This window comes from Rhinoraja longicauda, chromosome 31 (genome assembly GCF_053455715.1).
Source record: "Rhinoraja longicauda isolate Sanriku21f chromosome 31, sRhiLon1.1, whole genome shotgun sequence".
NCBI classification, from domain to species: Eukaryota; Metazoa; Chordata; class Chondrichthyes; order Rajiformes; family Arhynchobatidae; genus Rhinoraja; species Rhinoraja longicauda.
The window spans coordinates 12,690,912-12,835,090 of NC_135983.1; the positions used below are offsets into that span (position 1 = coordinate 12,690,912).

General features: G+C 42.7%; 2 protein-coding genes and 1 non-coding gene across 11 annotated transcripts in view; 1 reads left to right on the plus strand and 2 right to left on the minus strand.

Moving 5' to 3' along the window:
* Positions 1-18,583: 18,583 nt before the first annotated feature.
* Positions 18,584-102,471, plus strand: LOC144608506 (dual specificity testis-specific protein kinase 2). The gene is made up of 10 exons (XM_078426357.1): positions 18,584-18,881; positions 55,059-55,377; positions 55,474-55,673; positions 72,033-72,154; positions 78,921-78,969; positions 79,065-79,214; positions 87,732-87,905; positions 88,343-88,426; positions 92,412-92,498; positions 98,628-102,471. Exons 2-10 carry the CDS (start codon positions 55,371-55,373, stop codon positions 98,727-98,729), a joined length of 975 nt encoding a protein of 324 aa, XP_078282483.1. The 5' UTR covers positions 18,584-18,881; positions 55,059-55,370; the 3' UTR covers positions 98,730-102,471.
* On the minus strand, positions 94,152-94,315 carry LOC144608561 (U1 spliceosomal RNA). The gene has a single exon (XR_013549213.1). It is a non-coding gene; the product is annotated as a U1 spliceosomal RNA (small nuclear RNA).
* Positions 102,472-132,891: 30,420 nt separating the features above from the next.
* The window catches only part of tncb (tenascin Cb), a 122,542-nt gene continuing 111,254 nt past the window's right edge, over positions 132,892-144,179 (minus strand). For all 9 annotated transcript variants that reach the window (XM_078426081.1, XM_078426085.1, XM_078426082.1 and 6 more), the window contains 8 exons: positions 143,586-143,729; positions 142,054-142,184; positions 140,982-141,117; positions 140,137-140,288; positions 138,611-138,707; positions 136,381-136,542; positions 136,021-136,184; positions 132,892-134,088 (listed from right to left, as the gene is read on the minus strand). In XM_078426081.1, coding sequence (XP_078282207.1) covers positions 133,969-134,088; positions 136,021-136,184; positions 136,381-136,542; positions 138,611-138,707; positions 140,137-140,288; positions 140,982-141,117; positions 142,054-142,184; positions 143,586-143,729 — 1,106 coding nt within the window. In that variant the 3' untranslated portion in view covers positions 132,892-133,968. The remainder of the gene's footprint in view (positions 134,089-136,020; positions 136,185-136,380; positions 136,543-138,610; positions 138,708-140,136; positions 140,289-140,981; positions 141,118-142,053; positions 142,185-143,585; positions 143,730-144,179) is intronic.

Below are 144,179 nucleotides of genomic sequence, written 5' to 3' on the forward strand. Positions count from 1 at the left end.
CACCTGGCAGCATCTGTTGAGGGAAGTGGGTGGATGACATTTTGGGTCAGAATTCTAATGACGTTTTGAATTAAGTAATTTTAGATTAAACGATAGCCTGGCCCATGTGTAGAAGTTTATGCATTAGACAATACTAGAGTGTAATGTAGAGGGCATACAATAGATAGAGCTCTTAAGGATAGCGGAGTCAGGGGGTATGGGGAGAAGGCAGGAACGGGGTACTGATTGAGAATGATCAGCCATGATCACATTGAATGGTGGTGCTGGCTCGAAGGGCTGAATGGCCTACTCCTGCACCTATTGTCTATTGTCTAATAGGCCCATTCATGCCAACAGTTATCCTGCATAACACACAGGTGCCAAATGACTGAGAGTATACTGTATCAAAATAACAGAAACTATTCCCAAATGGACCTACTTAAAAATCCATGATGAGCTGAATCCATCCAATAATCACTAGATACAGCTAGATATAGCTCATTTACAAATGACTGTAAAATAGATTTGAATTCAAATAAAGCAAACGAATAAATAAGACTTCTGTATTGAGATCTTATTGGCATTCTGGCATTCACAGATAAATGGCTTTCTGATCTTTTGGCATTGGTGAACATTCAGCTCAATTGGGTTTTATTATAAGTAAAATGTGAAAGACCCAGAGTTCACACTGACTTAAAACAGATTGAAAATTCTTATTCATCATACAAGGTACTGCATTTTCCTGATCTGTTCAAATGATTGTTCAACCAATGAAGTGACATGAAACGATCCAAAACACAAATATTTCACCAAATCTTCCATAGCTATTGATGTGCAATTATAATATTGAACAGTACGTCACAGAAACAAACTCTGTGATCCACAATGTCCATGTCGAACATGATGCCAAGTCAAACTAATCCATCTATTCCCTGCATATCCTTGTATCTATCCAAAAGCCTCTTAAATGACACTATTGTATCTGCCTTCACCACAATCCTTGGCAGCACATTCCAGGCATCCAACACTCTCTGTGTAAAAAATTTGCCCTGAACATCACTCTTTGTTCCTCTCACAAAACTATGCCACCTAGTTTTTGACATTTCCTACATGGGAAAAAGGTTCTGGCTGTCTATTCTCTCAGCGCATTTCATAATTTTATATACTTCTCTCAGGTCTTCAGTCAACTTCGACAATGTAGAGAAAACAATGCAAAGCTTCTCCAACTCTCCTTTAGATAATACCCTCCAATCCATGCAGAATACTGGTAAACCTTTTCTTCATCCTCGACAAACCTTCACATCCCTCCTGTAATGAGAACTGCACAAAATATTCCAAATACAGCCGTATGCAGATGAAAGTGTTGATCAGAGATTCAGAGTCAGCCAAATCATGTTCATAAGTGATTGGAGCAGAATTAGGTCTTTCGGTCCATCAAATCTACTCCGTCATTCAATCACGGCTAATCTATCTCTCTCTCCTAACCCCATTGTCCTGCCTTCTCCCCATAGCCCCTGACACCCGTGTTATTAAGTTCCATCATGCTTGCAACTAAGTTAAATTGGCCTGGCCATGTAGGAAATTTAATTTACATACTTACTGTGACAAAAAGGGAAGAGAGAGGTCATAGTAAAGAAGAAAATATAAAAAGATGGAAGCAGTAAGGGAGATTGAATAGTCAATATTTAATATTTGGACTTTATTCCTGTCAATCGTATCAAATGAAAATATAATAATACTATTAAATTACTTTTAATGAACTAGGCTCGGATAAAACTTACATGTTCAGCATAAATGACTAGAGCCTGCTGCTCTGTGGCTAGTTCAGTGATGAACTTGGAGCTATTGGCAAAGTCCCATACATCACCTTCATTTCCAGTGTACAGGAATATTGGCCCAACGCCTTTTTGCCAGAATTGATCTGAAAAATTAAAAAGGATTCTGCAGTTTTAGCTCAGACCTCTTATGAATGAGGGAAAAACCTTGTTAATTTCCAATCCAACACTGGAGCCGGTTCCTGTGCTGTACATTTGTATGTCTGTGATCAGTATGGACATGGTGAGGTAAAGGGACTGTTACTGTGCTGTGTAACACTGAGTATAGGTCCAGACTGCTTAATCCATCATCAAAAGATCCTGTGAAATTCACATTAGGCAGGAAATGGTGTTGGGTAGATTGATGGGACTGAAGGCTGATAAATCCCCAGGGCGTGATGGTCTGCATCCCAGGGTACTTAAGGAGATGGCTCTAGAAATTGTGGACGCATTGGTGATCATTTCCCAATGTTCTATAGATTCAGGATCAGTTCCTGTGGATTGGAGGGTAGCTAATGTTATCCCACTTTTTAAGAAAGGAGGGAGAGAGAAAATGGGAAATTATAGACCAGTTAGTCTGACATCAGTGGTGGGGAAGATGCTGGAGTCAATTATAAAAGATAAAATTGCAGAGCATTTGGATAGCAGTAACAGGATCGTTCCGAGTCAGCATGGATTTATGAAGGGGAAATCATGCTTGACTAATCTTCTGGAAATTTTTGATGATGTAACTAGGAATATTCACAGGAGAGAGCCGGTGGATGTGGTATACGTCGACTTTCAGAAAGCTTTCGACAAGGTCCCACATAGACAATAGACAATAGGTGCAGGAGGAGGCCATTCGGCCCTTCGAGCCAGCACCGCCATTCAATGTGATCATGGCTGATCATTCTCAACCAGTACCCCGTTCCTGCCTTCTCCCCATACCCCCTGACTCCGCTATCCTTAAGAGCTCTATCCAGCTCTCTCTTGAATGCATTCAGAGAATTGGCCTCCACTGCCTTCTGAGGCAGAGAATTCGACAGATTCACAACTCTCTGACTGAAAAAGTTTTTCCTCATCTCAGTTCTAAATGGCCTACCCCCTTATTCTTAAACTGTGGCCCCTTGTTCTGGACTCCCCCAACATTGGGAACATGTTTCCTGCCTCTAACGTGTCCAACCCCTTAATAATCTTATAGGTTTCGATAAGATCTCCTCTCATCCTTCTAAATTCCAGTGTATACAAGCCTAGTCGCTCCAGTCTTTCAACATATAACAGTCATGCCATTCCGGGAATTAACCTAGTAAACCTACGCTGCACGCCCTCAATAGCAAGAATATCCTTCCTCAAATTTGGAGACCAACACTGCACACCAGGTGCGGTCTCACTAGGGCCCTGTACAACTGTAGAAGGACCTCTTTGCTCCTATACTCAACTCCTCTTGTTATGAAGGCCAACATTCCATTGGCTTTCTTCACTGCCTGCTGTACCTGCATGCTTCCTTTCAGTGACTGATGCACTAGGATACCCAGATCTCGTTGTACGTCCCCTGTTCCTAACTTGACACCATTCAGATAATACTCTGCCTTCCTATTCTTACCACCAAAGTGGATAACCTCACACTTATCCACATTAAACTGCATCTGCCATGCATCCGCCCACTCACACAACCTGTCCAAGTCACCCTGCAACCTCATAGCATCTTCCTCACAGTTCACACTACCACCCAGCTTTGTATCATCTGCAAATTTGCTAATGGTACTTTTAATCCCTTCATCCAAGTCATTAATGTATATTGTAAATAGCTGTGGTCCCAGCACCGAGCCTTGTGGTACCCCACTAGTTACTGCCTGACATTCTGAAAGGGACCCATTTATCCCCACTCTTTGCTTTCTGTCTGTCAACCAATTTTCTATCCATGTCAGTACCCTACGTCCAACACCATGTGCTCTAATTTTGCCCACTAATCTCCTATGTGGAACTTTGTCAAAGGCTTTCTGAAAGTCAAGGTACACCACATCCACCGACTCTCCCCTGTCAATTTTCCTGGTTACATCCTCAAAGAATTCCAGAAGATTAGTCAAGCATGATTTCTCCTTCGTAAATCCATGCTGACTCGGAACAATCCTGTTACTACTATCCAAATGCTCCGCAATTTTGTCTTTTATAATTGACTCCAGCATCTTCCCCACCACTGATGTCAGACTAACTGGTCTATCATTTCCCGTTTTCTCTCTCCCTCCTTTCTTAAAAAGTGGGACAACATTAGCTACCCTTCAATCCACAGGAACTGATCCTGAATCTATAGAACATTGGAAAATTATCACCAATGCGTCCACAATTTCTAGCGCCACTTCCTCAAGTACTCTGGGATGCAGACCATCAGGCCCTGGGGATTTATCAGCCTTCAGTCCCATCAGTCTACCCAACACCATTTCCTGCCTAATGTGGATTTCCTTCAGTTCCTCCGTCACCCTAGGATCTCTGGCCACTAGAACATCTGGGATTGCTTAATCACATAGATTAGTGGGAAAAATTAGAACACATGGTATTGGGGGTAGGGTACTGACATGGATAGAAAATTGGTTGGCAGACAGAAAGCAAAGAGTGGGGATAAATTGGTCCCTTTCAGAATGGCAGGCAGTGACTAGTGGGGTACCGCAAGGCTCGGTGCTGGGACCGCAGCTATTTACAATATACATTCATGATTTGGATGAGGGATTAAAAGTACCATTAGCAAATTTGCAGATGACACAAAGCTGGGTGGCAGTGTGAACTGTGAGGAAGATGCTATGAGGTTGCAGGGTGGCTTGGACAGGTTGTGTGAGTGGGCGGATGCATGGCAGATTCAGTTTAATGTGGATAAGTGTGCGGTTATCCACTTTGGTGGTAAGAATAGGAAGGCAGGTTATTATCTGAATGGTGTCACGTTAGAAAAAGGGGACGTACAACGAGATCTGAGTGGCCTAGTGCATCAGTCACTGAAAGGAAGCATGCAGGTACAGCAGGCAGTGAAGAAAGCTAATGGAATGTTGGCCTTCATAACAAGAGGAGTTGAGTATAGGAGCAAAGAGGTCCTTCTGCAGTTGTACAGGGCCCTAGTGAGACTGCACCTGGAGTACTGTGTGCAGTTTTGGTCTCCAAATTTGAGGAAGGATATTCTTGCTATTGAGGGCGTGCAGCGTATGTTTACTAGGTTAATTCCAGGAATGGCAGGACTGTCATATGTTGAAAGACTGGAGCGACTAGGCTTGTATACACTGGAATTTAGAAGAATGAGAGGGGATCTTATCGAAACATATAAGATTATTAAGGGGTTGGACACATTAGAGGCAGGAAACATGTTCCCAATGTTGGGGGAGTCCAGAACAAGGGGCCACAGTTTAAGAATAAGGGGTAGGCCATTTAGAACGGAGATGAGGAAAAGCTTTTTCAGTCAGTGAGTTGTAAATCTGTGGAATTCTCTGCCTCAGAAGGCAGTGGAGGCCAATTCTCTGAATGCATTCAAGAGAGAGCTAGATAGAGCTCTTAAGGATAGCGGAGTAAGGGGGTATGGGGAGAAGACAGGAACGGGGTACTGATTGGGAATGATCAGCCATGATCACATTGAATGGTGGTGCTGGCTCGAAGGGCCGAATGGCCTACTCCTGCACCTATTGTTTATTGTCTATTGTCTTCCCCCACCTCACCACCTCACCACCTCACAATCTGGTGAACTATTGTTGCATTGCCTCTATTGCAAGGATATTATTTTAGTGAGACCAGTATTGAACAGAACACCAGATGAGGTCTTACCAGGAACTAATTTAACTGCATTCAGATTTCTTCAGTCTCATACTCTATCCTCTCCTGTAAACAACAACATACGGTTTGCCTTCTTAAATGCACAATGTATGTGCATGTTAATATTCAGTGGACTTGTACTCAGTGTCATACAGCACAGAAACATTGTGGTAAACCTCTCCTGCGCCCTCCCTAAAGCGTTCATATCCTTCCTGTAATGGGGTAACCGGAACTATATGTTTAACTCCAAATACAGCCTAACCAAAGTCCAGTGCTGTCTGTACGGAGTTTGTACGTTCTCCCGTGACCTGCGTGGGTTTTCTCCGAGATCTTCAGTTTCCTCTCACACTCCAAAGACATACAGGTTTATTGGTTAATTGGCTTGGTAAATGTAACAATTGTCCTTAGTGTATGTAGGATGGTGTTAATGCGCAGGGATCGCTGGTCGATGCGGACCCAGTGGACCAAAGGGCCTGTTTCAATGCTATGTCTCTAAACTAAACTAAACTATAAAGCTGCATTATGACCTAATGATTATTATACTTAATGCCCAAACCCATAAAGGCAATTGTGCCAATCGCCTTATTTGCCATTCTTATCAACTGGCGTTGGCAATTTCAGTGAGCAATGAACCCCCAAAATCCCTCTGTTCATTTATGTTGTTAAGAGTCTTTCCATTAACTGTATACTTTCCCCTTATATTAGACTTCCCCAAGTGCAGCAGTCCATACTTGCTCAGATTAAACTACATCTTCCATTTCTCCATCCATTTCTATAGCTGATATATATCCTGCTGTATACCTTGATAGCGTTCCTCGCTGTTCACATTTCCAGCAATCCTGGTGTCATTTGCAAACTTACTAAATCTGAAGGATCTCGACCCAAAACATCACCCATTCCTTCTCTCCAGAGATGCTGCCTGTCCCACTGAGTTACTCCTGCATTTGTGTCTATCTTTGATTTAAACCAGCATGTGCAGTTCTTTCCTACACCATTCAGATAATAATCTGCCTTCTTGTTCTTGCCACCAAAGTGGAGAACTTCATATTTATCCACATTATACTGCATCTCCCATGCATCTGCCCACTCACCAAACCTATCCAAGTCGCCCTGCAGCCTCATAGCATCCTCCTCACAGCTCCCACTGTTACCCAGCTTTGTGTTATCCGCAAACATGAAGATGTTACATTTAATTCCTTTGTCTAAATCGGTAATATATGTTGTAAATAATTGGGGTCCAGGCAGTGAGCCTTGTGGAGCCCACTAGTCACTGCCTGCCATTGTGAAAAGGACCTGTTAATTCCTACTCTTTGCTTCCTGTCTGCCAACCAGTTCTCGATCCATGTCAATGCCCTACCCCAATACAATGTGCTATAGTTTTGCACATTAATCTCTTGTGTGGGACCTTGTCAAAGGCTTTTTGAAAGTCCAGATACACCACATCCACTGGCTTTCCCTTATTCATTCTACTTGTTACATCCTCAAAAAATGCCAGAAGATTAGTCAAGTGTGATTTCCCCTTCATAAATCCAAGCTGACTTTGATCGATCCTGTCACTGCTTTCCAAATGCGCTGCTATTACATCTTTAATAATCAACTCAAGCATCTTCCCCACTACCGGTATAAGGCTAACTGGTCTATAATTCCCTGTTTTCTTTCTCCCTCCTTTCTTAAAAAGAGAAATTACACTGGCTACCCTCCAGTCCACAGGAACTGATCCTGAGTCTATAGAACATTGGAAAATTATCACCAATGCATCCACGATTTTGAGGGCCACCTCGAGTACTCGTGGATGCTGACCATCAGGCACTGGGGATTAATTTGCCTTGAGTCCCTACAGTGCCTAACACCATTTTCTGACTAATGTGAATGTCCTTCAGTTCCTCCCTCTCTCTAGATCCTCGGGATCCTAGTATTTTTGGGAGATTGTTTGTGCCTTCCTTAGTGAAGACAGAACCAAAGTACTTGTTTAACTGGTCTGCCATTTCCTTGTTTCCCATTATAAATTAACCTGTTTCTGACTGTAAGGGACCTACATTTGTCTTCACTAATTGTTTCCTCTTCACATATCTATAGATCCTGTTCACATACATTTACATCCAAGTAACAGTGCATTCAGAAAGTATTCAGACCCCTTCACCTTTTCCACATTTTGTTACATTACAGCCTTATTTTAAAATTGATTAAATTATTTTTTTATATCATCAATCTACACAATACCCCATAATAAAAAAGCAAAAACAGGTGTTTAGAAATGTTTGCAAAGTAATTAAAAAGAAATATCACATTTACATTGGTATTCAGACCCTTTACTCAGTACTTTGTTGAGGCACCTTTGGCAGCGATTACAGCCTCAAGTCTTCTTGGGTATGACGCTACAAGTGGGCACACCTGTATTTGGGTAATTTCTCACATTCTTCTCTGCAGATCCTCTCAAGGATCCGCCCCAGTCTGAGGTCCAGAACGCTCTGGAGCAGGTTTTCATCAAGGATCTCTCTGTACTTTGCTCCATTCATCTTTCCCTCGATCCTGACTAGTCTCCCAATTCCTCACGCTGAAGAACATCCCCACAGCATCATGCTGCCACCACCATGCTTCACGGTAGGTATGGTATTGGCCAGGTGATGAGCGGTGCCACTTGGCATTCAGGCCAAAGAGTTCAATCTTGGTTTCATCTGAACAGAGAATCTTGTTTTTCATGGTCTGAGAGTCCTTTGAATGCCTTTTGGCAAACTCCAAGGGGGCTGTCATGTGCCTTTTACTTAGGAGTAGCTTCCGTCTGGCCACTATCATAAAGGCCTGATTGGTGGAGTGCTGCAGATATAGTTGTCCTTCTGGAAGGTTCTCCCATCTTCACAGAGAAACTCTGGAGCTCTGTCAGAGTGACCATTGAGTTCTTGGTCACCTCCCTGACCAAAGCCCTTCTTCCCCCGATTGCTCAGATTGGCCTGGCAGCCAGCTCTATGAAGAGTCCTGGTGGTTCCAAAGTTCTTCCATTTAAGAATGACGGAGGCCATTGTGCTCTTCGGGACCTGCAATGCTGCAGAAATTGTATTATACCCTTCCCCAAATCTGTATCTTGACACAATCCTTTCTCAGAGGTCTAAGGACAATTCCTTCGTCTTCATGGCTTGGTTTTTGCTCTGACATGCACTGTCATGTGTGGGGCCTTATATAGAGAGGTGTGTGCCTTTCCAAATAGAGAGGTGTGTGCCTTTCCAAATCAATTCAATTTACCACTGGTGGACTCCAATCAAGTTGTAGAAACATCTCAAGGATAATCAATGGAAACAGGATGAACCTAAGCTCAATTTTGAGTGTCATAGCAAAAGGTCTGAATACTTATGTAAATGTGATATTTCAGTTGTTTATTTTTAATTACTTTACAAAAATTTCTAAACACCTGTTTTTGCTTCTTCATTTTGGAGTATTGTGTGTAGATTGATGATTAAAAAATGAATTGAATCCATTATAAAATAAGGCTGTAACGTAACAAATTGTGGAAAAAATGAAGGGGTCTGAATACTTTCTGAATGCACTGTATTTATATATAATCACAAACGGATGTCACAGCACAAATCCATGCAGGACGACTGGTCACAAAACATCCAGCCTGAATGATTGCCTTCCACCACAACCCTCTGTGTTCTATTCGGAAACCAGTTCTGAATTCATACATAGACTCAGGGAGCTATGCAGGCCCCTGCGGCCCAACCTGCTCACTCCGACCAACATGCCGCATCAACATTTGTCCCACATGCCTGCATTGTGTCCATATCACTTGAAACCTATCCTATCCATGTGCCTGGCTAAATGTTTCTTAAACGTTGCGATAATACTTTCTTCAACTGCCTCCTCTGGCAGCTTGTTCCGTACACCCACCACCCTTTGTCTAAAAAAGTTATCCCTCAGGTTCCTCTTAAATCTTTCCCCTCTCACCTTAAACGTATGTCCTCTCATTCTCGATTCCCCTACTCTAGGCAAAATACGATGTGCGATCTATTCCTCTCATGACTTTGTACACCTCTATAAGATCATCCCTCATCCTCATGCACTCCAATGAATAAAGTCCTAGCCTGCTCAACCTTCCCTGTAGCTCAGGCCCTCAGGTCCTGGCAATATCCTTGCAAATCTTCTCTGCAACTTTTCCAGCTTGACACCATCTTTCCTATAACATGGTGCCCAAAACTGAACTCAATGCTCTAAATGTGGCCTCATCGATGTCTTATATAACTGCAACATGTCGTCCCAACTTCTATACTCAATACTCTGACTGATGAAAGTCAATTTGACCAAAAGCCTTTTTGACCACCCTATCTATTACCAGTGACACCACTTTCAAGGAACTACGTACGCACTCCAAGATCTCTCTGTTCTACACTCCCCAGAACCCTACCATTCTCTATGTAGGTCCTACCCATGTTAGACTTTCCAAATGCAACACGTCACATTTCTCTGCATTGAATTCCATCAACCCACTTGCCCAACCGAACAAGATCCTGTTGCAGTTTTTGACAACCATCTTCACTAACTATGCCATCCACTTTTGTGTCATCTGCAAACTTGCTAATCATGACATGTACATTTTAATCCAAATCATTGACATAGATGAGAAACAGCAATGGTGCACAGCATCGAGCTTTGAAGCACACCTCTAGTCACAAGCCTCCAATCTGAACAGCAAACTTCCACCATCACCCTTCTGTTTTCTTCCATGAAGTTTTCTATCCATTCAGCTATCTCTCCTTGGATCCCATGAACTCTAACCTTCGATAGCTGCTTACTATGTGGAACCTTGTTCTAATGCTTTGCATACAACCAAGTCACTGTGAATCTTCTGGATTAAACTAACAGGATATTATTAAACACATTACTAAAATCCACATAAACACTATCCACCACTGTCCTGCTCCAATTGCTTCCCTACCACTGACTTGAGCCTCACCAGCCTATAATTCCTTGGATTCTCTCAACCTGGAGATGAAGGACAATACCAGCACCACACTTGTTCAGGATGGCAAAATGTTAAATAGCAGAATAAAATAGACCTTTCACACCTGTAATAAGATAGCGCTGACGATAAGTCTTTTGATGGGTGCTAAAACGAAAATGATCGATAAGTTGGTCAAAGTACACTTCCTTGAATTGTGGTTCTTGATTTGTCTTTTTCTCAGCTTTCCCAGCATTTTCACCCTTGTCAGGTTTTTCGCGGATGCTTATGACTTTGTCGTCGATGTCAATGATTGTTTGACTTCCTCCAGACTCCATGGTGGTGCCCGTAGTTTGGGTGGTCATAATTTGGGTACTCGCGTTTTGGGTACTCATGCTTTGCGTGTTCGTGCTTTGGGTGCTTGTGGTTTGGTTGCCCGTAGTCTGGTTGCCCATGGTCTCGTTACCTATGGTTTGGTTACCCAAGGTCTGGTTACCCGTGGTTTGGGTGCCAGTGGTTTGGGCGCTCGTGGTTGTATTCGCGGTAATAATATGAATCGCCACAGGAACCTCGGTCTCCATCTGGGATGCGTGTGAGTTCAGATCAACTTCTTTAATCAGAAGGTAAACCTGCGGGGTCTCGGTATTGTTACCTGGGACTTCGGTGACGGGCAGTGACAGCAAAGTGCTTTCCTCCCCCTTCGCCGTCTCCCCTCCATCGACCACTTTCGCCTCCTCCGCGACGACCAAGGCCTCCTTCTTGGCCTTTTTGTTCAGGCTGTTATTCTTGGGCTTCTTGGTAGCGGTGTCTGGTTTGGGTTTCTCGGGCTCTGCTCCTTCCACGACTTTGGGCAGCTGTTTCTTCTGCTTTTTCGTCGGGGCGACAACTTGCGGTTCGCTGCGGCGCCACTTCGTTTCTTTCTGGACCGGCTCCGTGGTGTCCAGCATATGGAGGACGAGGATGGGCTCCTTCCGCTCGGTGGTTTGCCTGGTGCTGCTATTGGGGGTGGTGGCGCTAGCGGTGACCCCGCCATTCGCCGTCAGCTCCACTCGCACCCGCGTCGGGGAGACGGCGACGGGGGAGGCGGTGGTGGTGGCGGTGACCGTCGTGGTGGTGCTGCTGCCGAGATTCGCCGTCATCTGCCCCGTATTCGGTGTCACCTCCACGATCACCTCCTCCTCGATGGCGAACTGTGTCGACGGCGTCTCGGTCTCTGACATCTCGGTCTCCGGCGTCTCGGTCTCCGGCGTCTCGGTCTCCGGCGACTCGGTCTCCGGCGTGTCGGTCTCCGGCAGCAAGGTGGTTTCGGTCGCGCCGCCGATCTTGATGCGGTAGGGGTGCCAATCATGATTGTGCGCCTGCCCGACCTGCCCGGCCTGCCCGGCCTGTTCGGTCGTCGCGCTGCTGTGGTTCGCAACGTCTTCCATCTCGATCTCGATCTTAACCGGTTGGGCCGGGTTGTTGGCGTCGGTGTCGATATCGGTGCCGGAGCCGGTGTCGATATCGGTGCCGATGTCGGATTCGGTTCCGGCCGCCGCCCCAGACGCCGCCTCCACCTCCGCCTGGGTGGCGACGGTCGTGGCGCTGGTTGAGTCCACCACGTCCACGTCGACCATCAGCGGCGGCGTGGTGCTGCCGGATTCGCCCGTGTTTGTCTTATTGACGTGGACAGCTATGGAGGTGCCGGCGCCGTCATCGGGAGATAGCGCCGGCTTCTCCCCGTCGGTCATCGGAGCCATCCCGGGCGGGATGAAGAGTTGTGCCGACGGCACGCTGAGCGCCATGGCAAGGAGCAGCCCGAAGGGCCCTCCGCACTTCATGGCTCGAGCTGGAGCCCCCTCTTGTGACCCGGCCCGCCCGCACGTGACCAACTGTCAAACCATTGTCACGCGCTGCGTGCAGGCGCGCCCCCTAACCGTCACCGCCACCATCACCGTCCCCACGCCCAGCCCCCTGGCATCGCCTGGCGGCGCCTCACCCCCACCTCCGAACGCCAGCTCGTGGGCATCGCGGTCCGCGCGGCTGCAGAAGCGCCCGCGAGCCGCCGACCGCAGGGCGGGAAAGGACCGCCAACCCGGGCGAACGGGCTGCCGTCGATGATGAGTTGAGCCAGCCGGGTCCGGGCTCCTCAGGGCAGGGGTTTGGTGGATGGCTCCTGTCAGGTGCTCCGCCACCGGTGGATGTGTTGCAAAGAATTAACTGCAGATCTGGTTTAAATCGAAGATAGACAAAAAAATGCTGGGGTAACACAGCGGAACAGGCAGCATCTCTGGAGAGAAGGAATGGCTGACTTTTCGGGTCGAGACCGGTCCGTGGATGGTTCCTATCAGGGAGTTGGAGAATGGCTAGAGTTCCTCTCTAGGGGTTGGTGGATGGTTTCTCACAGGAGGTCTCCGGTGGATGATTCCTCTCAGGAAGTTGCTTCCCTCTGGAATAAATATCATTCACTGACATGATGAGCTAATGTACTGGACGGCACGGTGGCACAGCTGGCAGAGCTGCCGCCTCAGAGCGCTAGAGACCCTGATTCGATCCTCACTTCGGGTGCTATCTGTGTGGAGTTTCTCCCTGTAACTGCACGGGTTCCCCGTTGCTGCTCTGGCTTCCTCCCACATCATTTGTAGATTAATTTGTCCTCTTTAAATTGTCCTTGGTGTGTAATGTTTCAGGGAGTTGACACAAAAGTGGGATAACATAGAACTGGTGGGAACGGGTGATATAAACATCCACCACAGCAGATTCCCCACATTCCTCACTGTGATGGAAGACAATAAAGTCTAATCTACTTCCCTCATTTTTCTCCTGCGGTCGGGGCAGTCGAACCATCCGTCGGGGTGATCGAAGCTCCTGCAGTCGGCGATCGAAGCCCCCACGGCGGGGCGATCGAAGCTCCTGCGTCAGGGCGATCGAAGCTTGGAGTTCCCCGATGTCGGTCTCTAGCCAGAGACCGCGAACTCCACAATGTTAAAGTCTGCAGGCACCAGCGGCAGAGCTCAGAAGGTCGATCCCTGGCAAAGGATTCGTGGTCGCCATGATGTTAAGTCCGCAGGCTCCTGCGGTGGAGCTCCCAGTCGGTCTCCAGCAAACGCCGCCAACTCCTCGATGTTCGGCTGCAGTGCGGACGGAGGAGATACGATACGGAAAGAAAATTGCATCTCCGTCGAGGTAAGAGTTTAGAAAAGGTTTCCCCCAACCCCCTCCCCCACCCACCACATAAAACAAGCTAAAGAACACTAAAAACGTACATTTAACACATACTAAAAAAGCAACGAAGAAGTAAGGGCCAGACAGACTGTTAGCGAGGCAGTCATTTCTGGCGCCACCTGATGGAAGGTGTGGACTTCACCTACAGTAAGGGGCGAGCCCACCTCATGACCTCAGGCTGGTCTTGACGCAATTAGCCACCCCAGGTCAGCTCCTGATTAACATCGCCAAATCAGTGGGCCAAACTACTTTTCTCCTTCTGTTTAGCAAAGAAAAGCACTACACCATGTTGACGGATCAGCAGCGTGCAGAGCATGTGGAGGGAGGAAGTCCTGTGCTAAAACCTCCAGGAATGCACCCAGCCAGAATTATCTTTTTAATTCATTCCCAGGATGTCAACAACTTTGTTGCACCCTCTTCAATTGACTACATTTTCCTTGGATTGAGAGGTGTAAAATCGAGGACCAGTGGATGTGGATCTGGAGTTACAGATAGCCCAAGCTGGGGTAAGATCAACACTTTTCCTCTCTAAAGAATTTTGGTAAACTTTATAACAACATTGATATTTTTCATATTTATTTAATTAAAGTAATGTAAATCCACGACTACATTGATTGAATTTAGACTAACACTGGACTAATGTAATCGACAACCACTTTTCCACCATATTTATTAAATTCGGCATGGGTTGCGCTGTATTTGTAGCGTAGAGTGGGCTTAGCTGATGTATGGTTTAATCCAGATGCATCGGAAGCCAACGTTGGGATGTACATGTGTGTGTTGTGACAGAAGGTAAGCATTCAACTGAAGATTCAAGGTTTATCTATGGTGAATGGTAAATGGTAAACAGACCTGCAAGCAGAGCTAGTCAACATCAAATAGAGCAATTTTGTACTTCTCCAGTTAAATGATAGAGCAGAAATTAATGCCGTAACTGACTAAATGGGGTGTTTGGGGAATCCCCAACCTCGCAGAGGATCTTATTTGCAGTGAGTACTGTACCTGGAACTACCCTGGAGCCTCTATTGCAGGGGGGGGGGGGGGGGTTTGCAAATAAAATTGAAGTGCACAAGCCTGTGACCCTCACCCCCATTCCGTATATACTTCTGGCCAATGTACAGTCCCTAGAACATAAGGTTGAGGACTTTGGAGCAAGACTGCTTTATCAAAGTGAAATGAGGGAATGTTGTGTGGTCTGTTTCACAGAGTCATGGATCATCCCCTGCTCCACAGATTCAACCATCTAACCTGAATATTTCCCTATTTATCATATGGACTGGACAATGGCATCAGGGAAAAAAGAGAGGCAACAACATTTATCTCCTGGTAAACTCTTAGTGGTGCTCAGAAATAGCAGTCCGGTCTTGCTCTCTGCACCTGGAATATCTAGCAGCCAAGTGTCACCCCTTCTACCTCCCAAGGGAGGTAGAATTAATTACTTACTTACGGCACGGTAGGCAGCGGTAGAGTTGCTGCTTTACAGCGAATGCAGCGCCGGAGACTCAGGTTCGATCCTGACTACGGGTGCTGCACTGTAAGGAGTTTGTACGTTCTCCCCGTGACCTGCGTGGGTTTTCTCCGAGATCTTCGGTTTCCTCCCACACTCCAAAGACGTACAGGTATGTAGGTTAATTGGCTGGGTAAATGTAAAAATTGTCCCTAGTGGGTGTAGAATAGTGTTAATGTACGGGGATCGCTGGGCGGCCCGGACTTGGAGGGCCGAAAAGGCCTGTTTCCGGCTGTATATATATGATATGATATATGATATGATATGACCGCATTCTATAATCTATATTGTACATTGGGAAATCTACATCCCGCTCAAGGCAGATGTTCGTCTAGCGCCAGAGGAGCTGCAAACTGTAGTCAGCAAACACAGACCCCCATGCCTTTCCCATCATAGCCAGAGATTGTGAAGAAGTCACTTCCTAGCACATGCACATTAGCACATGTCTTACAGCACTAGAGGATCAAATATCCATGATTGCTGCTACTCCACCAACAAAGATGCCTATCACTCCACCCCTCGTCTTCACTTTGGGAAATCAGATGACCAGGCTGTGTTCTATCTTCTTACATATTGGTAGTGACTGAAGAGTGCAACTGCAGTAGTGACAACTGCACAGATCAGGTCAGGGGAAGTAGAGGAACGACTCCATGAGTACATGGAGTTGGTACATTGGATGCTGTTCGAGGACTCAGCAATGAACTTGAATATATACGCCATGATTGTTCCAGACTTCATAAGGAAATGTGTGGAGGAGTGTGTTCCTACCAAAACCATCTGAGTGCTCCCAACCATAAGCCTTGGATGAACTAGATGTTCCTTCATCTCCTTCAGATAATCCTCTACTGAGGAGTAGATCTCAGGCATTCATGTCTGGCGATGCAGGAACTCCATATCATCTAGGAAGTCGAGGTACAACCTCAATAAGCCTATTTGTAAGGAAAAAGAGACAGTTTTGCTCTAAACAGGCAACTTGCTCTGAACTACATAGACTATTATTGTTATTGGACATTAGGCAACTTGCAGGGCTTGCACATCATCACTTCGAGAAGACAAAACCAAGTGGTTGCTCAAGTGACAGCGACCTCAGCGCGTTCTCTGCTTGCTTTGAAAGCAAGAACACTGATATGCATTCTCGGACCCCAGTATTTCCTGGTGGCATTATAATCTCATTCACCAAGGCTGACATCAGAAGACCTATCACGAGGGTCAACCCTCAGAAAATGTCTGGCCCTAAAGATGTACCTTTCTGTGTTCATAAAAGCAGTGCGGACTAACTGGCTGTAGTTCTTGCAGGCATTTTCAACCCCTCATTACTAAGGTCCAAGGTTCCCACCTGTTTTGAGTTTAGTTTATGTTAAGTTTAGTTTATTGTCACGTGTACCGACTCCATAAGGGTCTAGCACATTGAAGCAATCATAAGGGAAGCCCATCAACTTCTCTACTTTGGAAGGTTGAGGAGATCCAGTATCCCCCCCCTCTCATTCCACCCATCATCTTTCAGTCTCATTCTCCCCCCCCCCCCCCACCTCCCACATTTTTATACACTAGTTACATAGGAGCCTGAAAACTGTAACGTCCAGGTTCAGGAACAGCTTCCTCCCTACGATTCTTCCATTCGGCTATTAAACACTAGAGCCTCAAATAAGCTCTGAACTACATAGACTATTATTGTTATTATTGCACTATTATTGTTTGTTTGTTTTTGTGTGTGTGTGTTATGATCTATATATATATATGTATATTTGAGTATGTGTATATAAACACACATTGAACTTTTTTTTCTCTCGTTTATTATATTGTTTACAGTGTACTATGTTTACATATTCTGTTGTGCTGCTAAAAGTAAGAATTTCATTGTTCTATCTGGGACATATGACAATAAAACACTCTTGACTCTCTTGACTCATGACTCTATCTTGCCAATACATTCACAGTCTGGATGCAGGGTCTCAATGGAACTATTCATTTGTTACTTCACATGCTGCTTGTCCTGCTGAGTTCTTCCAGCAGTTTTACAGATTTCAGCCTCTCCAGTCTCATGTGTCTCCCAAACAGTAGGAAACTTTTCCCTATAGCATAGGCATTTAGTTAGGGTAAGGGGTAGACAGTTTAGATGGGCTTTGAGGAAGAGCTTTTTCACCCAGAGATAGCTGCAATTTGAGAAATATCTAGATGAACACTTGAACCACCAAGGAATAGATGGATAAAATCTTCTTTTGTGTCCATCATTCAAATGTTACATCACTGTCATCGTTCATCCTGAAAAGGGCGCAAGCTTCCGGCTACAATCAGTGGGAGCCTCACTTGTACAGTAGACGATGGTGGTAGCAGAATTCGCTCAGGACACTTCCAGTTTCCAGCCCCGCGACGCTTCTGCTATGGGGCCATGGACAAAATGTTGGTAGGTGATATTAATCTGGATAGGTCCTTGATGGATTGCATGAACACGGTGGGCCGAAGGAGTTTGTTTCAGTGTTCATTGACTTTGTCGATGACTGTAGCATCAACAAATAAGCACCCTGTGCTTTGCTAGATTCCCCGGCGAATGGGGGTGAAAATCCAGCACCATTCTCTGTGAGATAGATATAGGAGTAAATAGGTCCTTCTGCAGTTTTATAGGGCCCTGGTGAGACCACATCTGGAGTATTATGTGCAGTTTTGGTCTCCTAATTTGAGGAAGGACATCCTTGTTTTTGAGGCAGTGCACGAGGTTCACGAGGTTAATCCCGGGGGTGGCGGGACTGTCATATGAGGAAAGATTGGAAAGATGAGGGGATCTGATAGAAACGTATAAAATAAGAGGACTGGACAACCTAGATACAGGAAAAATGTTCCCAATGTTGGGAGAGTCCAGAACCTGGGGCCACAATCTAAGAATAAAGTGGAGGCCATTTTAAACTGAGATGAGAAAAAACTTTTTCACCCAGAGAGTTATGAATTTGTGGAATTCTCTGCCACAAAAGTTGTAGAGGCCAATTCACTGGATGAATTATTAAAATAAATCACTAGGGGCTAGTGGAATCAAGGGATATGGGGAGAAGGCAGGCACGGGTTACTGATTGTGGATGATCAGTCATGATCACAATGAATGCTGGTGCTGACTCGAAGGGCCAAATAATAATAATAATAGTGCATTACATTTATATAGCGCTTTTCATACACTCAAAGACGCTTTACAGGGATTTAAAGAACATAGGGAAGTGAATAAATAGATAAATAAGTAAACGAACAAAGTAAATAAATAAGTAAATGGCCTCCTCTTGCACCTGTTTTCTATTGTCTTGTTTATTGACATGCGCTGAATACACCGATCCGGTGATCCAACCCGGCTCTTGTGAATGGCCACAGCTTGGTCCGAGTTTCCAGGACAACCTCCGAGAACAGCCGGGGAAATGCAACGCTCGCGTTACAACGAGCATACTCCGGCAACAGTTCAAGGGAACGAGTAACGGTGCGGGCACATCGTAGGTGGATTCGATTTGTCTTCCGCAATGCAGCGAGCACAAAACAACCTTTGGAAAGTTGAATTGAAGCGGGAGGTGGTCAGAAAGGGGAATTTCATCAAAGATATTTGAAACGTGCCTGAGTTTAAATTGGAGGAGGAGACGGAAGCGAATTACCTTCTCGTCTCTGTCTGCAGCGAGTGGATCTTTTCGTATCTTGCATTTGATCATCCAGGGTAGGTTCCGAATCTTGCAACTTTTTCCCCTAATTCCCAAACTTTCGGTGGGTTCTACTATCATTTCCATGGTCTCACTCCTAGTTACTAATCTTGTTTATAAACGACTCATTGGGTGTGCCGAGGATAAAGATTTGTGTGCAACATATGGATGGAGTTTTACGCAGAATTCTTACAGTTAAACGACGAGGGTTTGTGATTTAAACTGGAAACACTTCAACGGGACGAAATTTATTGGGCGTCAGGTCTTATAACGAAAAAGGCGCAATTTAAACGCAGTTAAATTGCAGCTGGGCATAAATCGATTCTGTTGTCAATTCATCTGTTCAGTACTGTCGATAAACAGGGCAGTGATTGAACTAGAACACAGTTGCAAATTCGGTAAAGAAGGATTTTCAACTATTTGGTTTAATTTGTGATTTTTCAATAACCCACTTTACAGCACAGGAAGGAAGGAGGAGGGATTAAGGGCATTTTCGTGTAGCCAAACATTGTCCACAGGATGAAGGTGGCACTTCTGTTGAGTAATGTTCAGTTTATTCTAGTCATGTGTACCGAGGTGCAGTGGAAAGTGTTTTGTCGCGTGCTATCCATTCAAAGAAAAGACGACATGATTACAATCATACCGTCCACACTATACAGATAAAGGATATAGAGTACAACATTTCGTGCAAGATAAAGTCCAATTAAAGATGGTTCAAAGTTCTCCATTTAGGTATATTGGAGATTAGGACTGCATTCGAGCTGGTGAGAGAACAGTTCAGTTGCCTAATAACAGCTAGGAAGAAACGAAGTAATTCATCATTAATATATCTACTAGCATGCATTATGAGAGTATACATATACAGATATCCCCTGTCTGCACAAATCATTTGTCAGATCTCTGATAGGATATTGGTTTATCAGGAGATTCATTATCTCCCTTTACACAGCTCATTGACATTTTTGTGTGTTTATTATCTCCATGACTATTCTATCTCATTCTTGGCTGGCCTCCATTCACCCCCCTTTCACAAACTACTCATCCAAAACTTTGCTGCAATTTTACACTCGTGTCAAGTCCTGTTCACCCATCACCACTGCCTTTTTGACTCCTTGTTGAATATTACCATGGTTTTATCTAGAGACTGCAAAAGCTGGAATCTAGAGCAAAGAAACTAACTACTGAAAGAACTTGCATGCATAACCTGTAGAGAGAAATTGACAGACAATGGTTAGGGTTCTTCAAGATTCAATCTGGAAGGATCCTGACCTAAAAAATGGGTTGTCCATTTACTTCTCTAGATGCTGCCTGAGCTGTTGAGTTCCTGCAGCAATTATTTATTTTAACCAGGGTTTTAAAGTTCTTTTCCTTGGTTTTATATATCTTTGCGTCCTCATCCTCCTGTCCTTGTAACTGCCACCATCTGGGATAGATCTCTGTTCCACCAGTTCTGATCTTGGTCACTGATTTTAATTAGTCAATTATTGCTGGGGTGGCTTCTGTCACTGAAATATTCTCCATGAACTTTCCTCTTGTTGGCTTTCCTCCTTAAGATAATTCTTAAAACTATGCTTTTAGTCTTCTCTTAAATCTCCCTATGTAGTTCAATAAGATATTTTGTTTGCTTTTGCTCTTGTAAATCATCCTGGAATATCCTAAGATGTGAAAGGGGCCATGTTGGTAGATGGTTGCCAAGGCAGAACAAAACCACAGACAAAGTCATTTTGCAATTATAAAGGATAGGCAATTTATGTATACCTCACAGTCTAGAAATATTTCAACACTTGGTTTCTGTACTAGATTGAGGGTAACAGATGATTTTATGTTATCTGTAACTGTATTCTGAAAATAATTCCTTTGATCATTCCAACTTTATGAATAGTATGATCAGATGAGAGCTGATAAAGCAGAAATGTACACTATTCCTTACTTTATCCTTTCAACCTCTCGTACTACATTAAAAAAAAAGGCTTCTGCTGGTTAATTTCTGTCTTACACACATGGGTCTAGTGATTTCTTGGTAAATATCACTGCAGTGTTGATTACTATAAAATCCACATCTTTTCCCTTTTTGGCTTTCCCACTGCTAATTGAATTTGATTAAATTTGGGTCTTTGATGGTTGTCAAGTGGAAACCAAATCCCTGAAAATCCAGGCAATAATTAAAATGCACATCACCAAGTTGAAATCAAAGCCATCCAGTCCAGCCTGTTAATGATGACAGAATGTGAATTATTTAGATTCATATTACATGAACTGCTTCAAATTTATTGTTCTCTTATAATATTAGAAGTACCCTATTTCAAAGCTCAGTGGCAATGTAAAATTAAGTGTGATCTTACAGGGGGTGCCGCACAATGGCTGCCTCGCCTACAATCTGTCTGTCCTTTTCAAACTCTTTTTGTTATTTGTTCTCTGGTTTGTTTTATGTGGGAGAGGGGGTCGGGGGAAACTTTTTTTCAATCTCTTACCTTGCCGGAGATGCGATTGTTTTCCCGATCGTATCTCTGGTCGCTCTGCGGCCTAACATCACGGAGCTGGAGGTCTTGCCTGGGACGGAGATGGAGGTCTTGCCTGGGACTGACCTTGAGTCCCCGCGGGGGCATGGACTTATCATCTGAGCCTGCGATCCCTTGCCTGGGATCGACGCTCCAATGCAGCCTGCGGACTTTAACATCAGGAGCTCGCAGTCTCGGGTTGAGACCGGTCGGGAGCTCCAAAAGCTGCACGAGGTTCGACTGGTCCCGACCCGGGGTACATCGCGGGCGCGGGAGAGCTGAGACCCCCCCCCCCCCCCCCCGATGCAGGACCTTGATCGCCCCGATGAGGAAGGCTTGCTGCTGGCTACAGGAGTCAAGATCATCCCTTCAACGGAAGGTTAGAGCCCCTGACCGCTGGAGGACAAAGAAAGGAGAGATTTAACTTTTTTTTCACCTTCTATCACAGTGAGGAATGTGGAGGAGTCACTGTGGTGGATATTCACATTAAAATGTATTTTGTGTGTCCTGTTGCTTTTTATTGTTATGACTGTATGGCAAATGAAGTTCCTCGTATGTTGCAAAACATACTTGACTAATAAAGTTTTATTGTGATTGTGTGATTATGATTGATTGTGATCATGTGTTAAAGATTGTAATTGTAACCCTGATCTTTCTCATCACAGACTTTTCCTCCGTAAGGTTGTAAATGAAATTGAAACTGTGGTCCTGCGTGGGTAAAATGAGTATTCAGCCCAAACGTGGATTGTGTAAATGTATGAGATGCACTCAGCCAGCAATTCAGCCACCATTTAGGCAGGCACCCAAAGCAATCTGTTGTAGGCAGGAACAGAATGCTTGAATCAGTTGTCTGGAACAAATAACAATCTGATTGGTACAAATAATAATACCAATACCAATACATCATTTATATTACAGTACTACTGTCAAAGTCAGTGCCAAGTCTTGTAACATCACTGTATTGCAATATAGTTTTATATTGACATTTACAAGGCAAGGATGTATCATTACAGCTGATTAAAACCAAGTTGCTTGGTCTTTATGAATTTTGATATAACAATTAGATGAAATACTTAGATATTTTTGAATTGTGGTCAATTTTAAGCACCAGTATTTATTTTCTTTGCAAAAAAAGTATTATATTTACATGGGAAAAATCTTTAACTATCCGAGCCAGAAAACAAAAATGGAAGTTGTGATGCGATTGTAAATATAAAATTATTGGGACCAAATGTTATCCGAGATACATAAATGCCATAGTCCTGCTTGAAATATTGTCATGTTTTATCTGAAGTAGAGCTGTAGGTGGTGCTGAAATTACTTTTTGATGCACAGATATGACCATTACACTGCATTTAGACTTGCCAATATAGAATGAGATACCAGGAAGCAGAGTGGTAATTAAAGTAATTTGTTAATTCGGGGAAAAAAGATATTTCAAATAACATGTAACGAGGGGTACCATCAAAACCAAGCAAGTTCTATGCTTGAAATGTCAGATAATAAACTTAAATCCCTAAATGGGAGATATGAAGAATTATTTTTTATGAATCACTTTATACAGGACTATTTCAGAACTGACATCAATATAAAGCAACTCCTTGACAGTTAAAGGTTATGAGAGAAAGATGATGGTGAATGGAAATACACACTCAGATATTCTAGACAGACTAGAATTCTAACTGCAGTACAAAGACAACATTGTTTTGAATTACAGACTGTGCATTCAGCAATAGCAAACAAAAGAGATGTGAAAGCAAAAAGGGGGGGGGGTATAGAAACTGTTACAGATGACCTCACTGGTGATATCTATGAACAGTTTCTAGACAGGAACTTCCAACTGATACAAGACTACGATTAAATCAAAATTTAAATCTCGTTGAATGTTGAAACAAATGTTCTACAGCGAGAACAGGAAGTCAATTAACGATTTTTCCCAGAATAGCACTTTAATTCACTTGTTTTTCCATGACGTCATAATACCTATGGGTTCATTCATTTTAATTTTTAATAGATTAATCAGGATAAGATTTCTTAATGATTTTTGAAGTCAGATAGAGTGCTAGAAGAAACTACCATACTGGTCATTTCCAGTGTGAATTTCATTAAGAACTCATTTAGAGTTTACAATCAGACCATGGGGATTACATTAGCAGTAATGGAAAGTAAAGAAGCCAAACTCGTATTGAATATATTACGTGGCCAACCAATTGGAGGCAAATTTTCATGTGTTTCAATAAGTGAGCAAGCAGCCTGCAGGATATTACTGAACCATAAAAATTTGGAATCGCTTCAAAGTCTTATCTCTGCTGAGTTACCTAGTCTCTAAGAAAGAGCAGTAGAAAGACTAAAAGGGTCATGCTGCATAGGCAAGAAAAATAATAGCCAGGGGTCCATCTCTACTGGAATGAGAGAGTGAGGGTTTCAGAGTACTAAAAAAAGACTAACTCCATTTCTCGGTATCACACTATAATTCCACTTGATGCAACAACCCTGCTGGCATGACAACTTATTGCAATGGTTGTGGTTCTGATCAGGAATATTTTGATTGTCCTTTTAATATTTGCTCATGGATTGGTTTTTGCACTGGGTTCAAGGATTTGTCAGCTGTTTCAGACACAATCACTGAAAAGCCCACATCAATCATATTTAGCGGCGATATTCCCTTTTTATGTCCAATATGAGCTATATGAATAAGATAACCTCAACAAAGCCTCGACATTGGTTTTCTGCTTAAACATCCAATCCTCAACTGTATATACATACGGTAAAAAAAGGATGCCCATATTTGCCATTGGTGCACTGGAACTTAATATTACAAATTGTGGCTTCTGATCAGTTAATAGTCTAAAGGATCTGCCTATCAATCAAGTTCTTCTTTCTCTATTTGTGCTGCTTTTGATGGTGTGAGAATGATTGTGAGGGGCATCTTCTGCATTCATCCAACATGTGGCTTATTACTGCACTTACCCCGTGATGGCATGGCAATTGAAATACTGTGCCACCTAACTAGAATCAAAGTTTTTGTTTAATAATAATGTTGATGTTCTTCCACGTAAAATCCAGTCAGCTTTCCACTGTCAGCAATAGTTTATTATTGATTCATGAAAGCAATAATACATGAACCTGGACAAGTTGTGACACGTCTTTATTATTAGACAGGATCACTGCATCTCTTTACCATGGAAAGTGAAAAAGATTTAGTCCAGAAAAGTGGGAACAATAAAGAGAAGTAGAGAGAAGTTGGAATATGAGACATAAAATTAAGCCAGAATGCAAACATAGATTTATTTTTAGCAATTAAAAAAGAAAATAAATCTCTGACAACAATTTCCATTCCAGATTCAGTCCAACCTCTGCTATAACGTGCGTTTCCACACACCAATTGGATAAATACTTGTTTGATGAATTATGGATCACAGTAGATCCTAATTGGTTATAATACAATTTTGATCAGGAACTGGAAAACTAGCTAAAAGTTACTTTGGACATTGACAAGCAGAAATAAATACTGTCTTTGGAAAAAAAACTCTTGGAGGAAAAAAAACTGACCATGTAACCACCCCAAAGTAATTAGGCACTATTGTCTCTTAGAGTTAAGTCTCTCAGTTTCACTGCAGATGACCAGTAAAATTGACAAGCAGTCGCTTCTATTGATACTTGTGCAATATTAATCTATTGAACAATGTAACATTAAGCTTTTGCTATTTTTAGCTTTTTGTAACAAAAATAAACTTATAACTATTAAAAAGGCCGTTATTTTTGCAAATCCTGATAGGAAAATAATCTTTGTTCTTGCAAGTCTGTAACACTACCCCCTAACACACTTTCATCAGTGGCGCAAGTGTTTTTATAATGCGATTTTCAATAATGCGAGGTTTCTTGGGAACACAACTATCGCATTATAGTAGAAGTTCTGAATTTTCATCCCATCACTGGCCATTCATAGGCAGTGACCTGCAGTTACCATGTCATAAGTTAAAGCCTATTGCACCCTATATACCAAGGCACTCTCCCACTTCTTTATTAACCAAGCCTGAATTTAGCCAGGATCAGATATGCTCAACAATGGCCACGAGTGTTCCTGTAGCCTGGCTCCCCCACCAGGTTGTCGGACCTGCCCTGTAGGCCCAGTTCGCCCGCCAGGGGCATCAATAGACAATAGACAATAGGTGCAGGAGTAGGCCATTCAGCCCTTCGAGCCACCACCGCCAATCAATGCGATCATGGCTGATCACTCTCAATCAGTACCCCGTTCCTGCCTTCTCCCCATACCCCCTCACTCCGCTATCCTTAAGAGCTCTATCCAGCTCCAACGAACTGGCCTCCACTGCCTTCTGAGGCAGAGAATTCCACACCTTCACCACTCTCTGACTGAAAAAGTTCTTCCTCATCTCCGTTCTAAATGGCCTACCCCTTATTCTTAAACTGTGGCCCCTTGTTCTGGACTCCCCCAACATTGGGAACATGTTTCCTGCCTCTAATGTGTCCAATCCCCTAATTATCTTATATGTTTCAATAAGATTCCCCCTCATCCTTCTAAATTCCAGTGTATACAAGCCTAATTGCTCCAGCCTTTCAACATACGACAGTCCCGCCATTCCGGGAATTAACCTAGTGAACCTTTGCTGCACGCCCTCAATAGCAAGAATATTCTTCCTCAAATTTGGAGACCAAAACTGCACACAGTACTCCAGGTGCAGTCTCACCAGGGCCCGGTACAACTGTAGAAGGACCTCTTTGCTCCTGTACTCAACTCTTGTTATGAAGGCCAACATTCCATTGGCTTTCTTCACTGCCTGCTGTACCTGCATGCTTCCTTTCAGTGACTGATGCACTAGGACACCCAGATCTCGTTGAACATCCCCTCTTCCTAACTTGACACCATTCAGATAATAATCTGCCTTTCTATTCTTACTTCCAAAGTGAATAACCTCACACTTATCTACATTAAACTGCATCTGCCATGTATCGGCCCACTCACACATTGACAGGACCCATGCCACGAAAGCGAGGTGGGACCCATGATCAACCGCCGAGAGCAAAACGGGCCGTTGAAGAGCAAGGTGGGCATCAAGGAGCAAGGAGGACCAATGGGAAGCGAGGAGGTCCTTCGAGGAGCGAGGTCATGAGGTCAAAAGGAATAGTAGAATTAGGCCATTCAGCCCATCAAGTCTACTCTGCCATTCAATCATGGCTTATCTATCTCTCCCACATAACCCTATTCTCCTGCTTTCTCCCCATTACCTCTGACACCTGTACTAATCAAGAATCTATCTCTTTAAAAGTATCCACTGACTTGGCCTCCACAGCCTTCAGTGGCAAAGAATTCCACAGATTCACTATCCTCTGACAGTGGGTCATCAGACTGTTGTAATCTCCAAACAGGTGTCGCAGAGCTGTCCAAGAGAGGACCCGGCAGCGGGTGGTTGACGACGGGCCCGCGGTGGGTGCCGGAGGTCGGACAGGCCTACGGTAGGGTACTGGAGGTCAGAACAGGACCGTGGAAGAGGGACGGGCCCGCGGTGGGTGCCCCAGATCAGTTGAGGATGCGCCGCCCAGACTAAAGGAAATCCAATGTGGGGGGGGGGGGCACCGTGATCTAAGAGGGTCTCGGATTGGGAGTCTGACGAGAACAAAGAGGGACCAAGTGTGGGAGGTCCACCAAGAACAAAGAGGGACCATAGGGGACTACTTTTGGGTTGATCCTTGACATGTTTCTTGAATACTTTACTGCAGAGCTGTTAGAAATAGCTGAAAGACTGAGACAATAAGCAGGGTGAACCAGACATTTATCCTTGTATCACATTTTGTGTGCCTTTTTTGGTTTGCAAATCATACAATTGTTTATTATGGGCTGGTACATAAACAACGTTGTTGAGTGTGCAAATCCGATGTTCCAAATTGACTTGCATTTTTTTTGATGGAAGTGAGGTACAATTCCAGACGGTTTCAAGCATCACAAGCAACTTGCACAGCTGCTGTTCACAATCAAAGGGAAATGGCTGGGTGCAAAGCTACAGAACAATGTCTGAAGTATCCTGGCAAGAACACTTCAATTGGTTACTTTTATTATATTGTCCATCTCACACTAAAACCTTGTCAGTTAAAAAGCAAGTGATTCAATTACTGAAAGAATGCTACATTTCAAGAGTGCAGATGCAAGGATAAGAGAAGCAATAAAAGCTTTTTCAGTAGCAAATCAAAATGAAATCAGAAGGAGAACTTCACAATTGGAAATTAATTCAGCCGCACTAATTTGGAAGTCAACTCTTATTTTTAAGAAACCACATATGGATTATGTGACCATTTTAATGGACAAATACTTTCAGTTTGCAAGGGCAATTGGCCTTGCCTATAATTGTTCATCCCACTCGCACTCTGACTTTTCTGTCTCTGAGAACATTTTTGTACTAAAGCTCGATTAAGGAACAGTATTTCATCTTACCCATCGCCATGTAGCTCATTTGGAACTTGATATTTAATTCTAAAATGTCAGATAATTTGCTTTTTTTCTGTTTAGTATCAGAACTGGCTATGAATGCATTCAAGAGAGAGCTGGATAGAGCTCTTAAGGATAGCGGAGTCAGGGGGTATGGGGAGAAGGCAGGAACAGGGTACTGATTGAGAATGATCAGCCATGATCACATTGAATGGCGGTGCTGGCTCGAAGGGCCGAATGGCCTCCTCCTGCACCTATTGTCTATTGTATCATTATCCTTCTTTTATATTATTACAACTCTTACCCTCATTCACAGATATTTCCTGATCTAATGGATATTTCCAACATTCTCCTTTTGATTCAAGGTTCTAGCAACAGCTGTGAGCAGCATAAACATGTCACCTTTGATGTTTTGTCTCTCCAACCTCCATCATTAAAGAATTAAACAGATAGCTCCATAAAACATTGGGATCATCTGGGCCATCCTGGCCTCATCCTATTTGAGACATTCCCATTATCCAATCTATCCCTTCTGCATCTTGTCTAAATTGAAGCACCGGTCTCACTTTCGCAGTTCTGATGTAGGAACCTGCAATGTTAACCCTGTTTCTCTTTCCTCAAATGCTGCTTGACCAGTTGGGTATTTCCCGTTTTTGTTTCAGATTTCCAGCATCTCCAGTCTGTTCATTATTAATACGGAACTGGAATTAGGTCATAAGCAGCATTAGGCACAAGTGGACAAACTTTTGAGTAAAGGCGTCGACTAGCAACCAGTAGATTGGCTTATGGATAAAGTTGCCATGTATTCGATATTGTCAAAATACATACTTTGGCAAGTTCAGCCAGGTGTTCAAAAATGTAATTCCATTGCAAATTATTCAAAGTTATAGCTTGACATATTAGAAATATATAAAATTACATTCAAAGACAATCACACTGGCATAACAAAGTAAGATGCACATGTTTGCCTCAGACTACTTGGAAAGGTGATCTTTTATGCACCTGGACCAGTGAAAAATGTTCTGAAGAGTCACATGAAAAGGAACCAGAAAGGCTAAATCAAAATGATGTGCCTTTAAAAATGAGCAGATTAATGGCCCATAACTCCAATGCCTGAAGGTAACAAAGCAATACAGCTATGTGATTACAAAGTCACACTAAATTACACTGTAAATGACAAACTATGTCCACTAGCAATAAATTCAAAGGTATTCACAAAATTGGATCTCACATGCCTAATCACAAGACAGTCAGCAGTACCTGACCATCAATACATATAAAGGGCTACACTCAATACACAATGTTATTCTTCTCCTGGTCATGACAGATAAAATCTTGCAAGTAATGTACCATTGCTTGTTGATCTATGGTAATCTGTTGAAAAGCTTTGAATTTTTGATGAAATATTCAGGAAAGTACATGAACGCATTGTGAAATTGAAGCAAAGCTTTGATGATCCAGGACACCAATGGAGCATCCACCCGCATCTTCGTCAGTTTGCTCCCTAACAGTGCAGGCAGGATGGTGTTAAAAGTACTGGAGAAGTAAAAAAACATGACTCTCACACTGCTTCCCGGTTTATCCAGATGAGCATGGGAACGATGGAGCGGGTGAATGATGGCGTCTTCAACCCCCATCTTTGTTTGGTAAGTGAACTGCAGGGCGTCCAGGTAGGGTTTAATCAGGGGTTGCAGGTGAGTGAGCACCAGCCTCTCCAGGGACTTCATGATGTGTGAAGTCAGCGCCACTGGTCTGTAGTCATTGGAGGAGCTGGGGTGCATCCTCTTTGGTGCAGGAACTATGCAGGATGTCTTCCATGTCACAGAAACCCTCTCCTGCTATCCCTGTCCTATTTTGGTTAGTAAATCTAAGATGAAGAAGTACCAGCAATATTTCCTTACTCTGGGTTAAAACGGGGAATAAAACAGCCGCTACCATTGATGACTGCTGCTAGAAAATGTAAATGATAAAAAATAGATCGAACACGGCAGCATTATTCCCAGCACTGGGTAAAAAGCACACTGAGTGAAGGATAGATGAAATGTGAGAATGTGACTGAACCATACTGAGCAGTGCCTAAAACAGAAGAGAGAAAATTGGATGAGGGATAAAAAATTCATTATTTCTGTGGTACAAAATACATATTTTGGCATTGTATTTCTCCTTAATTCACATCCAAATTTATATTGGTGCCATCTGATTTCTCAATGGCCATGCACAACTCCTTAGTATGTAGGTTGGCATAAAAAAATGCAATTGTTATACACGGCTCCTCTCCACCATTACCATGGAGACAACTGAAATATTACTTTAATTTGAGAAAGTAGATTGATAGCAAAACAGCAACTGAGTTCAGGAGCAATTAACTCTGTTAATGTCATTTTTAACAACTCTGAATCATCGAAATAAAGATTACCGCAAGTAATCTCCTAGTGACTCATCTGCAAAATATGCTGTTAAAATTTAGATTAATTTTGCAGTTAAAACATATTTTTGACAATCTGTCGACTCTTATAAGGGTAATGAGGTTCCAACTGAAGAACGTTTTTTGAGTGAACGGACACAGTCTTTGATAAAAAATTCTAAACAGAAGATGGAACAAGATTTTGTTGGTTATCTGTGCAAATAAAATACAGCTTCACATAAAGTCTGAAGAAGGGTCTCGACCCAAAATGTCACCTATTCCTTCTCTCCAGAGATGCTGCCTGGCCCGCTGAGTTACTCCAGCTTTTTGTGTCTATCTTCGGTTTAAATCAGCATCTGCAGTTCCTTCTTTCACATAAAACCTGATGGATTGAAAATTGCCTCAACTGTCAAAGCCCTGTATTGAAAGCAGCTGCCACTTTGAATCAGTACAGAAAACATGAATGATAATAGACGCTCTCTGAACTCTTTTCATTAAAGGCACTACTTCCAATGGCAGAAAAAGCTTTGGGGAGCACTAACAATCTATTGTACAAAAGGCTTACAAGACATCTTTGCACTAGTACTTGTATAGTTACAGAATCTTAATAAAGTCCGAATGTGTAAACTTCCAGCAATAATAATTTTCTGAAGCTGCCTTACTATGTTTGTAAAATTATTCTGTGAGTCAAGCCCCTTGGACTGAGTCAGGCCTGGAGTTATCAGGAAAATTGCCCATATTACCTTGCTGTACAAGAAGGGAGTAAAGCAGAGTAGTGGGAACTATAGGCCAGTTAGTCAGACTTCAGTGGTTGGTCAGATTTTAGAGTCCATTATAAAGGATAAGATCATGGAGTACTTAGAAGTTCATGATAAAATAGGCTGAAGTCAGCAGAGTTTTGTGAAGGGGCTATCTTGCCTGACGAATCTGCTAGAATTCTTTGAAGAAGTAAATAGCAGGACAGACAAAGGAGAATCAAGGGAGGTTACCTAGATTTTCAAAAAGTATTTGATAAGGTGCCACATGTGAGGCTGCTAAGGAAGATGAGAGCCCATGGTATCAAAGGGCAAATACTAGCATAGCTAGCAGGTTGGCTGGACGGCAGAAGGCAAAGCGGCAAAAAAAGGGGTATTTTTCTGGTTGGCTGCCAGTGACTAGCGGAGTTCCGCAGGGGTCGGTGCTGGGGCCGCTACTCTTCACGTTGAATATTAATGATTTAGACGAGGGGATTGAAGGCTTTGCGACCAAGTTTGCGGATGATAATAGGTGGAGGGGCAGTTAGTGCATTTAGAGTATTGTGTTCAGTTCTGGGCACCATGTTATAGGAAAGATGTCAAGCTGGAATGGGTACAGAGAAGATTTACAAGGATGTTGCCAGGACTAGAGGATCTGAGCTATAGGGAGAAGTTGAGTAGGCTGGAACTCTATTCCCTGGATCACAGGAAGACAAGGGGTGATCTTGTAGAGGTGTGTAAATTCATGAGAGGAATTGTTCGGGTAGATGCACAGAGTCTCTTGCCCAGAGTAGATGAATCGAGGACCAGAGGACATAGGTTTAAGGTGATGGGGAAAGATTTAATAGGAATCAGTGGGATAACTTTTTCACACAAAAGGTGGTGGGTGTGTGGAACAAGCTGCCAGAAGAGGTAGTTGAGGCTGGGACTATCCCAAGTTTAAGAAAAAGGTACAAAGGACAGTTTGAGGGTTATGGACCAAACGCAGGCAGATGGAACTAGTGTAGCTGGGACATGTTGGCCGATGTGGGCAAGTTGGGCCGAGGGGCCTGTTTCCACACTGTATGACTATGACTATCTTATTTCCGACTATCCTATCAAACTCTCCCCACCGCACATCTATCTCTATGAAAATAGCTTGGTTGACTGGTACAGCACAGAAGCATTGTCTGGGCAAGACCTGTGTCATGTACGGCAAGACCTAGAGAAGCTTGCACACTTGATGAACAGGTTATTTTGTGCAATTAAAAGAGACATCTGGTTTTAGTGCAGTAGTGATGGCAGGTAAAATGGTACAATGTTCCTCCTGCAGGATGTGGGACTGAATAGAGAATTGGCTACATGGAAATTGGCTTAATGGACGGAATCAGAGGGTGATGGTGGAAGAGTGTTTTTCAGACTGGAGGCTTGTGACTAATGGTGTGCCTCAGGGATCAATACTGGGCTCAATGCCATTTGTGGTTTATATCAATGATTTGGATAAAAATGTAGAAGGCATAATTAGTAAGTTTGCAGATTACAGTAAAGTGGATGGTATCATGGATAGCCAAGATGGTTAAAAAAAAATACAGCAATATATTGATCAGCTGGGCAAGGGGGCTGAGGAATGGTTAATGGAGTTTAATGCAGATAAGTGCATTTTGGGAAATCAACCAGAGCAAGATCATTACAATGAATGGCTGGGTCTTGGGGCGTGTTGTGAAGCAGAGAAATCTAGGAGTGCTGGTACATAATTCCTTGAAAGTGGTGTCACCGGTCGATAGGGTGGTCAAAAAGGCTTTTGGCCTTCATCAGTTCAGGTATTGAATACAGAAGTTGGGATATTATGTTGCAGTTGTACAAGACATTGGTGACCACATTTGGAGTACTGTGTTCAGTTTTGGTCACCGTGGAGGATGTTATTCAGCTGCAAAGAGTGCAGCAGATTTGCAAGGATGTTGCCAGGACTTGAGGGCCTGAGCTATAGGGACAATAGGCTGAAGAAGGATCCTGGCACGAAAAATCACCCATCCATGTTCTCCAGAAATACTGCCTAACCTACTGAGTTACACCAGCATCTGTAATTCCTGGATTCTCCACCTTCCAAACTGCCAACTTGCATGTTCTGCCCCACTTGCAGCTAAGTCTCCATGTCTCACCTCTGAACTGGAGTGGAAGCAAATTGTTGTCCATCCTGAGAGACTATCCAAGCAGAAGTTAAGAAGAAATATTAGGAAAGACATCAGAGGGAACTCTCTCCTTCAGGATTGTGCTATGGGGGCTTTAATACTCATCTGATTGGACAAGCAAGAACTCAAGTTAAGGTCTTAGCTGAAATGCAGTGTTGTGAATGCTGAAGTGGGAAGCAAACAGATAAATTGAGACTATGATGTGATAAATTTAAAACAAGAAATATGACATCTGTATGACGTTCCAATTTGTTTAAAAAGTGCTTTATGTTGAGTAGAACATACTCTACTCAACATTTTATTACTTCTAAGACTATATGAAAAGAAGCTGATAAGCTGCAGTTAAATTGTACTTTCCCCCCCTTTCTGAGATAAAATTGTGGTGGGCCCTGGGATGTGACCTGAATTAAGGTAAATAATAGATGGAAAAATATTATTAATTTTCAACAAAAAAAATCAAAGAGTAAGGGATCAAGTGATAATAATAGTTTTCTAACCAGCTGATCAATGTCCTGACTGTTAGATATGTACCGTCTATCTATTGGGAGACAAATACAACAATTTAGGTAAAAATTGCCCAAAGATAAGGAGCAACGGACTGGGAGGAAATCAGTTCAGGTTTTATACACAAGTATAATTCACCTGGAATTCTCAAAATGATACAATACTGAAACAGGCCTTTCAGCCCATCAAGTCATCGCCAACCATTTATACCAATTCTACAATAACCCCATTCCCCCCCCCCCAAAAAATTCTTATCAACTTGGGTGTCAGAGGTTATGGGGAGAAGGCAGGAGAATGGGGTTAGGAGGGAAACATAGATCAGCCATGATTGAATGGTGGAGTAGACTTGATGGGTTGAATGGCCTAATTCTACTGCTATTCCTTATGAACTCCCAGGGAGGAGAACTGAGAAAACAATAGGGAAAAAATGCATATAATCCATGCAATTGCCCTTTTAAAAAAAAACTTTTACAAAAATGAAATAGCACAATTCTCAAAAAGAGCAAATTTGGCTCCATATTTAAGAAGTAATAGGACCTGGTGGTTCATTCTGATCAGAAGCTGTAATTGTTAGGGCAGCTGGAAAATCCTGTCACATGGCAACAGGGAACATGCAGTAACAACATACTAAATTATAGGAGATATGGTGGCTCAGCGGTTTGTTTGAAAGAACAATGATTAGTCTCAGAACACTTCATCACCATTGTTAAAGATGCAATAAACATGAAAGCTTAACATTTCAATCAGAAATTTGAGATGTTTTGGATATTCATAAAAGAAAAACAAGTTAAACAGATACGATAGGGTTGTTAAAGAGGGTTTCAGATAGGCACATTGATATGCAGGGCATGGAGGGATATTGACCACATGTAGGCAGAGAAGATTAGTTTAATTTTGACATCATGTTTGGCACAGATGTTGTGGGCAATAAGGCCTGTTCCTGTACTGTTCTACGCTCTACAGTGTATGTCGTGCAAAAAACTGTTGCCTCTGTGTAAAAAAGATTCTCACCTCTCCTTTAATATGTCCTTTTCTCACATGCTCAGGCAGCATCAGTTCTGTAATAATGCAATGTAGAAAAGAGAACATAATTTAAAGCCATAACCCAGATGGAATACAACTGGGATGGTGCATGCAATTATTTAAAAGACTTTCTCTAGGTTTTTTATCCTTCCTGCAATGCATTGTATCACCCAGTGGAGCAATGGTGTTTGGAAATAAGATGAAATATAACAGTTTTAGAACAAAATGGGAATCCCCCTTAAAAAAAAACCCCCTCCCTTAGATTGTGGAATATAAGCTGAAGCTGAGACAGTTTGAATATTTAGGGTAGATTGGAAAGTGGAATGAAGGAAGGTGAAATAAAGAAACACTGAAACAGAGCCAACATTTGGAAATAGGACTGCAGCTCATATAGAGAGTACGCATCAATACGGACTGGTTGGGCCAATGGCCAAGAATCATGCAATAATTCCCATGTGCATTTAATGCACAGTTGAGTACTTTTAATCTCTTTTTAAGACCCATAAAAAAGCCTTTGTCTTAGTTTCCACTATAAGCTTGGAATTTATTTCCACAATCTCCTTGTACTGAGAGTACCTCTGCACTTCCACACTTTTGCAGTGAAGGTTACAGGTCAAGATAGCATTAAGCTAATTAGACTTTGGCATCATACAGCACAGAAACAGGCTCCTTGGTCCACCATGTTCATGCCTACCTTCAACCCATCTACACTCAGCACATTGTCCCACATTAGCACCATATCCTGTAAGATTTGAGAAGTTTTCCCTCATCCTGCAATCAACACCAAACCAAAGAGCTGCAGTTTGGACATTTTACACGGGAGACTGGGGCTGATAGCGGAGAAAGGCTGCGGTCAGTTTAACAAGGGATGTCACAATCCGTGGGTCCTAAGATGGCCGCGGGACCTCGTGACCAGCCACAAAAGCAAAAACCTTACAGCCCAGTCTCTAGGTTTCTGCAAAGCCACGGCCAGAACAATGGATGGATATTGGCCGTGCAGAAACCTGCGAAACCAGGTCGAAGTCCAGACACTGGGGCGCTGACATCAGCATATTCACAATGCCCCAAGCCGACCTACACAGTTAATCCCGTTAAGGGGGCACAATAGCCCATAGAAACATACCTGGCAGGTGATGGGAAACCATTTACACCCATCACCTCTTAACGAGATTAACAGACCATCTAGCCATCACCGGTACTCCCGGACATAACGCAGAACAAAGAGAAAACCCAAAACCTATCTTTGAAACAAAGAGATCCCGAGATCTGGCGGGAGATAGGACGGGTCAGGATTAGTATAACTGGCCACGATTTTTGGGTTTTAAAAATACGCAAGTCAGAAGCAAGAAAAACTCAGGGCACGGAGAACGGAGACTCACCAAGAAGAACGGAAGGAAGAAACTCACGGAACAAGCACGACCCTCACGGAAAACAGCGGAGAAGCAGCACGAACAGCCAGTGACCCCAGTAATAGCCCCATGGTGAGCATGTACCCCGATCCTGCACATCCTGGACATAGTTTTAGTGTAGAGGGGAGGGTGGCTTAATTAACGTGGGTGTATAAGTAAATATGTGTTGGCCAATTTTGCGATTTGTCGTACGTTCCCCATCTTACAGTCGAGTATATGTCTTATAGAACTGTGCGTTTATAATTCAGAGTCAAAGTATTCTTGTAATCGAGTATATGTCTTATAGAACTGTGCGTTTATAATTCTGTGTCAAAGTATTCGTGTAATTATGTATATGTCTTATAGAACTGTGTCAAAGCATTCATGTACCATAGTCCCAAGCGCTCAGTAAAAGCCTTACTCCGTTTAAACCCTGGTCTTCAAATCTGGTCTGGTTGAATTTTTCTGCACTATCAACGCTCCTGCATCTTAAGTCCAGTGTCTAGAACCGTAGGGGGTGAGTGGGTCGAACCACTCACGGGGAACCAGTGTGCGCGGCCTAGTCGAGGGACCAGAGCAAGGCACGGGAACCTTAGGTCGGGCGAAAGCTCGGTGCAGAAACCCCTTACAATCCTTCTATGCTTTGCCTCTGTAAGTGTCCTCTCGATGTCTCTTAAATGCAATGAATGTATTTGATTCCACCACTCTTTCTGGGAGCGAGTTCTGCATAACAATCATCCTCTGCAAAAAAAAATCTTCTCATCTCTAAAGCTTTTTTTCTCACAGGCTCAGGCAGCTTCAGTTCTGCACTAATGCAAATGGAGAAGAGGAAATAATTTAAAGCTGTAACCCAGATGGGATACTTCTGGAATTATGTGCATGCAATTATTTTAAAGGCTTTCTCTAGATTTCTTTGCCTTCCTGTAGTGCAAATGTTACCTAGTGTAGAGAATGACAGCTTTTCCACAGGTCTTGGTTGTTGAAGCTTCTGAAAAGCACGTGGGATGGAGCGCATTTGGGATGGGGACATATATTTTCTTCCACTCACTGGCAGGCAAATTGGATTATTCACTTTGTAATCATGTTTGCATTTTAATTACAATTATTGAATGGAAGCCAGTGTTCTCTTTAAAATGCGCTGATTGATTACAGGTTACATTACATAGAAATGCGAGAAGCTGACGACTTAGTTTTACAGTTTCTCTTTGTAAATATCATTATCGTACCTGTTCCTAATTAAATTACATCGCATCCATTGCTATGTCCACTGATTGATCCTGAATATATACACATATTGATGATGAACTGAACCAAGCTGACTGTCAATTGACAAAATGTGTTAGATGACAATGCTCTATCAGTGCTGCGATGGAACGCTGATGTGCTGATGAGAGAAATTGGATACATTTCATATTTGGTGTCAATTTCATGCTAAGACTGATGTGCAGGCATGGTCTTGGTTCATAAGGTCATAAGTAATAGGAGCAGAATTAGGCATTTTAAAGAGAACACTGACTTCCATTCAATAATTGTAATTAAAATGCAAACATGATTACAAAGTGAGTAATCCAATTTGCCTGCCAGTGAGTGGAAGAAAATATATGTCCCCATCCCAAATGCGCTCCATCTCATGTGCTTTTCAGAAGCTGCAACAACCAAGACCTGTGGAAAAGCTGTCATTCTCTACACTAGGTAACATTTGCACTACAGGAATGAAAAGAAATCTAGAGAAAGCCTTTAAAATAATTGCATGCACATAATTCCAGAAGTATCCCATCTGAGTTACAGCTTTAAATTATTTCCTCTTCTCCATTTGCATTATTTCAGAACTGAAGCTGCCTGAGCCTGTGAGAAAAAAAACTTTAGAGATGGCCCATCAAATCTACTCCGCCATTCAATCATGGTTGATCTATCTCTACCTCCTAACCCCATTCTCCTGCCTTCTCCTCATAACCCCTGACACCTGTACTAATCAAGAATCAAGGTTGTTGCAACTGCTGAAATGCACATTTGAGTGCATTTGAGATGGGAAAGTTTTTGTTATTTTCCATTACTTTGATATTTTCATTCATGTTATAATGTGTTTTAGTTATTTTTCAAGATTTTAAAGAAACGTCTAAATCTATTTCAATAGTTTTTAATTGCTACTATATTTAGTTCAATGGCTTTCACTAGCCAAATCCAGCAAAATTTGTGAAATGTATTACATTGGATTTTATTTAGATTAGAGAAAAAGTACGGACATTGAGTACAATTCATGATTATTAGATATATTCTTTTGATTTTGTCATAAATTCATGTCTGTGTTTGGCATGAAACATTGTAATGGAGAAAAGAACAGTATATTCTGCATCGAGGACTGATTAAGTAATTGCTGACAAAAACATTGCATCAAGAAAACTCGTAGAACTATGAGGTTTTTATATTTATGAATAAAACCACAGAAATGACATTTTATTTTACCATTTAGCATAAGAGTTGGCAGCATTGCATGGGCAGTTCACTTCAAACTCTGCTTTCTTCAAATTTATGAACTTATTATTATAGTTCTTTCAGCTGTTCAGTCTTTATGGTATTTATATTGGCAGTCAGTAAAGCTAGAAAACTTGACAAAAAAGCAAACAATTCCTTGATTTAGTTTGTCAGTTATGTTTTGTTTTATATCATGCCATTGAGGGTCCATTAGGAAAGCAATCAATTAGTAAGGATTATTATAGTTTAATGCTTGGGAATAAGTAAAATGCCTGCCTTGAATATCAGTATGTTATACATGTATGTTATAGTTATCAGAATAGGAATCCCGGCAGGTTAATGTTGTTCTACAAGTATTGTTGTTTGCTTTCAAGAGATTCAGCACCTTTATGAATCTTAATATTGTAGATTAATGACAACAACTGCACTCCAAAATTGACTCACTGCCTTTTTGCTTCAGGATATCATGAGATAACAGATGTTACAGGACTGCAAGTCTTTCTTTAATGAGAAAGAAGAATTTAACTGGGAATAGGTGGAGTTTAGTGTGTAATACTGTTCTAATTCCCAACGATGCTAAGAAACAAAATAAATTATAGTAAATAAATGTCACATAGAAGTCACATAGAAGCCACATAAAATTTAACTTTACTGGACTGAGTACATATCTTCATTGAGGGCCAACAAAATGAATAGAAACATAGAAACATAGAAAATAAGTGCAGGAGTTGGCTGAATGTTGTACATCTTATTCTAAATATATTTTTCTGCATCTTATATAATGTCATAATTGTAAACATACTGCAGAAAATTAAGAAATTTGGTTTTCCAAATTTTTTGCATCATACGATCTGTTTAGTTAATCGATTGTATTAAAAGTTGCATCAAATAGAGGTCCAAGCTGTTTTTCTGAAACTTGAAGCAGAACAGTGCTATATCTTGTTATGAGCATAAGGACATGAATTAAGAGCAAGGGTGGACCTTGCAATCTCTCAACTCTGCTCCACCGTTCAACAACTTAATGGCTGGTCTGTTTGCAACCCTAGTATTGCATTATCACCATCCCAGATGAATTTTCAACCTCTTGCTTACCAACAATCTTTATAATTCAGACCAATAAAATTCTTGGCTATCCTTTGACGATCCTTTGAGAAAGACATTTCACCTTGTCTATGTCTTAAATGGATGACCCCTTATTTTTAAAAAATGTCTCCTGCTCACCCTGCATGTTCTACAATCACCAACAAAGGAAAGCAGGCACTCATCAGCCTCAAGATTGGTGAATATCATACATAAGCTGCAGAATGTACTCTTGACACGTGTTGCTGTTTCCCCCCATAAAGTGGCATAGACATGTGGCATTTATTCTTTATAATCTGGTATTTACATAATGCACGAAGAAAACCCCTAAAAGATTAACAAAAAAATAGCCCAAATGTAATCTTGAAATTAGATCATCACACTCGCATCTTCTGGACATTGGGTCATGAGTAACTTTTCAAAAATGTTAAACATTAATGTCTATTCGACTTTATCTGCTGATGATTATAGTTTATAGAAAATATGTAGATTCTTTACAAATGATAAAAGTGAAATCATTTGTAGTTTTAACTGATGATCAGAAGGTAATAATTAAATACCGATTGATAGATGTTGTTATTGATTTTGAAGTCGAGAAGCAATCACAATTTCTCCAAGCCATTGCAACTGTATGCAATACAAACATGGCACTTCATGGTGCCTCCTTACGCCTAGGAATAAAGATGAATTTTAATGTCCTAAAATTGTCATCGGATTAATTTTAATGTCCTAAAATTTAGTGTTCGGACTAAAAATGTCTTCAATCCCTGTCTGCCTTTGAAATCTCCTCCAACCCTGAAACCATCCATATCAACCCCTCCCAATCTACTGCTCCAATGCCTCCCTGATCCCACTCACTTCCCCACTGAGACCATTGCTTTTTACTAAAAATGCTGACTTTTTCAGCCTTTTAAAATTTTTCTTTAAGTCTTACACTCAGGACTTTCCTGTCAAAAGCTCTTTCCTCTCTGTCCCCCCACCCAGGTCACCTCATTTAGAAAGTTTGTTAAATTTTACTTCTTTGATTGAGCTTTGTGGACCCCTCCAATTATATCCATCTTTGATCGGATCAAATTCAATATGTTTGGATATTTTATTAAGTTAAACAGATGCATGAATACAAGTGATTGTTACCGTTATCGACTTTGGTCTGGTTGTGTAAAATTAATTAAAATACTTACTGTGGGTCTTAGAAACATTAAAAAATGGCTGATCATCTAAAACCAGTACCCCGTTCCTGCTTTTTCCCCATATCCCTTGATTCCTTAAATCTAACTCACTCTTGAAAACATCCAGTGAATTGGCCCCCACTGTTTTCCGTGGCAGTGAATTCCACAGATTCACAACTCTGGGTGAAGAAATGTTTCCTCATCTCAGTCCTAAATGGCTTATCCCTTATTCTTAAACTGTGACACCTGGTTCTGGACTCCCCCAACATCGGGAATTTTTTTAAATCCCTTGAGAATTTTATATGTTTCTATAAGATCCCCTCTCATCCTTTTAAATTCCAGTGAATTACATTCCCATTACAGTTAAACAAAATCATGTTGGAATCTTGCCAACATTTTAATCCAGTTGTTTAAACAGGTTTCTTAAGTAATAAGGGGTTGACTGCTCAATTGTTAGAAGAATGCAAGTCATACCACAGCTCTTCCACCACAGATATGCATGCACAGACACACACTGTGACATTAAAAATGACCTTGTCAGCGTTCCAATGGAAAGAACACACCTTATTTAGAGATAAATTAAATTATCTCTAAATTGGCAACTGGTCATAGAAACGTAGAAAATAGGTGCAGGAGGAGGCCATTCAGCCCTTTGAGCCAGCACCGCCATTCATTATGATCATGGCTGATCATCCACAATCAGTAACCTGTGCCCAACTTCTCTCCATATCCCTTGATTCCGCTAGCCCCAAGAGCTCTATCTAACTCTCTCTTAAATTATTCCAGTGATTTGGCCTCCACTGCCCTCTGTGGCACAGAATTCCACACATTCACAACTCTCTGGGTGAAATAGTTCCTTCTCACCTCAGTTTTAAATGGCCTCCCCTTTATTCTAAGACTGTGGACCCTGTCAGGGACAGGATGGGGTGACAGAAGAAACAGAGAGGGATTTGTAAGCTCAGCCTTTACCTTTGTCCAACAACTCCAAAGAACTTGCTCGCTGTCTGGAAGAGGATGGGCATTGCAGGGAGGATGTGGAAACTATCCACAGCACTATGGCACTAGGAGCTATTCAAGTGTGGGGAGAAAAGAGAAAACTAGTAGTCACAGGAAATAGAGCAGGCAGTGGACACTATTCTCAGACACAAAGACAAAAAGTCCAAAGGCTGTGTTACCTGCCTGGTGCTAGGGTTATGGGCATCTCTTCTTATCTGGAGAAGAACTTGGAGTGGGAGGGGAAGGATGCAGTGGTCATGATCCAATCACAATCATACTTTATTAGCCAAGTATGTTTTGCAACATACTAGGAACTTCATTTGCCAACACAATAAAAAGCAACAGGACACACAAAATACATTTTTTAACATGAACATCCACCACAGTGACTCCTCCACATTTCTCACTGTTGGATGGCGAAAACAAAAGTTCAATCTTTCCCTTCTTTGGCCTCCAGCTGTTGGGGGGCCTCTAACCTTCTGTTGACGGGACGATCTTGACTCCCATCTTTGCTCTGACAGATTATAGTTTCCAGGTCATTATTTGTTTCTCAGCTCAGCCCAATTTTATTTAAAACTTAAATTTCACAGTTTGAGATGAAAACATATTGAGCCATGAGTCTCTGATTTCAGTCTTGTACAAAACCCCACTCTTTACCCTGCCCGCAGCTCCTAACCATCACTGTCCCCGACTCCTCAGTTGCAGACCCTCGCAAAACTCATAATTGCTAATCTACCAGTCCACCACCCACATTGCTAAACTCCTAGTTCACAATTCCTCTGAATTCCCCAATGCTGACACACAAATCCAGAACTCTGTATCACCAAGCACCTGAACACTCAGGGAAGGTGCCCATCACTCGTCAGCTACACCCATCCCCTTTCCTCAGGCCCTGGTCCGCCCCATTGGTTGAACAGCATCAAGCCCTGACCACAGCTCAAAAGCCCAATGGTTTACCAGTCTCCATCTCCTACTACCCTCTTCCCCGCAGTACCATCTAGGTCCTCGTTGGGACTCTGGTTTCTGTTCACCCTTCCAACTCTGGATCCAGTCTTGGTCCCAGATGATGCGTTATCTTATGTGTTTCTGAAGGAAACTGGCAGTACGTTTGTTAAGGGGTGATTAGGGCTTGTGTCGTCACTTGGACCCCAACCATGGACCCCAACCAACACAGTGTAATGCTTCGAGGCTTTTATACAGAAAGTGTAGTTCAGAAATACCACAACTGTTTTATAGTTTACTGATTTCTGCAGATTATGTTGAACAAAAAACTTTCAAACAACATTCTCTTCAAGGAGCAAGTAATTGGTTTCAGCAGCCATGGATTTATGTTTAGTTTAGAGATACAGTGTGAAAACTAGCCCTTTGACCTACCGAGTCCATTCTGAAGATCGATCACCTGTACACTAGTTCTATGTTATCCCACTTTTGCACCCTACACACTAGGGGCAATTTTCAGAAATGCCAATTAACCTAAATCCTGCACAGCTTTGGGATGGAGGAGGAAACCGGAGCACCCGGAGAAAACCCACGTGGTCACAGGGAGAACGTACAAGCTCCACACAGAAAACACCTTGTTTAGTTGTTGATAACACAGTTTGCATCATACAAACCATTGATGGAAGTACATCACATTAATTCTGCTTTAATGCAATTGTTACATTCCTAAGTGGGACACCATTCTGCTTTAGTTAAACATTTTGTTCAAGATGGCCGCGCCGTTGTGTTTGGCTTGACTTGACCCATAATCAGGATCAAACCCAGGTCTCTGGCACTGCACCATTGTGCCACGTATGTGCTTAACTGTAAAGATGTTTACTCAAGAGTTTGTTCTCTGATTACCTCAGTTATAATGGTGACTGGTAATGGCTTTGCTGATATTTGTCACCCCAAATTCAGAGTATAATTTCAGTGTCAACAAACCTAATCAAATAGAATGAGATTAAGTGATTATAGTTTACCTTTTCCAGGTGACATTGTGAATGATTGGATGATAATGATTAAGTTACAATTTAATCAGTTATCTTAAATGACATTATGGACAAATGTCCAATTATTATCGCATAGGTTTGCAACATGCATTTTAAATGACGCATAAATATTATTCTTCAACGCAGGTTTTATTTTTTGCCTTTAATATCAAGATCTCTTTATGTAAGTACATAAGGATTAGGAACAGGATACATCCTTGTTTCTGAAACAAACAGAAAATGCTGGAGACACTTAGCACGTCAGGTATTAGCTGTGGAAAGAGAAACAGAGTTAGTCGAGAGAGTCAAGAGTTGTTAATTGTCATATGTCCGACAACAGAATAGTGTTGTCGGAAGAAAGATTCTAAGGGGAGTAGGAGGCAACCGTGGCTGACAAGGGAAGTTAGGGATGGAATAAAACTAAAAGAAAAGATGTATAACACAGTAAAGAGTAGCCGGAAGACAGAGGATTGGGAAACTTTCATAGGACAACAGAAGGTAACAAAACGGGCAATAAGGGCTGAAAAGATGAAGTACGAGGGGAAGCTGGCCAAGAATATAAAGAAGGAGAGTTAAAGCTTCTTTAGATATGTTAAGAGAAAAAGAGTAGCAAAGTCAAATGTGGGTCCCTTGAAGGCAGACACGGGTGAAATTATTATGGGTAACAAGGAAATGGCAGAAGAGTTGAACAGGTACTTCGGATCTGTCTTCACTAAGGAAGACACAAACAATCTCCCAGATGTACTGGAGGACAGAGGATCTAGGGGGGTAGAGGAACTGAAAGAAATTTTCATTAGGCGAGAAATAGTATTGGGTAGACTAATGTGATTGAAGGATGATAAATCCCCTGGGCCTGATGGTCTGCATCCCAGGGTCTTCAGGGAGGTGGCTCTAGAAATAGTGGACGCATTGGTGATTATTTTCCAATGTTCAATAGATTCAGGATCAGTTCGTGTGGATTGGAGGATAGCTAATGTTATCCCACTTTTCAAGAAAGGAGCGAGAGAGAGAAAACAGGAAATTACAGACCAGTTAGCCTGACTTCGGTGATGGGAAAGATGCTGGAGTCAATTATTAAAGAGGTAATAACGGTGCATTTGGATAGCAGTAAAAGGATGTCTAAGTCAGCATGGATTTATGAAAGGGAAATCATGCTTGACTAATCTTCTGGAATTTTTTGAGGACGTGACAAGTAAAATGGATGAAGGGGAGCCAGTGGATGTAGTGTGCCTAGACTTCCAGAAAGCCTTTGATAAGGTCCCGCACGGGAGATTGGTGACCAAAATTAGAGCACATGGTATTGGGGGTAGGGTGTTGACATGGATAGAAAATTGGTTGGCAGACAGGAAGCAAAGAGTAGGAGTAAACGAATGGCAGGCATTGGCGAGTGGAGTGCCGCAAGGCTCGGTGTTGGGGCCGCAACTGTTTACCATATATATTAATGATTTGGAAGAGGGAATTAGAAGCAACACTAGCAAGTTGGCGGATGACACAAAGCTGGATGGCAGTGTAAACTGTGAAGAGGATGTTTGGAGGTTGCAGGGTGACCTGGACAGGTTGAGTGAGTGGGCAGATGCGTGGCAGATGCAGTATAATATAGATAAATGTGAGGTTATCCACTTTGGTGGCAGAAACAAAGAGGCAGATTATTATCTCAATGGAGTTAGGTTAGGTAAGGGGGAGGTGCAGCGAGATCTGGGTGTCCTTGTACACCAGTCACTGAAAGTTGGTGTGCAGGTACAGCAGACAGTGAAGAAAGCTAATGGAATGTTGGCTTTCATAACAAGAGGATTTCAGTATAGGAGTAAAAAGGTTCTTCTGCAGTTGTATAGGGCCCTGGTAACACCACATCTGGAGTATTGTGTACAGTTTTGGTCTCCTAATTTGAGGAAGGACATCCTTGTAATTGAGGCAGTGCAACATAGGTTCACGAGATTGACTCCTGAGATGGCGGGACTGACATATGAGGAAAGATTGAAAAGACTAGGCTTGTATTCACTGGAGTTTAGAAGGATGAGAGGGGATTTTATAGAAACATATAAAATTATAAAAGGACTGGACAAGCTAGATGCAGGAAAAATGTTCCCAATGTTGGGTGACTCCAGAACCAGAGGCCACAGTCTTAGAATAAAGGGGAGGCCATTTAAAACTGAGGTGAGAAAAAACATTTCACCCAGAGAGTTGTGAATTTGTGGAATTCTCTGCCACAGAGAGCAGTGGAAGCCAAATCACTGGATGGATTTAAGAGAGAGTTAGATAGAGCTCTAGGGGCTAGTGGAATCAAGGGATATGGGGAGAAGGCAGACACGGGGTATTGATTGGGGACGATCAGCCATGATCACCATGTATGGCGGTGCTGGCTCAAAGGGCCGAATGGCCTCCTCCTGCACATATTTTCTATGTTTCTATGAAACTACGTAGTTGTGTAGGCCTGTAAACACAATATACATGGATAATATGTAATAGACTAAAATTCAATAAATTAATAACCCCAATACTCCTTAATGCCTCAGGTCAAAGATGCGGATAATGCTGAATTTCCAGCAATTTTCTGTTTTTGTTTCCATTTTCCAAAATCTGTAGCATTTCAAAAAAAATGTGGTCCCTGTTGACTCCTCTCCCACTGGCTGTATAAAGCTTAACTTAAACCTAATACTTTTCTCCAATGTAACAGTGAAAGGCGACACATTAAAATGGAACGGCGCCCATTGGAAGCTGAGAATGAACCGTCCAACTGAAATCCGAAGCTGACAGATGGGACAATTTCAGCTCAAAATTTCGGCCTGAACCTTTGGCCCTGTATCACTTTGTTCAAGGGGCATTTCAAATCAATTGCCCCTTACATGGATTGTCTAGGAACCTGTTGGAAACAGACAAATTGTGTAAGTTAGGGTCTTATTGTGCATTGGACCCCACTTACATTGGGGTTAGTTTGTCCTGAATAAAACTTTGCCCGCTGGAAATGTGCAAAGTAGATACATGAAAGTGCATAAAGTCGTACAGTACAGAAAAAAAATGTCCAAACCAATGCTGGAATCTTGAGCAAAGAAATGTGCTGGAGGAACTCAGCAGCTCAGGCAACATCTGTGAAGGGAATGGACAAATGACATTGCAGATTGTCAGGCTGAAGAAGGTTCTGGATCTGAAACATTGTCTGTCCATTCCCTTGGCATATGCTGCCTGACACTTCGAGTTCCACCAGCACTTTACATTTTGGACATGTGCAAAGATTGGCTTCACAGAGGAATTTCAAATGACCACTAATGGCCACTCCAAAAAAATGCTATGACTTCACTTGGATGATATTTGAATGCCAATGCATTAATTAGCCCCTCAAAAGTCACTCCACTCTTTGTTAATCTACCTCCATATCTTTGCTTCCTCACAATGAACTATCTCCTCCATCTACATTCCTCATCCTTCAACGCTTATCGTTTTGATTCGGCTGCATTGGTGATGAAGCTGTTGAAATTTCCAATTGCAATCTCCTTTGATTACCTGGCTGTTTGGCCATGCTTCAAATGGAAACTCATGGGTCACCTTAATGAACTCTACCTTCTTATCAATATCACCGGGCACGCACTTTTACCTTTACAATGTTCAAAGTACAAATCTTTTTCTTGTTAATTTGTACTGAAAAAAAAGGCAGTCAGTTGAACTATATGAAGTTTGAGTGAGGAGTGATGGAGTCTAAGGTAAAACGTCAGTTAAAACAGAAGATCTCGCAACTTGAATGAGAAACAATAAAAAGGGAGCAAAGGGGGAAAGAGAAGCGAAAAAGCATTCAGATGGAATGAATAGGCCAACAAGAACCAAGCAAAGAGGAAATGAAGAACTGGGAATGAAAAAGGCAAGAAGCATCTTTGAAAAGTGAAGCAAAGAGAGGTGAGGGAAGAGCAGAAATTACAAAATTTTAAATGAACAGCAAAAGAAGTAAACAAAGTTTCTAAATAAGAAAGAAAGTTATGTCACTATAAGAAAAAAAATGTATGTGCATATATGGATTGTATCAAGATTTGTAGAAACAAATTAGGACAATGTCATTTGCCAACATGCATGGCAGCTTTGACTGCTGGTAACCCTGAGCTTGAGGTCTGGCTGACAAAACCGTTCTGCCAAGGTTGATGCCTTTCAGCCTCCCTGCACTGCCCAGGACCCTGCCGATGTGCCATCTCGGTGAAAGACTGCATTGTATTGAGCTCAAAGAAACTGAGTGCAGATGTCTGGTGATCTCAGAAGACCCAACCCATTGACTCTGCTTTTCAATTTGTCTCTCTAGAAATGAACCTCGGTGCTATTGTTTTACTTTTTCCGTAGTCTTCTCAATCTGTGTTGTTACCATGATTTTTTACAGTTTTATCATACTTCCAGCATCTGGAGTTTTTTGATTTTAATTTACAGGTCATTAAAGCTACAGTTCACCATCACTCTTTGTTTTGAGCCACTGCGTCAATTTGTGACCTCACCTGTCGCTTAAATTTTAAACCAATAGATTTTTTATTTTCTGGCTAGTCCCCATTTTGTTTCTACAAATCTTGACAAAAAACTTGTAGATAACATCAAATGCACATATGTTGTTTTCTTACTGAGATATAACTTCAAAATTACCTAGGACATGCAAACAAAAAACAAATATAACCTTAAAAAGTTTAATACGAAATGAAAGTTAAAAGACTAAAAACACATACATTTAAAAATAATTAAAGGCACTTCAATTAATTAAATCAGACAAGATGAAAAGGATTACTTACCTTTCTCTTGGCAGCTGATTTCTCCCATTTATTTCAGTGGGTCTACAGCATGTGACAGGTTAACATTGGCAGACGTTCAGGGACGGGTTTCCCAAAACCTGCTGGAATGCAGATCTGGTTTTCATGAGGACTTAATTGACACAGCACGTGTGTCCCGCAGTCAGCACTTTGCGGAGTAGGTTTTGCTTAGAGGAAATCAACTCATCTCTGGCCGGAAGCTAAGTTAAAACTCTCAATATTTTTAAAATATTTCAGATTTGAAGGTTACAAGATGGCATTTGAAACGTGACATCTCTTGTGTACTGACTTAATGTGGTGTATTTTCTTTCACTCTTGTACTTAGTATGAGTGTGCCTAATGTATAGCAGGATTGTCACTGAACTATATACAAAAATAATAATTTCACTGTACTTAGCTACACTTGTCAATAAAGTGCCATTGAACCATTTAGTGATTATGTTACAGCCTTTACTTGGAAAATGGCAAATCTGCCAGCTGGTGCATTGAGATCTCAGTGGAAAGAAATTTTATGGTTAGCCATGGTTAACTTACATCAGGAGCAATGGATAGAATTCTTGGCTTCGTAGCAAGGTGGCTAAAGAAACAAAAGGGAATGTTTGAAAAAAACACCTATAAATCTGAAGAGATTGTAGCTATCATAAAAATAATAACATGATAGGTCTTTTTTTCCTGGATGAAGAACCATGAATTTAAGAGGGGATTGATAGGATGGTGCAATGAAGTTGCTTCAAATTACGGAGATGTTCAAAACTAAGATTAAAAAATATTACCCACTGTGGAATCTGTGGAATCCAGTGAGAAGGTGAAGCTGGTAAAAATTAATCAGTCAAGGATTAAAATGTGGAAATATATTAATCAGTCAAGGATTAAAATAGGAAAATATATTGTGATTAAGAGTGTGGTCTGCGTCACAAACTCTCTGCCAGAAAGGTTGCAGGAGGCAGAACCATTATTCAAAAGTACCCAAAGAGCTGGACTTGCAGGGCACAGACCAAGGGTTTTAAGGTACAACGAGAATTAGTAGCCCTTTTTCACCTGGCACAGACAGGCTGAATGGCCTGCTGCATTGTAAATCTTTTGATTCATGGTGAACACGACAGATACTTTTAAGAAGAAGCCAGATGAAGGATTTGCTGACAGGGTAAAAAAATTAAAGAGATGGTTTCAAAGAGAGCAAGAAAAAGGAAAGGAAGACAGAAAAAAATCAGATGAAGGGAGTATGACTATTTTAATTGAATTTTGAGTAAACAATGAGAAACAACATTTATGTAACACTTCTGATATAAAAGAATTAAAGGCTCTAAAGGCACAATATGTGACAGGAGATATAAGGCGTGTAGATAGCCGGGTTTTCAAGAGGTCATGCAAGGTGCACACAGAATCAATGAAGTTATCTGATATGTAACATTAACTAGACTTGAACCTCATGGATCTTTGTCGATAATATCTTCATTTCTCAGTGATTGACCTTAAGAAGGTTAGCTACTCCTGACGTGAAGTTCAGAGCAATAGAATTCTAATCTCTTTTCTTTGCTGAACATATTTGCTTAGCTCATAAAGTTTGACTCCGAGCTGTGGCTGCCTAGGTTACAGCTCCAATTGTACAGCTTATGAAAGGGTTCACAACACATGGAGCAAGAGCTAGTTGTGAAATGTATCACAGTGTTTTGAATCACAGCAATGTAAGAATTGTTTGTCTCTCAAAGGTCGGCATCTGTGTGAAACTTAACACTTTGGTTATCTGGCAGTTCCCACACATTCAGGGATGGGGTTGTTGTCGAAATCAAAATAAAATCTACAAATCTAAATTAAAAGCAGAAAATTCTGGAAATATTTAGCGCGTCAGCGTGCATCTGCATGAGAAGAGAAATAGCATCAATGTACCAGGTCGAAGACCCTTCATCAGAATTGGGAAGGAGACAAAAGAAGCTTGTAAAACAGCAGGGAGAGTGGGTCTGGTGATGTCTTTGAAAGGGTAATACCAAGGTGACCATGGGGATTTGTTCACAAGGTTAACTGGTCAATGAATGAATGGGAGCTGTTAGAGAGTGAGATCATAAACAATGTCAGAGCTGTGAAATGGAGATCAGGAGGACATGCCTGGCAGGGGGGTTGTTGAACCCACAGCAACACGGGAGTTGATGGATTAAGTGCACATGGTGGACATATCTCCTTTGTCAGCAGGTGAGATGACAGTGATTTTCGTTGATTTCAAGGCAGTATTTGACTGTATGTGGCGTTAAGTAGCTCTGGTAAAGGCAAAATAATTGGCATCACGAGTAAAACGCTGTAGTGGTGGGAGTAGTCATTTACATAAAAGAAAAGGGTTCCCAGTGTTCATCTATCCTAGCCCCAGGATAACACTGCAGGAATTCCTCAGGTCTGTGTACTTGGCCTAAACATCTTTAGTCAAGTCAAGTCAAGTTTATTTGTCACATGCACATACACGATGTGCAGTGAAATGAAAGTGGCAATGCCTGCGGATTGTGCACAAAAAAGAATTACAGTTACAGCATATAAATAAAGTTAATACAGAGAAGACAAAATTGGAGTTATAAAAGTTAACAGTCCTGATGGCCTGTGGGAAGAAATTCCGTTTCATCCTCTCCGTTTTCGCAGCGTGACAGCGGAGGCGCTTGCCTGACCGTAGCATCTGGAACAGTCCGTTGCTGGGGTGGCAGGGGTCCCTCATAATCTTGCTTGCTCTCGATCTACACCTCCTGATGTATAGGTCCTGCAGGGGGGGCAAGTGTAGTTCCCATGGTGCGTTCTGCCGAACGCACTACTCTGCAGGGTCATCCTGTCCTGGGCAGAGCTGTTCCCAAACCAGACTGTAATGTTGCCGGACAGGATGCTCTCTACAGCCCCAGAGTAGAAGCAATGAAGGATCCTCAGAGACACTCTGAATTTCCTCAGCTGTCTAAGGTGGTAAAGGCGCTGCTTTGCCTTGCCTACCAGTGCGGCAATGTGCGTTGCCCATGTCAGATCCTCTGATGTGGACTCCCAAGTATTTAAAACTGCTCACCCTATCCACAGTAGACCCATTTATCTCCAGTGGCATGTACGTCCTCGGATGTTGAGCCCTTCTAAAGTCCACAATCAGCTCCTTAGTTTTTTTTGACATTCAAGAGGAGGCTATTGTCCTGACACCAGAGTAAGCTCATTTATCAAAGACTGTCCTTTCATCATGAGGTCAGGTGTGGGGATATTCACTGATGATTGTAGCACGTTCAATTCCCATTCATCATTCTGCAAGTAAAGAACTCTGTGCCTGATTCAGTAAGATGGAGACAATATCTAGTCATGAACTAAGTGGAAAATAACATTCACATCTGAACCTGCCGGACAATGACCATTATTGTATGTGGATATTGGATGAATTACTATTGTCATGTGGGTCACTATTGACCAGAAACTCAACTATATTATATAAGATATATAAATCAATATATAAATGACATGGCCATGAGTATTTTTCTGCTCAGTATCAAACAAGATGTTCTGTCTACCATCTACAAGTCTAACTTGAGATGGAATATACTCCACTCGCCTGGATGAGTGCGGTACCAACAACCCTCAAGAAATACAACACCATCCAGGTCTTAGCAACCCTTTCCCTCCAGTGTCAAAAGAACCTCCCAAACCTAGGTCTTGTACCACTAAGAAGGACAAGGTTAATAGACAATAGGTGCAAGAGTAGGCCATGGAACATAAGCAGGTTCTCCTCCATGTCACACACCACCATGACTTGAAATATATTGCAGGTGACAGGGTCTAAATCCAGGAACACTTGCTTAACAGTACTTTTGGACAACCTCCACCAGTAGGATTGCAATAGTTTAAGAGGAAAGCCTTCCAACACTTTCTCAAAGGCAGTTTGGGATGGACAATAACTATCGGCTTAGCCAAGAATACCAAATCTGGAAAAATGCATTTTTAAAAAAGCTATTGTCTATTCTCCATATTCTTTGCTTCAATTTTATATTTCAAATTACATTTGCTGAGATCTATTGATGACCATCTTTGATTCATCCTTGTAGCTGAGATGGACATGGACACTTTCTGTTTTGCAATTTACATACAGGTTTGAGTAAGCTATCTGGTGATGACAAAGGACAGATTTAAGGCTGCATGACTCTATGAATCTTTTCACACCCCCTTCCTGAAGGTGTTGCCATATAATCTATCTCATTTGATTATTCAATTATTGCAATTTGGGTTTTTTCTACACTACTTCAAATTGCAGTACAATCTTTGTACCATTTTGTCACTGAGTATCTGTCATATTTATTGTAACTATACCATCACCATGTACAGTATACACTTTAAAAGCTTCATGCGAACATGAATTTCATTGCGTCCTGGTGTCAATAACAATAAACGAATATGAATCACCTTCTTACTAGACTCAAGCTGAAAAAAGAGTTGAAGACTCTCATCAGTAAAAAAATCAAGAAGGCTTCTGACAATTATCTTTCACTTTTAAAATTAATGAACATGATTCTGCTGATTTATTATTAATATTATACATAAAATATAAAGTTTATTAGAATATGATACTATTTGCAGATTGTTTCAAGCAGGAAGTAAATGAGAATCGTTGCCCTAGATTACTTTCAGAAGAATTTTACCAGTTATGCTGTTCATTTTATATCAGAACAGAAATAACACTTCTTAACAGTGCAGCTAAGAACTTTCACACCCCCTTCTTTGTCTGATTTTTAGATAAGCTCAACAAAATTAAACTAACAATTCTCAGACTCCGTGAAGGTAACTCTCACTTAATCTTTCCGAGTGTATCTGTCTGTCATATTTGCAAATCCTTTAATTCATTCACTGCAGGACATGACGAATCAATAGTCCCTCAATTAGAATATTCTATGTCATAAACAAACTTTCTGAAAAATGTTGATCCCTTAGAGTATGAACTTATTCACCTGACTGAAGTCTGATATCAGAGAAACATGCTGGTCTCAAAAACCATAAGATGTAGACCATTATTCTAACCGATGAAAACAAGCATGTCAAACACCCACTTCACTACCTGTCAGTGTTGCCACTTTCATGGAGTTATGTATCTCTGTTCTACAATATTGTTCAAATCCTTAACATTGTAAATCCTGCCCTGGTTTGTCCTAACAAAATATAAACATCACATCTGATTAAACTCAGTCTGCCATTCCTCATATGATTGACCCAATTGATCAAGATCCCATTGTAATCTTAGATAACCTTCATTGTCCACTACACCATCAATTTCCACAAACCTACTAATCATGACACGGGCATTGATATCTAAATCGTTAATATAAATACTAAACAACAGTGGTCCCAGCAACAATTCTTGAGGCACATCACTCGTTATAGGCCTCCATCTGCAAAACAACACCCCCTGTCTCCTACCTCCAAGCCAATTTTGTATCCAATTATCTATCTCGCCCTGAATTCCATATGATCTAACCTTCCAGACCTCCTTAGCATGGGGCACCTTCTCAAAGACCTTGCTAAAGCACACACAGACAACATCTTCTACCCTCATCAATATTGATCACCTGAGTTGAGCATCGTAAAATGTTCCTCCAGATTTAGGAACAGTTTCTATCCAACAGTTAACTGAACCATCCTCACACCCGCTGGAGTGCCGTCCTGATCTCCCATCTACCTCATTGGAGACCTTGGAACTATGGACATTATCTTGTGCTAAATGTTGTACCCTTTATCCTTTACCTGTACACTGCGGATGGCTTGATTGTAATCATGTATAGACTTTTATTTGACTGTATAGCATGCAACAAATGGCTTTTTTTGCTGTACTACGGTACACATGATGATTATAAACTAAACTCAATGTAAAACATTGAGAATAAACACTCAGGAGCAAAGAAGTTGCACAAGAAGATTGAAAGGGATCAGGAGTTTATTTTCCAGTGATCCTGCAGATGCTTACAAGATTTCCTCTGTCAGTCAGAAGGAGCACCTCCAAGTCAGAATGGTGTAGAATGAAATCCTGCACCCTAGAGCTGAACAAATAATCTAGGCTAATCCGTCAGAGAGTACCACTGGTGTGGTATTTCATATATTATTTCAAGCTGTAGCTTTCCTGCTATTTCAGGTGAATGTAAATTATCCTGTGGCGTGGCTCGAGTGAAGTTCTTCCCAGTACACTGAGTGAAGTTCATCACTTTGACCAACAACTCTTCACTTGTTTCATTGCCGCTTCTGGGAGTTTGCTGTGCACACATTAGAAGCCAAACTGACTACAAGTGTTTACATTTCAGAGAGCCAGTGGCCCAGAAACTGCTGACAGTTCTGTGCATCAATGTTAATATTTATCCTCGTAAGAGCCAGCAGGATTGGCACTCCTATACCAGTTCTGCCATGGCCCTGCAGAATAGGACCCTGCTGGAATTGCCTCAGATTTCCACCAGGGAATCTGTTCTGGGATGAGGTTTCACTTGGCACAGCACTTATTTCCTGTGAGATTGTACAACTAAGCGGAAGAATGCCCCAAGGGGGATTTTTTTTTTCCAATGAATGTAAACATTACTTTTTTTTTCTTGTTTCTAAATGTCAGAGATACTCCGAAGCATGAGAATATTCTGACTGGGGCTCGGAGCAGAGGGCGTGCCCTGTCGCCAGTCAACATTTCCAGGGTAGCTCCTCTACCCGGCCCACCCACCTGTCCCAGTCACGTTGCTGGAATACCTGAGGTCACGGAGAGCGTCGCCGCTTGGCTGTTGGATAAACAGGGCTGGAGAGATTACCTATGTGAGTGCGGACAGAGCAAGCGCGCAGCATCGACATTACTCGGAGCAAGTGTGGCTGGGGCCGGCAGAACGAACGCACACACCTGCCTTTCGTTGAGACGTGGTGATCTCCTGAAGTCATGATAGGTACTAACATTACATGTTTTGCCTTTTTTTTTTAAATGGTACCTTAATGCCCATTGGTGTAGGCGTCAAATGTTTTGCTGTTCCCCCCCTTTCTAGACCTCACCGTCATGTGTGATACAGAAATAATGTCCAATGAACCCAGCAGTCCAACGTCGCCTTACTACGGGGAGACGTCCGACTCGTACTACCGTGTAGATCGCTGGCAGAAACTGCGGACTGCCGTCAGGAAGCTGGAGTTCTGGGAAAACTTCAGCTCCGAATTGGCAGGCAGTGGCTTCTTTTCCAAAGTGTACAAGGTAAGAGAGACTCTGCCCACCCCATCCGAACGCCTTTCGTAAGTACGCACTTTACATTGTGTTTGCTGATCTCTTTTGTAAATCGGATTAATGCTGTGGAAATGAACAGTGAGCCGTTTGGAATTCATGGCAGGTGCACGACCATTGGGTGTGATAATGAGCCATTTATTGATTGGTTTTGTTTTGAGATATGATGTGGTCCTACAAATTATTGTGGTTTGTATTCTGACCTCATCAAATGTTTTGCCACTGGCAATTTTCAAAGAAAGTATTCTATTCTTGGTGTGTGTGTGTGTGTGTGTGTCCAGTTAGTGGAGCAGGAGTGGGACTCTCTGGACATTTTTATTAGTGTTAGAAATTTAACCCAGCAAAAACAATGTTAAAACCTCGTTTTGAATCTTGAAGCAACATGAATGATTACATTCCACCCTGCGCTCTGATTCTCCCCGCACCTTAGAAAATGCCAATAACGTACGTAAATAATAATGAGCCATGAGAAAATATAAAAGGGAGTAAAATATTTTGCTTCCCAAACTTGTTCTGCCACTCAGTGACTAATCTGTGACTTACTTCACAAAATGTTGTTGTAACTCAGCAGGTCAGGCAGCATCTCAAGAGAGAGGGAATGGGTGAGGTTTCGGGTCGAGACCCTTCTTCAGACTGATGTCAGGGGGGCGGGACAAAGGAAGGATATAGGTGGAGACAGGAAGATAGAGGGAGAACTGGGAAGGGGGAGGGGAAGAGAGGGACAGAGTTGGAGAAGTCAATGTTCATAGCTGGGCTGCAAGCTGCCCAAGCGAAATATGAGGTGCTGTTCCTCCAATTTCCGGTGGACCTCACTATGACACTGGAGGAGGCCCATGACAGAAAGGTCAGAGTGGGAGGGGGAGTTGAAGTGCTCAGCCACCGGGAGATCAGGTTGGTTAAGGCGGACTGAGCGAAGGTGTTCAGCGAAACGATCGCCGAGCCTGCGTTTAGTTTCGTCGATGTAAAGAAGTTGACATCTTGAGAAGTTGACATGAGCAGCGGATACAATAGATGAGGTTGGAGGAGGTGCAGGTGAACCTCTGTCTCACCTGGAAAGACTGTTTGGGTCATTGGATGGAGTTGAGGGGGGAGGTAAAGGGACAGGTATTGCATCTCCTGCGGTTGCAGGGGAAAGTGCCTGGGGATGGGGTGGTTTGGGTAGGAATGGACGAGTGGACCAGGGAGTTACGGAGGGAACGGTCTCTGCGGAATGCAGAAAGGGGAGGGGATGGGAAGATGTGGCCAATAGTGGGGTCCCGTTATAGGTGACGGAAATGTTGGAGGATGATTTGTTGGATACGCTGGCTGATGGGGTGGAAGGTGAGAACGAGGGGGATTCTGTCCTTGTTACGAATGGGGGGAGGGGGAGCAAGAGCGGAGCTGCGGGATGTAGAAGAGGCCCTAGTGAGAGCCTCATCTATAATGGAAGAGGGGAAGCCCCGTTTCCTGAAGAATGAGGACATCTCTTATGCCCTAGTGTGAAACACCTCATCCCGGGCACAGATGCGGTGTAGACGGAGGAATTGGGAGTAGGGGATAGACTTTTTGCAGGAGACAGGGTAGAAAGAAGTGTAGTCCAGATAACTGTGTGAGTCAGTGGGTTTATAGTAGATGTCAGTCACTAGTCTGTCTCCTGTAATGGAGATGGTGAGGTCCAGAAACGGGAGGGAGATGTCGGAGATAGTCCAAGTATATTTAAGAGCAGGATGGAAATTAGAAGTGAAGTGTATGAAGTCAGTGAGTTCTGCATGGGTACAAGAGGTAGCACCAATGCAGTCGTCGATGTAGCGGAGGTAGAGTTCGGAGATGGGGCCAGTGTACGTCTGGAACAGGGATTGTTCGACGTAACGACAAAGAGGCAGGCATAGCTAGGGCCCATGCGAGTGCCCATAGCTACGCCTCTGGTTTGGAGAAAGTGGGAGGAGTCAAAGGAGAAGTTGTTAAGGGTAAGAACCAGCTCTGCTAGGTGGAGGAGAGTGTTAGTAGATGGGGATTGGCTGGTTCTACGGGCGAGGAAGAAACAGCGGGCTTATCTGTGACTTACAATCTGTGACTTACAATGCCCTCCATAATGTTTGGGCCAAAGACCCATCATTTTTTATTTATTTCCCTCCGTACTTCACAATTTGAGATTTGTAATTGGAAAAAATGGTTAAAGTGCACATTGTCAGATTTTAATAAAGGCCATTTTTATACATTTTGGTTTCACCATGTAGAAATTACAGCAGTGTTTATACACGTCCCACCATTTCAGGGCACCATAATGTTTGGGACACAGTAATGTCATGTAAATGAAAGCAGTCATGTTTAGTATTTTGTTGCATATCCTTTGCATGCAATGACTGCTTGAAGACTGCGATTCATGAACATTACCAATTGCTGGGTGTCTTCTCTGGTGATGCTCTGCCAGGCCTGTATTGCAGCCATCTTTAGCTTATGCTTGTTTTGGGGACTGATCCCCTTCATTTCATAGCCACTAAAAGAATTGACCATTTTTTAGCTTTGTTGCTTTAGTAGTATGTTTGGGATCATTGTCTTGCTGTACAATGAATCGTCGGCCAATACGTTTTTGAGGCATTTGTTTGAACTTGAGCAGATCGGATGTGTCTATACACTTCAGAATTCATTATGCTACTACCATCAGCAGTTGTATCATTAATGAAGATAAGTGAGCCAGTACCTTAAGCAGCCATACATGCCCAGGCCATAACACCCCCACCACCGTGTTTCACAGATGAGGTGGTATGCTTTGGATCTTGGGCAGTTCCTTCTCTCCTCCATACTTTGCTCTTGCCAACATGTTGATATAAGTTAATCTTTGTCTCATCTGTCCGCAAGACCTTTTTCCAGAAATGTGGTTGCTATTTTAAGTACTTCTTGGCAAACTGTAACCTGACCATCCTATTTTTGCAGCTAACCAGTGGTTTGCACCTTGCAGTGTAGCCTCGGTATTTCTGTTCATGAAGTCTTCTGCAGACAGTGGTCATTGACAAATCCACACCTGACTCCTGAAGAGTGTTTCTGATCTGTTGAACAGGTGTTTGGGGATTTTCCTTTATCATAGAAAGAATTCTTCTGTCATCAGCTGTGGAGGTCTTCCTTGGCCTGCCAGTCCCTTTGCGATTAGTAAACACCAAATGAGGTTCCAAACAGTTGATTTTAGTAAGCCTGTATAACTGATGTCTCTAACAGTTTTATTCTTGTTTCTCACTCATTATGGCTGCTTTGACTTTCATTGGCACAACTTTGGTCCGCATGTTGATAAACAGTAATAAAAGTTTCCAAAAGTGATGGAAAGACTGGAGGAAAGACTAGGTGCTGAGAGCTCTCTTATACCTGCATTAAGGAGGCAATTAAACACACCTGAGCAATTACAAACGCCTGTGAAGCTATGTGTCCCAAACATTATGGTGCCCTGAAATGGGGGGACTATGTATAAACACAGCTGTAATTTCTACATGATGAAACCAAAATATATAAAAATACCCTTTAATAAAATCTGACAATGTGCACTTTAACCACATGTGATTTTTTTCTATTACAAATCTCAAATTGTGGAGTACAGAGGGAAATAAATAAATGATGGGTCTTTGTCCCAAACATTATGGAGGGCACTGTAGCTTCATGGTATGTTTGGCTCGTCTTTTCACAATGTCTTTCATTACCAGCAATCCATCAGACACGTATTTGAAATTTACAATTGAACAAATATTGCGGAAGAGTGTTGCAGACCTCATGTTTTGTTTAGTTTAGTCTAGAAATACATCATGGTAAGAGGTTCTTCAGCCCATCGAGTCCACGCTGACCATCAATTACTCGTTCACAGTAGGTGTTTGTTCTGTCACTTTCTCATCCACTCCCTACAATGTAGGGGAAATTTACAGAGTCCAATTAACCTACAAACCTGCACGTCTTTGTGATGTGGGAGGATGTGTTTGACAAGTTCAAACATACCATTTTGCCTCTGCTGTTGCAAGGTTTTTGACTCAAAATGTCAACATTCATCTTTTGCCTCCACAGATGCTGAGTTCTTCCAGCTTTCTATTTTTTTTTTTTTTTTTTCTAGATTTGATACCTGGACCAATTTAAAACAATTTCCCTCTTTGTACCTTACTTGTTTCATGGATTTTGTGTTTTATGACTGTTGGCAGATCAATTTCCCTCCTGGGATAAATAAAGTTCTATTGTATTGTTAAAGTATTGATATATTCAGGTTGAGTATAGAAGCTGAGATGTTATATTCTGGTTGTACAATATATTAGTGAGGTTGCACTTCGAATATTGTATGTTTTGGTCACCCTGCTGTACGAAAACTGTCATTAAGCTGGAAAGAGTGCAGAAAAGATTTAGTTCAGGTTAGTGATACGGTGTGATAACAGGCCCTTCGGCCCACCGAGTCCACACCGACCGGCGATTACCCATGCACTAGTTCTATCCTATATACTGGGGACAATTTACAGAAGCCAATTAACCTACAAACCTGCACGTCTTCGGAATGTGGGAGGAAACCGGACCCACCTGGAGAAAACCCATGCGGTCGGTCACAGGGAGAACTTGCAGCAACAGCTCCACCACTACACCTCTGCCGCCCCCTAAAGGGGGACTGAGGGCCTGAATTATAGGGAGAGGTTGGGAAGACTGGGATTTAATTTCATGGAACATAGGAGACTGAAGGGTGATCTTATAAAGGTGTATAGAATCACAGGGAACATAGATAAATTGAATACACAGTCTTTTTCCCCTGAATTGGTGATTCATGAACCAGGGGGCATAGGTTTAAAATGAGAACGGAAAGATTTAATAGGGACTTATGTAGCAACCATTTCCTCGCAGAAGGTGGGATGTATATTGAAGGAGCTGCCAGGGGAAGTGGTTGAGGCAGGTACAATAATAAAATTTGAAAGATCATGGGCACATACACGGATAAGAAAGGTTTGGAGGGATGTGGGTCAAATGCAGGTAAACAGAACTAACTTAAATGGACATCTTGGTTGGCATGGACAACTTGGTTGGTTGGCACGTTGGGCTAAAGGACTGAACGCCATGGTGTACGACACTATGATTCTAATGTGGGTAATATTTTCTGTTCCTGTCCATAAGATTTCAACACTTGGAGATGATAATACTTGTATGCACGTGCTAGCTTTATCCTTCTAGGTGGTAGGAGTTGTGATTTTAGGAGGTGCTATTGAAGCATCCTTAGTGAGTTGCCTAAAGTTAGATTGAACCGAGGTTCTTGATTTTTGCAGCTGTACTCATCCAAGCAAGTAGACAGTAATCTATTCCCAATTTGTACCCAGTAGATGGTGCAAATCCTTTTGTAGAGTTGGGAGATGTCACCTGCTGCAGACTGCTCAGTCGCTGGAATGCTTTAGTAGTCACAGTATTTATTTGACAGTGTTCCTTGTAAATTTGAGTACATCAGCCTTAAATAATGTGTGAAAGATACATCTTCTGGATGTGCTGGGACGCATCTTCAGTGATGTGACCTGGGGACATGGGGTGTTTCGGGTCTCACAACATCAGACACCCTCGCCCAGGCAACCCAGCCGGGGTTGATCAGGCCCCGACTTGTGTCCCAGCAGCAACTGCCCACGGATCAGCCCGCTTAATAACTACTCTGCAGAGTTTGCGAGACTCTGGTGCGTGGAGGGACTGGGCTCTGTGGGGTGAGTCCTGGCCGGGCTCCTCCTGCATCTCACCAGGTTCAAAGCCTGTGTGCTGCACCTCTTTCTCCTACAAATTACAGGGAATATAATTCTCTTTTAGTAATCACTCCTTGTAATTTAACACCGGGTAGCGGTCCATTTTAGATTTAATGTGCCACACTCCTTCCAATCTTGCCCAATGTGCAGTGCTCAGAACTACTTAAGTGTGATCTAACTTTTAGTTCAGTTTATTTGGGTTTAACTTGGGTTTCGTATAGTTGCTGCGTATTCGTACAGTTTCGTATTTCGTATAGTTGCGGCGAGGCACGGGAAACTCTATTCTTGTTCCGACCGGGGGGTAGATGTGGTTTGGGTTCCCTTCCCACCCTTGCAACTGCAGGAGATGTAACACCTGTCCCAAAGCCACCTCCTCATCTTCAACATCCTGTGCACCCGATGTGGCCTCCTGTACATCAGCAAAACCAAGCGTAGACTTGGTGACCGTTTCGACGAACACATGCTAGGTCTGCCAAGGCCTACTGAATCTCCTGGCAGATAACCATTTCAACTCCCTTTCCCATTCCCACACTGACCTTTTCTTGGCCTCCTCCATTGCCAGAGCGAGGCGACATGCAAACTGGAGGAACAGCACTTCATATTCCGCTTGACTCGAATATGATGGTATGAACATTGAATTCTCCTATTTTAGGTGAGCTCTAACAACCCCCTCCCCTCTCCTGGACTCGCACCTATTTCTCCCTTCCTCCTACCCCTCCTTCTACATTCCTTCCTTTGGCTTCACAATTTGCAACTCTTCAATCTGTCTGTCTCACACCTTTTGCTTTTCTGTCTGATCTTTCTTCCAACCATTTGTCTATTAAACACACCCCCCTCCCCCTCGACTCAGTCCACCCATTAGCTGCCACTCTTTGTCCTGCCTCTCATCTCCCTGTTTTCTCCTCCTCCTCCCCCCATCCCCTGCAATCCTTCTGAAGAAGGGTCCCAATCCAAAACATCACCTATCCATATTCTCCTGAGTTATCCATTTTCTGAGTTACTCCAGCACTTTGTGTCCTTTTTTCTCATAAACCAGCACCTGCAGTTCCTTGTTTCTACAAAAGAAATCAATATTTAATGAAGATATACCAAAAGGTGCATGCTAACATTGGTATAAAATTTCAAAGATCGCACTTTAAAACAATATTAAAACCTTCAATAAAACTATATTGTCAATAGTTAATTGATGTGCCGTTAATTAAATTATGAAGAAGCAATTAATCAAATGTTCTTTGAACCATAGCTGGTGTTCATGAAGAATGGTAATTAGATTTCATGGTATTATGTAATCATGATATTATTTAACATGGAAGTAACAGTCATAAGAGTTCCCAGCAAAGTGAAGTCAGGACTTCAAAAATAAATTTGCAGGCTAAAAGTTCAAATGTTTTTGTGAGACTACATTCAAATATTAGATGAACTACTCTCACAATTTGCAATACAAATTTTCCATTGTAAAGTATTCTGCAATATTGAGATACTAGTAAAAATGTTTTACTCCTTTAGAGCAAAATGGATTAAATTTATAAATGTTAATTTTGAAATAGTAGGTTTAATGATCTGTTTTAAAATTAATAGAGATAAATTTAACACAAATTTAGCAGAGTCTGGACCCTTCATCAGACTGATGGAGTAGAAATTGTCGACTAGTCTACACTTGATCTCGTTCATGTAAAGGAGGCCAATGCAGTAAACCAGGTTCAAGGAGGTGCATGTGAGTCTCTGTCTCACCTGAAAGGGCTGCTGGGAACCCTGGATGGATGTTGGGACATGTGGTGCATCTCCAGTGGTTGCAGGGGAAAGTTCTTGGGGATGAGATTAATTAATTACTTACCCACTGTACATTGCCCCTTGTGTAGGTGAGTGGCAGGAGAATTAGGGGGAGTTATGGGAGCATGGGAGAAACCATAGATCATGAGCAAATAAGCAGGGGAGTGAAAAGGTGGTTTGCCTTTGAGACCTGGCATGATCTTGATGGGCCAAATGGCCTTTTCCTTTGAAAATATGAAAATTTAAAATTTAAAATCATTAAGAGCTTCCTCACTGTTCTGAATGGTCAGATCTCCATTCTGTGCCCTGGATGATGAGAAACATCATAGTTGAATTAATCTAAATTTGTGCAGAGGTTTATTTGTCTTGGTGGGATTGTTATGAGAAACCATGAGTATAATATCTTTGGCAGACTACTTGGCCCAACGAGATTTTTGGCAGGAGACCTACAGCTTGAAATTTAAGGTTTAAATTGAAGTACGAGCATTGAAAACGGAATAAAAGTGACACTAAAAAAACTCATAAAATCAAAGGACACCCAGATTGTAAAAAGCGCTGGAGAATGCCAGTCGGTCAGGGAGCATCTGGGGAGGGAATGGACTAACTGTATTTCAAGTTAAGGCTGAGTCTGAAGAAGGGTTCTGAATCCGAAATATCACCTATCCATTCCCTCCACAGATGCTGCCTGACCCATTGGTTCCTCCAGCACTTTGTGTTTTGCAAACGATCTTGGTGCTTTATACAGCACCGCCTGTTGACAGTTCGACTCCCGTTTAATCCAATGTTAATCACCTTACTGACTTCCACACAGAGTGGCTGTATCAGGAACTATGGAGTGGATATGGATCACTAATCGCATGCAATAGACAAATGAACTTCACCCCAAAGTTTCTTGTTGATTGAAATATTGGCTGGAATCATAATTGCAGTTTCTCAAGGCATTTTTTCTGGGATCTATATGTTGAGCTGGGTGAGGCTATGGGCATGAGTTAAGAAACATGAAATTGGGTACCAAGCAAGAGAGATTTATGTTAGATAATTCCACAGAATGCACCCTTGAGGCAGGAGAGTATTTGCAAAGGTCTCGACTAGAAACATCACCCATTCCTTCTCTCCAGAGTTACTCCAGCATTTTGTGTCTACCTGAGCATTTACAAGAGTTATATATTGCCTTTGTGGGCTATGAGTATTTCTGTGACAGCTCAGGCTAGAAGCCATCATTAAATGGCTTTGAACTGGGTGGCTTGCAGGATCATCTGGAAATGTAGTTAACAGTTAACTAACTGAGTCTTGAATCACTTTGTCAGCCACTTTTCCTTCAATTAAGCTGATGGGTTTTTACTTACAAATAATTTATTAATTTAAACAAATTTTAAATTCCCAAACTGTGATTTAAATTTCTCTTAAATAGCCCAGGCTTCCGGACTATCATGGTCACAACTAAATTAGTTTAACCATATCCATAACATCGTTGATTGAAAATAATTTGTGAGCAAGTAAGCTTGACAAATTGAGTAGCATGACTTGGTCTGCAGTTCATTATGTTCTTATTAAAAGCTACTGAACCCACTGCATTATTGCAACACTATATTCAGCATTCTGGCATTTTTCTCTTTGCACTACCTGGTGTACGTGTATGACTTGATTGTACTCGTGTATAATATGATTTGCCTGATAGCACGCAAACACAATTTTTCAGTGCATCTTGGTGCAGGTGACCATAAATATACCAATACTAAAAGCAACGTACTGCAGGTGCTGAAACTCTGCAGTACGTTTCCACCGAGCCCACCGAGTCGACAAGACCAGTGATCCCCCTACACTAGCACTATCTTACACACTAGGTACAATTTTACCAAAGCCTATACATCTACACACCTGTACGTCTTTGGAGTGCGGGGGGGGGGGGAACCAGAGCACCTGGGGAAAACTCACGCGGTCGCAGGGAGAACGTACAAACTGTACAGACAGCACCTTTCGCCAGGATCAAACCTGGGTCTCTGGTGCTGTAAGGCAGGAACTCTATTGCTGGGCCATTGTGCCACCCTGTAACCTCCTATCTGGTTCTCGCCAAAATAAATCTGGTTCCACATGTACACTGAGGACAAACAGCTTGCACCGTCACCGTATTCAACCCCTCTATTGCCCTTGATATTGTAGTCAGCTTGTCCCTGGATAAATGGATACATCTTCCAGTTAATCAGTAGTCTTTGATCCTCTCTACAAACATCAATCCCTAGCTGCCAACTCATTGGCACACCAGGACCACTCTCCAAGACTGGATCAGAATGGTAGGGTGTCCTATTTGACACCTCCTGTCTCCTACTGCTGCTTCACATCGTCATCGTCTTCTGAAACCGTAACCACAGGTGTTTCCCCTCAATTATTCCCAAGATATCCTGGCGGATATTTTATTGCTCCAAGCTCTCGTAGAGTTAAGACCAGCAGAGATATGTCCAAATGGCTTGCACCATCTGTTGTATGCTGACCTTCATTGGTTTCTGATCCACCATTACCTCAGTTTCAAACTTATTATTATTATCCTTGTTTAAAATCCCACTAACCTTGAATGCTCTCAATGTCGCTAATGTGTTCCTTGCATACAGCCATTGCCCCAAGCAGTTAGGTGTACAGATCCCAGTAAAAATCCCTTGAGATTTGCAAATATGGCTGCAGCCAATGTTTCAATCAACAAGAAACTTTGGGCTGAGGTACATTGGTCTATTGCATGTGATTAGTGATCCATATTCACTCCATAGTTCCTTACATACTTAAACTGTATCATTTTTTCCATGCTTTTGCTCACTTACCCCTCATCCCTCTGTGACTTAACATCATATTTTGTTAAGTGTGATCTGGTATTGGTACATAGCCATTCGTTAATAATCAAAGAGCCTTGAAATGTGGAAGCTTTTCAAGGAAATGAAATAATAGCTGTCTAATCGCTAATAGCTTTCTAGACCAAAGAAAATGTACCCTTTTACTACCAATATTTCCTATTCAGATACAAAGACGAGATGTAACAATACACCCTCTAAAAAATGGTTTATAAATGTGAAGTTTTTCCTGGAGATTAAATCTGCACTACTTCCCTGGAGAGAGAATTTACTGCTACAAATACAGACGTACTTGCATATTGTATTCCTGTAGACAGGCTAATATTTCATATTGGAATCGGAAATGAAAATAGGCAGCAAGCACAAATAATTCTGTGTGCTCGTACATTTAGCTTTTTGTTGATTGCAAACAATATCCATGGTGTTTTGCTGTCATGGACAACAGATTGTATACTCATTGAAAGCTGACTTCATTACAATGCTGATAAAAAAGATTCATAAACAAAAGAGGGACTTTTCAGTCCATTAATTCCCACTCTGTTTCCTATCTTGTCAACCAGTTGCTAGTAGTCAGTATGTTCCCCGAATCGCACATGTTCTAATTTTACGCACTTAATCTTTTAGAACGTAGAATGCCCCCTCTCGCTACCAGTGCCTGTCAACTGATGCTTTGACCTAAAACATGAACTCCATTTATCTTTCCATGCGATGCTGCCTGATTATTCAACTTTATCTTACACTAAATAATATACCTTTATCCTGTATTTGTGCACTGTTGACAACTTGATTGTAATCATGTATAGTCTTCCCGTTGACTGGATAGGAGCACAACATAAAAGCTTTCTACACTTCCTCGGTACACCTGACAAAAATAAATTTGCTGAGTTTGTCCAGCACTGTTTATTCTTATTCCAGATGTTCTCCATTTGCAGTTATTTTTTATATTCATTTGCTGATTCTACTGAACCTTTAAACTCTTGGTTTTTGTATGCAGAGTCCTATTCTCGGGGCTCAGCTGGCTTCTATGTATCAACAATTATTCCCTTTGATTCTTCAGTCTGATGTCTGAAAAGGATTCGCTGCTCTTGTTTTTAAAATTGTTGCCACTTTGATCTACTTTGTGTTGATCTCCTCATCTGCATTTCTCTTCATTGAGCTCTGTTCTGCAGATAAAACATAGGTTTCAGGCACTTGCAGACAAAGGTTTTCAGTATTTCAGGGAATGTTTGCTTGTCAATTCTGTACCCTTTTATTGCCTTTTTGGTAAATCATAATCCCAACCAAACTCATCTCCATGCTCCTGGACCTAGGAGTTAGCATCCCACTTTGAAATTGGATCCTCAGCTTCCTGACCCATGGACCACAATAGTAAGTGATAAAACATTCACCATGATAATTCTCAACACTGGTGCCCCTCAAAGATGTGTTCCCACCCCATTACTATATTTACAATACACTCACAATTGTGCGGCCAAATTCTGCTCTAATGCACCATGAAAAGCATCCTACTGGCAATGGCTCTACCCAAGAATGCAAGAAATTGCAGGGAGTTGTGGATGTAGCCCAGTCCATTAAACCACCCTCTCCCCACCCCCACCCATTGACTCCATCGCCACTTCACACTGCCCCAGGAAAACAGCTAACATAATAAAGGATCACTTTAACTGAGTCACTCCCACTTTTCTCTCCCATCAGGCAGGAGATACAAAAGCTTGAAAGCACACACCACCAGATTCCAAAATGGCTTCTTCCCCACTGTTATCAACTACTGAAGGGAACTCTTCGAAGCAAAGAGATTAGTCTCGATCTCCCAATATACCTCGTTGTGGACCTTGCATTTGTTTTCTTTTTTTATCTGCATTCTCTCTATAATTGTAGCACTGTCGCACACCCCAACACTCCAGAGCCCTCCACAATGTTTGGGACAAAGGCCCATCATTTATTTATTTGCCTCTGTACTCCACAATTTGAGATTTGTAATAGAAAAAAATCAAATGAGGTTAAAGTGGACATTGTCAGATTTTAATAAAGGCCATTTTTATACATTTTGATTTCACCATGTAGAAATTACAGCAGTGTTTATACATAGTCCCCCCATTTCAGGGCACCATAATGTTTGGGCACCAGCAATGTCATGTAAATGAAAGTAGTCATGTTTCGTATTTTGTTGCATATCCTTTGCATGCAATGACTGCTTGAAGTCTGCGATTCATGGACATCACCAGTTTCTGGGTGTCTTCTCTGGTGATGCTCTGCCAGGCCTGTATTGCAGCCATCTTTAGCTTATGCTTGTTTTGGGCGCTAGTACCCTTCAGTTTTCTCTTCAGCCGATAAAAAGGCATGCTCAATTGGGTTCAGATCGGGTGATTGATTTGGCCACTCAAGAATTAACCATTTTTTAGCTTTGAAAAACTCCTTTGTTGCTTTAGCAGTACGTTTGAGATCATTGTTTTGCTGTAGAATGAACTGCCGGCCAATGAGTTTTGAGGCATTTCTTTGATAGATAGGATGTGTCTATACACTTCAGAATTAATTATACTACTACCATCAATAGTTGTATCATCAATGAAAATAAGTGAGCCAGTATTTCAGAAACCATACATGCCCAGGCCATAACACCCCCACCACCGTGTTTCACAGATGAGATGGTATGCTTTGGATCTTGGGCAGTTCCTTCTCTCCTCCATACTTTGCTCTTGCCATCATTCTGATATGTTAATCTTCGTCTCATCTGGTAAGTACTTCTTGGCAAACTGTAACCTGGCCATCCTATTTTTGCGGCTAACCAGTGGTTTGCACCTTGCAGTGTAGCCTCTGTGATACTGTTCATGAAGTCTTTTGTGGACTGTGGTCATTGACAAATCCACACCTGACTACTGAAGAGTATTTCTGATCTGTCAGACAGGTGTTTGGGGATTATTCTTTATTGCAGAGAGAATTCTTCTGTCATTAGCTGTGGAGGTCTTCCTTGGCCTGCCAGTCCCTTTGCGATTAGTAAGCTCACCAGTGCTCTCTTCTTAATGAAGTTCCGAGCGGTTGATTTTGGTATGCCTAAGGTTTGGCTGATGTCTCTAACAGTTTTATTCTTGTTTCTCAGTCTCATAATGGCTTCTTTGACTTTCATTGGCAGAACTTTGGTCCTCATGTTGATAAACAGCAATAAAAGTTTCCAAAAGTGATGGAAAGACTGGAGGAAAGACTAGGTGCTGGGAGCTCTCTTATACCTGCATTAAGGAAGCATTTAAACACACCTGAGCCTTAACAAACACCTGTGAAGCCATGTGTCCCAAATATTATGATACCCTGAAATGGGGGGACTATGTATAAACACAGCTGTAATTTCTACATGGTAAAACCAAAATGTATAAAATACCCTTTAATAAAATCTGACAATGTGCACTTGTCAGCACATGTGATTTTTTTTCTATTACAAATCTTGTATTGTGAAGTATAGAGGGAAATAAATAAATGATGAGTCTTTGTCCCAAACATTATGGAGGGCACTGTATATTGTGCACTCAGATTATTTCTTCCCTTTGCACTCCTGTTGTACTTGCGAATGGTTGTACTCGTGTAAGGTATAATTTAACTGGATTGTACACAATGTGTTTTTGCTATATATCACAAAATACATTTATGATTCAAATGAAGACATCAAATGTAATATCTTAATATTTGCAGACGTCACCATGGTGGTTGGGAGTGTGAGCTGTGAGGAGAGTTCCGAGTGATTTAACCAGGCTGCGTGAGTGGGTAAATGGTAGATGTAGTATAATGTAGATAAATGTGAGCTTTACTCAAGCAGATTATTTAACATCTGAATATTGTGAGATGGGGAAAGTGTAGATGTGATGAGACCTGTATGTCCATGTGGACCAGTAAATGAAATTAAGCATGCAAGTGCAACGAACAGATAAGAAGGGAAATGGTATGCTGATTCTCATAGTGCGAGGAAATGAGTTCAGGAGTAGGAATCTCTTGCAGCTCCTCAGTGAATCTAGACCTTGAGTCTAGAATCTAGACCTTATGTTTTTGTATGTCTGAAGGTATTCCAGGGGGAATGTGTTTTAACAAAATCTTTTCGAACAAGCAAGAAAGAAAGAAGAGAGGTTCAGAGATTGTCTTTTCTTTTAACCAAAAATAGATTTACAACACTATGCACAATACTAAATAATTCCAAAAAAAATCCCATCATCATAGTTCAAGTAAAACAAATGTTTTTAAATAACTATTTCCCCATCCTTATTAAGGATGCATTCCATCCCCCGCGGTGCCCAGTGGTCACGGAAATCCCCCAGGGTGCCCGTGGACAGCGTGTAGTCCTTCTCTAGTACCACCGGGACATGGATGTAACCCCGGAAAAGGGGCAGGCAGTCTTGGTAGGTGAAGCCACGGCCATACCACGCTGGAGTGATTACATTTAGGAATAGTCACCGCCAGAATTGGATGAGAGCAAATGCAAACAAGTTGAAGGGCTGGAGATGATTACTGAGGTATGAAATTATGAACCTATAATGGGTTTTGAAAATATCGTTTAGACTTTTAAAACTGTGGTGTTGTTGAGCTAAAACCCAATATTGGTAAATAGTTGGGACGTGGAGTGAAGGAAGTTGGTGGCATTGAGATGTCAAATGACCTGAGAGCAGACAGAGAATGAAGTACTTGTTGGGGGAAAGGGGAACATGGTTGCAAAGCCTCCAAAAGTGAGTTGAAGTGGCCTTAAAATCGCCATTTTTGTGAGATGGGAAGATCAAATAAAAGATTATGAAGATGATGTGGAAACTCTGTATGGAGGTAGAAGTTAAAGGAGAATGGAAGGAGGACTGGCTGACTTGAAATGAATGAATATCTCAATCTTTGAACAAATATAAGTATCCTCTTAATAGAAATAAACTCAATAATGTGAACGGAATGGGGAATTTGAAGGCATATTAATTTAGGGTCCCATCCATCCGGTTGATGGAGCTGAGAGTCTCCTTTCACCACTGTCTTTAATTCCTTAAATAAATTATGATAATTTAATGATGTTATTAAGAGAAACCACAGGATTGCTGGAGCAGCTGGTAGAAGCATTTGTGATTAATTTAGAATAGGGTCTCTTCTGTGCACATGTCAATAGTTTCTTATTGAGGCTGTTAAAAGGCTCTTTATTTCAAGCTGTGAGTGCTGTTGCTAATGAAAATAAAAGTTGAATAGCTTTCTATCTGAAAGCACCATTAACCCCAAACTTAATAAATATTTTAAAAACCCCTACTGTATCTTGATCATCAATTCCAATAAAATGTTATCGACCCGAAATGTTAACTCTTTCTCTACCTCAGATGCTTGATCTGTATTTTTCCAGCGTGTTCTTTTTTTACTGCCATTCCAAGGTTTGATGATAGGAACAAAACAACTGGTTTTAGCTAGGCAACTAAATATATTTATTCACACTCAACATGTTTCTTAATGACAGTGTATTTGGACTGTTCTTAATTTGACTGGTTACCTATAAAATAATCTTTTAAAATTAAAATATCTAAATGTGTTTTTCACATTTTCCCTCATCTCCTTTTAGATCCAAATTACCACCTTCGTTTTCCCTCACTAACTGAACATTATTCAGTAATGAGTGAAGCATTTAAACGTCACCTATTCCTTCTCTCCTGAGATGCTGCCTGACCGGCTGAGTTACTCCAGCATTTTGTGATACCTTCGAAGCATTTAAACTTGCACTTCTTCATTCACACTTTGCACACCGGAACAAGGATTTTTCAGTCTGACTGGTTAAAGAGATGCAAGTTTGTTTTCCATGTTCTTGCAGGTGTTGGATTCTCTGCAGGGGATGCTAGCTTTCAACCACAACTGTGTTGCTGAGTAACAAGGTTAAAAACAATACAGAGTACATGTTCATGTACAGTGAACATGCCAATGAGTGTCTGTCCCTGGCATCGAAAAACATGGGCATAAAGTACTTTGTCAATCAACTCTTGTTTCTTTCATGGGACCTATCTTATAAGTTTATCTCACTTTTACAACAGGTGACTCACAACACAACTCAAAAAATAATGGTGGTAAAAATTTACAAGAAGGACGTTGACCAAGATGTCATTGTACGCGAGATTAGTCTTCTCCAGAAACTCTCTCATCCTAACATTGTCAGGTAAAATTGTGTTCTTTTTTTTTTGCAGCAATCCTGATGATTTATTACAAAGTTTAGTAATGGAGACTTAATTTTATAATTACCATTTTTTTTAATGCAATCACATCTGCTTGTCTCAGAAGTCGCTAAACAAAAATAAATTGGATTTCATTTGTTTTTTGGTTGTTATATTATTGATGATGTTGAAATTTTGCTCATGTTCTGTTGCTGTAGCAGATATTTACTTACAACGTGTAAGCTTGTGGGACCAATTGAGTGGATTTTAAGGAGTCGGTATTTAAGATTCAGGGACAATTAATTCCCAGCTGTTATCAGGCTTCTCATCTCACCAGCTAGAGTGCGGTCCCACCCTCCCATCTACCTCATTGGAGACCTTCGAACTATCTTTAATCAGACATTATTGGACCTTAACTTGCCCTAAACGTTATACTCTCTCCTGTGTCTGTGCACTGTGGACGTTTTGATTGTAATCATGCAAAGGCTTTTCTTTGACTAGATAGCATACAACAAAAAGCCTTTCACTGTACCTTGGTACATGTGACAATAATAAAACTAAACTAAACTAGTTTAAACTGGATATTATTGACAGGCTCCTTTTCCTGAAGAACATTAGTTATTTATTCCACCTAATTTCACAATATGCTGATTAATTTACAGAGTTACATTATTACCAGCCTCTTAATATCTTGGTCTTATAAAACAGAAAATGTTAGAAACCTTCAGTAGGTCAGGCAATGCCGTGAAGAGAGAAAAACAAAGTTGGTGTTTCAAGTCAGCGACCTTTAATCAGATTGAATATTTTTAGCACTTTCTGCTTTTGTTTCAGACATTTTTCCAGCAACTGCAGTTTTCTCCTTTATAATTATCTTTTTCAACAGTTCAACAGAGCTTTATTTGTCCTTCGGTACCTAGGTACCGAACGAAACTACATAGCAGTCACACAAAAAAAAGAACATAAGACACATGACCCCAACACAAACGTCCATCACAGTGACTCCAAACACCCCCTCACTGTGATGGAGGCAACAAAACTTCCACTCTCTTCCCCACGCCCACGGACAGACAGCTCGTCCCCGACCGACCCGCACAGTCCCCGCAAGGGAATGGGAGTCCCCGCGGCCGAGTTGCACCGTGCGCTGAAACGTCTCGCGGCCGAGCCAGGCGATGGAAGGCCCCGCGGCCGTACCGTGCGCAGCTAAGTCCTGCGGCCGAGCCGCGCCGGGCGATGGAAGGCCCCGCGGCCAAGCCGCACCGGGCACTGTTAAGTCCAGCGGCCGAGCCGCGCCGGGCGATGTTAAGTCCAGCGGCCAAGCCGCACCAGTGATGAAAAGTCCCGCGGCCGAGCCGCGCCGGGCGATGTTAGGCCCCGCGGCCGAATCGCACCGGGCGCTGAAACGTCTCGCGGCCAAGCCGCACCAGCGATGTTAGGCCCCGCGGCCGAGCCGCACCGGGTGATGGAAGGCCCCGCGGCCAAGCCGCACCGGGCACTGTTAAGTCCAGCGGCCGAGCCGCACCGGGCGATGTTAAGTCCAGCGGCTGAGCCGCACCCCGCGCCGTGAGGAAGAGACCTAAAAGAGAAAGGTTTCCCCCACCCACACCACCACCCCCCACACATACACAACCAAAAAAAAAAAAAAACCATCCCAACACCGACACACAACAAAAAAAAAGGAAAAAAGACGAACAGACTGCTAGCGAGCCGTAGCCGTTAGGCGCCGCCACTTCCTTTGATTTCTACACGCCTTCAATCAGTTCAGATGTATATCTCTTGTGCTTATTACATAATTCCAAAGTAACAAAGGTAGAATGATGACTTCACATTGCTGTTTTCTGACCCTGATTGTAAAAGCCACCTCCCTTGGCAGATGCATGCTCATTTATGGAAAATTCCTACAGTCGTTCACATGCAATTGGACTTTGAATAGGATGTACCTGAAATTTGTCATTTATATGCTGCATGAATTATAACCTAAAGTGTGCAGATCTACATTTTTTTCCAGAAGTGAAGAGATTAAGATTTTTTTTAAGGGGATTGTGAAATTTGAAGAATAAAATATGAAGTATTCAACTTCTTGTTATTAGGTGCTTGCTCAAATTCGGCTTGTCAAACCTTTAAGTTATTGTAAATGGTTTGGAGTTTAAGAAGGGGGTATTTTGTTGTGTATTATACAGCAAGAACACAGGCCCTTCGGCCCAACTTGACCATGCCAAAGAAGGTGCCTACGTGAACTAGTCCCATTTTTCTTGGAATATTTCCTGTCCACACATCTGTCCAAATATTTTTTTAAATATTATAATTGTTCCCGCCTCTACCATTTCCATGGGAGCTTGTTCCCTGTGCCCTCAACCCTGTGTTTGCCCCTCGAGTCCCCTTTTAATCTTTCCCATCTTACCATAAACTCTAGTTTTAGACTCCCGTAACCTGAGAAACATGTTGCGCGTATCGACCCTTCCAATGCTCATAATTTTATAAACATCAATAATGTTATCCTTCAGCTTCCTTCACTCCAGGGAAAACAGTCGGATCACTTTCCAATGGCTCATTGTAACTTAAGCCCTCCTGTAATGGCTGGCATCATGGTAAATCTCTTTTGCATCCTCTCTTAACCGCATCCTTCCTTTAGCAGTGCCCAGGACTGCACACAATGCTCCAAGTGTCAGCAAAATCTCCTACAGCTGTAACATGACATTCCACTTTTTGTACTCTATATCCCACCAATAAAGACAGGTTTGCCACACACTGCCACCACCTCTCTACTTATGTTGCCACTTTCAAGGAACCATCGACCTGTATCACTAGGTCTCTCTGTTCAACCACACTCCCAGGGCCCTCCCTTTCACTATCATATCCTGTGCTAGTTAACTTAAAACTAGTCTGAGTTGAATTCCATCTGTCATTTCTTTGCCTGCTTTCACAGTTAGTCTAGAGCACGTTGTAACTTTAGACAACCTTCACTGTCCATCATACTACCAATGCTGGTGTCATTCGCAAACTTACTAATCATGCCACCTACTTTCCCATCCAAATAATTTATATATATATATATATGTATATATACACATACCAGCGCTGCCGTCGCAGCTGCGGCTTGCCTGCAGTCCGTCTGTCTTTTGTGTTTTTTGTTGTTTTTGTATGAATTGTAGTTTTAATATGGTGTAGTGTTTGTATGTTATGTTTGGGGAGGGAACGGGAACTGGAACTGTAAAATTCTCTCTCCCGAACGGAGACGCGACGTTTGTTTCTGTGTCGTGTCTCCGTTCCCGTTGCGGCCTACCACCGGCCATGCACCTGGGACCACCTGGGGCTCTGGTTCGCAGAGCCCGCGGCCCGGACTCACCACCTGCGGCACTGGCTGCCTGCGGATGCTGCGGGAGCGGCTGCGATTCGTCTCCGGAGGCTCCGGCGCGGGCCGCGTGGACGTCGGAAGCTCGCAGGCCCCTGGATGGGGGCCGACATCGGGAGCTCCGGCAGCGACAGCGTCTTCGCCCGCCCCGAATCGCGGGGCTTGGGTCGGCCCGCCGCGGACCTTTCACCGTCCGGCGCGGCCTGGAATAGGCCGTGGACCTTTCACCGTCCGGCGCGGCGCTCCAATGTCGGGAGCCCCGACCGCCCCGACGTGGCAACTTCAACAGCCTGACCGCGGGAGAAGACGGCAGGGAAGAGAAAAATACATTTTTGGCCTTCCATCACAGTGAGGAGGGACTGGAGGAGACTCACTGTGATGGATGTTTCTTTTTGTTTGGTGTTAGTTGTGATTGTATGTGTTATTGCATTTTTATTGATTATTCTTATTGGTCTTATTGTTGAACTGCGGGTAAATTTTCATTTCATTGCACATTTATGTGTATGTGACAAATAAACGACTATTGACTATTGACTATTGACATACATATACAACAGGAGACCCCAAAACCAATCCCTCTGGCACACCACTGATCACAGGCCTCCAATCTGCAAAACAACCTCCACTACCACCATCTGACTCTTACCACCAAGTCAATTGTGTATCCAATTAACGAGCTCACACTGGACCCAATGTGATCTAACCTTCTAAACCAGCCTACCATGCTGCACTCTGTCAAAGGTTTTGCTAAAGTTCACGTACACAATGTCTACTGCCCTGAGCTCATCAGTCCTTTAGGTTAATACTTCAAAAAGCTCAAACAAATTTGTGAGACACGATTTTATTTATTTTTTATCGCACACACAAAGCCGTACTGGCTCTCCCTAACCAGTCTTTGCCTTTCCAGATGCAGATCGATTGAGTCTCTCGGATTCCCCTCCAGTATTGGTTTCCCACCTCTAATGTTGAGAGTCTGACATTATGGTTGGGTCAGGCAGGCTTCAGTTTTACCTTCCATCACATCTGAGTTGAATAACAAATGAAAATCCCTTGTCCCGACAGTAAGAAGATAACTTTTGTTTAGAAAACCCATTAAAATGATATATGGTTAAAAAGCTGAATGTGAGTTATAAAGGCTGGCAGTTGCTATTGTCCATGTTCAAAGATAAAAACAAGTTTTCTTGTGAAGCCATAGCAAGCTGACACATAGATTGAAAACTTGACACTTTATAAAGTTAGTGATAGATGTGTATATCATCACACACATTAAAATTGTAGAAAATAGCATTGATGTAAAATACATCATACTCCATGAAGTGGCCATTCAGATGGGTCTGATAATTCTATTTTACAGCCCTTTTGCAAAATAACTTAAAAGTAATGCAATGCCAGTATTTATACACGACTTTTACAAGCAGACAGTTGAGCATATGGGATGTCAATTTTCATGTTAATTCTTTGACCCAAATTGGCCTGGGTTTTTATCCCGTTTTTCGCCTCTCCCAGGAGATCACATGGTTCTTTTGGGTGGGAAGAAGGACGATAGTGGGAAGGGGGTTGGGGTAGGATCAGCCATGATCGTATTGAATGGCGGAGCGGGCTCGAGGGGCCGGTTGGCCTACTCCTGCTCCTATTTTCTTGTGTTCTTAGTGTTTGGAATTCTGCCCATAGTGAAATAACAGTGGATTAATGGAATTGTGATTTTAAACTGCAGAGACTAAGAATATTGTATTTGTAACAAATGGGTATTCAATTGCAAATGATTAGCCTTTTAAAACTGACCTCTCTAACCAAATAATTTTCTCTGATTGAATATTGCACTTTTTAAATCGTTACAAATTCCTTTATGTGACATTATGATATCAAAGTAACCTGGACACCCACAACACGGTGAAAGCTCATTAAGTTGCTTAGGAAAGAACATAAACACCTCCATGCAAAACCATTTAAATACTTCACCTCCAGGAGATTGATCAATAGGGAACAGGATGCTTGCCTGATTTACAGTAACTGCAAAAAGAGAGACTACGTGACTTTGAAATGGAGGGTTGAGGCTTGCAGGTGTATTGAGTGATCCCCTTTGCAACTAGGATTCCCCTTTTGGCAATGTGATTGCTGACCTGGTTGCAGAGCTTTTAAATGCAAACTATCACATCAAAATGATATTCAGAAGTTTAAAAGCATGATTTTAAAGCTTTGAATTTGTTCTTTATTTGTTGAATGATTCTCTATTCCTGATTCAAATAAACCAATATATCGATAACTTTGTTTTCTTTGCCTTCGTAAATGTCTCTGACTGGCATTGCCAAGGAGCCAATCATAGGGCCTAGGTGAACAGTCTGAATCTCCATCTAAAATTTCATAGTTGAGCTAGATACTGGTGTGAAGCCACTAAATGACGTGCACAAACATTGGAAAGTTGCAGCTGTATCAGGAACCCAGATAAAGAGTGCACCATAGAGCACCAAGAAATGATGATAAAGGAAGAACTAGGGTTAGAAATGCATAGTTCCCTGATAGTGGAATAGAGTGGTGAGGAAGGCATTTGGCATGCTTGCCTTCAAAGGTTGTGGCACAAAGTACTAAAGTTGGGACATTAAAGTGCAACTTGTCACAAGTATGTGAAGGACTCGACTGTCTATGTCCTAACTCGCATCTATCACCTGTGTGCTTATTGCCTGGCACATGCTCCTGGTTCAGCAATGTCTTGATTTCAAAAATGTGGCTTGCCCTTCCCTTCTTGTATGACACTTTGAGATGTCTGCGCTTTGATGAGATGCTTGTTTAAACTTGAACAAACTGTTCCCTCACTAGCAGCCATGCTTTCAGCTGCCAACATCATAAGTTCTGAAATTCAGTCCCTAACCTCTCTTGAAAGCAGATTCCTTGAAAGCACTAGCGTGAGGTGCATGGGGATGTTTTTGGCAAGGTTTTGGCAAGGTTTTAGCTCTCTGGTCCCAACAACATCCTTGTGAATGTTTTCTGCACCGTCTCCAGCTTGATCCATCCTACCTATAATATGTTGAGCAGAATTGAGTGCAATACTCAACGTCTTGAGCAGCTGTAACATGACTTACCAGTTCAATCTCATCAAGGTCAGGAAATGCCTTCAACTCACTGCTCTGACTTTAAGTCCTGAAAACAGTGACAGAAACTCCTTCTACTTGATGAGTCCTCTGGAGCTCCATTGACAAAGCAAGGAATGCCACTCCAAGAAATGTTCTGGCTTTCACAATCGCAGTAGTTGCTCTGGGAACCACTTTTTTTCTTTATTGTAAAAGCATGACGGGTGTTTTATGGCAATTCAAGGTCAAAAATCATAATCTTAATTCCCCAAACAGCATCAGATCTTGCTGACACCACAAGCATTAATGGAACTTGTGATCTGCTGCATAAAATACATTTTCTGTTGACTTTTTCAGATATCTCGGGGTGTGTGTTAAAGAAGATAAACTCTATCCTATGCTTGAGGTAAATATTTATTTACTTCAAAACTCCAATGCAAATACGAGACACAAATTGGTTCATTTATATTCGTAAATGTTTTCAAATTCCATGATTCACAGTACATTAATGGTGGATGCCTGGAAGAACTGCTGGCCAATAAAGAAGTTAACCTGACCTGGAAGGATAAAGTGAACCTTGCATCAGACATTACCCGAGGAATGGTGTACCTCCACTCAAAGAATATCTATCATAGAGACTTAAACTCCAAGGTAAGATCATAATCATAATCATACTTTATTAGCCAAGTTTGTTTTGCAAAATATGAGGAATTTCATACGAGGATGCAGACTGAAACATTGAAACATCGAAAAATAGGTGCAGGAGTAGGCCATTTGGTCCTTCGAGCCAATCGATTATGGCTGATCATTCAAAATCAGTACCCCGTTCCTGCCTTTTCCCCATGTCCCTTGATTCCTTTAGCCTTAAGAGCTAAATCTAACTCTCTCTTGAAAACATCCAGTGAATTGGCCTCCACTGCCTTCCACAGATTCACTACTCTCTGGGTGAAAAGGTGGAAGTGGAAATTCAACTTCATATTATATAAAATGTTGAACACTATGCAGCAACGTACCCTCATTGGAATTCATTTCTATCGGTTTTAATGTTACATTCAGTTCACATATTTATATTTTATGTGGCAGGCTGAACTTTAATAGGAGTAAAAATTATATTCCCAGAAATATTTCAAAATGTAAAACAAACCTTCAGAGGACACTGAAGCAATTCAATACAATGCAATTTTAGATTACTTTAGCATACCTCTCTCCAACAATCCCCCTCCATGGAATGGCTGGAATTGCTGAACCTGCACCAGGTCCACCCTTGTGCTGTTTCAATAGGCAGCTTTCCCTGTGTAAGTGCTGGGAAAATGCAGCGCTGATTATGCTCGGGCTGGCAACAGTACTCAGCTGCGTGGAAGGTTGCAGCTTGCCTGTTCGTGCATACTTGCACGGGCGTCTTGCAAGAGAGCCAGGAAGACACGATGCAACTTTTTAGGACTGGTTAGGCCGCATTTGGAATATTGCAGGCAATTCTGGTTGTCCAATTGCAGGAAGGATGTGGAGGCTTCAAAAAGGGTGCAGAAGAGGTTTACCAGAATAATGCTTGGATTAGGGAGTATTAGACAGGGAGAGGTTGGAAAGACTTGGATTGTTTTCTCTGGAATGCCGCTGGTAGACCTGATAGAAGTATATAAAATTATGAGAGGCATAGATAGGGTAGATATTCGGAACCCTATTTTCCAAGATAGAAAACTCAAATATTAAAGGGCTTAGCTTTAAGGTGAGAGAGGCAAATTTTTAAAGACATGTGCAGGGTATGGTTTTTACATAGAGAAAGACTGGACCATGCTGCTTGGGTGGTGGTTAACGCAGGTACGATTGTGACATTTAAGAAAGTTATGGACAGGCATATGGATCTGCAGGGAATAGAGGGTTATGGATTACGTGCAGGTTTATAAGAGTTGAACTTGACTTCCTGTTTGGTACTGACATTCTCAAGGGCCTGTTCTTGTGATGTACTGTTCCATACTCTATGTCTCAAACGTTTGCGTAGTTACACAGGTAAAAGTAGGCAGTTGTGCACAATTTATGGTTATTTCGCAGAAATTTTGGGCCAAAGTTGTTTTTCATCATTGTTTTGAAGGTTATTAATTATCAGAAAAACAGGTGAGAATATTTTTTTTTAAAGTAAAATCCCTATTTCACAGTTGCTTTAAAAGAATGATTTGGCAGCATGGTTCATTTTATTATTGTTTCATTTCGGGGACTGAGGTTTGAATCGAGGCAACAATATTGTCTTTTGGGTATATTGGTCCAAGGTGATTGGATGGTCTCAAACCAGTTTGTAGTTTAAGCAATGGGGTAAATGTGTTCATTCTTCAAAGTTCAGAGCCAAATATTTAACTTGGACCCCAGATGCTGCTGAGAAATGGAAACGTCATTATTAGATCAACATGAGTGACAGTTTTTAATAAAATCACATTTAATAATGCAAATAAAAAACAGGCATTGAGATTGTTTATTGTCAAATTCTGGGATTAAATGCATTTGTCTCAAAATTACTTTGCTGTTTCGTGTGTGAAGGCATAAAAATGAATTTATAGTTACAAAGCAAGTACAGTAACAAAACCAATTTGGTGGAATTGAAGATAGTCACAAAAAGCTGGAGTAACTCAGCTGGACAAGCAGCATCTCTGGAGGGAAGGAATGGGTGATGTTGCGGGTCGAGACCCTACTTCAGTCTCGACCCGAAACGTTGTCCATTCCTTCTCTCCAGAGATGCTGCTTGTCCTGCTGAGTTATTCCAGCTTTTTGTGTTTATCTCCGGTTTAAACCAGCATCTGCAGTTCCTTCCTACACAATTGGGTGGAATTAACTGGTCTTGCTGGAAATTTGATAAAAAATGGAAATTGTCAAGGCATTATGCCTTCTTTTAAATGTAGAATGAATTAAAAGTTTAATGTGAGTGCAATTTCTGAATGGAAACATTGTGGGATGTTGAACAGACATTTTGTTCAAAGAGATAAAAGGATAGCTTTCCAAATATAACTAATCATCACTAAAAAGTGAACATATTTAAATATTAATAAGCTTCCTGTAAAATATTTATAAGCATTCTGTTCAATTTTCATTTAGTTATAAATGAATAACATGCTCCATTGAGTCTGATAAAGACTATTTCCTTTTTATTGTGTATTGTGTAGGTGGCATGTAAAAGGATTCACATTTCAGTTTATCACAATAGAGCCGCTTTTATTCATTTTCCATCTCTGTTTTATTTGAAAGGTATTATTTGAACGGCTTTGTGCTCTGAGGATTGATGGCTTCTGAAATTGCAAACGCCCACTTGTCTTCATGTGATGTTATAAAAGATTGTTAAATCATTTTCCAAGAAAACAAAACCCTCTTCCAAATTATACAGTGCGCTTTACTCTTTAGACTTTAGTGATACAGCGCAGAAACAGGCTCTTTGGCCCACCGAGTCTGTGTCAACCAGCAATCATCCCATGCACTAGCACCATCTTACACAAGAGGGACAATTTACAATTTTTACCAAAGCTAATTAACCTACAAACATGCATGTCTTTAGAGTGGTGGGAGGAAACGAGAGCACCCGGAAAAACACGTGGTCATAGGGAGAACGTATAAACTCCGTACCGAGGCACCCTTAGGCAGGATTGAACCTGGGACTCTGGCGCTGTAAGGCAGCAACTCTACCGTTGTGTCACTATGCCGCCCAAACTCAAATGGTTTACTACCCTCTTCATGAAAAAATATTGTAAGTGACCTACCCCTTGTTCTCAATGTATACCTCCTGGTTGCTGACTGTAGGCCCATTGCTGTAGTATACACCACCTGCAAATTGCACTGCAGTTAATCTCTAGGCCAATCAAGCAGCGCCTCCCAACTCATGCTCCAAGAAGGATAAGAGCAGCAGTTGGGAGGGAATGCCACTGCCTGCTGTGCACCTGCAAGTTAGAAGCCATCCTGGCTTAGAAAAGGATTACAACTCCAAAGGGTCTCGACTTAGCATCACCCATTCCTTCTCTCCTGAGATGCTGCCTGACCCGCTGACCTACTCCAGTATTTTTTGTCTACCTTCAATTTGAACCAGCATCTGCAGTTATTTTCCTACATAACTCCTTCATTGATGATAGGTCTAATTCCTGAAATGCCTTGCTCAAAACAAGGTGGGAGCATTTTAACAAGAAGGATTTCCACTGTATAGAAAGTGATGTGCTGCCATCTTAAAAGCAAAAGCAAATCACGATGTGTAGTAAATGCGAACCTTGCCAGCTATGCGCATAATCTGAAAAATGAATAAAGCGCAGCCCACTCTTACCAACATTAGATACAGGAGAGGGTGTAGAGGGAAGGATCATGGCTGTACCCCAATATAATGGGGATAAATTGGTCGGAAATTTGAGTAACTCAAGCCCCATAATAGATGAAAGTTGTTGCCGTGAGTGATTAAAATAATAATGAGATAAACACAAACAATTACTTATGTTTAATTTATTATTGTCATGTGTACCAAGGTACAGTAAAGGGCTTCTGTTTGCTTGCTATCCAGTCACTCCAACATATCCAAGAAATATAAATTGAGAAGACATCGATTTGAATTGATGATAAAATTAATTTGATATTTTATGAACGACTGTCAATGGAAAAAGTTTTTTAAAAAAAGAGAAGTGGCAAATATATCCATCATGTACGATTACCTTTATAATGAGAGAGTTAGTATGTTAGGCAATGAGCTTTAATGAGACAGGACTTCTTAACTTTTCTTGAATTTCCTTAGGTCACTGCACAAGAACATGATGTCACCGAGCTGACAAGAAGTGCAAACACCAAGCTAATTTAAAATAGAATTTAATTGGATCTCGTCTTTAATTCTTAAAAGAATATCAGTAAATTTCACATTTAAACTTTAGGTGTTGTTTATTCTTCTGCATGATATACAATCTATTTATTCATCTGATTTAATTTTGCATTTGGCATTATGCATCTGGTTATGTATTCATTTTTCAGAATCTGGATGTCACTAGCAAGGCCATTTATTGCCCATTCCCCTAATTGCCTTTAAGAAGTTGGGGATAAGCTGCCTCATTGAACCACTACAGTCCTTTCAGTGAAGATATTCCCACCGTTACTGTGCACTACGGGAGTGTTCACAATGAAGGATCAGGGATATGTTTCCAAATCAAGAACATGTTGTCCTTTGATTTGGAGCCTGCAGTTGGTCTTCCCTGCTTATGGTGATGGGGTGTCAGCTAAGTTTTCTTGTTTGCTCTGGATGGTGTTGAGTTCTTTGAGAATTGTCAGAGCTGCACCCGTCGAGGGGAATGGAGAGTATTCCATCTCACTTCACTTGTGCCTTGTAAATTATGGAAAGGCATTGTGCTGTCACGGGATATCCAGCCTCCGTCCTGCATCTTATAGGCACAGTATTTATGTGGCTGGTGAGGTTTCTGGCCATTGGTAATCCTCAGGATGTTGATGGTAGGAAACTCTTCGACTTGTCCAAATGGAATTTTGAACATTGCGCAATCATCAATGAACGTCACCTTTTCCAACCTTATGAGGGAAGGAAGGACATTGATAAAGCAGTTGAAAATGGTTCCTCAGTGATATGCCCTATGGCTGAAATGATCGAACTCCCCAAATTCCAATCTTTTTTCCTTGTGCCCGGAAAAACTCCCGCCACTGGAGTGTTTTCCCTTTACTCTCCATTGACTTTAGTTTTGCCAGGCCATCTTGATGTCTCGTTGCTTTGTTGTCAAGGGCAGTAACTCTCACTTTACTTCTGGAATTCAGCTCTTGGGATTAAGACTGATGCGAATTGGAACCAAGTGGCCTTGGTGAAACTTGGATTGGGCAACAGTGACAAGGTTGTTAATGACTAGGTGCTCCTTGAAAGCACTGTTGATGATGCTTTCCATCACATTGCTGATGATTGAGAGTAGGCTGACCAGTGATGATAAGCTGTATTGGGTTTGTCCTGCTTTTTTGTCAACAGAATATACCATGGTACATTTTTATACATTGTCATGATCGATGAGAGTGTTAACAATATAGTGGAACATGTCTGGTTCTGGAGCACAGAAATACAAATAGGGTGCTCTCTGACCCCTTAACCTTTGCTCTATTCATCACTCTCGTAAGATCACCAACAATGAACTGAATTAGCCAAAGATTGGTTCTGTGGGAATCTCATTGTAAAGCTGAGAAGGATCCTTTATTCGGCATGTATGTGTGAAAATGGTTGGGACTCCTCCAGCCTTGTGTTTCGCATCATCAGGCTGGACCCTACCACCATACGCTCGCCCTGTTATTCAGGCGTTTGGTGTTCCTTAAAAAACAATCTACTACTACCAATCTGGTAGAATCTCTCTTTTCTGGTGCATCTGGGATCACATGGCACTGGTTCTTGCATGCCACGCTTGCTATTTAGCATACATGAGGTCTATGGTGCAGTGTTACAGTACTTTGGTTATTTGGAGTATTGCATGCAGTTCTGGTCACCCCATTGTAAGAAGGATGCTGAGAAGGTTTACCAGAACGATGCCTGAATTAGAGGGTATCAGCTACAGGGAGAGGTTGGAGAGACTTGGATTGTTTTCTCTGGAATGGTGGAGGTTGTGGGGAGACCTGATAGATGTGTAATAAATTATGAGAGGCATAGAGAGGGTAGACAGTCAAAACCTTTTTGCCAGGATGGAACAATCAAATACTAGAGGGAAGAATCAAATACTATAAGGTGAGAGAGGAGCAAAGTTTAAAGGAGATGTTTGGGTACGTTTTTTTACATCGAGGGTGATGGGTGCCTGGCACGCCCTGCCAGGGGTGGTGGTTGAGGCAAATACATCAGTGGCATTTGAGAAACTTTTGGATAGGTCTATGGGTATGCAGGGAATGGAGGGATATGGAGGATATGGATTACGTGCTCGAGTTGGTCCTGATATCATGTCCTGCACAAACATTAACTGTCCACAGAATATTAAAATATTTCAATAGATATAGAAGAAAGAAAGAGGGTGTTAGGGCAAATAAGTTACATGTGAAAATAAATTAATTTGCATTATCTAGTTTATAGCATTATTTTCCTGAACACTCTTAGCATTTGTATTGAAGCAAATTAGTTTCTGGACATCAATGCATTTTGTTTCTGTAATAATTAAAGTTTACAAATACCTTTTCTTTAAATAACAAATAGTATGTGATTGTGTTTTAATTTATGTGAAGCCTTGAACTAGATGTTGTCTTCCTGGAATTTGTGTTTATTTAACGTTAAACGTAGTCCAGAAATTTTGCCCAATTGGCATCACCAAATCTGGCCAATAACACAATCAATGGGTTGTACTTTGCTCTGAAATTCATTCCACTGCCTTCAATGGAACAAATCTCAAAGGAAGAATAGTACACATTGACTACCAGATGATGTATTCCGTGCTATCAACTGGGCTGACTGTCCAGGCCCTCATCTCAACTTCCTCAAACTCAATTGCAACAAATCTGAAATCATCATCATTGGTCCAAAAACGCTCACCAAATCCACCCAAAACTTCATCCTCAACATTGATGGTCTCCCAGTATCCACCTCACCTCACATCCGGAATCTTGGAATCATCCTTGATCAAACCCTCTCCTTCGACAAACACATCACAAAGACAGCCTTCTTCCACCTCAAAAACATTGCCCGTCTCCGTCCATCCCTCTCCTCCACAGCTGCAGAAACCCTCATCCACGCCTTCATCACCTCCCGTCTGGACTACTGCAACAGCCTCCTCTATGGCGCACCCTCAAAAATCATCAATAAACTTCAATACATTCAAAACTCCGCTGCCCGTCTACTCGCACACACCTCGATCCGTGACCATATCACCCCCGTCCTTTATAAACTCCACTGGCTCCCCATCCCCCAGGGAATCCAGTACAAAATCCTCCTCATAACCTACAAAGCCCTCCATAACCTGGCCCCATCCTACCTGACCGACCTCCTCCACAGGCACACTCCCACCTGCACCCTCTGCTCTGCCGCTGCCAATCTCCTATCCCCCCACATCCGGACCAAACTCAGATCATGGGGGGACAGGGCTTTCTCCATCGCTGCTCCCACCCTATGGAACTCACTAACCCAAACCGTTAGAGACTCTTCCACACTCACCACATTCAAAACATCGCTGAAGTCTCACCTGTTCAGTACTGCCTTCAACCACTGAAGGTCACCTCACCTTCTGTCTCCTTTCTCTGTTCATTTATTTATTTATTTATCTATTTATTCATTTCCCTATGTTCTCAAAATCTCTGTAAAGCGTCTTTGAGTATATGAAAAGCGCTATATAAATAAAATGCATTATTATTATTATTATTATTATATCTCTGATGAAACACCTTGAGAAATAATTATAGTGGGGCAGGATCTGCAGTGAGCTGCCTTTGCTTGCTTTTTACATTTGAATAAAGTTCACATTTAGCTGGAGTGATCCAAAGTATTAGCGGTTGCAATGAAGCATCAGCTCGATGCCCTGCGATGAGGCCCAAGTGTCAAAATACCTTCTGTTGCACAATGTTTTGAGGGGACGAGTGAGTGTTGCCGGAATAAGCCTCGCCACAAAGAATGTGACGAACATTTTTGATGTTCCCTGGCTCACATGGACTATCAAACACTCAAAATTTTAAGTTACTTCACCGTTGATTTGCTTCAATTTAATTTTCAAATATAATTTTCAACTTGATTGAATGAGCTTTATCTGCATACTTTCATTCAAAAATTGAGAGATGCAGCATGAAAATGGGCCCTTCGACACACAGAATCCATGACCACCATCGCTCACTCATTCACACTAGTTTTACGTTATCCCACTTTCACAACCATTCCCTACACATTTTGGGACAATTTGCAGAAGGTAATTAACCTACAAATTTGTACGACTGTGTGATGTTGGAGGAAACCGGAACATCCGGAGGAAACCCACGTGGTCACATGGGAGAACGTGCAAACTCCCCACAGTCAGCACTTGATGTCAGGTTTGAACCCGGGACTCTGACACTGAGGCAGTCGCTCTACCTGCTGTGACATCCACTGCGCCGGCATTTCTGGTTATTCCGGTTATTCGTGATCTCATGGAGTGGCATGAAGAGATTTGTGGGACTAGGTTTCCCTCCTCGGGGCCCTGGGATCCTATAATTATTTCAATTAATTTACATTTTATATTTCATCAGAATTGTTTGATTCGGGTGACGTCACGTGGGAGAGAAGCCTTGGTTACTGACTTCGGGCTGGCACGGGAAGTGGTCGAGTTGCCCACAAAGGACTTTGACCGCAAGTTGTCTTTGGTGGGATCTGCTTTCTGGATGGCCCCGGAGATGTTGCGTGGTGAACCGTATGATAGGAAGGTAAGTGCTTCTCTCCAGATCTAGGCAAAGACGACACACACTTTCAATACAAACGAAACCTGGTTCACATCCCCTTTTGAAAACCTGTTGGACATTTTCAATCTATATTGCTTTCAAATTATGTAATCCAGAGCTCTGAGGAGATTCCATTTCAGCAATAAGTTTAGGAATACATAACTTGGAATTGGGAATACACATGTTCAGAATGTTTTTTGTTTTTTTAGCAACAGTTGAATAAGTATTGCCTTTACCCAGGTTTTTTGTTCGGTAAATCTAGAGTGTTGAATGTTCTGTGGCACAAAGTTACATTGTTGATTGTTATAAATGCCATTGACTGATTTATCTGCAAGCTTGACTGTTTGCAAAGATATGTTAATGCCTGGCATCAAATGAAGCATTGTGCTGACAGTTGTTCTTAACCATTGCTTATCTTACAGGTTGATGTTTTCTCCTTCGGAATAGTATTATGTGAAATACTTGGCAGAGTTCCGGCTGATCCTGAAATTTTACCCAGAACACAGGTAGCTATAACGGAGTGATTAACACTAGCACCATGGCGTTTTCAAGCAGTAGCTGAAGGCATTTTCAGAGGAATGGAATTGCTGGCAGAATACTTGATTGTAAATTTGGGATTGGCCTAATTGAAACAGTACAATGATTCCACTGTTTGGCTTGATATAAAGAAAGCCTGATAAGATCATCATTTCTCTGAAACTGGATGAATTGTGAAAGCAGGGCTCAAAAGATTTTAAATCTTATTTTGTTGGATATCCTTCCTGAGTTTGACAATGTACTGTACATGCTGTAACAGGCAGATTTACACAACTGTCGCTCCAGTCACGCCCCATACATGCAAAATGTATTTAGATGCCTTCCTCTAGGTATGCAAGTGAATCCAGACAGCATAAGGGAGATCAAATATTGCTAGACCTGAGATTGGGATGTTGCATGAGAACTATAATGAAGTAACTCCTAACTTTCCCTTCTCAGCAATCAGCCTTTGCAAAGTTAAATTCCCACCCTATTCAATTCTAACAACCTGAGATATTGTTTGTTTCCATTAAGGTGGCTTGCTTTAGTTCATTTTGATATAAGATAGTGAACCGAGGGGGGGGAAATTGTAGGCTAAGTGCACTTGTTATAAATTTTAGGCTGATTTTGATCAGAATCTTGCTACTGAATAGACTCAAATAGATGAGAATGTTTTAGCTCAATGTGGGAAATTGTACTCCTGTAATTATTAAGCATATCATGGGCTCATAAATATATATATGCATGTGTTTCACTTGTCTTAAGAAATGAAACTGGGCAGGTGGTGCTGGGCCCATTCTTGTTTGTGGTTTATATCAACGATTTCGATAAGAATGCACAGGAATACACGGATAGTAATCTTGCAGATGACACTAAAGTGGGCGGTATCGTAGAAAATGAAGATGGTTATGTGTGAGGTGTTGCGTTTTGGGGAAGTCAAACCAGGGCAGGACCTTCACACTGAATGGTGGGGCCCTGGGGAATGTTGTAGAGCAGAGGGATCACAAAGTACATGTACATCATTATCTGAAAGTGGCATCATGGGTAAATAGGGTGGCCAAGAAGCCTTTTGGTACATTAGCCTTCATCAGTCAAGGTACTGAGTATAGAAGTTGGGATGTTATGTTACAGTTGTACAAGACATTGGCGAGGCTGCATTTGGAATATAGTGTTCAGTTTTGGTCGCCCTGCTGTAGAAACAACATCATTTAGCTGGAAAAGAGTGCAGGGAAGATTGAAGAGGATGTTGCCGAGAGTCAAGTGTACGAGCTAAAAGGAGAGGTTGGGTAGGACTTTATACCCTGGAGTACAGGAGATTAAGGGGTGATTTTATAGAGGTATATAAAATCCTGAGGTGAATAGATAGGGTGAATGCAATGTAGGGGGATCAAGAACCAGAGAACATGGGTTTATGCTGAGGGGAGAAAGATTTAATAGAACCTGAGGGGAAACATTTCCGCAAACAGGATGGTGGGTATATGGAACGAGCTGTCAGTGACAGCAGTTAATGGAGGTACAATAACGACACTTAAAAGCCACTTGGACAGGTACATGGATAAGAAAGATTTCAAGGGATATGCCATACGCAGACAAATGGGACTAGCTAGATGGGACATCTTGGTTGGCGTGGATTCTATCTCTGATTTCATATGGTTAGTAAGTTGGTATTGGTTTATTTTTCCCAGATACAGCGAAAAGCTTTGTTTGCTATCCAGTCAAATCATACTATACACTTTAACACAATCCTACACCCACTAGGGACATTTTTTACATTTACCAAGCCAATTAACCTGCAAACCTGTATGTCTTTGGTGTGTGAGAGGAAACCGAAGATCTTGGAGAAAACCTATGCAGGTCACGGGAGGAACGTACAAACTCCATACAGACAGCACCCGTAGTCAGGATCGAACCCGGGTATCCGGCGCTGCATTCGCTGTAAGGCAGCAACTCTACCGTTGTGCCACCGTGACCACCCTATTGGAGGTCTTGTGGATAGTGAGGAAAGTTGTCTAAGGCTACAACTGGATACAGATTGGATGAATAGTTGGGTGGAGCATTAGCTATTAGAATTGAATTCCAACAACGTCAAGTTGATGGGTTTTGGGAAATCAAATAAGGAAATGTTGATAAACAGAGGGACTTTGTAGTTCAAGTCCATAATGACCTGTATGTCAAGTCAAGTCAATTTTATTTGTATAGCACATTTAAAAACAACCCACGTTGACCAAAGTGCTGCACATCTGATTAGGAAAAAAAAAAAGAAACATACAGTGGCAGGCAGCCAAACACAACGGCGCGGCCATCTTGAACAAAATGTTTAACTAAAGCAGAATGATGTAAAGCAACATGCAGGAAAACAAGAAAGCCAATTTAAACAATATAACTTAGCACATTCATTTGATGAAACATAAAGTCTGCCTGTAGTAAGTTTAATTGTAGCAGCGATTCACATAGTAGCAAAGCTATAAAGGCAAATGGAAATCAACCAAGGCAGACAATAAGGAATCCTATTCAAACGATATAGTGCAAACATATAGTTATATTTCAATCAAACTTAATAATCTTTAATAAATTCTACCTTCACAAATACTTGGAGCAAAAATGAGGAATATTAGGCAAATTAGATAAATTACCTCTTCTGCAAATGCACGTGAAATGGGTGTTTTGAAGTTGACTTAAACACACACTCACTGAAGGAGCTTCCATTACTCAAAACCCAACAAAATAATCAAATAGTAAAATAATCCACATCAACTCCAAGGCATGACATTTCAATATTCTGGGCATACTGTTTTCTCAATGATCTTTCCTTCATCGTGAGGTCACAGGTTTATTCGCAACTGTTCATTATGATAGAACATAGAATAGTACAGCACAAGAACAGGCTGTTTGGCCCACAATTGGCCATGCCAAACATGATGCCAGGTTAAACTAATCTCTTCTGCCTGCATGTGATCCATATCACTCAATCCCTGCACATGTAAAAGCCTGTTAAATGTCACCATCACATCTGACTCCACCACCATTTACGTGGCACTAGGTCGAAAGGATGGTGGAGGCAGTATGCAGCATGCTTGCTTTCATGGGACAGGGCATAGAATATAGAAGTTGGGACATTATATTGCAACTTTAGAATACACTGATTAGACCACACTTGGAGACCTATGTGTAGTTCTGTTCGCCACACTATAGGAAGGATGTGGATGTGCTGGAGAGAATACAGAGGGTACTCACCAGTTATGTTGCCAGGATTGGAGGAAGTAGTTATGGGGAGAGATTGGAGAGGCTGTATTTGTTTTCCCTGGAGCAAAGGAGCTGAGGTGAGCTATGTCCTGATGGAGGTATATACAGTATATACATAGGATAGATAGTCAGAATCCTTTTCTCCATGGTAGGAATATCAAAAACAAGAAGGCATAACTTTAAGGTCTGAAGGCAAATGATTTGTGTACACAGTTGTTAATGTCTGGAACTCGCTACCAGAGGTCGTATTGACTACAATCGCTATGTTTAAGAGACATTTAGACAGAAACTTGAATAGGCAAGATATAGAAGGAGACTGACCTAAAACAGGCAAATGAGATCAGTCCAGATGAGCAAAAAGGTTGCCATGGATGTGGTGGGCCGAAGGGCCTGTTTTTGTGTTGTACAACTTGAGGGATGCTGAGAGGAGTGGTGATAGAGGATCAGGAGTGAATGCCAAACAGTTTTCAGAATTATAAGTGCTATAAATTACACTGCAATTATTGCATAATTAAATATATATAAATAACATTGATTTAGTGCAATTAACAGTATTGTAAAACGCATTTAGTAATGGTATGGCAAAGGCAAATTCATAATCAGTGAAGCAATTAAAAATCATTGCATAAACAGTAAAATATTGACACCACATATTTATAGATGGCTTAACTCGGTTTTTAGTTGATCTGTACGTCAATCTTTAATTGTTTTATTGTAATTTTTGTTGTCTAGGATTATGGGCTTAATGCTGAAGCATTCCAGGAAATGGTGAACGGCTGTCCAAAGCGGGTGCTGGAATTAACTGTTAACTGTTGCAGGGTGCGTGTCATTTATAATTTGTCCGCTTTTTGTTCCACTTTTGAACATCACTTGTATTGATCTTGAACATGCAGCCACTACTGAGGAGTAGGTTTTCTGTCTCTCACTGGTGATCATTGTCGAGAGTTGTGTTTTACAGGGAAAGTTTAAAACGTACTGTTCAATATTCTTGGCAGTTCCATGTTCTCAATGAACATGCACAGGTGAAACGAAGGTGAACGGTACGGATGGATATTTTGTCCTGCAGGCTGTAATAAGTGGTTTCGACCATTTATAATAGTAAGATTAAATGAGAACTTACCAGTTCGAAGTTTGATCTGTATTTTATGAGGAGTTACGATGAGGGACTACGTGAAGACCCCGTCCAGCACGCGTGCGCGACATTCTTCAAAGCAGCGGTGTGGATTCACAGAAAAAACACAACGATTGAAATAAATATAGTAAAGAAAAAATAAGAACTTGATTACCAGTTGATCTGTATAAAAAAGGGTGGGAGCGGAGGGCACGTAGTCCCTCATCGTAACTCCTCATAAAATACAGATCAAACTTCGAACTGGTAAGTTCTCATTTAATCTTACTATTTTATTTCGGAGTCACGTGAGTGACTACGTGAAGACTTCAAAGCTTCTGTGATTCCGAACCGTGTACCAGCTCATGCTTCACTCACTGTCTGAAGACCTTAGAGGGAGGAAGTATGTTATCGCGATCAAGAAACCTGTTTGTGAACAAAAAAGGTTTATTAATGACAACAAAAACAGAGAGCTCCCCAGGGCTCAAATTAAATATTATCTGCAGACTCTAAAATTCTGTCTGCAAATGTAGCAGGTTGCGCCAGCGGTTTATTATAAAACCTTTGGAAAGTTCTTTCCGAGGACCATCCTGCTCTGGCCAGAGTATGGTCAATTGGCACGTCCATTTGACTAGCCGCCGACGTAGATGCAGCCCTGGTGGAGTGAGATTTGTAAACATTCGTATTGACTCCCGCGGACTTAAGCACCTGCTTGAGCCACCTTGAAATGGTTTGGCTCGTCACCTGACCATGAGGCTTCTTGTGGCTTATCCATAAGGCTTTTTCTCTCCCTCTTAAGTTGTATGTTGTGTCTATGTAATTGGCGAGGTGGTCTTGGCACACAGCCGTGGTTCAGATGAATATGCCCAGAACTCCATGACTGGAGGCGTGGTACCTGGTCTAGTTTGTTTGACCAGTCCCTGAATATGGAATGTGAAACAGTCCAATGACTCTGTCATGCTGTCGAGCCTCAGAAGGTGGAGGGATTGTACCCTTTAAGCTGACACTAGTGCCATGAGCATGACTGATTTCAGTGTAAGTTGTTCCAGCGTGAGTGCCCTGGGCGGTGGCCATCCCCTAAGGTACGTCAGCACAATGCTGACATCCCAGATCTGAGTGTACCTTGGTCTGGAGGAGTTAGTATTAAAAATGCCTCTCATGATTTTGATTCCTAGTGGATGGGACCCCAAAGCCAGTTGTCCTGCTGCTGGAACCAAATAAGCTGACAACGCACTCCTGGCTGTATTTATGGCGCTGTAGCTGAGTCCTTCCTGATGTAATCCAACCAGGAATTGCACAACACTGGTGGGTGTCGCTGTAGTGTAGGTAGTTCCTGTTTTGGAGCAATACCGTTCCCATTTTAACAGGGGAGAGAGCGAACGCAGTCCCTCACTACCACAAATTTTGCAGTCGAGTATCCCGCATTTGGGGACATCGCAGGCGTCAGCACACCCGAAGTGCAATGGGATAGCCTTGTCCTGGGAAAACCTCCTGAGTGATCAAGGTATCTCCCCTGCCAGGTAAGTATTCCTTATATTGGTCAGGTATTGTCTCCTGGTGGACTCCCGGTGGGATGCGGTCATCATGTTGATGGCGTCCTCAGACAGTCCCAGGCCCAGTAGAGGTCTTTTTAGAATCTGCAAGCCAGGAGATTGACTCTGTCATGGCACGGGTGACTAATGCCTGACACTGGGTGGATTAATAATTCCGGACTGCTGGGGACGGAATCCAATTGAATCTTCCGTAATACCCGACTGATGAGGCAGAAGGGAGGAAAAGCATAAAAGAACATTTTTCCCCCAATACAGCGTGAATGCATCAACTGCTGCTGCCTCAGGGTCTGGTTCCCAAGCGACATACGTTGGTACCTGGTGATTCAGCCTGGATGCAAATAGATCGATATCTGGTGTGCCATTTTGCTTTGTAATTTCGGCAAATATTTTGGGATTTAACATCCATTTGATGTTATCGTTAAATTTGCGTGACCTGGTGTCTGCCACTGTATTTTTGACCAATTTATCACACGATATTGACTTTATACCACACATGTGGTTGATATAAGCCACCACCGTGGTATTATCTAATTGCAACCGGACATGTGCATGATGCGTATTAGATGCATATGCTTTTAAACCATAAAACGCACCCAACATTTCTAAATAGTTGATACCCCGTGTCTGTAGGCAAGATGATTCAGAATTAGTCCATCTGCCCCCTGTGCTGGATAGCATGTTAGTTGCTCCCCAGCCCAAGGCACTGGCATCCGTTTGAATGGTTAATACTGGGTTGGAGATAATTATGGGACTGGAACTGAGGCTAATGTTCCTTGTCCACCATTGTAACTCTGTAATGGATTCAGCAGTTAAATACATGCTCGGTCAAAGTGACCTGAGTTTTGCTTTAGTTCGTGCACTTTTGTTCTTTGTAAATTTTGGTAGTGCAAAGGCCCAAATTGTACAGCTGGAAAAGCTGCTACCATTTTACCAATAGCTCTAGCTACCTGCCGTATGGTTGGCTGACGTTTATGCATTAGTTCGTGGCATGATAGTGCCAATTGTGATGCTTTCCACTTTGGCAGAGTTACAACCATGCGAACAGTATCAATCGTAAATCCAAGATAGTCCATGGTAGTGGACGGTGTAAAATTGGATTTATCTGGATGTATGACAAACCCCAAAGTTTCAAACAAACGTTTGGTGGCTGCTACTGCCAAAATAGCTGTCTCCAAGGTTTCCCTATCTAAGTACGCCATGACTATATGCTTTTGTTTTGTCAATAATGCCAAGGCGGGTTTTAAGCTTCTAGTGAAACCTTGGAGCGGAGGTTAGTCCATTTGGTAAGGCTTTAAATTGACATAGCTGTTTCATCCAGATAAATTTTTAATTATTTACGGTGCTCCTTGTGTATGGGTACTGAGTAGTAGGCATCTTTTAAATCAATGCCTGCTAGAAAGTACCCTGTAGACACAAATTCCAAAGGTTCATGTTTTGTTCTTTCAATGACACCTTTTGCTAGTAGCCTCACAAGTTCAGCTTGACCCTCTTGTTTGTCTTTGACTGAGAGGGTGAATACCCTTTGGGGTATGTGCTGAACTGGCGGAATGTTTTCATGAACAAAGTCAATTTTATAGCCATGAATGCAGGTTAGTATGTATTTGTCATTAGTGATGGTTTCCCATGCATGCAAAAAACAAGTGCAATCTCCTCCCTGTTAGTATAGAGTCCCTACTGCTCATATGCCGAAAGGTACCAGACCCACCTACCTCCATGGTGATTGGTGTTAATTCTTCTTCTGCCTCTTCGCTGGACGATGAGGTGTCTGCTGGGCTGTAGAGGGCTGCTGTTGACGTTGATGTTGTTGTTGGGGGGTGGCGCATTTTCCATGGGGTCCGCTCTGGGCCCTGGCCTAAAAGGCTTACGGGGAATGGTTGCGGACCCCGAGCTTTCACCAGTCCCATATGGTGGTTTATGACTGGTGGACGCCGTGAGGTACTGCCGCCTGGGTTTGTTAGGTCTGCTCGGTCCCAAGCCTGCCCTCACGAGACCAAAGGTCTTGGATTCTTCCTCTAGGTCTTTCACCTTTTTTGGGAGATCCTTTCCAAAAAGCAGAATTGGAGGTTCTGAACCCGGTGTTTTGCAGAGTCCCGCAAACTTAGGGTTGAGGGCAGGCTTGATAATTTCGGTAAACCATTTATTTGGTATTGAGTGGTGCACAGCAGAGCTAGTGTATCTTGCTGATTTGTGGAAATGTCCACACCATCAATGGACCGAGCATATGATGTTATCGCTGCAGTCAGTTTAAGGATTTTCTGGAGCTTCAACTCCAGGTTCCTGCCCCAAATGTCCCCAAATTTGGCTGTTTACAGCTGGTACATTTAATGATGTACAATTTTCTGGGGCTGTGTATAGCTCAAGAGCCTCATTGACCACCCGTTCTTGTAGGGTTTTTGAGGACAGGTGGTCAATGCTGGCTGCAAGTTTCGGCTCTAAAGGCCGACCCCCTCGTGGAATGTCCACGTAGCGGTTGACCACACCCAGCAGCTCTTCCTGATCCTGCACTCTGCGTACTCCGGACATCTTCAGCCAACAACCCCTCTTCTTGACCAGCCCAGACCTGGTCGCCAATGCTGCCTTCAAACGAAGGTGAGGCAATGGCCAGTGCCCCTAAAGGGCACTGCGGGAGTGCCTGGGCGATCTGGGCCCTCCCTTGGCGAGTCTGCTGCTGCTCTCAGCAGATCTCGCTGGAGCATTGCTCCATAAGCCGTTTTAGGCTTAGGCGGCTGCCAGTGCCGCTGTGTAGCGGTGTAGCATCTTCGTCTGAATCGTCCAGACACTACCGCCCGGTTCTGGCTGCAGGTACCTCCAGCCCGCTGCTCAGGCTGCACTAGCGGTGCTGGGCTCGGCTCGGTAGTTGTGCCGCCTCTTGCCCCCCCTCCAAAGAACGTTCCTCAACGGAAAACGAACGGGGGCGACTGCAAATTTCTTTCCTCTGGTCTTGGTCATCTTGGGACCTAAAGCAGACCAGAGAGAAAATACTTACGGCCACGGTAGAACTTACCTGTCGGCCCGACTTTTTAGTTTGTAGCGGGAGCACCTTGAACTCCCGTTCGTCGCGGTGCACTGCATGAACGCTAATGTCGCGCACGCGTGCTGGACGGGGTCTTCACGTAGTCACTCACGTGACTCCGAAATAAAATCCCCTTTTAGTGCGCAACATCAGCAAGCCAGATTGATTCTTATAAAAAGACTGATTTCTTTGTAAAATCTTTAAACAAAGATCCCCCTCAATGAAGGCATTATTACAGTTGTAGGTGGTATCATGGAGATAATTTACAGCAACAAGCATTATCTGTTTATTCTGCGATGAGGCTTGACGTTGTTCTTTTCAATTCAATGTGGCTGTAGATGATGGGGAAAGAAACATGAATTTTAGGAAGTTCAGATGGTGTATTGCTGTTCCCATCTATTCCTATCCATGGATTTGGAATATAAGCTTCAATGAAAGGATGTCCATTACTTGTGCATCAATAGATTGCACTGCGAAGAAAGTTGCCCCAAATATTATTTTTTAAATCGAATTTCAGCACGGAGGTCATGTCTTATCTCTTTTGGGTTTGCACAGCATCTTTTCACATCAGTATACCTGGAGAGGGACCACAGGGGTGGTTACGAGAGTTGTGTGCCAAAATTGCGTATTATTACTTGTGTCTGCATGTGTGCCCAGATTATCTGTGTGTCCATGTGAGTTTGTGTGCGGTCTCGGTTCGCCTTAGACTTCCTTGCCCTGTCTTTGCACTCAGACCTCAGTCTGCCAGGTCATGTGGTAGTTGTTGTGCACTGGCCATCCAACTCTTTAATTCATGCACAGGGATTAGTTCAGTTTAGGGATACAGCATGGAAACAGGCCCTTCGCCTCACTGAGTTCACGCCTGCTATCGATCACTTGTTCACACTCGTTCCATGTTATCCCACTTTCCCATCCACTCCTTACACACTGGGGGCAATTAACAAACCCGAGTGTCTGGGATGTGGGAGGAAACCGGAACTCCCGGAGGAAACCCACGTGGTTGTAATGAGAATGTGCAAATTCAACACATTTGGCATCCGAGGTCAGGATCGAACCCAGGTCGCTGGCACTGTGAGGCAGCAGGTCTACCAGCTGTGCCACTTTGCAGCCCCTTTCCACTCCTTCCAAAATGGGGTGGAGGGGAGTCATCCTGGACCCCAAGGGAGGGCTTAAGCTCCCGATGTATCAGGATAGTATTTGTAAAGGAAATGTAAAGATGAGTCCAATAAAGAAAAGATAATTCAGACCATGCCCTCTGTTCTCATCCCCTGCAGATCGATGCCTTTAAGAGGCCATCCTTCACCGAGTTACTGGACCAACTTGAGGATGTAGCCGAAAGTTTGGAAGCAAACAAAGACGTTCAGATCCCTGTGTGAATCTGTCAGTGCTTAACTCGGTCACAAGGCCTTATGTGAGTGATAGCAGTCACTGTTATCATATTAACTCGAGGAAAAGTGGAGCTGTGTTCTACAGGAATTGGAGAAGTATTAGAAAGGGCTGACTTTTGGATAATAATGAAAGCGCACAACATCAGTTTTTGAGCCATCACGGGGGAAAAATCCATACTCCAGGAATTATGTTGCTGACTTGGCTGTCCTCAGGCATCTCCCCCTCACTGGAAACTAAATTGAAAGGAGATGTATAATGTGCAACCACTTTGCGATTGTGTGTTTTGCACTGTTACCTAAAATCCATATCACCATAATTTCATGTGTACATTTGTAACATAATTCAGACACTAGGCAGTTCATTGAAAATTTACATTGGCATTTATTTTATTCTGGGTTACTGGGCAGGTAAGTGGTTTCATTCATTACAACGCACCTGTCGGGCTGATATGTGTATCGTTTATACTGTGCTCATACCCAAGGCAATTTTTGAGAATCGACCAATCTTTGGTATTGGTGAATTTAATGTGCAAACATCTTGGTATGTACTCTAATCAAATCATCTGCAATAATTTTTCATTAGAGCTGCTTATTTTGAATAATTTCAACCTAGAATCATAACATGTGTCAAGATCAGACATTACATAGACAACACGACCTGAAAATCTGTTTTGCTCAAAACAGAATCTCAACCAAGGTTAAGCAATAGAGTCGTATTTTAGTCCATCTTAGCACATTAAACTCAAATCCGGTTCTTGTGTAAGAAAGTGCTTCATCCATAATTATTTGTTTGAGGAACATTTCAGTGGGCTTGAATTTCCATATGGGTCTAACAGTCCATTGCCCGGAGATATAGTCTGAACCCCATGCAAGCCAATTTTGGGAACATCTCCCTGGAATAGCCAAATGCTCGTGGATTCAACTTTTGAATCCAATACTATTTACCCGTGTTGCCTTAACGAGCAATGCCTTGTCCTTCCTGGTGGATGTGAGCTGAAGTAGATAACATTGTGCCCTACAGATGAATGAGTAGAAGAAAATATTCCCAAGTCAAAATTTACAATGTGCTTCAAAGAGAGTAGTCATTGTGATGATGTGTCTGGTATTCAATGAAACGACAGTTAGTTTATCAAACTGATAAATTAGTGTACCAAACTGACATCCTACTTGTTCAAGGACAACTCAGTGGGCATAATAAAAATCAATCAACCCACTATTCTGCATATATTTTGGAAATTAATTACATGAAAATATGGCATTGGCCTACCATATTAATTGATGTCAGCATTACTCATATTGATAAATTATGACAAATGATTAATATTAACTTCAAGTGATCAATCAATTTCTCGCAGTCCAAATGTAATCTTGTGGTTCTGTTGAACCTAGCAGCGATCTGCTGAAGTCAAGGGGAGAATCTTCTGCCGCACTTAGTTATTTAAAAACTAGCAACTCTGTGACTGCAGAAAGCCCCAAAGCCCTTAAGTGTATTTTGAAATGTAGACCCTCTGTGAAAAATGAGTTCTCCTTTGCACACCAGAAAGCTTCACAGGCATAATAGCTAGATAATTGTTTTGGAAGATAAATGTTGTTTGAGGAAGAAGTAGTGGCAAGAAAATGGACTGGAGGGTATTGCCATTTGAAATCTCTCGGCCTGGGCCATGTTAGTTAATATCATTTAAATTGATGGTGTTAATGGCTTTAGCAACTTTGAGCTAGGAAGGGAGAAAACCAACAAGCTTCCCACCTGAGGTTATAGAGGCCTGGCTACTCGAAGTGCATGAGTGAACTGGGCAAGGGTAGCACTGGGTTTGAACAAGGTGCTGTGAACAATCAATGTCAGAATGACACAAATGGCAATACTCAATGGAGATATGTAGAGCAGCCAGCAGTTGTGTGCACCGAACAGGCTTATTTCAACTTCTCGAGAAGGACAAGGTGATGAGCACTGCTAATATTTTAAGATTACCATCAGTTGGAGATCAGCTACCATCAAGCAACCACCGAGTGAACAACTGAGTTAAAGACCTTCATGGGGACTGTTCAAACTATGTCACAAGATACCTCAGCCAAGTGGAGGGCATTTTGTGCAGATTACAGATGGACGTTGAATGCCTGATGGCCCAATTTTCTGGATTCAAATAGCATTTCAAATGGTGCACAACCTTTGCCACTGTTGGATTGTGCCTGTGTCCCTATTGTGATCACTGGGTGGATAACACATTGTTTTTCATGACTGACAACATACAAATCTAATTGTTGAAAGTAAAGAACAGAAATAGTTATTCTCCAGTTCCAGAAGCAACTCTGAAAGTCATTTAACACTTTTTTTTCTCTCATGCTATTCACCACAGCACACATGCAAATTAAATGTTGTTGGATGTTCTAATGTTGATTGGAAAAGTAAATCTGCAGTATTCAAATACCTAGTGCAGGACTTGGCTCATGAAGTATTTGAAAATTGGAAACAACATATTTCTTAATTGCAGTATTTTCTGCATGTTGTTTCACTTTGAGGCTAAAAGTGTTCAGAGTTAATCAGATATAATTTCATGTGCAACAGAACCACTTTCATGTGTGTCAGACTGATTAGCCTGGCCAAACGGGGAAAACCTTGCAGAGCACATTTTTAAATGAACTCACAGCTGATGTGTTTAAAATATCAGCAGAGGCAATGTCTCATGGATGACCAGTGCTGGTGGGCATTGGGCTTTGTGGGCTCTGCAGTGCCCCACGACAATGTTTCCTTGGTTAGATTGAATAGTTGAAGAAACTTGCTTCATAGAACCTGGGCCCTTTATACCCAAGATGGTGGGGACATTCAAAAAAACATTCAGGAAAGGCCCTTGGAGCTGACATTGTGCCCTTTTCTTGGCTGGCTCAGCACCAACAGAGACAGAAATGTTTTGTATTTACTGCTTCAGTGGAAAAATTAATACCAGTAGGGCACATTTTTTTTAAGCTTTAATGGATACTACCTGCAAATCTAAAATTAACATAGGGAGCTTCTGGAATCTGTCTTAAAAATCATCAGAGGCTGGTTTTTAAATTCCAGCCATAAAGAACCTAAATATATGAGAAAATGGCTTAACATTTCTACGCATAAGATGCCTTAAGACCTATCAGAAACTAGTTTAGGAAGAATCGCGAAACTGGTGGAATTGTGAAACTGGTGTGGAGTATTAAAGTGCTACATTCTTTGTGCTGTACAGAGTTCATTTCAAGAGTATTTAATTCTGTTCTTTCTGTATGCCAAGTAGTCAATGTGTGCTTTTGTTACTTATTTTAAAGAGTTTAATCACACGTTTAATTTTATTCTCTTTTTCATGTTACATTTATTTATAGTTATGAGGGTATTTTTGATACCGTTTTCAATGAGTGAATGCTGCATTTTTCTACACAATGTACAGGGCAGTTGACAGATGGTGTATATAGATAATATGAATGCTTTCTGATTAAAGCATGTGGCTTGATCAATATCTGCTGGTTGTAGATGGCTCTAAAATATTGGAAACTGTTATGGGGATCTGAACTTGTCTAAGCAACTGCTGTTTAGCTTGCGTTTGTCTTGTGCAGTTAAAACCTTGAGCTTCTTGATGCACGTTATGAAAAGTGCTTAATTATGTATATTGTTAAGATAAATATTAGTTTGCAGTCTTAGTTACTTAAAAAAATTCAAGTAGAAGCAGTAGGCAAGGACTGCGATGGGCCATTCCCCCCTTTGATACGTATAATAGCTTTAAAACAATAAAGTTTAACTGAAAAGTATGTTGCATTTCTACATTTTGTTTATTTACTGCAACGGTGAAGCCGTTCATCATAACTAGTGAGTATCAAGATTTCACTTTACCTCTGGAGAATAAATAAAATGGGATTAATAGTGGAATAGTACAAAGGGATAAAGGTTGATGGTCAGTGCTGACTCGATGGGCCAAAGGGCCTGTTCCCATTTTGCATATCTTTGACTCTATGACTCTTTAAAATTAACATTGGAAATATAGCCATTGCAAATTTCAGGTATGTCACAGAAATGTTTCAGTCAGCAATCGCCATCCAAAATCCAATTCTCCCTCATGAATGCAGGAGGACCCTTGACCTAGCTCTGCCATTCAATAAGATAATCACTGAACTGATTGCAACCTCGTCTCATAGAAACATAGAAAATAGGTGCAGGAGTAGGCCATTTGGCCCTTCGAGCCTGCACCGCCATTCAATATGATCATGGCTGATCATCCAGCTCAGTAGCCTGTACCTGCCTTCTCTCCATACCCCCTGATCCCTTTAGCAAAAAGGGCCACATCTAACTCCCTCTTAAATATAGCCAATGAACTGGCCTCAACTACCTTCTGTGGCAGAGAATTCCACAGACTCACCACTCTCTGTGTGAAGAAATGTTTTCTCATCTCGGTCCTAAAAGACTTCCCCCTTATCCTTAAGCTGTGACCTCTGGTTCTGGACTCCCCCAACATCGGGAACAATCTTCCCGCATCTAGCCTCTCCAACCCCTTAAGAATTTTATATGTTTCTATAAGATCCTCCCTCAGTCTTCTAAATTCCAGCGAGTACAAGCCCAGTCTATCCAGTCTTTCCCCATATGCAAGTCCCACCATCCCAGGGATTAATCTGGTGAACCTTCTCTGTACTCCCTCTAAGGCAAGAACGTCTTTCCTCAGGTTAGGAGACCAAAACTGCACACAATACTCCAGGCCCTGTACAACTGCAGCAGAACCTCCCTGCTCCTAAACTCAAATCCTCTTGCTATGAATGCCAACATACCATTCGCTTTCTTCACTGCCTGCTGCACCTGCATGCTTGCTTTCAATGACTGGTGCACCATGACACCCAGGTCACGTTGCATCTCCCCTTCTCCCAATCGGTCACCATTCAGGTAATACTCTGCTTTCCTGTTCTTGCCGCCAAAGTGGATAACCTCACATTTATCCACATTATATTGCATCTGCCATGCATTTGCCCACTCGCCTAATCTGTCCAAGTCACTCTGCAGCCTCCTAGCATCCTCCTCGCAGCTAACACTGCCACCCAGCTTCGTGTCATCCGCAAAAAACTTAGAGATGTTGCATTCAATTCCCTCGTCCAAATCATTAATATACACTGTAAATAACTGGGGTCCCAGCACTGAGCCTTGCGGTACCCCACTAGTCACTGCCTGCCATTCTGAAAAGGACCCGTTTATTCCTACTCTTTGCTTCCTGTCCGCCAACCAATTTTCTATCCACCTCAAAACTGAACCCTCAATACCGTGTGCTTTAAGTTTGTACACCAATCTCCTATGTGGGACCTTGTCGAAGGCCTTCTGAAAGTCCAGATATAACACATCGACTGGTTCTCCCTTATCCACTCTACTAGTTACATCCTCGAAAAATTCTATAAGATTCGTCAGACATGATTTGCCTTTGGTAAATCCATGCTGACTTTGTCCGATGATGTCACCACTTTCCAAATGTGATGCTATCACATCTTTAATAACTGACTCTAGCATTTTCTCCACTACCGATGTTAGGCTAACTGGTCTATAATTCCCCGTTTTCTCTCTCCCTCCCTTTTTAAAAAGTGGGGTTACATTAGCTACCCTCCAGTCCTCAGGAACTACTCCAGAATCCAAAGAGTTTTGAAAAATTATCACTAATGCATCCACTATTTCTGAGGCTACTTCCTTGAGCACTCTGGGATGCAGCCTATCTGGCCCTGGGGATTTATCTGCCTTTAATCCATTTAATTTACCTAACACCACTTCCCGACTAACCTGGATTTCCCTCAGTTCCTCCATCTCATTAGACCACCGGTCCCCCGCTATTTCCGGCAGACGGTTTATGTCCTCCTTAGTGAAGACAGAACCAAAGTATTTGTTCAATTGGTCTGCCATCTCCTTGTTCCCTATGACCAATTCACCTGTTTCCGACTGCAAGGGCTCTTGACATATCTATAAAAGCTTTTGCAGTCTGTTTTTATGTTCCTTGCCAGTTTTCCCTCATAGTCTATTTTCCCTTTCCTAATTAAGCCCTTTGTCCTCCTCTGCTGGACTCTGAATTTCTCCCAGTCCTCTGGTATGCTACTTTTTCTGGCTAATCTGTATGCTTCATCTTTTGTTTTAATACTATCCTTGATTTCCCTTGTTAGCCACGGATGCACTACCTTTCCTGGTTTGTTCTTTTGCCAAACTGGGATGAACACTTGTAGTTCATCCATGCGACCTTTAAATGCCTTCCATTGCATGTCCACCGTCAACCCTTTCAGCATCAATCGCCAGTCTATCTTGGACAATTCACGCCTCATACCCTCAAAGTTACCTTTCTTTAAGTTCAGAACACTTGTTTCTGAATCGACTTTGTCACTCTCCATCCTAATGAAGAACTCTACCATATTATGATCACTCTTGCCCAAGGGGCCTCGCACAACAAGACTGCTAACTAACCCTTCCTCATTACTCAATACCCAGTCTAGAATGGCCTGTTCTCTCGTTGGTTCCTCGACATGTTGGTTTAGAAAACCATCTCTCAAACATTCCAAGAAATCCTCTTCCTCAGCACCCCTGCCAGTTTGGTTCACCCAATCTATATGTAGATTGAAGTCACCCATTATAACTGCTGCATCTTTAGTGCATGCATTTCTAATTTCCTGCTTGATGCCATCCCCAACCTCACTACTGCTGTTAGGTGGCCTGTACACAACTCCCACTAGCGTTTTCTGCCCCTTAGTGTTTCGTAGCTCTACCCATATCGATTCCACTTCCTCCAAGCTAATGTCCTTCCTTTCCACTGCTTTAATCTCCTCTCTAACCAGTAACGCTAACCAGTCTCCTGCCTTCCCCTGTAACCTCTCCCCACTCCCTTATCTTTCCATCCTCTGGCATCCGTCCATCTGCGGGAGATGATGGTGTTGGCTTGGCGTTGTCCAGCTTGGAGAGGGGGTTTTTCATCTGTGGTTACATTTCCTTGTGTGACTGACTAAGCCTATCTGTGACAGGCAGATCTTTCCACAGGTGAGGTCGTCCCTGGTCGTTGTTCTGGGGAGTCCGTGGCTGCTGTCTTTGACCATATTGTGGCGCCTGTGCTCCAAGGTCTTGAACCACATGCTGTCGTGATGTTTCATGCCCGCCTGGAGGTCCTTCCTCCATCTGCCACGGTCCTCAGCAGCCACTTCCCAGTTGTCAGTGTCGATATTGAAGCTTGTCATATCCCTTTTTAATTGTGTCCTTGTAGTGGAGCTTTGGTCTTCCACTTGGTCTCCGAGCATTGGCAACCTGCCCATAAAGCACGTCTTTGGGGATACGCCCATTGTCCATCCTGTGTATATGTCCAAGCCAGCGGAGGCACTTCTGCTTGAGGATAGCAGGGATGCTAGGCATGTTGGTGATTTTGTCCTGCCAAGAAACTCCCTTATCTATGTCTGTCCTAATGTATTCAAAGATTCTCCTTCCACTGCCCTTGGAAGAGGAGCGTGCAAAGACTCGTGACCCTCTAAGAAAAACAAAGGGCCTTCTCACTGACGTACATGATATAACTCCAGAAGGAAATGGGATCTCTCCGTGCGGCATCATTATAGACTTCCTTCCTATTGGGAAGTTCAGTTTCCTGACCTTTCTCATAGATCTGAGATAACTCAGATCTCTGATTTTTCAATCAGACAAATGTGGCACTTTATGAATCATCAAGCAGCCTTCTTTTGGAAAGGGTGAAGATGTATAGGATAACTGCAAAAATCAAAGCTTTCCTCCACTTAATATTAAAAGTATCTTAAGCCAAATTATTAACTTGAAGAACTGAATACAAAGTAGGGAAGTTATGCTTAAGTGGAACAGCATTGGTGAGACCACAACTGGAGTTCTCTGCACAGTGGGGACAAGAGATTGCAGGCGTTGGAATCTTGAGCAAAAAAAAAGTGCTGGAGGAACTTAGCGTGTCAGGCAGCATCTGTAAACGCAAGTGGGCAGACATCATTTCAGGTCATGATACTTCTTCAAACTGATAGATCCCAACCTGAAATGTATCTGTTCACTTCCCTTCATAGATGCTGCCTGATCCTTTGAGTTCCTCCAGCACTTTGTGTTTTTCCTCAAATTTCCAGCATAAGGTTAACCCAAGTATGAAAAGGCCAACTGCCTCACCTGACTTGCATGCTTGTGTCGTGGTGCTGTTGTGAATGGGCAAACCTTAGTCACTGAAGTTTTAAAGAAACATAGGCTCTGTGCCAAGACATTTGTTAATATGCCTTTGTCTCAGCAACTGGCTCCAGCAGTTCTTGGATGTGTTACTTCCCTTCCTTATCTCTTTTGACCACAGAAGGTCTGGGGTTAAAGGGGAAGGGGCTGCTCATAGAGTGCAAGATTTCCCTAATGCATTTATGAAAATTATAGATCCTGGAATCTGTGGCCATTGTCTACTTGGAGAAGAAAATAATGGTTGTTTTTAAATCGACAGTTTAGGAAAAGCAGGTGGTATTATTGATCTCTGTTAAGTGGAAGTGCGAATTATTTTACATTAGATTTTTGCATATTTATCACAAGTTCAGTATAAATTAACAATGTTTACTTTTTTGTGTAGACACCAAGCATTCTGGGAGGAACATATTGCAATGACTAATTACAGATATTGTTCAAAAAATGATTGAAACGTATTTTATCGGCTACATTGGGAATGGAGGGCATTAGTTTAAACACTTTCCAGAAAATTTAGTGAATCCAATCCACTGGAATCCTTGGCAGAGACAGAGCAATTGCCTGGATTCCTGGACACCTTTAATAAATAAGTTCTACTGAGGATGACACACTGTTCTTTAATAAACAAGGTAATATATGTCACCTTTGATTCTACAGCTATGACAACCTTGAGCACCCAATATAAAACAACATTCTGTGGGTGGAAAATCAATTTGGCAGACGGGGTAAAATACTATTCCATAAAAGGAAAGAAAAAAGCTGCTGGAAAAATTGGAAATACACTGGGTCAGGCAAAATTCAGAGAGAGGAATAGTCATTCAGGTTGATAACCTTCAGAAATGCTTTGAAGTATTAACCCTTTCTCCGTCTACATACTTTACTGGGCCTGCTAAGTATTTCCAGCTCTTTTTTTATTTCCAAATCTCCACGTATATCAAATAGGCTTTTGTTTGCAACTTAAGTGTCAATTATCATGAGCTGTGAACAGTTGACCATACTACATTATCAGGCAGACAGGAAACATAACTCCCAAGGTTCACTAAGTTATGAAAGTAGAGTAATTGCAGTCCTTTTCCAAAGTCAGAGGCTTTCAGTTCTACCACTGCTCCCAGCTGTCTGAATTGCTGCCTGGATTTATATCAGAGTTCATTGAAAGCAGCTCGAGAAAGGCAATTGACTTCACTGTGACTAGACGAGCAAATATTAAATTGATAAAGGAAACACAACAACATTTTGTAACCATGGTTTTGTTTGTTGAGTAAGTTAAAAGCAAAACTTGGTACAACATCAACCAGCGAGCTGGATGGGTTCCAAAATAATCAACCCAGAACACACACAGGTTCACTAAATGGTTTATGCTGGATTAAAAAATGTGGATTGTTTCTATGCAACCTAACACATGGGAAGGGTTTGAGCAAAATCACACAGGTTCATCAGTCTTGCTGCGAGCGTGTGTATTTTGAATAAAGAAAGCTCGTATTTCATCATTCCCAACTGCTCCAATGCCAGCAGTGCCAATAAAACCCTAATGTGCAATTTTGTAAAGATTAATGGTGCTAAGAAGAGAAAACACGAGTGAACATATTTCTTCAGGCCATGAACCATCTTAGGTACCCATTAGTTTCCATTAAGGTTTAGTCATATGGGAAGGTGATTCCATTGAGAGTCTTTAGAATAAGTAATGGTCTTCACAAGAGGTGATCTGGGCCATTTTTCAGCACGTTAATGGCTTCCATTACAAAGGCAATTAAACTTTTAGATTTTGTTTTTAAGTCTGTACGCAATATCTGAAAGGAAGTAAGTACACTGAGAAACTGCTCATAAAGGCAGCTGAACAGAAACCTAGCATCTACCAAATCTATGATCTCTCCTACCACGAAGGACAGAAGCACAGGGGCCTCGAGAACACCATTTGTTTACTTTCCAGTCTCATCCCCATCTTCACTTAGAGTTAGATTGCTGTTCTTATGGCAGAACCAAAATTTGGGGACCCCCCCCCCCCCCCCCGTCTAACAGCACTGTGGGACTATTGTCTTCAGAAGGAATGCAGTGGTCCAAGAAGTTCGCTCACCACCATCTTCTCAGATGTTTAGGGATGGGTAATAAATGCTGGCTTGTTAATGATGCCGCCTGCATCCTGGCAATCAGTAAACATCATAAATCAAAATCAATAAGATGGATGTGTATTGCCTGACAGTGTTCAAAACTAAATTCCAACAATTGAAAGATAATTTGTGTGTCTGCATATATGGGTGGAGTAATAATCTGAGGCTTATGCCACTGTGAGCAACATTTAAATCTGATCTGCGGCATTAGGATGACCATCTCTCTCCACTCACCGGGCTGTCACAGCTAGATTAAAGCTGATGGATGAAAACTCAACCCATGTTCCAGAAGAAATAGCAAATGCCTGAGACAATCTCAGAACAATGGGAAAAGGGATGATGCATTTTAGCAAGGCTACCTTTCCACCATTGAGGGGAACAGGAAGAATTTAGCTGAGACCACCTCTGTCAAATCTGGATATGTTAACAGTTCTAAAACTCCTCCTCAATTTACTTGGCTGCCTGGACAGCACAAAGCCATTGTAGAAAGATTTAAAATTCAATGAGCGACTCCTAAAACCTTTCAGAACTACAAGAGTCCCCTTTGAAATGAATTAATCATAAAATAATTCAGCCTTCTGAAACGGTCAATGGTCGTCTCATTATCAAGTCGCCTAGAGCAACCATGTATCAAAAGCATTGAAAAAATGATGGGCAAGATTCAAGCTACTGGTCCTCAAAGATCGTTACGAAGGTTAAATGAACCTGCAGTTTTTTATTACACCAAAGTCATTGAGAATGATTCATGTGTTTATTATTGATCGTTGTTGTAATGATACACCAACAGTACATATGGAAAAGCAATATCAGACTAGCCAGACTTCCGTTAACATTCCTTACCAAGAAACTCATTTCTCAACCCTATGAATTCTAAATATCCCCAACTCTGACAAAAAAAAACAGGTTCTGATGGAAGTTGAAGTTGCAATGGCCAGGGCTACTGTCCATTTAGGACACACTTCATTAACACAATTACGTAAAAAGATCTTAAAATGGATGTGCATCATCCACCATAAAAGGCTTACTAGAGTGCCAGTGATTCTCTCGTGGGCTTGCTGACATTGGTGAAGATGAGGGAGGAGGGGAGGGGAAGGGTGTGGAGCAGTGGTTGGAGCCCTGATCAGGGCCTAGATGAGTTTACCTGGAGCGGGTGTCTTGGATAGAATATCGACTGGCTGAAGACCCACATTTTGTAGGAGGCCTGGTTGGCGTCATGGTAGAGAGTGGGTAATTGGTACCCTGAAAAGACAGATGGGGTTTGAAGGACAGGAGATGAGGAATGAAACTTGCCATAAAGACACAAAATGCAGGACTAAGTCAGCGAGTCAGGCAGCATTTCTGGAGAAAGTGGATCTGCAACATTTTGGGTCAGAACCTTAAGTGTCCCAACCCGAAACATCGCGTTTCAATGTTTTGCAGAGATGCTGCCTGACCCACTGAGTTACTCCTTGTGTTTTTTATTCAAGATTCCAACATCTGCAGTCCCTTGTGGCTTCGTGAGACTTACTATGAGTGTTCCTCCTTCAGTCTGAAGAAGGGTCTTGAGCCGAATCATCACCTATTCATTTTCTTCAGATACGCTGCCTGACCCGTTGAGTTACTCCTGCATTTTGTGCTACCATCAGTTCCTCGGAAATACCTGGTTTAATGTCTCCTGCCACACTGGAGTCATGCTCAATGAATTATATCATTTGGTATTCAGTCTATGTGAAAATCATATCAGCCGCAAGTTGCGTTTAGTTTTGTTTCATTTAGAAATACAGCACGAGTCCACGCCAACCAGCGATTCCCGCACATTAACAATATCCTACACACACCAAGGACAATTTTACATTTATACCAAGCCAATTAACCTACAAACCTGTACGTCTTTGGAGTGTGGGAGGAAACCAAAGATCTCAGAAAAAAACCCACGCAGGTCATGGGAAGAACATAAAAACTGCACAGATAAGCACCCGTGGTCATGATCAACCCCAACCATCTGATGCTGTAAGGCAGTAACTACCGCTGCACCACTGTGCCGCTCCGAATCACATCGACGTTTCTTCTTTTTTCCTGGTTGTATGACCCTGTGTGGAGTGCACCAACAACTAAGTACATAATCTTAACTCCAACATTCTTGTCTGAAATTCAGTTCTAACTAATTTTGGGATAACAATTTTCTTAAAATATTGGTGTGGATTTTGTCACCAGTTCCACACAGTCACCCTGGCAAATTTCAGGGCAGGTGCTGATGAGTTCGGGGATCTCTGAGAGGATACAGAAGGCCTGAACAAGCAGGCAGAGCACTGCCAACAATTTCCCTGCTGCTCTTTCCCTGAATCTGCCTTGCTGAGACCCCCAGTATTTATGTTGGAATCTGCATCTGGCTCCTGCACCAGATCTGGCCGTGAATGGGGAGAGTATGGCTGCCGGAGAGAGTAAGGCAAGTGAGCACTTTCAACTACATTTTTTAAATGAAAATATTTATTTGGTAAATTATGTTGACTATATTCGTCACTTGGGGAATGACCAATGTGCCGAATAAAAGACTCTTAACCAAGCTTTAGTACAACTTAATCTTTATTAGCACTCGATTACTTAAGCATGCATGCAAACCACTGACTTCTCATTTGATTTACTGTTCCAGCTTATCGCTTCTCACACTAACTCACAAGACTCATGGCTTGGACTCAAATACCACCCGAGTGAACAAATTGACCCGATTCAGTCTGCTGGTAGCTTGACAGTCTGAGTTTCAAACTAAGGGCCCACCTTTCATGTGGTTGCTCCCAGGTTGTTGCCGCCAATGTCTCAAATAGTTCTTTTGTATAATTTTTCCTTCAATTTTCTGAAGGAAGCCTTCACCAAACTCAAGGGTCTTGCTCTAACCCAAGGGTCTCATGACTTTGAAGTCAATTATTTTGTTGTCACTCATCTAAGGACTGAATAAACAAAGTATCATCTTTCCAATATCAAGCTAGAGAACTCTTAATTATAATTGTGCTTGTTCATATTTTCCTACTCGTCATGTAGTCCCTTTGCAAAATTCCTGACACCTTATCTTTTCTGCACCGTTTCCACAAGGTCACATCACATAGCCATAGTTATCTTCACTTATGCTTTCACCAGATGTCAATAATGTGACCTTTTTCTCTATGCTTCTTTGGTTTTGTTTTTGTGGTCCCAGCATTTCTCTCTGTTCCACTCTGTCTCTCGCACTCTATCTTTTGCTTTCTCTGTCTCTTTGTCTCTCCTGCCCTCTGTCTCCCGCTCTCTGTCTCTCGTACTCTCTCTCTGTCTCTGCCGCTCTCTGTCTCTGCCGCTCTCTGTCTCTCCTGCTCTGTCTCTCGTGCTCTTTGTCTCTTGTGCTCTCTCTCTATTGCGCTCTCTGTCGCACTTTGTAACAGCATCCTCCCATTTGTCTGACACAGAAAAGGAAAGCGTTGCATATAAAATGTGGAAATGAGTTTGGTCACCATGTTGCATTGTTCAAGTTTATTCGGCTACTCCTCCACCTGCAAGTAATTGTCAAGTTTTATATCACATCATTCTGCGCTCCAGTGACAAGGCCTTGAAAACTGTGCTGGGGCTAGGGTTGCCAACTGTCCCGCATTAGCCGGGACATCCTGTATTTTGGGCTAAATTGGATTATCCCGTACGGTACAGCCCTTGTCCATATTAAGCCATGGGGGGTACTGTAGGCCCGGACGCTGTAGGCCCCAACACTGTAGGCCCCAACACTGTCGGTCCGACAGTTTAGGTCCCGACACTCCAGGTTTCCGACATTTTAGCCCCGGACATTCTAGGTCTGGTGGTCCATGCACCGTCTAACGGAGGTTGCGTAGCAACCCGCCTCCTGGCCCAGGCAACCACCATTGGTAAACCGGGAGCATGTGGCCGCTGGCAGGGTGAGGTCACGTGGGGCGCGGGGCGGTGACGTCACCTTGTCCCGTATTTGGGAGTGAGATAGTTGGCACCCCTAGCTGGGGCCCAATCTCCAGTGTTGAAACCTGGTCTCCCTGCTGGGGCTGGTGACCGGTACAGGGTCTGGTCTCCATGCTGGGACACAGTCTCCTTGCTGGGACCAGATCTCTGATACTGGGGCCTGGTCTCCGGTCTCTGTGCTGGGGCCTATTCTCTATTCTGGGACCTAGTCTCCGTACTGAGGTCTGGTCTCTGTGCTGGGACCCGGACTCTGTGCTGGGACCCGGTCTCTGTGGTGGGACCTGGTCTCTGTGGTGGGCTCTGTTCTCCATGCTGGGACCTGGTCTCCGTGCTGGGGCCTATTCTCAATTCTGGGACCTGGCCTCTGTGCTGGGGCCCAGTCTCTGTGCTGGGACCTTGTCTCTGGTGCTGGGACCTCGTCCATGGTCCACGTACCTGGTCTCCATGCTGGGGCCCGGTCATATCTGGATCAATTGAACGTAAGAAAATCTGCCCCTGTAAGGTGTGGAGCACTATCCCAACTTTCCTCCTGGCCAAGATTAGTCAACTCATGTGAGACCATTCCGCGCCTGTGCAAGCTATGGTCAATGATCACTGAGCCATTGGGAGATGTTGCTTTAAATATTTTAAGGTTGGATACAAATTATGTGGCCCATGTCTCTGCCCAGTCCCTTGTTCCTACACTTATTGCTGCCCAATCCCCTGCCCCTGGCCATGTCCCTGCCCACTCCACTCCAAAGCCCCTAACCCCACTTGTCCTAGTCACAAGCTTCTAGCTGCAGGCAGCAAGGAGCATGGAGTGTGTAATACAGGAGGAGGAGGAGGAGTTCGCACGCTTACATTCATGGCCAGCATCTACGTAAAGGCTGCTGCAAGACGCATCCAATGCACATCACACATTTATCCCTTGTCATTTTCCTGACCACCCTTACACTATTAAAATTACTAGTATCGGGTCAATGACAGACAGAGGAAGGAAAGAAATGTATTTGAGTACAACTTTTCCATTTGGTCATCTTAACTTATTACATACACACTTACGAATTTGTTAAGCCACTTGCCAAGACATTGTACATTGTGTTGTCATTCACAGACTCCGTGACTTGCCCATTAATAATGGCTGCCTCTGAATTGCAGTGCCATTTACAATGTGATTCCTACTAATTAACACTTTGACAGTTGAACCCACCTTGTCAAATCATACTTCACTATTTCAAAACATACAGAAGTCTGGCACTTTTGCATCAAACTGCACCAAAGAACTCGACATGAATTATCAGATAAAATTTGAAATTGAGTCGTATGAGGAGGGAGTAGAATCGAAAGTTCCCGTGGAGCAAAAGTAACGGGGAAGGCCAATAGGTTATTTGGAATTATCTCTTAAGTGTTAAAAATAATCAAAGGGAAGTTGAAGAGCAAGTGGGAAAGAGAATAGGTTGCAGGGGTTCAGGGAAGAAAGGAGACGGAAATGGGACTGGTGAGATTGTTCCTCTTGAGCTAGTATTCACCTAATGGGTTGAAGGGCCATCTTCAGTGCCATACATTTTTATGAGTAAACCATCACTGTTGCACATTATGAGATGAATGTACATGGGGGCGTAGCAGAACTGGGGGGGGGGGGGGGATCAGTAACTACTGGATGATTAAAATGGAATTAATGTTTACAGCAAGAAGATGCATATGGAGGCAGGATGATTAGAAGTGAAAAGGGGCCTGGGTACATCTGGATTAGTGGCTCATTCAGATACACTCTGCAGCTTCACAGACGTTTTGTAATTTTACCGAGCAGAATTTCTTACTTATCAGTTTCATTTAATAAAGTGTTTTGTAAAAGCCAGTGGATGTGTGGATCTGTGTTGGAACAGAAGGGCATTATTGTGCAGGGAAACATCTTGCAAAACGAGTTCTAAAATTAAACGGAGGATACTAACATCAATTCCTTCTTCATATCACCGAATATGCTGAATTCTACATATTTCTCAGCTTCATTAAACTTGCAGAAGTTTATATTCCAGCACAGAGTACACTTTGGCCCTGCCAAAGTTTCAATAGAATTTTTAGACTCAGCTAAAATGGGATGATCCAGGAATTTCATCTGAACAAAAAAAAAATCGAGAACAAAGCATCCTTTACATAATGACTGCGAGGCTGGTAGAAATGAAGCAGAAATAATCCATTCATTGGAATCACTCTGCATAGAACAAGACTATTCATTCGTGGTGCCTGTCACAACTCTGAACGGTGCTGCAAAATATTCCTACCCAAGCACTAAAACATTCTCTCTGGGAGCCTACTATTGAATCTGCTTCCACTGCCTTTTTGAGGCAGCACATTTCAGATCATAACAGTTCTTTATGGCAAAGGAAATTTTCTTTTGCACATTACCTTAGATGTGCAAAGACTAATGCGTGTCCACTGCTTAACAGTATACTATTCACTTCATCACCCAATCTATTCCCCTCGTTATTTTATGCAACTCTATTCGATCATTCATCAGCCTCCTCAACTACTTCCACTGGCATTTTGTTCCATATACCCACAACCTTCTGTGTGGAAAAAGCTGCCCCTCGGGTTCCTATTAAACTTTTCTCCTCTCACCTTAAATCTATGTAGGTCTTCTGGTTCTTGATTTCCCTACTCTGGATAAAAAACATTGTGCATTCACCCAAACTATTCACCTCATAATTTTATACACCTCTCTCAGATCATCCCTCAGCCTCCTTGAGCTCGAAGGAATGAATACCCTGTGGATCAGGCCCGGCACATCCTTGTAAATCTTCTCCTCACCCCTTTCCAGCTTAATGGCATCTTTCTTCGAGCCGAAAGCCATCCTGTCAGCACAAATGTTATATCCTCACATACCTTTAATGAAACTCTCCATAACTTAAAGGCTCCACATGAAAATGTATACAGAATTTTTAAATCAAAAAGATTTCAAAATCAAATTTCCCTTTTATCAAGCATTGAGGTTTGCGGCAGATTTAGCTAAAGCCTGGTTACTCTCTGGACAGACAACATGTTCACATTAAATGCAGGAAAGTGACTCGTATTGGGAAATGTGTGGGGTTGAATATCCAGAGGGATGTAAAAACAGCCTGAAATCATATCATATCATATCATATATCATATCATATCATATATATACAGCCGGAAACAGGCCTTTTTGGCCCTCCAAATCCGTGCCGCCCAGCGATCCCCGTACATTAACACTATCCTACACCCACTAGGGACAATTTTTTTTTTTTTACATTTACCCAGTCAATTAACCTACATACCTGTACGTCTTTGGAGTGTGGGAGGAAACCGAAGATCTCGGAGAAAACCCACGCAGGTCACGGGGAGAACGTACAAACTCCTTACAGTGCAGCACCCGTAGTCAGGATCGAACCTGAGTCTCCGGCGCTGCATTCGTTGTAAAGCAGCAACTCTACCACTGCGCTACCGTGCCGCCCTTAGTTGCTTCACTCCAGTCTAAGCTCACATTCAAATTGCAAAACTCAAAAAGAAGGATCACCATCATAACGATGCCTTTAAGCTTGAAGAAAGATACCATTAAGCTGGAAAGGGTGAGGAGAAGATTTACAAGCCTGTTGCCAGGGCTCGAGGGCCTGAGCTGTAGGGTGACGGGGCAGGCTCGGACATTATCCTTAGAGCACAAGGAGGCTGAGGGATGATCTTGTAGAGGTGTATAAAATCACGAGGGGAATAGTTTGGGTGAATGCACAATGTTTTTTACCCAGAGTAGGAGAATCAAGAACCAGAAGACTTAGATTTAAGGTGAGAGGAGAAAGGTTTAATAGGAACCCGAGGGGCAACTTTATCACACAGAGGGTTGTGGGTACATGGAACAAAAATGCCAGAGGAAGTAGTTGAGACAGGTACAATACAACATTTAAAAGACACTTGGACAGATTCATGGATGGAAAAGGTTTAGTGAGACATGGGCCAAACACAAATAAATGGGACTAGCTTTGATGCGGCATCTTAGTTAGCATGGACGAGTTGGGCCAAAGGGCCCTTTTCCATGCAGTACGTTTCCCTGCTGCTATGACGATAAATAGCTGATTGAATTCCAGCTTAACTTCCTCGGCTTAGTGCTCTCTTCCTCTTTCCTTAAAATCAAGGGTCTGCTTTTCAAAGTAGCCGACTGTCACTTGTGATACTTCCACAAAAAAACAAACTCGCCACGTAAACAGGTTAGAACAATGTGGTTTTATTGATTCAGTGTCACAATTGTGCATGTTGTATCACATTATATTTTCTTCTTCTCCTCTGCACTTGTTTTCTGCTTCCTCCATGATCTGGTAGCTTTTTTAATTAACAGACTTTCTCATGCATTGCGATCTGGCGTTTCCTCTTTTGCCACAGAGACTCATTCTGTGCTTCCAAAACATAAAATATAATCATGCAGCTTCATTATTTGTGGAAACCTACTTTGACCTCAAAGAGGAGCTGGATAGGCGAGGTATTGGGTCGGGACTATCAGTCAGCAGACTATCGATTCCCTTCACAGATACTGCCTGACCCGCAGAGTTCCTTCAGCACTCTGTGTAGGAAGGAACTGCAGATGCTGATTTAAGCCGAAGATAAACACAAAATGCTGGAGTAACTCAGCGGGACAAACAGCATCTCTGGAAAGATGGAATGGGTGACGTCTCGGGTCGAGACCCTTCTACAGACTGACCTGTGTTTTGCTCAAGATTTCACCATCTGTGGTTCTTATATATTCTGCAGGCAAGAACCCTGTGATTTGAGGTGATAAAAGCTGCAAGTTCAACACTTCACCCAATCACTTGACTTTCTTAAAGCGGGAAAAGTACAAACACTTCAATGCACAAATATCATGAACGTGGGCCTAGAGTGTAACACATTGGTTGGTAACTCTTTAAGGGTTATAACATTGACCAACTGCTCTCTGAGTGTGCATAGTTTTAATGTGAAAATTACTAGAGGCTGAATCATTGGGCTGAACACAACATAGAGAAATGCCGCTGTCTATTGTAAGGCCTTCTATTTAACAAAGCACCTTTGTGGTTTAATAACCAGCTACTCACCAGTATATTAGAGAGTGCGATCCTGTTAAATGGTTTCTGCTCAGAAAAGCTAGTTTTTATTCCCAGTCTCCATGTTGGATAAGGGATAAGAATTGACCATGAGGCTCTCTGCTTCAGAGGTCCTCCAGGAACTATCCCTGGGGAACACAGTGCCTGTTCATCGGTAAAGAGAGGACTGCTTGGAACGAGAGAACAACTGTAAGGTACATATTACATGTGATAATTCATTACATTTGCCTCATTATTTTAATCAAGTAAGAATTCCATTATTGCACTGCCAGTACATATGACAATTAAAAACCCTTGACATTATATTTTATGTGATCTATTTTTAAATTGATAAATTGTTTCAATTGATTTTTGTCACATTCAAATGTTTCTTAATGTCAAATGTATTCAGAGATATTCTGAGCCCCCGACAGCAGATAAAGCATAAAGATAAAGATAAAGATAAAGCAGGTAAAGCTGCCTATCACGGTTTTCCCAGCTGTACTATTCAGGTGCATCTTCTACCATTTGTTCTACCATTAGTATTTCCCAGGAAGAGTAGTTGGAGAAGATTTGTGTGGAATATAAATGGCCCACTTGGGCCAAAAGGTCCACTTTGTTGTTCTGCTTTCTGTGACCATAAACAGTATTACTTCAGATCTTGTGGTACACTGGTCTGTGGGAGGCAGGGAGGGTGAATACAAAGTGCTGGAGTAACTCAGCATGTCAGGCAGCATCTCTGCAGATAAAAGATGGGTGACGTTTCGGGTCGGGACCCTTCTTGAGTCTGAGGAAGGGTCCTCACCCGAAACGTCACCCATCCTTTTTCTCCAGAGATATTGTCTGACCCGTGGAGTTACTCCAGCGCTGTGTGTCTATCTAGGCTGAATCCTGAAGGCAATCATGAACAACAGCGACCCAGAGGCAGCTGGGCAAATGGGCACAGCTGCAACAGGAGAGATGGTGTGCAGTGGTTGAGATGGGGGTGAGGTGGGACTGGGTGTGGAGTGTGTTAGAGACAGCTGGAGATGTAGAGACCCACTGGGCGGCCATCTTGGTCCTACCTGGGACCACGTCACATCCCTCTAAATCCCAGCATCTGAGAACCTGAGAACTTCCAGATGTGAAGTGATCATCAACGCCCACAGACGCACAACCTCTATTACGCAGAAAAACAAATTGTTCCTGATCTAATTACAAACGCAATCCTCTCTCGGCTTTCTTTCCGTCCACGTCACATGCAGTTTGATCACAGTTCATTAACATTCGTGGAAAAAAGATCAAAGATTCACTGTCTCAGTACTTTCAGAATTTATCATGAATGAATAGACCACAAAAACTGAAGGACGAATGTAATAGAATTTAAAAGATGTCTTTCAAAGAATAATTTATGTTAATCACGGCCTAATTTATTTATGACATACACGTAAGCCTTGTTAAACATAGCAACCGGTAAAGATCAAAGGTTCTCTGATGGACTCCATCGTTACAATGATTATGAACATAAAACTCTAATTGATGGTGCCCCTGACTTGGTGCTGAACCATATTGCCCCTACTGTGTAGTCCTCCAGCATCTGGTCAGAAGGTTATAGAGATATACTGAATGGAATTAGGCCCATTGGCCCCACGTTTACAAAGATGCACCCACCTACACGAGTCCTACCTACCTACCTTTGGCCCATATCCCTCTAAACCTTTCCTATCCATATAACCATCCAAATGTCTTTTAAATGTTGTGATCGTACCTGCCTCAACTACTTCCTCTGGCAGCATGTTCCGTATACCCACCACCCTTTGTGTGAAAAAGTTGCCCCTCAGGTTCCTATTAAATCGTTTTCCCCCTCACTTTGAACCTATGTCCGCTGGTTCTTGATTTCCCTAGTCTGGGTAAAGGACTCTGTGTATTTACCCAATCTATTTATCTCATAATCTTATACACCTCTGCAAGATCACTCCTCATCCTCCTGTGCTCGGGTGAACGGGTGCTGCCTGCCTGCTTGGAGTTTGAAATTCCTCCATGTGGTCGCATGGGTTTTCGGCGGGTGCTCCGGTTTCCTCCTGCATTCCACAACATGCGGGTTTGATGGTTGATTGGCTTCTGTAAATTGCCCCAAGTATGCAGGACGTAGAGCATGACATCAGAACTCAGGAAAGTTAGAAATCAAACATGTTTTGAGTTGCAGTGCAGAGGGAGGGCTGGAGGCAGGCAGGCAGGCAGGCAGGGGGAGTGTGTGAGAGAGCAGCGACCCAAGCAGACTGCATGTGCCAAGTGGTGGAGCTGCTGGCTGAGGGAGAGTGGGGCAGGTTTGGCCATCTCCGTGGATCTGCTGCAGCAGATGCAAACAAGGGGATCTGTTGATCGTCCTGAATTGTTAACTGTCTCTGTGCCAAGACGTTACCTCACTGGGTACTTGCAGCATTTTGTGATTTTGCTTTGGGTTTGTTTGTAGGATCTGCAGGTTTATTTTGCTTTTTTGATCTTTTTAAGTTACTAACATGATATGTTCTGACAGTCACACCTTCATTTATCTCTTCAGACACATGTTTAAATCCAATTGCTCAGGTAATACTTCACCAGGACGATGGGGAAGAAAGTTGTGGAGGTGGTCTCTATTCTCAGTTCTAAAAGTATTTTCATGTGATGAACACTGGAGCTTAACTCCAAGCTTGCTCGAGGGAAGCACTGAGTGGAAGCACTGATGATGGCACGGCGGCGCACTGGTAGAGTTGCTTCCTCACAGCGCCAGAGACCCGGGTTTGATCCTGACTACGGGTGCTGCCTGCTTGGAGTTTGTAATTTCTCCCTGTGATCTCGTGGGTTTTCTCCAGGTGCTCCGGTTTCCTCCCACATTCCAAAACATGCAGGTTTGTTGGTTACTTGGCCTCTGTAAATTGCCCCAGGTTTGCACAACACGGAGCTGGTGTATGGGCTGCATGGACTCGGTGGGCCAAAAGGCCTGTTTGCACACTGTATCTCTAAACTAAACTAAACTAATAAGATGGGCGGAGTCACAACGGACTCTAATCAGTTTGCTGTCATATACACCAGGGTGCAGTGAAATTTCTTGTTTGCACGAAGTTCATGGAGTAAACAGTACACATGATAATACTAGTTACAATAATGTAGGGAAATAACTGCAGATGCTGGTACAAATCGAAGGTATCACAAAATGCTGGAGTAACTCAGCGGGTCAGGCAGCATCTCTGGAGAGAAGGAATGGGTGACGTTTCGGGTCGAGACCCTTCTTCAGACTTCTGAAGAAGAAGGGTCTAGACCCAAAACATCACCCATTCCTTCTTTCCAGAGATGCTTCCTGACCCGCTGAGTTACTCCAGCATTTTGTGATACCTTCTAGTTACAATAATAATCATTTACAAAGTGCAACATTTCAAACAGTCCCCCTTGATTAAGGAACGTACAACCAGGTTCTGCAAAGTCAGCATGTTTATTGCCCCTGTAATGCACAATGTGTTTTTTGTATTCCTATCTAATTCAAAGGGATCTATTTGTACCTATTGTTTCATGGAATTGCATTCTGTTCTCTCTGATGAGGTCTTCCTTACGTTGGTCATGGTACAAAATTGGCCACATTTAACTGCATCATCCAGAGATTCCTGATAGCAGCATGCAAATTCTTGGCAAATGTGACAGGACTTTAGTACAATGAAGGACTTATGTGGCTAAACAAAATGAAAGACCCTAATCAGACAGAATAGCAACACAGCGTCAGAATGTTTCCCACACTCATTCCATGCTCCAACATAAAACGTACCTCAACAGCAAATCTCACTTTGTTTTCATGACTGAACGTTAACATTGCAAGTAAAGTGTAACAAATATTAGTTGTCGTTGACCCTTTGGGCAGGAAGGTGTTGTTTCCAAACTGACTTGTTTCCAAAGCAAGTTCCAATCCAGGTGGTGGGAGAGACTGCACAGAAGTTTACATCCTTCAGGAGAGAGGCTGCATTTATCGAGACCTGATCTACATGTTTAGGTCGTTTTCAAGGTGCCAAATGAAGACATTGGTCAATATTTTTTTACATCGGAATGGGAAGTTAATCTGCCATTCCCTCTCCAAGTTGGTTGTGAGAATTCAGTTAATTCGAGTTGGCTGCAGGTATCTACACTGTTGCAAGATTTTAAGTAGTTTGTCTCTTAGTTTCCCAAAATGCACAATGGGATAAGAGTACATTTGAGTCACTGAACATACCTTGAGACTTATTTACATGTCACTTGGGAGATGCAGCGAGGAAACAGGCCCTTCGGCCCCCCGAGTCCGTGCCGACCAGCGATCACTGACGGCATCCTACACAAGGAACAATTTACAATTCTTTACCGAAACCAATTAACCTACAAACCTGCCCGTCTTTAGAGTATGGGAGAAACCTGGAGCACCCGGAAAAAACCCATGTAGTCACAGGGAGAACGTACAAACTCTGTACAGACAGCACCCATGGTCTGGATTGAACCTGGGTCTCTGGTGCTGTAAGGCAGCAACTCAACCGCAGCGCCTATGTGCCGCCCAGACTTGGTCAACAGTACTGAAGAAGAGACCACTGCACACAGCAGGGTTCCCTCCAGTGATGCCCCCCCCCCCCTGCAGAGGATGTCAGTCCCACACTAACCAGCTCCTCTCCACACCACTTCACATCTCATCCCGCCCTGTCCCAGGCTGACTCAGGCAGTCAACAGCCCCTCCATGCTCACTGCACCCGGCGTTCAGGCCTCAGTTGAAAATAAAGTGACTGCAGACGATGGAAACCTAAAATTAAAAAAAGGAAAATGTCAGAAACGATCCATAGGCCAGGCAGTATCTGTGAGAAAAGAAACAGAGTTAATGTAACAGGCCAAGAACCCTTTATCTGAACTGCACAATGGAAGTTGCAGAGAAATTGAGAGAAGAGACACGGTGGCGCAGTGGTAGAGTTGCTGCCTTACAGCGAATGCAGCGCCGGAGACTCAGGTTCGATACTGACTACGGGTGCCGTCTGTACGGAGTTTGTACGTTCTCCCCGTGACCTGCGTGGGTTTTCTCCGAGATCTTCGGTTTCCTCCCACACTCCAAAGAGGTACAGGTATGTAGGTTAATTGACTGGGTAAATGTAAAAATTGTCCCTAGTGTGTGTAGGATAGTGTTAATGTGTGGGGATCGCTGGGCGGCACGGACTCGGTGGGCCGAAGGGCCCGTTTCCGCGCTGTACCTCTAAATCTAAATCTAAAAAAAAGAGTGTAGATTCATAGAGTCCTACAGCATTGAACCAACCCCTTTAGCCCAACTTGTCCATGATGAATACGTTGTCTAACTGAGCTAGTCCCACTTGCCTGTGCCTGGCCCCTACCCCTCCAAACCTTTCCTATTCAAGTGTCTTTTAAATGTCATGACTGTATCCACTTTTAGCACTTCCTCTGCAGCTTGTTTCAAATAGACCATGTCACAAAGGCCTCACTGAAGTCCATTCAGACTATGACTATGCCCCTGCCCACATAACCTTCGCAGTTACTTCTTCAAAAATTTCAATCCTATTCACGAGATGTGACTTGCCATGCACAAACCCATGCTCACTATACTGTACAATGATGCCTGTGCATGTGAGTCAGATTTCCAGCATCTGCAATTTCTTGCTTTTCCTCCCCAAACCATAGGTTGTTCCCGCAGTTTCCAGCAACTTTAATGCTTACTAGACCAAGTTGGGCCCAAACCTCCTGCATTGGTGAAGCACCCTCTCCTCCCCCCTCCCCCCTCCCCCCCTCTCCCCCTCCCCTCCCCCTTCCCCCTCCACTCCCCCTCCCCTCCCCTCCTCCTTCCTTCCCCCTCCCTCCCCCTCCCCCCTCCCCTCCCTTCCCCTCCCCCTCCTTCCCCTCCCCCACACTCCATCCCCCTCAACCCTCATCCTCACTCCTCCCCCTCCCTCCCTCCCCCACTCCCTCCACCCGCCTCCCTTCCTCTCCCCATCCCTCCCTAGGAGATAGATTCAAACTTTAAAATGTGAATAACTTAAAAAATATAACACCGATTTCAATGAAACTTCTTCCATTAGCACCAAAGGGACGACGGTGAGTAAGGTGGGCCTAGAATGGTTGCGCTATCGTGTACCGTTTTGGCTGTAATTCAGGAACAAACAAACAAACAGACATGAGTTTTAGTATATAGATAAAGGAGGCAATGACAAGACAGAGCTGTCTGTGTGGTTTTTATGTTCTCCCTGTGACAACGGGGATTCCTCCAGATGCACTGGTTTCGGAGATGTGCAGATTGGTAGATTAATTAACATGCCGAGAATTGCCAACAGTGTGTGGATGGGTGGTTGTGCAAAACTGTGTGCATGCTTTAAATCTAAACAGGAAACGGGTTGATTTTAATTCTGTATCTATAATGCAGCCTGGTGTTTATGCTGAGAAATGTAAACTGGGCTTAAAAACCTATTTCGAGGAAAGAATATGTTTTAAAGCAAAAGCATTGAACTCAGTTTCTGCAGAACATCCTCAAAGTCACTTTGAGTGATCCGACACGATGTGGCCGGTATTTTCTGCTGCAGCATGTGTTATGCATTTTTTCCATTTTTTGCCCCTTGAACGATATTTGATACGAGCGAGAAATATCGACGAGCAGGGAGGAAGGAATGGAATAAGGAGATCTCAATAACACCATCAGTACCAAAAGCGATATAAAAGCCTGTCATTCAAACGAGCAATATGCTCAGTTACGGAGTGCCTCTTTGTAAAAAAGGAATTGTTCAAAGACTTACAGAAGCCCAACATTTGATGGCTAAATCTGATCGATCATATTCGCTTCCCTAAATTTAGGCCACATCATGAATTGATATTGACCTTGGTGTTCCCAAATATGAATTTGTGCTACAATTTCCAGGCATTAAGGGTCACAGTTAATGGTATCATTACATTGAAACTAATGAGTTCAGCGCACTGGATTAATATTTTTTGCTTTTATGTTCGATTGCCGGTGCAAATAAGATATCGTCTTACATATATTAGCCGAGACGTATTGACCCCTGGAGGATCTGCCATTTAATCTACCATTACATTTCCAACCTTTGGTGTATGTTGGCAAGGCACTTTCTACCTCCTCTTCTTGGGTTTCTGGAGCATATCAAGGGGGGACTGGAAGAATATCCGAAAAATTCTTCCTGCTCTGCACCTCTTTCAGAAGCTGCAACCTCAGCTGAAAGAGACTGTGGATCTCTCTATGGGCTAACAAAGGTCAAAGATAAAGGCATGCAAAGAAAATGGATCACTTAAGAGACAATAACTGCTCAGGAGTTTCCAGTCAGAGAAGAAACAGTCCTTCCTCTATCCCCTGGTCTAGCACAAGCTCTTGGCTTCCTTCTTGGGGTTGCTGGAAGCTGGCCTGTTCTTCCAGCTGATCAGAAAGCCCCATCAATAAGCATTGACGATCCTGATTATTATAATGGTCTTCTCCCATTGATTCTGCCAAAGCCATGGGCCACATCTCTCTCCATCACCATTCTCCAAACTGTGGTGATTCTTGCTGACTTCCTAACTGATGGCGGGAGCCAATGCATGTTCACAAAACGCATGTCATGCACGTACCACAGCTAATGGGAAGCATTTGAGAACACATGTGCTAAAACAAATACCGGGGTATTAAGTGAGATAAGCTGAGGGGGTGATGGGATCGTCATTGGGGAACTTGTCAGTCGTGGAGGAGATTATTTATTTATTTATTCAGCTGGAAGTGCGCTTGGGCTGGAAATGTTCATTGGAAATGACGGAAGAAGCGAAAACCATAGAGTTTGTAATTGGAACAGTTGGGGGATTGAACAGCTGGGCTGGATTAGCACGGATGATGGGACAACACTGAGAGAGAGCTAATGAACGAGCTGCTGAAGGAACTCAGCAGGGCAGGCAGCATCTCCAGAGGGGAATGGACAGGCAACGTCTCGATTTGGGATGCTTCTTCATGAACTGAAACGTCACCTGCCCATTCCCTCCACAGACGCTGCCTGACCTGCTATGTTTCCTCCAGCACTTTGTTTTTTAACTCCAGATCCCCACATTTGTATCTCTCGTGTCTCCATTTTAAGAGAGAGCTTTCTCTTTTTGCTAAATACTTTGTGTTAAATACTAAATACTATTCCTTTTGCTGTTCCCAGAAAGATCTGACACGAACGATGGGAGTTTTTCTGCTTCATAAGAAAGGACGTTGTGAAAGTAATTCAAAGAAACCCTGAGGCGCAACAGTGGTGCAGGGGTAGAGTTGCTGCCTTGCAGCACAAGAGACCCGGGTTTAAATCTGACTACGGGTGCTGTCTGTACAGAGTTTGCATGTTCTCTCTGTGACCGTGTGGATTTTCTCCGGGTGTTCCGGTTTCCTCCCATGTTCCAAAAATGTGTGGGTTTATAGGGTAATTGGCATCTGTAACTTGTCCCCAGTGTTTAGGATAGAACTATCCTAAACTTTGCTGGGTGATTGCTGGTTGGCGTGGACTCAGTGGGCCGCTGGATCTCTGAACTGAACTGAATTAAAGAAGCATTGTAGGGGTGAGGTGAATGTGCAGCAGTTACTGCTTCTTCTGCGATTGTCCAGGATACTGATTGAGCATTGCCTGTGGCTAACGTTCGTGGCAGAGTTTGCACATTCTCACAGTGGACATGCATGGAATAAATTGCCGGGAAACAGGAGGGGACATGGGATTCGGAGCAATGCTATATTGGAGCCAGCATGGATGTGAAGGGTCTCCTCTGCTGTGATAAGATTGGAATTTGTAAATAGAAACATAGAAACATAGAAAATAGGTGCAGGAGGAGGCTATTTGGCCCTTCGAGCCAGCACCGCCATTCATTATGATCATGGCTGATCATCCACAATCAGTAACCTGTGCCTGCCTTCTCCCCATATCCCTTGATTCCACTAGCCCCCAGAGCTCTATCTAACTCTCTTTTAAATTCATTCAGCAAATTGGCCTCCACTGCCTTCTGTGGCAGAGAATTCCACTAATTCACAACTCTCTGGGTGAAAAAGTTTCATCTCACCTCAGTTTTAAATGGCCTCCCCTTTATTCTAAGACTGTGTCCCCTGGTTCTGGACTCGCCCAACATTGGGGACATTTTTCCTGCATCTAGCTTGTCTAGTCCTTTTATAATTTCATATGTCTCTATAAGATCCCCTCTCATCCTTCTAAACTCCAGTGAATACAAGCCCAATCTTTCCAATCTTTCCTCATATGACAGTCCCTCCATCCCAGGGATTAACCTCGTGAACCTTCGCAGCACTGCCTCAATAGCAAGGATGTCCTTCGTCAAATAAGGAGACCAAAACTGCACACAATACTCCAGATGTGGTCTCACCAGGGCCCTATACACTGCAGAAGGACTTTGTTGCTCGTGTACTCAAATCTTCTCGTTATGAAGGCCAGCATGCCATTAGCTTTCTTCACTGCCTTGTTTTACTCCTGTAAACCCCACCTTGATCTGTAGATCTGTACAGATCACCTTGTTTTACTCCTGTAGAAACCAAGGTAAAGATGTCAACACAATTAAATGGAGTGGTAAAGAAGGCATATCATATCATATATCATATATATACAGCGCGGAAACAGGCCGCATTTTCGGCCCACCAAGTCCGCGCCGCCCAGCGATCCCCGCACATTAACACTATCCTACACCCACTAGGGACAATTTTTTACATTTACCCAGTCAATTAACCTACATACCTGTACGTCTTTGGAGTGTGGGAGGAAACCGAAGATCTCGGAGAAAACCCACGCAGGTCACGGGGAGGACGTACAAACTCCTTACAGTGCAGCACCCGTAGTCAGGATCGAACCTGAGTCTCCGGCGCTGCATTCGCTGTAAAGCAGCAACTCTACCGCTGCGCTACCGTGCCGCCATGTTATGCTTGCCTTCATCAGTCAGGGCATTGTCTACAAGAGTCAGGAATTCATGTAGCAAATTTATGGGTCTTTGGTTTGACTACATTTGGAGTAAAGTGTGCAGTTCTGGTCACTCCATTACAGGAGGGATGTGGGGGGTTTGGAGAAGGTGTAGAATAGCTTTACCAGAATACTTACTGCCTGGCTTAGAGGTGCTAACTATAAGGAAAGGTTGGACAAACTTAGATTGTTTTTTCAGGAACATCAGAGACTGAAGGGAGATCTGATAGAAGTTTATAAAATGATGAGAGGCATAGATAGGCTAGATAGTCAGAACTTTTTTCCCAGGATGGGAATGTCAAAGACTAGAGGGCATAGCTTTAAGGTGATAGAAGCAAAGCTTTAAGGAGATGTGCATGTTAAGGAGTTTTTTGCACAGAGAGTGGTGGGTGCCTGGAATGCATGGTGGTGGCAGATACGATAGAGACATTTAAGAGGCTTTTATAAAGTCAATAGATTATCAGGGAATTGAGGGATATGAATCATGTGCAGGAAAAGGAGATGAATTTAACTTGGCCTTATGTTTGGTACAGACATTGTGGGTCAAAGGACCTATTCCTGTGCAGGTTTAATGCTGTTCTTTATTCAAGAATTAAAAACAATACCAAAATAACATGCTTAGGATGATAGTGAATGTGCAGCAAAATGCTGCTGGTTTGTAAACTGTCTTCACAAAATGAAGTCTGCAGTTGACCTGAATGCAGGAGAATGGCAGTGAAAGGGCAAATGATTTTACACTTACTTGTTGAACAAGGGGGAAGCAGTCAAGATTCAACCACACTGGAGACACATCTCGGCCAGAATAGGCATGCATGACGCAAGTGAGAATTTCATGTTCTATAACTGGTGCAAATTACATTAAAAACTCTTGACTCTTGGAAGAAAATAACTTTTCAAGGCAAAAATTAACTCCTCTCTGTGTCCCCATCAGAACTCGTCAGCACAGTCTGGGCGTTGCTTTGGTTCTCTGCTTTGGGATTGACATTACCTTATCTAAATCCTCAGGAGAAACTCCAGTGACCACAGGCAGCCATCCACATGCACACTGAGGAACCAAATACTATTTAACTCTTTGTTAAGAAAATTGCAAAATAGGTTTGACTTGTGCTTGGGCTCTGGGAGATTTAGCTACATTGTCATGGTGTGCCTTGATGAACTTTGACCCCAAGCTCAACTTCTGTCTTTCCCTATTACCAGGGTCAGTTAAACCATCTTTGCAACAGCCTTGCAATTTGCAGCTGAAAGGCTCATGCATGCCCTTTATCTCCAAGTTCCCAGCCAGCCTAGAATAAACTGCACACCTGAGCTCATTGAAAGTGACTATCCCAACCCTCTCTGGCCAAATTTCCACCAGTTCAACCCCACAGACAGCTCCCTCCATGATCTCACTCCTCACTCCCACTAGAATGTTCACCAGTTGTGAAATCATTATCTTCTTCTCACTCTGGGGGTCCCCCAGTCTCTGCAACACAAAAAGCTGGAGTAACTCAGCGGGACAGGCAGCATCTCTGGAGAGAAGGAATGGGTGACGTTTCGGGTCGAGACCCTTCTTCAGACTGGACCCAAAAGGTCACCCATTCCTTCTCTCTAGAGATGCTGCCTGTCCCGCTGAGTTACTCCAGCTTTTTGTGTCTATCTTCAGTTTAAACCAGCATCTGTAGTTGTTTCCTACATTCTTTACATCAGGTGCCATGTCTTCAGTCATCCTGACCCCCAAACTTCTCCCCCTCCTCTTTCATCTTCCCTAATATCTCACTTGACTCCATTGAACTCTGTTCTTGAGTTTTCCTAAGTATCGGAATTGTACAGGTTGGTTCCATATTTACCCACCGTGAGTGGCCTTTACAAGTTATTGAAGAGGTGATTGATTCGGTAAAAAAAGACCTAGATATTCCATCCATTCTATTTTCACCCAGAGGGTTGTGATTTTGTGGTTTTCACCCAGAGGGTTGTGAATATGTGGAATTCTCTGCCTCAGAAGGCAGCGGAGGCCGATTCACTGGATGCATTCAAAAGAGAGTTAGATAGAGCTCTTACGGCTAGCAGAATCAAAGGATATGGGGAGAAGGCAGGAATGGGGTACTGATTGTGAATGATCAGCCATGATCACATTGAATTGCGGTGCTGGCTCGAAGGGCCGAATGGCCTACTCCTGCACTTAATGTATGTATCTATGTTTATGTATCTCGCCCAAGGCTCTCAGCTCCCTCTGGTGGCAACAATTGGTTTTGACTTTGCTTGGCCTCCTGCACAAGATCAAATGAAAGAACTGATAAATTCCACTAAACTCCACACATCATAATGAGAGAGCATATAATTAACAGAATTAGTGTGGGAAAATGATCATAATGTAAGCATTAAAATGCAAGAATTAATCAGGCAATTAATGTTTTATGTATTTCAGAGACAGCAAAAATCTTGCTGGAAATAAACATATTCTGTGGAGTTATCCCAACTGTACAATAATGACCTTCGATGGTACAGTTACAGAGAGGGGAATAACTAAAGTAAATGATCCTTGATTTTGTTGGCGGAGGCAGTGTGAGGTGCAGGGGGGGATATTCCTGGCTTCTGTTTCGTGCAGTATTAACACTGGCAGTCTGGGCACGGGTACCATTTCACAGCCCTTTTCACAAATCGTTTCCTTCATCGAACGTTTCATTTGCAATAGACAATAGACAATAGACAATAGGTGCAGGAGTAGGCCTTTCAGCCCTTCGAGCCAGCACCGCCATTCAATGCGATCATGGCTGATCACTCTCAATCAGTACCCCGTTCCTGCCTTCTCCCCATACCCCCTCACTCTGCTATCCTTAAGAGCTCTATCCAGCTCTCTCTTGAAAGCATCCAACGAACTGGCCTCCACTGCCTTCTGAGGCAGAGAATTCCACACCTTCACCACTCTCTGACTGAAAAAGTTCTTCCTCATCTCCGTTCTAAATGGCCTACCCCTTATTCTTAAACTGTGGCCCCTTGTTCTGGACTCCCCCAACATTGGGAACATGTTTCCTGCCTCTAATGTGTCCAATCCCCTAATTATCTTATATGTTTCAATAAGATCCCCCCTCATCCTTCTAAATTCCAGTGTATACAAGCCTAATTGCTCCAGCCTTTCAACATACGACAGTCCCGCCATTCCGGGAATCAACCTAGTGAACCTACGCTGCATGCCCTCAATAGCAAGAATATCCTTCCTCAAATTTGGAGACCAAAACTGCACACAGTACTCCAGGTGCGGTCTCACCAGGGCCCGGTACAACTGTAGAAGGACCTCTTTGCTCCTATACTCAACTCCTCTTGTTACGAAGGCCAACATTCCATTGGCTTTCTTCACTGCCTGCTGTACCTGCATGCTTCCTTTCAGTGACTGATGCACTAGGACACCCAGATCTCGTTGAACATCCCCTCTAGATGTTTGTTTCCTCTGGGTGTCAACTGCACATGCATTGGAAACATGGTCGGTTGAGATTTTGCTCTTTAGATGCAGAGAGGTTTATTTTCCCCGTGTGAATGTTGGAAGCTTGCTCGGGATTGCCTGGGATTTGGTGGATGGCCTGGCATCTCCAGCAGTCAATCAGTACACAGGCTGCAGATCAGGCAGCGGCTGCTGTTGGAGGTCCAGAATCCATGATTCTGGGCACTGATCCCTCATCAGAAATGGAAAAGTGACAAGACAAGTCTGCTGTTCTTTTTCCTGCCTCTAATTGCTGGCTTTTCAAGTTGTTGTTAGCTTAACAGCTTCATAGACACCTCTGCACCCTCCAACACACACTCACTCTGTTCCTTCCACCCTCCCCACTCTCTGCAACTTGTTAACTTTGAGCAGTATAGATGTTGTAACTGGAATAACATACGTAGAATTGTGCTTTCGAAGAAAGGTGGAGGTGGATGAATTTGCTTGTGTGAAGAATCTGAGGGGAAAACCCAGAGCGTCGACCCTGTTTCTCCCCCTGTTGTTGCCCCATCTACTGAGTGCTTCACTCCACCACAGCTTATTTTCATTCATCTGATGTGGAGACCAGTAGCCCAGTGTACTCTCATTCGGAACCAGCAAAGTCACGCATGCAATCACAAATGTGATAAATAGTGGAATGTTGTTTTCACATGGCCAGTGAAGTCATACCTACCAGCGGCAAAATGCCATTTTCCCATACAATGGATGTTTTCATTTAATCTGTGTACTCAACGTGTTCATCTTGTGAAGGAAGCTGTGGTATGTTGCAGGACGGCGTCATTGGGGTTTGCAAAACATTCCAATGTATTTAAATGGGATCATCCTAACTGTGAGAAGAGCAGATTTGGAGCTCCATTCTATTCCTCAGACTGGGGCATGTGCTATCGTATTGCAGACTTTTGTTGTCTTATTTATGTAAACTATCCTTCCACGTCCATGATGGATTGAGAGAGCCAGTAGATTAATTCATTGATGGGTTTGTCCTGTGATGAATCCTTGTGGTAGGGAAGACATATCATTTGGAACACCCTTATTCATCAATGGAACATCATGTCTCCTTTCGATGTGGATGGAGGTTATGTTGTCCCTTCGAGACCTTGCTAGCTCACTGAGTGGCTGATGGCTTCTTGATGATGATGATGATCTCTCCCAGTTTCGCAGGTCCAAGTTCTTGATGCCTGTTGCTAATCCATTTTGACATAAAATAGGAGCAAGGACAATTTGGATAGGTACATGGATAAGAAAGATTTCGAGGGACATGACCAAAACGTGGGCAAATAGGACTAGCTGAGATGGGGCATCTTGGTCAGTATGGACGAGTTGGGCCAAAGGGCCTGTTTTCATGATGTATGACCCTATGAGGAGCATCAGGCCAACTAATCCCTTTGCTTGATTTGCCATTTCATATGATCAAGGTTGAGCTGATCTTGACAATATAAAACATTGAAGAAGCACCAAGAGAAATTATTGAATTTGTCTTGGGTAAACGAGAATAGGCAACAAAAATACAAGCATTGTTCATTAAAACACCATTACTTTATTTTAATTAGGGGTACACAAAAACATACATTGAAATTATTCCTGTGAAAAACAGTCATTATTTTACAAATGTATATCATGGTCCTAGTGGTACTTTATAACTTGGGTTCAGCAATTATATCTTTCCACAGTTAGGACTTTATATAATCAGAGGGATAAGAAGTGATTTTGTATTTTGACTGTAGATACTTGAAGCACAAAAAAACATTACATTTTACATTTATTTTGATAATAGAATTCCTGAAAAGTACGTCATTTTTTTCCCTTTTTATTTCGGGATGGTAGCCCGGCTATTTAAATAAATGGAAGATGTATTTGGGATTATTTAAACGATCAGAAATAATTTTCTTTATGGAGAAAATGACCCATAGAAATTGTATTCAGGACGTGTTTGTGAGATTCACTATTCAAGGGGACAAGTGAAATTTGCAATAGTAAACTTGGTAAGGACCCCTCGTGTTTTTGTATTTACATTGTTGTTGTTCTATCCTAAAGAGAATTAACATCTGGTAGATTTTTTAAAATACAGCACCCTGAAATTGCTAATCAATGGCAAGAAACAATTTATGCTTTCGCAAAATACACCTCCCTTTCCGCAAAAGACCACATAAATGTGGAGCTCTGTGTTTCAAAGGTAAATCTCCGCCCCCCCCCCTTCCCCCACATCTAGACGTTCAGCTTATACAATTGATAGTTAAACATGAAACCTCTGTACATGAAACCTTAAAGAACAACTGGTCAGTCTGTTGTCATGGCAAACCATCCCCATCATGGTGAACGAAACATGGACAATATACTCTGATGTCTGTGCAGGCGTAATGATGTGCATACAAGGCCCACTCCTGCCCTTTGGGCAACGTATATAAAGCTATGAGCCTAAAAGCAATAGCAACCTATGTTATTCATTGTCAAAATTATCTTTGGTGTTTAAACTGTGTGGAGCAAAACCCATGTAAGATGAGAGAGCTTTCCTAGCGAGGCTCATATAACCCAATAACTCGAATGCGAGCCAAATTATTGATGTTGCTGTACATTATGAACCTTTATTGTTTTGCAGCTGATTTGGTGACTTAGTGCTGTTGCTGTGCTCTCTTCTTTCTCTGAAGGCCTCTGAAGGTGTGTGGTCTCAACTTCATCTCAACAAATTCAATCGAATGCTCATGGCCCTTCCAATGGTACCAGTTGATGCCCTGTTGAAAAAGAATGACGTGAAAATTGATACAAGAATAACATGTCTTGTAATATATTGCAACACGAATCTAACAAGTCCATAAGACATAGAAGCAGAATTAGGCCATTCAGGCCATTGACTCTACTCCACCATTCTATCATGGTTGATCTATTTTTCCCTCTCAACCCCATTCTCCGGCTTTCTCCCCATAACCTTTGATGCCCTTCGTAATCAAGAACATATCAATCTCTACCTAAAAAATACCTAATGACTACCTAACCATTGGCAATAAATTCCACAGATTCACCACCCTCTGGCCAAGGAAATTCTTCCTCTTCTCCATTTTGAATTAGTCATTAAGTAGTCTACAATAAAAAGTTGTATTAAACATTTAAGGGTCCGGAAGCATTGATAAAATCAGGACCAAGTTCAATAATTCATAGACCATCTTTGTTCTTCTAAAAATACAGTAAACGTAGTTGACTGATCAAATGGGACCCAAAAAAGATCAGGTAACTCCAGGTAGAGGGGGCTTTGGGAACTGTAACCGAGGAATTTCTCTCCTGTGGTTTTCTTAGGGCTCTGAAATCCATTAGAGTGAAGATGATGCTGGTGCTAACGTAAGCACTGTAGTGGGAGATGTTGCACATGGACAGGGAAGGTTTAGAGGGACATGGACCAAATGCGAGCATGTGGGACTCGTGTGGATGGGCATCTTGGTTGGCTTGGGCAAGTTGGACCAAAGGACCCATTTCCATTCCGTCTGACCCTACGACTCTTATGTTGGTGATTTCTCACTTGTGCAAAATAGAATGAGGAGTTGACACATGGAAGTAACTGATCTAATTTTCAAATGGACATGAATTTAAAAACATGTTCTGATTGCTTTCTGCAAGGTTTGCACACATAAAAATGATGCAAAACCTTTTATTTCAATATTAGGTGTCATCAAATGGAAGGAAGGTCAAACATGGTGGGTGACTGGTGGGTAAGGCAAAGCAGCGCCTTTACCACCTTAGACAGCTGAGGAAATTCAGAGTGTCTCTGAGGATCCTTCATTGCTTCTACTCTGGGGCTGTAGAGAGCATCCTGTCCGGCAACATTACAGTCTGGTTTGGGAACAGCTCTGCCCAGGACAGGATGGCCCTGCAGAGAGTATTGCGTTCGGCAGAACGCACCATGGGAACTACACTCGCCCCCCTGCAGGACCTATACATCAGGAGGTGCAGATCCAGAGCAAGTAAGATTATGAGGGACCCCTGCCACCCCAGTAACGGACTGTTCCAGATGCTACGCTGTGAAAACGGAGAGGATGAGACGGAGTTTCTTCCCACAGGCCATCAGGACTGTTAACGTTTATAACTCCAGGGACTAAATTTTGTCTTCTCTATATTAACTTTATTAACTTTATTTATATGCTGTAACTGTAATTCTTTTTTGTGCACAATCCGCAGGCATTGCCACTTTCATTTCACTTCACATCGTGTATGTGCATGTGACAAATAAACTTGACTTGACTTGACTTGACAGCATGTGGTGCTGTCTTTACCATGGGCTTCTCATCCATGTTGGCTTTGATTTGGTAAGGAGCTGAACCATGCATAGATTACAGTGTGGATTGCCCTGTTGCTTCATCAGCAATTGTTCTACAGGTTTAGGTTTATTATTGTCAAATGGACCAAGGTACAGTAAAAGCTTTCTTTTGCATGCTATCCAATCAAATCAGATAATCAGATCATTATAGATAAATACATTCAAGGCAAATGCAAGTACAATAGGTAGAGCAAAAGGGAAGATGCAGAGTGCAGAATATAGTTCTCAGCTTTGTGGTGCGCCAATTCCAGAGACAAAGTCCCATGTCCCTCATGGGGTAGAGGTGAATACTGGCGCTAGGAACGATGGACGGCATCATGCCATGTCTGTTCATTTATCAATTGTTAACTTGACGTACCTGGCTGTGCTTTTGAACTCCATATCTCCCATTCAGATTGACCCGGTGGCAGTTCTTGTACCACCAGGCTCCCTTGTAAGACAGAGCACAGTTGGTCACAGCTACGTCATTGTCTCTGTCCCTTGTGGAGAATGGCCGATCCTGGTGGTAGGTTAGAGAATCACCTGAGAGGGAAAACAGAGAACCTGAATGTTCACGACATCTTGCAAATTTGTCATCCAATGGAGAGTGCATCCCAACATGCATTACTTATAGCTTGTCTTAAATGAGCACTGAAACGGACTGGGAGATGGTCTGGCTGGGGAATGATTTAGTGCTACCTCTATCTTTATCATCACCTTTAGACCATTTCAGTTTTACCTGCTGTCCCGCTGTATGCTCCAATGTGCAATTTGTAGCGGCTTTTTGCGTTCGAAATAATGAATTTGTCGTAGACTGCGTAGGCAGTGTCCCCTTCATCCTGGAGGTCAACACGGAGTTGATAGCGTCCCTCTGAGGTAATCTTGTGAAGGTTCTCCAGGCCTGAGAGACACACAGTATACCATGATTGTACATGTAACCAAGGCCATTCTGATTCCCTCAATCCAACAAAAGCTAATACTATCGACAATGGAATCCGACAATTTATTGAAAATAGGCACATGGCTATGCAAGAATGGAGGGGCGTGGACCATCTGTAGGCAGATGGTGTTAGTTTATCTTAATATTATGTTTGACATAGACATTGTGGGCTGAAGGGGCTATTCCTGAACCGCACTTTTCTACACACTGAGTGGTAGGTGCCTCGAATGCGCTGCTAGGGGTGGTGGTGGAGGCAGATACTTCAGTGGCGATTAAGACCCTTTTGGAAAGGCACATGGATATGCAGGGAATGGAGGGATATGAATTATGTGCAGGCAGAAAAGAGTTTGTATTTAGTATCATGTTTGGCACACACATTGTGGGCCGAAAGGTCTGTTCCTGTGCTATACAGTTTTATGTTCTCTGCTCTGACAGTTGTCAGTTTACTTTCCTTACAGTGACCGATTGATCAATGAGTCATGAAAAGGAAAGATCACTACAGCGTGGTCAGATGTGATGTACACATCGGTTAGAACTTAAACCATGGCTTACCAAATGGTAAGGAAGGAAGCCATTCAGGTCATCATGCCTATGCCAGCTCTCAGAACAATCCCACTAATCCTATTCCCCACTTATTTCTGTGCATCCCGTTCTTTCATGTGCCCATCAAGACGGTGTCAAAACGCACTCTGGGGAACTTACAGAGCCCAATTAACCTGCCACCATCCGTGTCTTTGGGATGTGGGAGGAAACTGGAGCCTTCTGGGGAAATTGGAGCGCGTAGGGGAAATTGGAGCGCACGGGGGAAATTGGAGCGAGCGGGGGAAATTGGAGCGCACGGGGGGGAACCCATGCTGTCACAGAGAGAATATCGCAAACTCCACTCATCATTCAGGATTGAACCCGGGTCTCTGGAGCTGTAGGATGGCAGTGCAAACCACTTTGCCAATATGCTCCCCAAACACAGAGGTCAAACCCATGGAGACATTGTGTGTTTGATATTCATCGCACCGTAAACATTGGCAATTGAGAACAGATAAGGCAAAGGCAGCTGGTTGTGAGTTGTCAGACTCAGCAGGATGAGTTCAGAGCTGTAGGATCCACTATTTCATGAATCATGGTTGATCTGATCTTGGCCCAATTATCCTTTGATTCCCTTACAGTCGAAAAGTGGTTCATTTCAACCTTGATCTTATTGGTGATGAAACCTCACAAATTTCTGGTAGAGAGGATGGAGAAAGATTGGCTGGAGAACAAAAGCATCCTCTTCAGGTAGACACAAAATGTTGGAGTAACTCAGCGGGACAGGCAGTATCTCTGGAGAGAAGGAATGGGTGACGTTTCGGATCAAGACCCTTCTTCCACTTCCTCTTAAATTCCTCCTCATCTCTAATCCTTCTCTGATACCAGAGACCCGGGTTCAATCCTGACCTCAGGTGCTATTTGTGTGGAGTTTGCATGTTCTCTCTTTGACTGCATGGGTTCCCTCCTGGTGCTCCGGTTTCCTCCAACAACCTAAACGCGAGCGGGTTTGTAGTTTAATTGGCCTCAATAAATTGCCCCTAATATGTAGCCAGTGGATGGGGACAAGAGGGATATAAGAATGCAAGCAGTGGAACTGGTAGGATGACTATGGTGGAGGAGGAGGGAAAGAGAGGGGAGGGGTGTGAATGCAAGAGTTACTTGAAATGAGAGAAATCAACACTTATACCACTGTGTTGTAAGCTGCCCAAGCGAAATAGGAGGTGCTGCTCCTCCAATTTGCATGTGGCCTCACTCTGACAGTGGAGGAGGCCCAGGACAGAAAGGTCAGTGTGGGAGTGGGAAGTGGAGTTAAAATGTTTGGCAACTGAGAGATCACATAGGCCAAGGCGGGCTGGGGGTGAGAGTTCAGCGAAACGATCGCCACAGTCTCGACATAAAATACACATTGCATCCAGTGAAGCAAATTACATCAGTTAATATTCTCCTTTAAAACACGGGGGAAAAGATCTGATGGTTTACACAGTGTTGACACTGTGACACTTACCCAACCACAACTCGCCCGAAGGATTACCAAACCCAGCAGTGTAGTTCTTCCAGTTCCTGAAGAAATCCACCTGGCCACTCTCCCGTCTCTGGAACACCTGGAATTTATTTTTTACTCAGTCAGCTTCGATTTTTTATTGAGGTCACACGAGTAACAATCATTACTTGTGTAAGTTGTGTAAGAGAGAGTGAATGAGTTGCTCATGTTACAGAGACAACATCATAATGCACAGTAGTTAGGTTTAGTTTTATTATTTGTAGGTGTTAGCTCTTCCAAATTATGGATCACAGCCTTGATGTTTGGGATATTTGGGACATTAGGCAAAGTGACTTGAGGGGGATTGGGGGGCATACACCCTGTCGGAATGCAAGACGTTCACGATATTAATGGGTCAGATGTCACTGAATTGGTATCACATCATGGCCTCTGTGCCTCACCCCACTGCCCCTATCTCCCATCCTCCCTCCTCAGGGTCATCAGCTGCAGTTCCCTCCACTTGCCCTAGTCCGAGTGCTGCCATGGTCACGCTGTGTGTGGCCTGAGTAGTGACCAAATCCCCGAATGCCCCTGACTTTCCTTGGCAACCAGAAAAGCTAGCGAGGAGGAGGGGTGAGGGACAGGCAAAAGATCTAGTGATCGAGTTATTAACTGCAAAAGATCTGGTGATTTTCAATCACCTTGTTTCTGATGTTTTGAGACATTCACACCCTATGGGTAGGTTAATTGACCACAGTAAATTAGCCCAAGTGTGCGGGGGAGTGGTCAAATGTGGGGGAGTTTGTTGGAAATGTGTGAAAAATAAAATGGGATGGTGTGCTTCTGTGGAATGGGCTGGTCTAGATGTGACCTCAAGGACTCTATGGTCTGAAGGGCCTTTTTCTTTGGAAGGAGGAATGGCTAACGTGTCAGATCAAAGAAGGGACTCGACTTGATGTGTTGTCGGTCCGTTCCCTCAGAGATGCTGCCTGACCAGCTGAGTTCCTCCAGTGCCTTCAGGTTTGCTTACAAAATTCTTAAGGGGTTGGACAGGCTAGATGCAGGAAGATTGTTCCCGATGTTGGGGAAGTCCAGAACAAGGGGTCACAGTTTAAGGATAAGGGGGAAGTCTTTTAGGACCGAGATGAGAATTTTTTTTTCACACAGAGAGTGGTGAAACTGTGGAATTCTCTGCCACGGAAGGTAGTTGAGGCCAGTTCATTGGCTATATTTAAGAGGGAGTTAGATGTGGCCGTTGTGGCTAAAGGGATCAGGGGGTATGGAGAGAAGGCAGGTACGGGATACTGAGTTGGATGATCAGCCATGATCATATTGAATGGCCTACTCCTGCACCTATTTTCTATGTTTCTATGTTTCTATGTTAAGACTAAGTTGTTCTTTGATTTGCATCATTTGACTGTAGTTTGAAGTACAGACAAAAGGCAAATTTTATCCCATTGGCTATTGGAACAAAGAGATCAGTAACTTTTGCCATGCAAACTATCAGCCGAAGGAGTTTCACCTCCATGGTCTCCTCCGTCTGCACTTACCATCCATCCGCCCCCATCCGTGGTCATATCACAGTACACTTGAAGTGGCTGAGACCGATTTCCATTCAAGAAAATGGTTTGGACTCCAGAACTGGTCTCGCCATTCAGCAAGGTCTGGGAGCAATCCTTGGGAAAGGGGTACAGGAAACCAACTGCAAAAAACAGGACAAAGCAGATCTCAGTAAGAGTAATCCTAAAATCAGTCAAAAAGACAACAAAAAAAAATCAAATAATTAGGCCGATGCATCGTCAGATCTGAGATATTTCAAGGCACAGAATGCTGGAGTAACTCAGCGGGTCAGGCAGCACCTCTGGAGAACATGGATGGGTGACATTTCGGGTCCATGGAATAGAGACCCAGTCTACTCGATCACTCTATAGCTCAGACCCTCTAGTCCTGGCAACATCCTTGTAAATCTTCTCTGTGTGCTTTCCAGGTTGACAAAATCTTTCCTATAACACGGTGCCCAGAACTGAACACAATACTCTAAATGTGGCCTCACCAACGTCTTGTACAACGGCAACATGACCTCCCAACTTCTCTACTCAATATGTGTAGGAAAGAACTGCAGATGCTGGCTTTAGATTGAAGATAGACACAAAATGCTGGAGTAATTCAGCGGGACAGGCAGCATCTCTGGGGAGAAGGGATGGGTTCCTTCTCTCCAGAGATGCTGCCTGTCCCACTGAGTTGCTCCAGCATTTTGTGTTTATCTTCTACACTTAATACCCCTGACTGAAATAGGTCAGAGTTGGAATTAAGAGAAAAAAGGTCTGCCTTCCTTATGCCCACTGTGATAAATGTTGAGACATTAACGGGGGTATTTGATGTTTTCTGCTCGTACCTGTACTGAAGGTGGTCTCGACGACGTTGCTGTGTTCTGAGCCGGCGTAGGCTTGGAGCATCACTCTGTAACTCACTGACGGGGACAACTCCAGCAGGTTGTACGAGCTCTCTGCAGCTCCAAAATACTCAAGCTTCTGTTCAAGCATCAAAGTAGAAACAAGGATTTCTTGTCAGTGCGGATGAGAATTATGTAATATTTATATCCAAACTCAAGAGTGGCAACAATGTTAAAAACAAAACAAATATAAGATAACAAGATCATAAGACGGAGGAGCAGAATTAGGACATTTGGCCCATGGAGTCTGCTCCCATGGCTGATCTCTTTAGCCTCTCAATCCCATTCTCCTGCCTTCTTCCCTTAATTGGTGGATTTGTGAATAGTGAGGAAGGTTGACGAAGGATACAGCAGGATATGTATCAGAAGGAAATTTGGGCAGAGAAATGGCAGCTGGAATTTAATCCAGATAAGTGTGAATGTTGCACTGCGGGAGGTCAACTATTGGAGGAGAGTAGACCGTTTATGGCAGGCCTCTGTGGAGCCGATAGGATTAGGTTAGATTCTCATTATGCAGATGTGATGAACCGAAGGGCCTTTAGACTTTGGAGATATAGCGTGGAAACCGGCCCTTTGGCCCACCGAGTCCACACCGACCAACACTATCCTACACACTAGGGACAATTTACAATTTTACCGAAGCCAATTAACCTACAAACCCTCAGGTCTTCTGGATGTGGGAGGAAACCAGAGCACCCGGAGAAAACCCACACGGTCACAGGGAGAATGTGCAAACTTCACACAGACAGTATCTGTAGTCTGGATTGAACCTGGCTCTCAGGCGCAGTAAGACAGCAACTCTACCGCTATGCCACTGTGCTGCCCTCAGGCCTGTTCCTGTGCTGTACAGTTCCATGTTGTATGTTTTAAAAGTCATAGCTTTCAATATCAGAAGGTTCCGTTTATATACTTGACAACGTCAGTGAGTGAAGTAGGTGTGAACTCATGAACTCTGGAGCATGGAAGTGCCACTGCCGACAATCCGCTTGGAGCTTCCAGCCCACACGGGACTTACTTTTACTTTGCCATCTTCAGTCTCGATTGTCAGAATGTAACTGCTGATGTGAGCTTGGGGAGGCTTCCATGAAACGAGGGCATCGTTCATTGTAACATCGCTCACTCTTAAATCTCTGGGTGAATCAATGGCTTCAGGAAGTAACAAATTTAAAAAAAAATTAATTGCATTTAAATACATTAATCCTTTCAAAGTAAACAATAAAATGGTCCCGTGTCGGAAGGAACTGCAGATGCTGGTTTAACCCGAAGATAGACACAAATGCTGCAGTAACTCAGCAGGACAGGCAACATCTCTGGAGAGAAGGAATGGGTGATGTTTCGGGTCGACCCATCTTCAGACTGTTCATGAGTCATATCAGACTGAAGAAGGGTCTTGAACCGAAACGTCACCCATTCCTTCTCTCTGCCTGTCCTGCTGAGTTACTCCAGCAGTTTGTGTCTATTTTCAATAAAATGGTCCCTATGTAACTGCCTCTTTTACAGCCAAGAAAGCTTTTAGCCTATTGTTTAACATTGTTTAAACTATTGAGATCAAAGTTCTATTTTAACCTATGCAGGCACACACCTCAGTGTTGTTTTTCCTTCGGTTATATTTATTAGTGATTCTTCTTAATGGTCTGATTGGGCACAACTTTCTAGTGTTCTTGGATGTAGTTTTAACGTGGATCCTTGTCACACTCTCCATACAACTTTAGCTGTTTGATGAGAAATACTCTGCAGTGCACTGTCGAGCATCACCCAAAGTGCATTTAATAACAGTTTGAATATGGCAAAGGGAGGTAGTGCAGTTTACCTGCTTTTGTTTCGAGAGAGAGTGTGGAAACAAGCCTTATAACCCACTGAGTCCATGCCGACCATGATCACCCTGTACACCAGCACTATCCTGCACACGAGGGACAATTTACAACTTACTGAAGCCAATTAACCTACAAACCTGTACATCTTTGGAGTGTGGGAGGAAACCGGAGCACCTGTAAGAAACCCACACGGTCACAGGAAGAATGGACGAATTCCGTACAGACAGCACCCGGAGTCAGGGTGGAACTCGGGTCTCTGGTGTTGTAAGGCAGCAACTCTACCGTTGTCTGCTCTGATATTGTGGGCTTCCTCTGATTAGCAGAGGCGACAATGGTACCCGGAGCAGTGCACCGTTAATGCAAGCTGTGTGTTCTGGCTGAGAAACCCAGCCAGGTCACTCAAGTCCTCCAGGGAAAGGAGGCTGCTCCTCCTCCTGGGTCTGGCCAACGGGTGACTTCTGTCTTGAATTAAATGTTTGAGCCTTAACGTGTTCATTCAGGAGAACTGGAGATAGACACCAAAAGCAGCCTGTCCACTGCTTCCTACTACATAAGAGCTACTGGGAAGGACGGGCCGAGTGAAGCTGGCTACTAACTCCTCTTCCTGCAACATTCTTTCTCACTACAACCGGGAATGATTATCTGTCCAGTCAGTCACGGTTAGCTGGTTCACATTCAGTTACATTGATACCAGGTAAAAATCTGTTCCTTGCAGAGATGGAGCTGAACCTACCGGTGGAGAAAGTGGTGTCGGAGACGGCACTTTTGAGAGAGCCTTTCACGGCATAGAGCAACACCCTGTAGTGGGTCCCAGGTAAAAGTCTGCTGAGTTCCGACCGTAACAGGTTTCCTGAAACCCTTTTGGTTATTGGTGACCCTGAAAAGAAAGTATGGATATCCCATTTCAGACGGCATTCACTCAGCAAATGTAGAGATACGTGGTCAATTTTTAAACCCGTAATTAAAAACACTTTTAATTATACAACAAACAATTACATTTAATTCGCTTCCTTCATTTGAACACAACCAGAATTTACCTTGTGCAGGAAGGAACTGCGGATACTGATTTACACCGAAGATAGAGACAAAATGATGGGGTAACTCAGCAGGTCAGGCAGCATTTCTGGAGAAAAGGAATAGGTGACGTTTCGGGCCGAGACCCGTCTTGTCTAATTCCACTGGTTATTGGAGCAAAGCATTCATCCAGACTCCTGAGGGTGATATTTAGGAATGCCTCATTTTGATTAGCACCAATTTCTAGATGGGAATTGGGGAGATTAAATATTTATAATTCTCCCCTCCCAGTTGCTTGTTGTTATGTCTGCCT

Coding starts and splice junctions, on each gene's coding strand:
- LOC144608506 (XM_078426357.1), top strand. Junction 72,155..78,920: donor TCTCATCCTAACATTGTCAG/GTAAAATTGTGT, acceptor TGACTTTTTCAG/ATATCTCGGGGTGTGTGTTA. Junction 92,499..98,627: donor TAACTGTTAACTGTTGCAGG/GTGCGTGTCATT, acceptor CATCCCCTGCAG/ATCGATGCCTTTAAGAGGCC.